This window comes from Neofelis nebulosa, chromosome X, assembly GCF_028018385.1.
Source record: "Neofelis nebulosa isolate mNeoNeb1 chromosome X, mNeoNeb1.pri, whole genome shotgun sequence".
Taxonomy (NCBI): Eukaryota; Metazoa; Chordata; class Mammalia; order Carnivora; family Felidae; genus Neofelis; species Neofelis nebulosa.
In genome coordinates this window covers 11,491,866-11,636,044 of record NC_080800.1, presented here as the reverse complement: position 1 = coordinate 11,636,044, position 144,179 = coordinate 11,491,866, and the positions used below count along the sequence as shown (strand labels likewise).

The following is a 144,179-nucleotide window of genomic DNA, read 5'->3' as shown; positions in this document are numbered from 1 at the left end:
TGGCACTCTTAATTTCAGGCCATGGTACCATGGACTCCTTGAGACACGGAAATGGGACGGATTCTCATCTAATCTTTGATAGTAGATTTATCATCGAAATAGACTTCTATTTTCTGCTTGATGAATTCCTATTCAACCTGTGAGGCCAGATCAATTGCCTCCTCATTTGTCAAGACTTCGCTAATGTAGGGGAGGAAAAAATTTGTTTTTTCCCTTTTAGGTTCTTGGGCTGATCTAACAATTGACCCAAGGCAGATTAACAGGGGAGAAACAAACTTTATGTGTAGGAGAGCCCCATTAAAAATTAGAGCCCCGGGGCACCTGGGTGGCTTGGTCGGTTAAGCGTCCGACTTCGGCTCAGGTCATGATCTCACAGTCCGTGAGTTCGAGCCCCGCGTCGGGCTCTGTGCTGACAGCTCAGAGCCTGGAGCCTGTTTCAGATTCTGTGTCTCCCTCTCTCTCTGCCCCTCCCCTGTTCATGCTCTGTCTCTCTCTGTCTCAAAAATAAATAAATGTTAAAAAAAAATTAAAAAAAAAAATTAGAGCCCCATAGGCAGTTGAGTAATTGAAGCTTCTGTAACCTCCTGAGCTAAAGAAAGGGGTAGGGGACTGGGGATGAAAAGGGGAAGAAGGGCCATTCACAGGAGTAGAGGGGTGATGTTTGGAAAGTAAGCCTGCCCTGTTACGCAGATGTGTTTCTTAGGTAAAAGGTGGTCTCTTAGAATAGCTCCCTTCCTGATACAAATTGAAGCAGTTGAAAGGGAGGTGCAAAGAGCTCTTCCTGAATCTCTTGGGTTTTGATCGCCTTTAGCTCCAAACAATCTTTATGCCAAAGAAACCTATTTTGGGGTGGCAAAATCTGTTCCCTTCACTAATGTCCCAAGGCAGAAAAATGACACCTTTATCGGTCTTCTTGCTTTCTGGCAAAGTTCTGCTAAAGGCATCTATTCAGGATTACGGTCATCCCTGCATAGTGAGTGGGAAAAAAAAGAATGGTTGCAGGCAGGTGACATAGCAGGTAGAAGCTTCAAGTTGAGACAGAGGTAAGCCTGATTAACCCAAGAAGCATGTTTCATGTACACACAGACGTGGACAGACCAAAAGTAGTGAGTGGATGCATGCTGGGTACATTGCCAAGAAGCTCTACAAAAAAATCTTTAAAGATTAATAAAGAGGCTTAATGACCTCGTAAAGGGAACTCCAAAGACCAAAGTAGTTACGAAACACGGTCATCAGTGCTGCTCGTACCCTTAAGTAAACTGGACTCAATGTTGTAAACTCATGTGATCGGTGACTTACAAGATGTATGAATTGACGTTCATGGTGAGTGTCGTTTGGAGTCAAAGATCTGTGAATAAAAAGTTACTGTATTGATGCTGAACTATTCATTTACACAAAACATGACACTACTGTTACTAGATGGAAATTTGACGGTTTTACTTTTCCGCAGTGCACATTGGGGAGAGGTCTAAATTCTCCAAGTGGGTCTGCTTGGCTGAATTGGAGTCTTTGGAAGAACCATATATCAATTCACTTCTACCTGTGATAAAGAACAAGATCCTAAACAAGCCAAATTTTGCCTAAGTACCAGAGACAAATTCAATGTACCTTTAAGAAGAAATATTTAATTCACTGGTTCCCCGATTTTAAGGCACTTAAGAGTTTCAGACACTAATGAGGAGGAGCAAAAAGAAGAGAAAGAGGAGGAGAAAGAAGAAGGGGGGGGGAAGGAGGAGGAAGGGGAGGAGGAAGAGGGGGTGGGGGAGGGGGAGGAAAGGGAGAGGAGGGAGGAAAGGAGGAGGAAGCAGAGGGAAGGGGGATGGGGGAGCCTAAGACTTCCCATCCAGGGCTGAACAGCTAAGCTGCTCCAGATTTTATCTTGAAGTCTACCTTGAACTTCAGTAGTCGTTCTCCCCACTAAGGACAAACAGACAACTAGCAATAATGAGAGAGGCCACAGCACAGGTGTGTGACTGACTCATGGGAGGTCCTCAGGGGCTTCCCAGGGAGAGAATGCACGGATTTGCAGTTACTGGTTTCAGACCAAACTTGGAAATCACAAAGGGGTGAATATGGGGTGAGTGGAAAAGAACAAATATGTGGGTGATCCGCTTCCGCTGTAGGGCAAATCTACAAATACCAGCTGACCACTCACACTGCGAGAGGCCCTTTGGGAGAACCAAGGATAGGGAAGCTGAGGTTCCTGAATATCTGGAGCTTCATGGCCTTAGTTTCCCCGTGGTGCTTCTCGTGAGAACCCTGAGAGGCCACATATGATAGCTTTTGATTTCCTACTCTGCTTGAGTTTCTCATGTACATGACTTTTAATTTGCAAGAGAGGAAGGATGGGTGGGATCACAGCTTCTGGATCCAGTGTGCTTGGGTTTCAATCTTTGCTCTGCTGCTCACTGCTTTTGTAACCTTGACCACGTTCTGTCACCTCTATGTGCCTCTGTTTCCTCACGTGTAAAGAAGCAACAATGACAGTGCCTATTGTGTAGGTTTGTTACTGTGATTAGGTGGTTTATTAATGTATCATTCTTATATTACTAATATAGTCAAAGTGCTTGGAACAGTAGCTGTCCCATAGAAAGCACTCGAAGTATTAGGTCTGTTAGATCATACCAATTAGAACTTTTATCGTGGAATATAAGCTTTATAACCATTTTAGTCAGCCACCAAAATAAAAACAGTCATCGTCTTTATAAAAAGAAGATAATGCCAGGCAGCAGCAGGAGAAGAAAGATTATTTTTAAGAATGGCTTTAGTAAAGATTACAAAGACCTCCTTTACATACAAGAACTTCAGGAAGTATGTTGGGGTCAAGTTAATTGTTCACATACAGATAGGAGCCTGGTTGCCAATGACCATATTTATCTATAAATAGCCAGTTGACCTTGCCAAAGTGAAGAAAACAGATCAAGTCATTGAATGAAGACTGAAATTAAATGATTTCTAGTAGCAAAGCAAATAAGCATAAAAAACAGTACATGCATCACTTAATATATTTCTTCTGCAAAACTTGTGAGAGCCTGTCGGAAAAGTTATTTTCCAAGAAGCTTGAACAGCAACTTCAACTCCAAGAAGAAGAGTTTTACTTTAATTCTATTAGAGATGGTGGCCAGAAGGGTCAGTAGGGGAGTTTTTTGTCATGTGGACATCTCAGCACTGCTTTCAAATTAGTACTAACACGCATTCTGAATGCATGATTGAGACACCAAAGAGCTTTCAGAAAAAACTGATGATAGGGGAAAAGAGGCCTGAGATCCCTTGGGGCAGAATAATCATACTGTGCTTCTCCTTTTGTCCTGACATTAAGGGATCAAGGGTGTCAGGAGGAAGAGGGAAGAACCTTTGACCCCAAGAAGAGCGAAGGTTCTTATCAAATCTAACTAAGTAAGCATGTGAGCATGTGACTTTTCTGTTTGTGGTTCTGATGAGAAGCAGTAACTCAACAGCTGAAAAGAGTCAAAAGAAAAAGGTCTTTGGCCATAAACTGGCTTGAGATGCTGAGTTTAGATCTTGAGATCAGCATTTCTCAACCTCGGCACTATTGCCATTTGGGGCCAGATCATTCTATGTCATGGGGGCTGTCCTCTGCATCGTGGGATGTTAAGTAGCGTCTCTAGTCTTGACCCGCTGAATGTCAGTAGCACCTGCCCCAACTCTCTGCAGTTGTGAGGATCGAAACTGTCTCAGACATTGACAAATGTCCCCTGGGAGGCAAAATCCCTCCCAGTTGAGAACCACTGCTTTAGATGGTCTGACCCAGGTCAAAAGATATAGAGCAGTGCTTCTCAAAATATCTGTAGGACAAAACAGTTTTGAAAGAATTTCTAATCTGTTGTCAATCAATACATTTTAAAGCACAATAACAATGAATTATTTTTATTTTTTTTTAATGTTTATTTTTTGAGAGAGAGCACGAGTGGGGCAGGGGCAGAGAGAGAGGGAGACACAGAACCCGAAGCAGGCCCCGGGCTCCGTGCTGACAGCTCGGAGCCCAGCACCGGGCTAGAACTCGCGAACTATGAGATCATGACCTGAGCAGAAGTCTGACGCTTAACTGACTGAGCCACCCAGGCACCCTAACGATAAATTATTTTTAAAAAGTAAAGTAATAAAAGGGCATAAAATACAAACAACCAGGGGCGCCTGGGTGGCTTAGTCCGTTGGGCAACTGAATTTGGCTCAGGTCATGATCTCTCGGTTCATGAGTTCGAGCCCCGTGTCGGGCTCCGTGCTAACAGCTCAGAGCCTGGAACCTGCTTCAGATTCTGTGTCTCCCTCTCTCTCTGCTCCTCCCCGGCTCGTGTTCTGTTTCTCTCTCAAAAATAAATATTTTTTTTAAAATGCCACCATTTTTATGGGTAGAATCAAATGAAATAAAATTATTCTTGAAAGTTAGCAAAAAAGTCTCCAAATGCTTACTCCCATTTCTGGACTTCCCTCATGCGGACCAGTAAAGAGCAGTAGATGGGCTCAGTCCTCAGTAACATTGATTTGGAGGACATTAGACCAGAGAAAGAGAAAATGCATTAAATCAAGTAATCCTTGCAGCAGAGTAAGAACTAGCCCTTAGGTCTTTATACTTCTTATGTTCAACTCTTGTTAGCTCTAAATTATATGATTTAGGTTAGATTTATGTTAGCTTTCAATGCTATAATTTGGAGACTTCTGTTTAATTTTTAAAAGGAGTCAGTGCCTTTTGGAAAGCATGATAGTTCATAGCTGTTATCCATGGAAAAGCTGGCTTGAGGTGCAGCATTTGGCTTGTAAATAGCGCATCATTTCTTGGATTCCTTCGTTGATTGATTTAACACGTATTTGTTCAACAAACCACAGCGTACCAGACGTTGGACTGGGTCCTGGGGATCCAAAGAGGAGTGAGCGAGAGATTCCACCAAGGAGGGAAGGTAGTGGCTCCCAGAAAATCTTCCTGGAGGAAGTGATACCCAGTGGGACCCAAGGCATGAATGCATGAATAACCATCCCCAGCGTGAAGCAGGGGAGGCTGAGCAGAGGGTAGTCTGTGGGGGACAGTCAGCAGTTAGTCATGACCCTTCCAGGGAACTGAAAGTAAAATCTGGCTGGAGCTGAGTGGAGAAAAAGAGGCCAAGGTGGTGTAAAAACAACACAGGGATCAAATCGTGAAGCCCCGTCCACTCCTGCTAGGCCAGGCATGGTACCGAGGACCCGTAACAATAGCATCACCTTCGAGTTTTCGGAAATGCAGACTCCTGGGCCCTACCCCAGATCTGCCGAATCAGAATCTGCATTTTCACAAGAGCCCCAGGACATCCTTAAGCTCAGTAGAGCCTGAGAAGCACTGCTTTGAGATATATGCGAGCTAATTTTTTTTTTACTGGCACCTTTATCCTGAAAGATATGGCTAACTAGTCTAAGGTTTTTGGGCGCTGAGTGTTGGCTAAACCAATATCCCCTGGCATCCTTGCCTGCCTTTGCTATAGGTAACAGGCAGATGAGCATGTAGCTCAATGTAGTCTTTTGTAGACCCCTTGCAGCTGGAGAAAGGGCAGAGCAGCTTGCTGGCAATCTACTAGGGTGATTTTTGAGAAAGCTACTGCTTTCCTGATTAAAATAACGGGTATGTCCAGCAGACCCTTTTGCCATTTCTTTCTGCCTTTAATGGGAATGTGGTTCCTTGAGCTGTGGCAGACTTCTGTTTATTTTTTTAATTTTTTATTTATTTTTGAGAATGAGCATGCATGGGGGAGAGGCAGACAGAGAGGGGAACAGAGGTTCTGAAGCCAGCTGTGTGCCGACAGCAGTGAGCCCAACATGGGGCTCGAACTCACGAAAGGTGAGATCACGACCTGGGCTGAAGTCAGACTCTCACCTGACAGAGCCACCCGGGTGCCCCCAGCCTTCTTGATCATAGGAGAAAGGCTAGTGCTAGCCCTGACTTGTCGGACAGCAGAACCTAAGCCAGGAGATAGTTCCTCCAGAAACTATCTGTTGGGTTTTTTGTTACTTGCAACCGAACGCAATCCGGGGGCTAGCCCAGAATGACAAATCATTAACATATACGTTAGTATTCTGTTAGTACATATACAAAATTCAAAACAATACTTGCTTACACAAGAGCTACATTTGCTGCCTTCTCCCCTACAGAAAAACTCAGTGATCCGCAACCTAGGCGACAATGGCACTTACCACAAAACACCAGGAACTCTGTTTGCAGTCTGCCTTTCTTACTGTGGGACTTCCATCCTCATGATCGTTGTGAAATTCCACTCAGCACATCTGCCCTCCAGGTCAATAGGCCACTTCCTCATTGGTAAGAAGCCTTCCTTGAAGTCCCACACCACACTTCAACATGCCGTGTTGACCAGACTGCAAAGGAGGCTGTACTGTTGTGTTGTTTTCTGGTTTACCAGTACTAAACTAAAAACCAGAACTCTATGACAAAGTAAGTGGGAGAGAATAGATGCTTGATATCCATATATTTCTTGAAGATTCTTTTCTTAAAAAATATTTTTAACATTTATTTATTTTTGAGAGACAGAGAGAGAATGAGCAGGGGAGAAACAGAGAGGGAGACACGGAATCTGAAGCAGGCTCCAGGCTCTGAGCTGTCAGCACAGAGCCCGACGCGGGGCTCGAACCCACGAACCGTGAGATCATGACCTGAGCTGAACTCAGTTGCTTAACCGACTGAGCCACCCAGGTGCCCCATATGTATCTGGAAGATTCTACCACAAGCAAGTTTGCGTTTCAGGAAGGTCATTCTGATAGTAGTGTGGAGAACAGGTTGTAGGGAAGGAAGACTGGAGGTAGGCCACTGATGAGGCAGTAGAATACTCTAGAGGTAACAAACTACAGACCGTAAGATGGCCAATTCTGGCCCACTGATTATTTTTGTAATTGAAGTTATATGACAACATAGGAAGGCCATAAACTTAGATATTATTTATGTCTGTGTAGAGGAAGAAAATCCCCTTCTCTCTACCCTTCTGAGTTCTTGGCTACAAAACCTATAATCAAGTACAGATCAACAGGAGAAAACAAACAGAAGTTCGATAACATGTATACTTTCTGTATAATGGGAGAGACCCAGGAAAACTGAGTAAAACTCCTTGAAATGGCCGAAGTCACTACTTTAAATACCATCTTCAGCTAAAGATGAAAAAATGATGTTAGAGTTTGGGAAGAAGCCAGTTATGGGAGATTACCAGGAAAAGCACAGCAAACAACAGTTAGATTGGTTAGACAGACTTAAATTGGTGCCTTCTCCATTTATAAAGGAGTTTCTAGAGATTTAGAGTTCCTCATCTTTTCCTAGTACAGAGAGGGAGACCTTACCAATGGCAATTTCCTTTATAAGTGTGAATGTCCTTTAGAAAAAGGTTAACTTCTGTATTTCCAGAGATTCTCCTGTGTCTACTCTTGCTCAAAAATAATCAGCTCAAAATATTCCTTCCACCAAAGAGGCACATTTGGGGGTGACAAATTCTGCTCTCCTTCAGCTGCATTCTATGACAGCAGAGTTGAGCAGTTTTGACAGAGACCGTCTGGAACTTATAAACTCCCAAGTATTTACTTTCTGGGCCTTGACAGCAAAAACATGCAGACTTCTGCTCTAGAGGAGGGATGGAGAAAATGAACACTTCCAGAAGACATCAAGGAGGTAGAAAGGGCAGGTGATTGTTCAGTGTAGGGGACTGGAGGCAGAGTAGAACTCTGTCTTGAGTAGGCAAAAAGTCTTGAAATCCTAAACCAGGCCCAGATCACTGCCTCACAGATACACATTTATTTTCACTGAAGTACAGTTGAACGTACAAAATCCTATCAGTTTCAGTCGTACAACATAGTGAGTCAACATTTATAGACACCACAGTAAGTGTAGTTACCATCTGTCACCATACGACATTATTACACTATTATTGACTATATTCCCTATGCTGACTTCTCTGTGACTATCTCTGTGAGTCTGTCTTCTGTTTGGTTTATTTATGTGTTTTTTTTTTTTTTTTTTGATTCCATGTGAGTCATGGTATTTGTCTTTGAATAATTTCACTTAGCATAATGCTCTCAGGGTCCATCCATGTTGTTGTAAATGGCAAGATTTCACTTTTCATGGCTGAATGACATTCCATTGTGTACGTATACTACGTCGTCTTTATCCATTCATCTGTCAGTGGACATTTAGCTTCTTCCATGTCTTGACTATTGTAAATAATGCTACAATGAACATAGGAATACACGTATCTTTTTGAATTGGTATTTTTGTTTTCTTCAGATAAATACCTAGAGATAGAATTGCTGGATCATGGGGCACCTTGGTGGCTCAGTCAGTTGAGCGTCCAACTCTTGGTTTCCGCTCAGGTCACCATCTCATGGCTTTGTGGGTTTGAGCCCCGTGTCAGGCTCTGTGCTGGCAGCTTGGAGCCTGCTTGGGATTCTCTCCCTGCCCCTCTCCATTCATGTTGTCTCTGCTCTCAAGGTGAACCAATGAACTTAAAAAAATTGCTGTATCACATGGTAGTTGTATTTTTAATTTTTTGAGGAACTTCCTACTGTTTTCCATAGTGGCTGCCCTGGTTGACATTAGCACGAGTAGTGCACAATGGTTCCCTTGTTCCCACGTCCTCACCAACACTTGTTATGTCTTGTCTTTTTGATATTAGCCATTCTGACAAGTGTGAGGTGATACATCCTTCTGGTTTTGATTTGCATTTGGTGATCAATGTTGTTTAGTATCTTTTTATGTGTCTATTGGCCATCCATATGTCTTCTTTGGAAAAATGTGTATTTAGATCTTCTGTCCATTTTTTTTTTGAACTTTTGAATAAGATTATTTATTTTTTTTCAAGCTTCTCTAATTTATCTTTACTTTTTTTAATATATGAAATTTATTGTCAAATTGGTTTCCATACAACACCCAGTGCTCATCCCAAAAGGTGCCCTCCTCAATACCCATCGCCCACCCTCCCCTCCCTCCCACCCCCCATCAACCCTCAGTTCTCAGTTTTTAACAGTCTCTTATGCTTTGGCTCTCTCCCACTCTAACCTCTTTTTTTTTTTTTTCCTTCCCCTCCTCCATGGGTTTCTGTGAAGTTTCTCAGGATCCACATAAGAGTGAAAACATATGGTATCTGTCTTTCTCTGTATGGCTTATTTCACTTAGCATCACACTCTCCAGTTCCATCCACGTTGCTACAAAAGGCCATATTTCATTCTTTCTCATTGCCACGTAGTATTCTATTGTGTATATAAACCACAATTTCTTTATCCATTCATCAGTTGATGGACATTTAGGCTCTTTCCATAATTTGGCTATTGTTGAGAGTGCTGCTGTAAACATTGGGGTACAAGTGCCCCTATGCATCAGTACTCCTGTATCCCTTGGATAAATTCCTAGCAGTGCTATTGCTGGGTCATAGGGTAGGTCTATTTTTAATTTTTTGAGGAACCTCCACACTGCTTTCCAGAGCGGCTGCACCAATTTGCATTCCCACCAACAGTGCAAGAGGGTTCCCGTTTCTCCACATCCTCTCCAGCATCTATAGTCTCCTGATTTGAAAAATATGGAACGCTTCATGAATTTGCATGTCATCCTTGCGCAGGGGCCATGCTAATCTTCTCTGTATCGTTCCAATTTTAGTATATGTGCTGCCGAAGCGAGCACTTCTGTCCATTTTTTTTTTTTTAATTTTTTTTTCAACGTTTTTTATTTATTTTTGGGACAGAGAGAGACAGAGCATGAACGGGGGAGGGGCAGAGAGAGAGGGAGACACAGAATTGGAAACAGGCTCCAGGCTCCGAGCCATCAGCCCAGAGCCTGACGCGGGGCTCGAACTCAGGGACCGCGAGATCGTGACCTGGCTGAAGTCGGACGCTTAACCGACTGCGCCACCCAGGCGCCCCAACTTCTGTCCATTTTTTAATGGGATTCATATTTTTTTGGTGTTGAGTTATATGAGTTCTTTACATATTTTGGATATTAACCCCTTATCCTTAGCAGATATCTTCTCCCATTCAGTAGGTTGCTTTTTTGTTTTGTTGGTGGATGGTTTTCTTCACTATGCACAAGATTTTTAGTTTGATGTAGTCCCAACTGTTTACTTTTAGTAAATGCAAGTTTATATGGGAAGGTTCTCGTGAGACTTATGGTTTATCATTATGTATAGTCCATGAACTAAAGAACCAGAAAGACTAATTTAGGTTTTGAGCTCTTGGCTTTGATGAATAAAGTGAAAGGGGACCAGTGTCCATTTGAAAAGGGAAGAGAATGAACATGGAGATGTGGAGTATCTGCAACATGTCAGACATGGTGCTAGAAGTGTATTTATGCTACTTGTTAATAGCCAGTGACAATTCTTTTTAATTTTGGTTTTTGATGTTTGATGGTTAAACACATTTTTTAGGTATCAAATAAATTATCTAACGTAAGTTATGGTTTGTTCTTGTTTTGTATCTGTATTAAGGTTTGTAATTTAAAAAATTTAGGAACGTCATAAACTCGTTTTTAAAAGTTGGAAAAGAGGGTGGCTTACTCAGTCGAGTGTCCAACTTCGGCTCAGGTCATGATCTCACAGTTTGTGGGTTCCAGCCCCACGTCAGGCTTTGCGCTGACAGCGTGGAGCTTGTTCAGATTCTCTGTCTCCCTTTCCCTCTGCCCCTCCCCTGCTTGCACACTCTCTCTGTCAAAAGTAAATAAACGTTAAGAAAATAATAAAAATAAAAAATAAAAATTGGAAAAGAGAAAACAATGGGAAAAAAGCCATACTTTACCATTAGATACAATTGCTATTAATTCAGTGTCTTCTCTTTTTATCCTCCTCCTTTCCTCCAAAAGATTAAATATTAACTTTTAAATCGTGTTTTTCATACAGTTCCATATACTGCTTTTTCACTCATATCACAATTTTTTTTTGTCATTATCTGCTTTGTATCATTTTGGGTTAAAAAAAAACAAAATTCAACTGACTACATTTTGAAGATCTTACTGGCTGTTTTCAGTGATTCATGAATGCAGCATCCAGTCTAGCAGATAGAAAGAAACTCTTGAAGATCTGTACAAAAAGAAGGACTTTGACCAGTAGGAGGGAGTATAACTGAGCCAGTGTGAGTTCGCTCCTCGGGGAGTCACTGATACGCCAAGTGGAGCTGTGGCCCAAAGTAAACGTTATCTGTAGCAAGTAAAAGGATCATGGGGAGGGGCGCCTGGGTGACTCAGTTGAGCATCTGACTCTTGATTTCAGCTTAGGTCATGATCCCAGGGTTGTGAGATTGAGGCCCACATCGGGCTCTGCAGTGAGAGCGGAGCCTGCTTAAGGTTCTCTCTCTCTCTCCCTCTGCCTTTCTCCCCTGCTTGTGCTCTCTCTCTTAAAAAAAAGAAAAAGTGTGTGTGTGGTGGGGTGATCACGGGGAATAACTTCCAAAGCCATGACTCACTGAACAAGAGTGGATGGGTTCCTTTTACTTAGGGTTAGGATGAATCTTTAAATTTTTTAACATTTATTTATTTTTGAGAGACAGAGACAGAGCATGAGCCGGCCGAGGGGCAGAGAGAGAGGGAGACACAGAATCCGAAGCAGGCTCCGGGCTCCGAGCTGTCAACACCGAGCCCGACGCGGGGCTCGAACTCATGAATCGCAAGATCATGACCTAGACCAAAGTCAGACGCCCCAAGGATGAATATTTAGATAGGGAAGCCATGTCATCAAATGCAGAGGCAGGCATAAGACTGAATGCGAACCTTAAGGAAACCTGCCCATACGCACTCCGTATGTTACGTAAATGAGGCTTGTGCTCCTCCTTGGGTGGAGATTTTAATATTATAACGGGGTAGAGGTAATTGTCAATCATTCTAGAGGTCAGTCCATGGTCCATCTGTTTGATTCTGTGTCAGGGGTTACGCTCAAACTGGTCTGGGTGGTCTGGGCCCGTTGGAGGTCTTGCCAGGGCCGTCACTGTGGCTTGATGGGTGGTTTTGATTTTCATTTGCCCGGGTTAAGGGATAAGCTGTAAAGAGGAACTTAAGGACAAATGCGGGACAAAGGTTGCTGAGTATAAACAGGTGGGCAGTAAAGGTCAGGTCTTGGGGTCTAGCTGGTGACAAATCCGTCCCTCTAGTTTTATTGTGCTCATTCTTTAGGGGCACGGGGTGAAGGTCTACATTCTACAGCTACTTCGTGCTGGACGTGGGCATGGTCAAAGGAATTGATGGAGGTGCAGAGTTTTTCCTCAGCTAGTCTTAGGTATGTCTGTGTCTCGCCAGCCTTAACCCCAAGCTGCTCATATCCTTGTGTTACTGCCATCTGTAGTTTGATAGCCTCCCTGCATTTGGATACATGATACATACAAATCAGACCAGACAGTGAAATATGCAAGGTCCAAACAGCAGTAAGAGCAGTAGGATTATTCGTGGCCCCAGGAAGGGGAGAAATCATACAATTCTGGGTAAGGCTGTTTTAATAGACTGCCGACCTCATCAGGGGATCTTCCTTTTTGGTTGAGAGTATGTAGCCAGGCTGTCTGATCAGATATTTGTTTTTTTAAATGTCGATTTTATTTTTGAGAGAGAGAGCACAAATGAGGGAGGGGCAGAGAGAGAGAGAGAGAGGGAGACAGAGGATCTGAAGTGGGCTCTGCGCCCAATGCAGGGCTCAAACTTACGAACCGTGAGATCATGACCTGAGCCAAAGTCAGAGGCTTAACCGACTGAGTCCCCCAGGCACCCCTGATGGAAGATTTTTTTAATAGCTATTTCCACTTCACTTAAAGTGTTAATCCAGGTACAGCATGGGGTATTCATTACTGCACATACCCCTCCTTCTTCTGCTAATAAGGCATCAAGAGCTAATCGGTTGTCGAGTGCTACATTGGCTAGAGTTTAGGGAAAGTGCTAAGTGTTTGAGCGCACTTCCTGTATTTTTAGCTGGAGCTTCGATGGCATCAGTTAGGTTCCTTAGAGTGACTTCATGATAGATAAAACCTCCCCAAGGGGCAGCTAGTCCAACAGCCAATCCAACACCAGCCAGAATCAGTCCTAGTGCTCTTGTTCCCCAATGGGACGACTGAGTATGATTACGGATGGTAATTCCTCTGGGGCTAATTAGACCCAACGTTCACCGTCCAACAAACTGGATGTTATCAAGGAATACATGAGCTACAGCAAGGAGTGGGAAAATAAAAGTTCTAGCTGGGGAGGCACCCCTTGGGGGTTTATGATGGGGTGATCCATGAATAGACACACCCTGTAGATGCACAGGTGATGAGGGCCTCTTTTGAGTTAAACTAGTGAAACAGTGTAGGACCCCAGCTTGGAGAGCCTTTGCATGCAGGAGACAAGGGTCCAATCGATGTGACTGCACAATTTACTTTATCCTAGGCCATCATTCCAAATGCCTTGAGTGGTAAGTAAAGCAGCTCCCCAGTAACCCCTGGGTTTTTGATCAGGCTTGTTCACGCTCCGCACTGATTTTCTCCACTGTCCCGGAAGTACTGTGCTATTTCTTTTCTGGATACCGATGAGTTTCATTTGGAGAGCAATTGTCATTAACATTAAAAGTAAGAGGAACTATAGGAGTTGGGTCCTGGTTACCATTACCTATCTTAGGAGTGCATGGATAGCACAGCTTTTGCTTTGAGGTGCGCTTTCCGTATCCTGTTCTTTCCTTCTCTGTATCATTAATAACTAGAGTAAGATGGACGCATTTCTCTGTGGGAATAGCTTAGTTGTATAGTTATGGAAGGGGAGCTTTCAATGGACTTAGGGGAGCTCATGATGAAGTTAATGTTATGGTCATTTTGTATCAGATAGAATACAGGCCATCCAGTTCTGATTTGTGGGTGCTGGTGACGTATCCAACAGTTACTCAGTTCGTTTCTCTTGGCTGTGATCCTTCTGACATCTATGAGGGAGTTAGCTCCCAGGGGTGCTTTAGTGTGTTTATAGCTCCTCGTATCGCTATGATAATAGCAACTGGGACTAACATGAATGCGTTCATTTTATTTTTATTATTTTTTTAATGTTTGTTTATTTTTGAGAGAGAGAGATGCAGAGTGCGAGCCGGGGAGGGGCAGAGGGAGAGGGAGACACAGAATCTGAAGCAGGCTCCAGGCTCTGAGCTGTCAGCACCGAGCCCGATGCAGGGCTCGAACTCGTGAACTGCGAGATCACGACCTGAACTGAAGTCAGACACTTAACCGACGGAGCCACCCAGGTGCCCCAGGACAGTGTTCATTTCAAAATCAGACCAAGGTAGGAGAGATTAGAACATAATCTATTCTGCCATGTACTAACAATAAGCTGTGGCATTTATCACCAACCAGTCACAGAGAGAATGATTTAATCTATTCGATGGGCCTGGTAGCAAACAATAAGGCTGAAGAAACCAGAACAGTGGAACTAGTATTATACAGATGGAGATTACTATAGTTGGAATGTGAGAGCCCTTACTGAATGAGGCTCTCCTTACCTTGTAAGTGTCTCTGGAACAGGAGTTTCAGGTCAGTGAGTGGCTCACAGGAGTATCTGTTGTCATCTGCTACTGTTTAGAATTTCTTCCTGGGCCTCTAGTGCAGATGCCTTTTTACTCTCCTCTGGTGGATCCAAGGTATGACTCTCTAATTTTTAAGGAAGAGTGTATGGTTCCTAGTACTAGGCAGGGCCCTGTCCAGATAGGGTATAGTTGATCCTGGGGTGACCCATGTTCCTATGCTTTTATGTACACCCAGTCCCCACGTCCATATGGGTGAAGCTTAATTTCAGGAGGTGAAAACTTTTATATTTGTTGAGTGTATCCACAACCTATTGGAAATTAATTATATGCTTGACAGATCTCTGGAGGTGAGGAGTCAGAGGTTTTTGGAAAGGGCCTCACATAAGTCTTTTCAAATGGGCTGAGCTTTTAGGTTTTGCCCTTCTGGGTAGCTCTCATTCTAGTGAGAGCTGTTGGTAGTAACTTGAACCAATTTTCCTGTGTTTCCTGGCACAACTTTGCCGGGGGCTTTTTTCAGGGTTATGTTAGTGCATTTTGCTTTCCCAGAATATTGAGGCTTCCAGACAGGGTAAAATCTCACCTTGATATTTAAGGCCTTGGCCACCTCAGAAATAATTTTTGATATGAAGGTTGGCCCATTATCATTTTGGATTGATCTTGGCAATCCAAATTGAGGAGCTCCATCCTTTTTGAAGGTCTTTGTTACATTATTAGCTCTTTCCGTCCTACAGGTAAGGCCTCAACCCATCCAGTAAATCTACCTACAAACACTAAAAAGTATCGAAACCCTCCAGGGACCACTGGCATTACAGTAAGTGCTGTTTTCCGATCTTTCCCTGGCATTGTCCCTTGGATTTGAGCTCCTCTAACTAGAGGGGGTAATGGAGGTCTGGTTTGTACAACATTTGTCTGGCAATAGGCACATTGGTTTGTTATTTTCTCAATAGTTTGTTTTATCCCTGGGGTGCTCATGATCATTATTAACCATAGGTATAAAGCTTCTTTGCTACAATGGGTTGAGTCATGTGCACTCTTAGGGAGACCCCCAACATTCTGCTTAGGTACCCAGATTCTCCCATTGTTGTTTTATCATCCTTTCTCTGATTAGCAGAGCCCACAGATAGCCCAATTTTACAACCTCTTCTGTCTCCTCCTGGGAGCAGGATGGAGTAAACTTCTATAGTGGTAGAGAGGGAGTTAGTGGCAGTTGCAAAATCTCCTTAGAGTTGACAGCCCTTTTTTGTGGCTTCATCAGCCAGATTATTTCCCTTTGTTACTTCTGAATTTGCTTTTTAATGGCCTCTACAGTGAACCACTGGCATTTCTTTAGGCTTCTGTATAGCTTCTAGCATATTGAATTTCTCTCTTCTTGCCATATTGAATTTCTCTATTCTTGCTGTAGTCCTCTTTCCCTCCATGTGGCTCCATGGCATGAATTACAGAGAAGGCATATTTAGAATCCATGTAAATGGTTACCACCTTGTCTTTACCCAATTCTAATGCTCTCGTTAGTGTGGTTATTTCTGCCTTTTTGGCTGGGCTGCCTGGGGCCAGTCTTTTAGCTTTACAGAGCATTTAGGGACATTACTGCATATCTTGCCCTTTTTAGTCCATTTTCTTCTTTTGTTTATTTGAGAGAGAGAGAGAGTGAGAGAGAGAGAGAGAGAGAGAGAGAGAGAGAGAGAGAATGAGCAGGGGAGGGGTAGAGAGAGGGAGACACAGAATCCAAAGCAGGCTCCAGGTTCTGAGCTGTCAGCACAGAGCGAGCCTGACATGGGGCTCGAACCCATGAACTGTGAGATCATGACTTGAGCCAAAGTTGGATGTCCAACCGATTGAACACCAAGGTGCCCCCATTTTTAGTCCATTTTCCATAAAACTGCTGCCATCTGTAAACCAGGTATCTTCTGCAATGGACAGAGGTTCACTCCGGAGATCTTTGGAGCAAGAGTAAATCTGATCAAGTACTTCATGATTGCGGAGTAGGGTGGCAGCTATATCTGGGAGTTATCTATCAGCATGGCCTGATGTTGTAACATTTTCTTTTGGGACAGCCACAGATGTGCCTAGGTTTCCAGAAAACTAGAAACCTGGTGTGGGGTCCAAACAATCATAGGTTGACACATAGTTTTTGTCCAGAGGCACATGACTGCTACAGCTCTTAGATAAGGGAGCCAACCCCTGGCCACCATGTCCAAGCCTAATTTGGGATCTAGCCCAGTTATATAGGCAAACAACAAACACTAAAGACCATCAGAACTAGAATCCAGTATCCACAAAGACGTGTTATTGAAACATAATTTTTCTCTAAAATCACTTTCATTTCCATCAGACAGCCAGATCGAGACTAATCGGTTTGTAAAACAATTCCGGTTTTAGCAAACTTGGCCTAATTATTTGCATTCAGCAAGAATAGCGACTGATCATGTAAGTTTTCCGAACCTGCTTTGCTAGAACTTGTATAAGGAATTTCGAATTGAATCTTTAATAGTCTCAAGGCCAGAAGCCAAACCAAATACTCGCCATCAGGTTTGCCTACAATACCTCTAGATTTGGGTGAATTCCTCTTCTCGGGGTCCCCAAAATATCATGAGGTTCCTACACTTGCCACAAAGTGCTATTCTTTACTCACCCAGTAAGGCTGCTGGGAACTCTGTAAGCAAGGTATCAGGCCAACATTTCCAAGGGGCTTTATCGGCTCCATAAAGTCAGTCTTAGTTCCTTAAAGCTGTCTGGTCATATCTGAGTATTTCCATGTCTCTCTCAAATATGATAGTCCATTCAAAGCCTTGGTAATACAATCAATATTTCCGATGGTGTCCTGTTACAAGGAGAGCCAGATTTTCATTGAACTTAAGCTATCAAAGAAAGAATAGTCATTGAGAGTTTCAGAATTCTGGAGGGTTCAGGTAGGGAGAAAAGTTAAATGTTGCCATTTGTTCACAAAGGAATATTGTATCATATTTCTATAAATCATAGATATCTTAAGAAAAAGCCTCCTTAAATCTGGATGAGCAATCATTAGAGAACCAGCAATGTTTCAAACAAGAGTCATCAAAACTATAATCATCCTCCTCAATTCATGCAGTCCCGTGTTGCTAATTCTTGTTCTATTTGAATGCAGCTTTTCCATTAGTTCTGGAAATTCTTACTCGGTTTTATGATCTTAAAAGGTATCAAAAACATGTGTTTGTCACAGAGTTCTTTTCATGAATCTCCTGGAAGACAAGATACATTTGGCAAAAGCATCAGAACAATAATTATAAATGACAAAGAAAAACTCAAAAATGGGCATGGTTAAAAATCTGAAGAGTTTGTTATAATGCAATTGACAAGGAAATCTAGTTATTTCTGTGACACACAATACTTCATTAATTAGAATGTCAAGTGATGACTTTATATCAGAACATATTAAAACTTTAAGGCTTTCATATAATTTCTAGAACAGTTATAGCATTTACCCATGTAATAGAACCTAAGGTGTATCATCATTTGTTTGACCATGTTTCCCATGTAACATAACATACCAAATAAACAAGCCTAATTAGTTAAAGGACTTCATTTATTTTTTTCCATTTTTAATTAACTTAAATTTTTTTTTAATGTTTATTATTTTTGAGAGAGAGAAACAGAGCATGTGCAGGGGAGGGGCAGAGAGGGAGACACAGAATCTGAAGCAGGCTCCAGGCTCTGAGCTGTCATTAAAGAGTCTGATGTGGAGCTTGAACTCATGAGCTGTAAGATCATGACCTGAGCTGATGTTGGACACTCAACCCACAAAGCACCCAGGCACCCCTAATTAACTTTAAATTTTTAATTCCAATTTAGTTAACATACAGTGTTATATTAGTTTCAGGTATACAATATAGTGATTCAACAATTCCATATATCAACCTTTGCTCATCATGACAAGCTCACTCCTTAATCCCCATCACCTGTTTCACCCATTCCCCCCCTCCCCCATCTCCCCTCTGGTAACCATCAGTTCTCTGTAGTTAAGAGTTTATTTCTTGGTTTCTCTCTCTCTCTCTCTCTCTCTTTTCTTTTTTACTTTGCTTGTTTGTTTTGTTTCTTAAATTCCACATAGGAGTGAAATCGTACAGTATTTGTCTTTCTCTGACTTATTTCACTTACCATTATATTCTCTAGCTCCATCCATATTGTTGCAAAGGGCAAGATTTCATTCTATTGGTTGAATAATATTCCATTTTGTATATATAACACATCTTCTTTATTAATTTATTGATGGACACTTGGGCTGCTTCCAAGGTTTGGCAATTGTAAATAATGCTGCTATAAACATAGAGGTGTATGTATCCCTTTGAATGAGTGTTTTTGTATTTTTTGGCAAATACCCATTAGTGCGATTATTGGATTGTAGAGTAGTTCTATCTTTAACCTTTCGAGGAAACTCCATACCATTTTCCACAGTGGCTGCACCAGTTTGCATTCCTACCAACAGTGCACAAGGTTTCCTTTTTCTCCACATTGCCATCAACACTTGCTCTTTCTTGTGTTTTTTATTTTAGCCATTCTAACAGGTGTGAGAGGACATCTCGTTGTAGTTTTTATTGGCATCTCCCTGGTGATGAGTGATGTTGAGCATCTTTTCATGTGTCTGTTGGCCATCTGGATGTCTCTTTGGAGAAATGGCTATTCATTTCTTCTGCCCATTTTTTAATTGGATTATTTGTTTTTGGGGTGTTGAGCTGTATCAGTTCTTTATATATTTTGTACACTAACCCTTTAGCAGGTATGTCATTTGCAGACATCTTCTCCCATTCAGTAGATTGCTTGCCTTTTAGTTTTGTTGATTGTTTCCTTTGCTGCATAGAAACTTTTTGTTTTGGTGTAGTCCCAATAGTTTATCTTGCTTCTATTTCCCTTGCTTCAGGAGACCTATCTAGAAAAATGTTGCTATAGCTGATGTCAAAAAAATCACTGCCTGTGCTCTCTTCCAGGATTTTTATGGTTTCTGGTCTCATATTTAGGTCTTTGATTCATTTTGAGTTTATTTTTGTGTATGGTGTAAGAAAGTGGTCCAGCTTCATACTTTTGCATGCAGTTGTCCAGTTTTCCCGGCACCATTTGTTGAAGAGACTTTTTCCCATTGTATGTTCTATATTCTTTCCTCTTTGTTGGAAATTAATTGACCATATAATTGTTGCTTTATTTCTGGGTTTTCCTTTCTGTTCCGTTGATATGTGTCTATTTTTAAATTAATTTTTTCTAAAGTAATCTCTACACCCAACGTGGGGCTCAAACTCATGACCCCCAAATCAAGAGTCACATGCTCTATTGTATGTGTCTATTTTTGTGCCAGTACCATACTGTTTTGATTGCTACAGCTTTGTAATAGAATTTGAAGTCTGGAATTGTGCTACCTCCAATTTTGTATTTCTTTTTCAAGATTGCTTTAGCTATTCAGGGTCTTTTGTGGTTCCATACAAATTCTAGGAATGCTTGTTCTAGTTGTATAAAAAAAATGTTGTTGGTATTTTGATAGGGATTGCATTAAATCTGTGCATTGCTTTGGGTAGTGTAGACATTTTAACAATATTTGTTCTTCCAATCCATAAGCATGGGATGTCTTTCCATTTCTTTGTGTTGTCTTGAATTTGTTTCATCAATGTTTTATAGTTTTCAGAGTACAGGTATTTCACCTCTTTGGTTAAGTTTATACCTAGATAGTTTACTATTTTGGGTGCAATTGTAAATGGGATTGTTTTCTTAATTTCCCTTTGTGCTGCCTCATTATCCGTGTGTAGGAATGCCACAGATTTGTGTACATTGATTTGGTATCCTGCGACTTGACTTAGTTAATTTATCAGTTCTACTACTTTTTGGGTGGAGTCTCTAGGGATTTCTATATATAGTATCATGTCATCTGCAAATAGTGAAAGCTTTATTTCTTCTTTACCAGTTTGGATCCCTTTTATTTCTTTTTGTTGTTTGATTGCTGTGGCTAGGACTTCAAGTACTATATTGAATAAAAGTGGTGACAGTGGACATCCTTGTCTTGTTCCTGCCCTTAGGGGAAGAGCTCTCAGTTTTTCCCCATTGAGTATGATGTTTTCTGTCAGTTTTTCATACAAGGCCTTTATTCTGTTGAGGTATGTTCCCCCTAGACCTACTTTGTTGAGGGTTTTTTTTTTTTAATCATGAATGAATTTTGTACTTTGTCAAATGCTTTTTCTGCATCTATTCTCATGATCCTATGGTTTTTTACCCTTTCTTTTATTGATGTGATGTGTCATGTTGATTGATTTGCGGATATTGAACTACCCTTGCATCCTAGGAATAAATCCCACTTGATTGTGGTGAATGATTTACTTAATGTATTGATGATTTGGTTTGCTAGTATTTTGTTGAGGACTTTCGCATCTGTGTTCATCAGAGATGGCCTTTAGTTCTCTCTCTTTTTTGTGGTGTTTTATTAAATCTGTTTTGGTATCAGGGTAACTGTCAGAATGAATTTGGCTGTGAAGCCATCTGGTCCTGGAGTTTTGTTTGTTGGAAGTTTTTTTGATTTCCTGTACCAGCAATGTCCTTGTTGGTAATTGGTCTGTTCACATTTTCTATTTATTCCTGTTTTCAGTTTTGGTAGGTAATATGTTTCTAGGAATTTGTCCATTTCTTCTAGGTTGTCCAATTTGTTGGCATATAATTTTTCATAATAGTCTCTTACAATTGTTTGTATTTTTGTGATGTTGGTATTTTTCCTCTTTTATTTGTGGTTTTATTTATGTGGGTTTTTTTCTCTCTCTCTCCCTCTCTCTCTCTCCCCTCTCTCTTGATAAGTCTGGCTAGAGATTTATCAATTTTATTGATCTTTTCAAAGAATCGGCTCCTGGCTTCATTGATATGTTCTGTTGTTTTTTTGTTTGTTTTTGTTTTTGTTTTTAGTTTCTATATCATTTATTTCTGCTCTAATGTTTATTATTTTCTTCCTTCCGCTCTTTGGGGGTTTTGTTTGTTCTTTTTCTAGCTCTTTTAGGTGTAAGGTTAGGTTGTTGATTTGAGATTTTTCTTGCTTTTTGAGGTAGACCTGTATTGCTATAAACTTCCCTCTTAGAACTGTCAAAAGACTTCATTTGGAGTTCAAATCTTGAAAAGTTTGTTAAAAACCTCAGAAGGTTTTAAAGTGCATGCCTAAATAGGATTACAGATTATTATAAACTTGTATTTACCCAAGATGACAATAAGAGATATTACAGAAGGTAAAATAGTTAGCAAAGCTTAACTGCTTTAATATTAAGAAGTTTCAGTGCTCTTACGTAATCAAAGACCTGCTAAAGACAAAACAGAAACTTAGACTTTCTGGGCAGATAAAGAATTGGGGGGGGGGAAACCCTTTCTTTACAATTTCTTATCAAGAGCAGACTAATAATCCAAGAAAACTTTGTCTTTTTAATAGAAAAACAGAATTTCAATCTTACCCCAGTGTACTTTTAAAATCCATTCATTTCAGTCTTAGTCATGACTACACATAAAATTCTTTTCTAAAGCCTTTCATTCACAAACCTTCTACAACTTTCTTTTTACATTTAGATTTTGTCCTAAGCATCCTCTAAGTAATCAATTTCATTTTAGGACAAAGTTACTTTCTTTTTTCTCAACAAAAAAGTATTCCCATTCCTTATATCTTATCAAAAACACATCTTTTTTTTTTTTTTTTTACATACAGAGTCACTTCCCTTATTTCTAGCAGTCTCAATTACAGTGAAAACTAAGTAGTAACCAGTTGTGAAATGCCTATTGCACCAGAATTCTTTAGATTGCCAAAATTATGAATATATTTCACAATTTCTAGAAACATGCTTTTTTCATGGTACAACTTTCAAGAAAGCATAAAATATGTTCACTAACAGACCCAAGTATCCTCAGTTTCTCTGTAATAAGAAGCCAAAAGCAGACAAACCTACATTCAGTAATCTTATTTGGAAAAGATTTAAATATCCAATGAATTCAACCCAATTTGTCATTTAACTTAGCAAACCTTCAATGTTTTAGATTACCAAAGATTCTGAAAGCTATTTAAAAGTTTAACCTATAAATGTTTTTACCTATTTGGCCTCCTTGGTCTTAACAATTATCCATGAAAACTTCATCAGACAAAATCAACCATCCTTATTAGTCATTCTTGCTGACAAATTGCAGTAGATACACTGTGAATGTAACTAATAAATTCAGGTAGAATGAAAGTTTACTATTACACTTGATGTTGATGACTCCCAAAGACATGTCTGTTTTAATTTACCAAAGATTATCCCAGATCCTGTGAACTTGAAAAACATTTGGGTTAGTTTTTATCTTTCTCAGTTTTAGAATACCCAATTTTTTACAACCACTTGTCTTTTAACCAATTACATAGAACTCTTGCCCGTTCCCACTGCATGCTTCCAGTGACCCAAATGACTGCTGCATCCATTGTCCAGGGTTGTGAGGGAAGGAGGAGGTACACAAGGGCCAAGCAGCCAGGGTGGAGATTTAAACAGGGAACAACAATAAATAGACCAAACAACCAGGTGGGACTGAGATTTCCTTCAATCACCTAGACCCTAGACTAATCTCTGTTAGACCACTCCCATTTTGCTAGGTTGGAGCATCCAAGCCTCTGAAGAGCTGGATCCTATGATCTTCTGTCACCTGGGGATGACTGCTTTGTCTCCAATCAATTGTTCAGTCCCCCAGAGTATTCTGACTGTTATTCTGGCTTGCCTAGACTTTATGAGACCACCGTAGTTTTATCTCTAAAAGCCATGTCACAGACCTGGCATGACTTATGCCAACAGAAATCCTTCTTAATGAAAGGAATCAGAGTGGCCACTGGATTTCAGGTGAGGACAGAACACCAGGCTGGCAGTCACAAGCATCAAGAAGGGAGAGTCCCTACAAGGAATCTGCCCCTGCCCCCAGTAGCTTGAACAGGTTAGCCTAGGTGAGTTGTTGCTGCCCACTGCTCTATCCTCTGAAAACCAGGGAACCAGGGAGCAAAACTTCAGAAGGACAGTAGTCCTATCTGGGTCACCAAATTTCTAACTGGACCAACGTGAGCAGGCTCCTTGGTGAGTCACAGATGGACCAGGTAGAGTTGTGGCAAAAAGTCAGCTTTATTTGTAACAAATAAGGAGATCGTGGGGGATAACTTCCAAAGCCATAACTCCCTGAGCAATGATGGCTGGGTTCCTTTTATTTAGGGTTAGGATGAATATTTAAACAGAAGATTCTTTTCATCAGATGTAGAGGGGGGCATGAGGTTGTTATGTAAATGAGGGTTGTACTCCTCCTTGGATGGAGATTTTAATATTATAATGGGGTAGAGGTAATTGTCAGTTACTCTAGAGGTCACTCCATGGTCCATCTGTGTGGTTACGAGTTGGGGGTCATGCTCAAACTGGTCTGGGTTGTCTGGGCCGGCTGGAGATCTTGTCAGGGCAGTCACTATTGGTTTGATGGGTGGTTTTGATTTCCATTTGCCTGAGTTAAGAGATAACCTATGAAGAGAAGCTTAAGGAAAAATGTAGGACAAAGATCGGTGAGTATAAGCAGGTGGGCAGTAAAAGTCAGGTGACAGGAGTAGGAACGAGAAAGTTAGACTAGACAAAAAAGTGAGTTGGTTCTTGCAAGTTTACTTTCCTTCAGGGGATGGGGGATGACAGAGGTGTCTATCAGGAAGATTACCTAACTAGTGCTGATCAGGTGATTCCTGAATGCCTGGTTTAAGATTCCATTTCTGCAAGAGCCAGAATTGTAATTTAGTCTTAGTTTGGTGATGTGGGACTTAGCATAAGCAACTCCATTTTGGTTCTGTTGTCTTCTTTTTAACAGTTCAAAACCATTCTGAGTATTTGTGGGAGGTGCCTGGATTTGCAGCCAAGTGTGAATTTCACAGGTCCCATATTTCCTAAGCTGAAGAGCTGAATCTCTGACATAATATTCTCCACATCCCACTGTCTACTCAAAGGGCTTTTTGAGCCAAAAGCCCTTTCCTGTCCAACCCAGCACTTTTGTCATTTGAGAAGAGGAAATCTAATCTTTGTGTTGGCAGCAAAGACTGAGAGTTGCTGCTTTTGTCCAGTGGCTATTTGTAGAGCCTGTTTGTAGATGTAAACTTGCCCTTCTATTCTCACTGTATGAGTGGCAGGCAAAGTTGTTACACTACACACAACAACTCTACTTTCCCATCTGCTTTCTGATGACATTTCTTTGGGCCTATCATAATCTATAAGCCCTGCCCTTTTTTCCCATGCTGGGAATACTTGCTAGTTAGCCCTAGTTTCAGGAATCCTTTTTTTATTAGAAAATAGAAGAAAACAGGGGCACCTGGGTGGCTCAGTCGGTTAAGCATCCGACTTCAGCTCAGGTCATGATCTTGCAATTCGTGAGTTCGAGCCCCACATCGGGCTCTGTGCTGACAGCTCAGAGCCTGGAGCCTGCTTCAGATTCTGTGTCTCCCTCTCTCTCTCTCTCTCTCTCTCTCTCTGCCCCTCCCTTGCTCACACTCTGTCTCTGTCTCTCTCTCTCAAAAATAAACATAAAAAAAAGAAAATACAAGAAAACCAGTTAGTAGAGTTATGGTTTATTTAAAGGAGATAAACAAGAAACAGAGTGATGTCGCAGATCCAGCAAAGCAAAATCCATTTACTTACCACCTAAATGAAACATACTCGCTTAATAGGAATGATTACCAGGAGAGAGTCTGGGTAGTAGTTTCTGCGTCCAAAGACCATCCTACTGTGGTAGAAAGTTGCAAACGGCACCTGTTGAAGTATCTTTTATATGTGCTCTGGAGAGCCTCAGGATGTTGAATAATTGGTCCCCAGAATAAGCTCTCTTGTGCTAATGGGTTTTGAACATTAAGTGAATCCATTAATTCTCAGTGGAGCATTAAACATCTGAATTAGTTTTGCAAAGCTAAATATCAAAGTGATTTTTGAAATGAGAATAAACATAGAGCCATTTATTACTAGCGATCACACCAGAAGTTCTAACAACTGAACTCTGCCAAATAGAGGTTAGGGCACACCCTGCATTTTTGACTGTGCAAGATGAACCCTCCACAGGGGTATGCTCCCGCCAGTATGGAAGTGGGTTAACCACTACTGTCCTCAAGCCCCATGCAGGGATGTATTATGGTTAGTGCTTGAAGCTGTTTGCCCTGAGGCATATTTGCTTTTTCATTTATGTAACAAATATTTATTGAGTGCCTCCCCTGCTTCAGATGCCACATTTCCAGGATGAGTTTTGTTAGAATAGGGTCAGTTATTTTCCACATAGGCCGTTTAGAAATTTGTCTCCTCTGTCATTTCAACTCTGAGAAGCTCACATGCTAATAGAACACTTCATCAGCCAGCTCCCAGCATGACACGTCTATGCAAGTGGGAAGAAAAGACTCAGCAGCTGATCTGCAATCCAGCTTTGCCCACTCTGGGGACACATGAAGGAGAAATGACCTGAACAAATCTTAGAGATTGGCTAGTTGGAATCCTTGATGGTACTTGCTAATGGGGAGTCCTTACCTGTGGAATGTTTTTGTCAGGATATACCAGTTTCATGTAGGATTACTCATGGTAAATGCACCTGGAGTTTATGGATATCCGGGACACGACCAGCTGGGGAAATGTCCGTGTTATCTTTTTTTTTTTTAATTTTTTTATGTTTTATTTATTTTTGAGAGAGAGAGAGGGAGACACAGAATCCGAAGCAGGCTCCAGGCTCTGAGCTGTCAGCACAGAGCCTGACATGGGGCTCGAACTCACGAATCATGAGATGATGACCTGAACCGAAGTCGGACACTCAACCGACTGAGCCACCCAGGCACCCCCATGTCATCTTTTAAGTTATCAAAGTAGAAGATGAAGTTTCATGACAAAAATATCTCCATTTCTGTAAGTGATGCCTCATATGTTGAATCTGGGCCGGGGCTACCCCACCTGAAAGCTGTGATTCCCTGAGCATCTAGAGAACACTCAATAAATGTTTAGTTCACTTTAAAGGATATCCATACATAACATAAATGCCCACAAAATATTTAGCTAACAAAATAAACAGAGCATATAGCTTCTGGTCACAACTGTTGGAGCCAAGGGGTTGATGAGTAGTCAAACAAAATGGGAGGGCCCTTAGGAAAAAGGACTTCGGAATAAAAGATAGGAGTGCTCTTCAAACTTGAATGTGCATGTGAACCACCTGGAGACCTGGGATCTTGTCCACATGCAACTTCTAATGAGGCAGATCTGGGGTGGGACTTGGGATGGTCTTTTCTAACACTTCTAGAAAGCCTTGTTGGCCAAAGTGTGGTCTGGGCATTGCAGCAGCAGCATGGCCTAGGTTGTTTGAAATGCAGAATCTTTGGCCCTGCCCCAGCCTTTCCTAACCAGATTTTGGCTCCTTTTTCATCAGATTCCTGATTCCTTTGAACATACTCTTTGAACAGGTCCAAGGACTCCTTATTGATTTCTCTCTAAGGTTACCAGGCTCTACTTCAGAAGTGATTTTTTTTTTTTTTGGCGCCTCTGTATCTCCATCATAATCATTTGGCTTTTCTAAGCTTAGTGCTATGGGGCAACAAAGCAGATTTCTGTCCCTCGTACCTTTCTGAAACCATAAAACTTTGAGCTTTCAGTCCATTTGATTCAAGCCATGTTTGTTTAGAGACTGCCTAGCAAATAGTCTAATACTATGATGCATGCTGTTTACTGGAGGGCAGGAAGACACACTGCTGAATAATGAAGCCTGTGGGCAAGAACAGGAATGTGGAAATTTCACCTATAATCGAGTCCAAACATTAGATTCAGTAGGTATAGCAAGATGTGCTGGGGGTAAACAAAATGCATTTATATGGAGGTAGCTCACAGAGTCACCTCTCTCTCTCTCTCCCTTGGGAATCTTTAAAAAAAATATATATTGATTTTAAGCCATGAAATGGAAGGGTTAATAGGTACAAGTAGCCAAAGACCATTACCAGCACCATTGAAATTCAAAGATGTGGGGCGCCTGGGTGGCGCAGTCGGTTAAGCGTCCGACTTCAGCCAGGTCACGATCTCGCGGTCCGTGAGTTCAAGCCCCGCGTCAGGCTCTGGGCTGATGGCTCGGAGCCTGGAGCCTGTTTCTGATTCTGTGTCTCCCTCTCTCTCTGCCCCTCCCCCGTTCATGCTCTGTCTCTCTCTGTCCCAAAAATAAATAAAAAACGTTGAAAAAAAATTTAAAAAAAAAAAATAAATAAAAAAAAAAAAAAAAAAAATAAGAAATTCAAAGATGTAAGTGAAGAAGAAAATACTACTGGCACGAAGTGAGATCCTCAGCGGAATTTCTGTCTTCCAAGAAACATTAAGATGGAAAAGAACACTCAAAAAGGCAATGCCATTAACACAGAGAGAGAAGCAGGCGGAGATGAAAAGGATTATATGCAGTTATGTCCAAGTCTGCCAAGACTTAGGAAATGCCATTAATTTTAAACATACTTACATGCGATGTCTATAATGGAGCCCCCTAAATTAGGATTCTCCTAATGCCCTTGAGATCTTCTTGGATTTACTCTTAGTGAAGGAAAGCCCACAAAGGCCGATGTGTTTCCTGGAGGTGATGACTGCCTATGGGTCATGAGCTAGTCCCAAAGCTGTGTGTGGGTTGGCTAAAATCCAGCTGAACAGAGAGTTGGCAGGCTCTCATGAGCTGCCCTCTGAGTTGCAAACACGTTTCACATATGTAACTGGTCTACAGAAAGATAACAGACAAATATTGGTCCAGACAGGGATAAGAGGGAAGGGAGAGTCTGACCTATGCAATCTGGCCATGAGTAAAATAAAAACTTAGCTGAAAGAACTAAAAAAGAGTGTGGAAATGCAACCCCAAAGAAAGGTCTCTGAGATTGAAGGTAGCTTTTACTTATACACTCTGCCATATTGAATTAAATTAATTTTACAAATGGAAGTTAGAAAGTGAGGGTATGAAGAGCTATACTGAGTTGAATCAGTAAATATCCCCTCCTTTATTTGCAAGTGTCATGGCTTTTTAACTTTTTAAAAATTATTTTGAGAGAGAGACAGAGTGTGTGTGTGTGTGTGTGTGTGTGTGTGTGTGTGTGTGTGAGAGAGCAGGGGAGGGGCAGAGAGAAAGGGAGAGAGAGAAACCCAAGTGGGCTGGATCATGACCCTTGAGATGAAGCCCGCCACAAGGCTCGATCTCATGAACCGTGAGATCATGACCTGGGCTGAAATCAAGAGTCAGACGCTTAACTGACTGAGCTCCCCAGGTGCCCTGACATTTTAACTTTGAAACCTCACCTTTGGTTCCAGCTTAAATTTCTACTGCAGGCTGGGCTTACAGGCATACAGGATCCCTTCAGTGTATGTTCAAACTCTCAACACCGGGTTTCCAAGTGTGTTTTCAGGACACTTAGTCCCAAATTATATCGCTTGAAAAGAGGATTCCATGGTTTTAAACATTTGGGAAAAACATAATATTCTCAGAGATTGGTCATGCGCATTAGTACACTAATGATTCTGAGAGATTCTATGGGGGAACACTTTAATTTTGCTTAACACTGTGTTTCTCAAAATTATATGACAATGGAAACTGTTTGGCCCAGAGTAAATGATGGAATTAGTGTTCTAGGGTATCTCCGTGGGGAAATGCAGGCTTGCAGGCGTAGGAGACAGTACTTTAGAACTGTTGTGGCACAGTATTGATGGAGCTGTGAGGTGAATAGGGTAAGAAAAGCTGAGGCAAGCTCCGTGCTTATTCAACATGGGTGAGCCCAAACACTATCCGGCTCTTCTGTCCATGACTGATGACAGAAGGAATGTCTTTGTGAGGCTTGAAGAGAAAATGGCCTACTGACTTAGAATTTCCGCCAGAGCTGTAGACCAGCTATTCTAGGTTCTTTGAAAACGGTCACTGTCTATTTTACTTCACATTTTCCCTATAGTATCGGGTTATATGCTTTACCCTAAAGCTGTGTTTGGTCAGTGTTAATTCATTGATGTACATGGTGGGGGGCCGGGGGGGGTGGTATCTAGAAACGAGGGAGGGAAAGGCTACCCTAGAACTTCAGAATAGTCTATTTTTTAAATCCCAGGAAGTAATTCATTCCTTCACCAGGTAGGCTGCACCCTTGTGGCAGTTACGTGCTGGAGAATCAATGGTGACTACCATAGCTTCCCTTGTGAAGTTTATAGTGTAATGGGGAGAAATGGATTAATAAGCATCACACGAGTATCTAAATATAAGCTGTAATAAGTGCCATGAAGAAAATGTGGTGGTGTCCTGGGAATTTCTAATGGAACCTGATCACATCCTTGGAATGAGAGATCCCTTTTCCTTCTTATGGAGGTTCAACTGACATAAAACGTTATGTAAGTTTTAGGTGTACAACATAGTGATTTGATATTTGTGTATATAGCAAAACGATCACTACAGTAAGTCTAGTAAATGTTTATTATCACACAGTTACGATTTTTTTCTTATGATAAGAACTTTTAAATTTCCTCTCTTAGCAACTTTCCAATATGCAGTACAGTGTTATTAACTGTAGTCACTATGCTGTATATTATTTCCCTATGACATTTATTTTATAACTGGAAATTTGTACCTTCTAAACCCCTTTATTCATTCTGCCTACCCCCTTACCCTCCAACCCTGGCAACCACCAATTTGTGCTCTGTATCTATGAGATCACTTTTTCTTTTGTTGTTTTTGATTCTTCTGTTTTTAGATTCCACACATAAGTGAGATCACACGGTATTTGTCTTTCTCTGTCTGATTTATTTCGTTTAGCGTAATGGTCTTAAGGTCCCTCCATGTTGTCATAAATGGCAAGATTTCTTTCTTTTTGTTACAGCTGAATAATACTCCATTCTATACACACCATATCTTCTTGATCCATTCATCTGTTGATGGACATTTAGGTTTCCATGTCTTGCCTATTGTAAATAATGCTGCAGTGAACAGAGGGGTGCATGTATCTTCCCAAATTAGTGTTTTGTTTTCTTCAGATAAATACACAGAGGTGGAATTGCTGGACCAGATGGTAATTCTATTTTTAATTTTTTTGAGGGACCTCCATACTGTCTTCCATAGTGACTGCACTAATTTACATTTCTACCAGCAGTGGACAAGGGTTGCCTTATTTCCATGTCCTCACCAACACTTCTTATGTCTTCTTGTCTTTTTGATAATCGCCATTCTGACAGGTGTGAGGTGATATCTCCTTGTGGTTTTGATTTGCATTGACCTGATGATCAGTGCTGTTGAAAATCTTTTTACGTACCTGTTGGATATCTGTATATCTTCTTTGAAAAAATGTCTATGCAGATCTTCTGTCCATTTTTTAATCTCATGGGTTTTTTTTCTTTGCTCTTGAGTTGTATGAGTTCTTCACATATTTCAGATACTAGCCCCTTATCAGATAAGTGATTTGCAAATGTTTCTTCCTTTCTGTAGGTTGCCTTTTCTTTTGTTGATGGGCTCCTTTGCTGTGCAGAAGCTTTTTAGTTTGAGGTAGTCCCATGTGCTTATTTTTACCTTTGGTGTCAAATCCAAAAGAAAAATCATTGCCAAGACCAATGTCAAGGAGCTTACTGCCTATTTTTTCTTGTAGGAGTTTTATGGTTTCAAGTCTTATATTCAAGTCATTAATCCATTTTTAGTTAATTTGTGTATATGGCCTAAGAGAGTTATTTAGTTTCATTCTTCTGCATGTGGCTGTCTAGCATTCCCAGCACCATTAATTGAAGAGACTGTTCTTTCCCATTTTTTAAATCTTGGCTGTTTTGTTGTAAATTAATTGATATATGTGTGTATTTATTTCTGGGCTATCTGTTCCGTTTAATTGATCTATGTGTCTGTTTTTATACCAATACCATACTGACTTGATTAGCTTTGTTAATATAGTTTGAAATCAGGAAGCATGGTGCCTCCAGCTCTGTTCTTCTTTCTCAAGACTGGTTTGGCTATTAGGGGTGTTTTGTTGTTCCATACAAATTTTAGGATTGTTTGTTCTATGAAAAATTCCACTGGAATGTTGATAGGGATCGCACTGATTCTGTAGATTGCTTTGGGTAGTAGCAGCATCTCAGCAAAATTAATTCTTCCAAATGATGAGCACAGCATACTTTCCACTTATTTGTGTCTTCAATTTTTTTCATTAATGTCTTATCAGTGTGCAGATTTTTCTCTTCCTTGGTTATGTTTATTCCTAGGTATTTTTTTGATGCGCTTGTCAATGTAATTGTTCTCATTTCTCTTTCTGATAGTTCACTATTAGTGTATAAAAATGCAACAGATTTTGTATGTTGATTTTGCATCCTGCAACTTTACTGAATTTGTTGATTAGTTCTAACAGTTTTTTGGTGAAGTCTCTCGGGTTTTCTATATATAATATCATGTCATATGATATATAGACATAATGTCATGTCTACAAATAGCAATGGTTGTACTTCTTCATTTCCAATTTGGATACCTTTTACTTTTTTTTTTTTTTTTTTTTTTGCTTTTATTTCTTTCTTCTTCTGGCTAGGACTTCCAATGCTATATTGAATAAAAGTGACAAGACTGGGCAAAGAGATACTTTTTCTCAGCAAACGATGAACTGAGTGAGAGTCACAGTGAGGAGGTAAGCAGGGGAAGGAGGGGGAGGTTGGGATAGAGAATTCCAGGCAGAGATGGGACCCGTTCCACGAAAGGGAGGTATATACCAAACACCTCCAAAGGCTGAAAGAGCCATAACACTGAAGAAAAAGGCTGATAAGTCCAGCTTGACAGAAATGGTTTACTAAGAGGATTTACAGATAGAAGCATGTCTTGGGTGGCAGCAAGACTAGTAGATCCCACAACATCACCTCCCATAAGACCTCCTTTTGTTGCCCTAGAGGCTGGGAAGTAGGTGCTAGGAGACCACACAGGAGGAGAATGTTTGAGAATATGTATGTGTCATAGTCATAGCTCCAAGACAGAGCGAGGACACTATCCCGAGGGTGTACTTAAGGATGTGGTTAAGTAAAGGAAAGAATGTGGAACTGGGGTTGTGCTCTAGAAGGCTTCAGGTCAGGGTGGTCGTCATGGTGGATTTGTCCAAAATGGCATTAGTCTGGATCATACAGGATCAGACCATAAAGAGGGAAAAAGAGTGGGGAAAGTGAGGCTGAGAAGGCAGGCCAAGAGCCAGATCTTCCAGGATTTGGTAAGCCAAGTTAGGAAATGTAATTATGAGCTAAGAGCCATAGAAACCACTTAAGGATTTTCATCTGGAGAGTTGTATGATAGGATGGATGTTGCAGTGGAGAGGGAGAGAAGTGGAGAGTGGATGGCCCCTGTGGGTTCAAGGGTGAAGGTCAGGTTTTTAGCTGGTAAAACTGAATGGAGGGTAGTGCCATTCATTGAGATCCAGACTGAGGAGCAGGTCTTGGGGGAAGATCATGAGTTGTTTTTGACATTTTGTGATGGACATTTGGAACTGCCAAGTTGATGGTAGATACATATCCTGTTCTAGACTTTGAACAGGAGGTCTAGCTAGAATGTCCAAGGGTTAACGGCTTACCAATACTAATTACAGCTCTGGGTATTGAGGAGACCACTTATGGGGAGAAAGAAAAGGGAGCCCAGTTCTTTATTTAAAAAAATTTTATTTCTTGAGAGAGAGAGAGAGAGAGAGAGATCAAGCAGGGGAGGGGCAGAGGGAAAGGGAGAGAGAGAGAATTCCAAGCAGGCTCTGCACTGTCAGTGTAAAGCCCAGTGTGGGGCTCGAACTCACAAACCATGAGCTCATGACCTGAGCCGAAAGCAAGAGTCAGAGGCTTAACCAACTGAGCCACCCAGGTGCCCCAAGGGAGCCCCGTTCTAATATTAACATCTTATAGACTTTGTGGAGGAAGGTAAGTCAGTAAAGGACATTAGAGTGTCAGTGGGAGAAGAAAAACCTGACAGTTGGTGTAGCCAAATGCTGCTGTAAGAATTCACTTCAGAGTCAAACTGAAGCAGGTCCATTGGATGAAGTGACAGGAGGTCATCGTTGGAGTTTGAGCCAAGTACTGTTTTTCTGGAGTGATGGGAATAGACATTAAAATGGAGTGAGATAACAGGAGCGAGATGGAAGCGGAGATGTGGTGAGGACCCTTCCTGAACAGATTTGAGTTTGGATTTTGGCCTCAACTATATGAACCACCTCATGTATATTGCGTCCCCAAGTTTTAGAATCAAGAGGGTCTATTTGACTTAATGTATGTAGAATGGGAGATGAGAATGCTTTTTTTTCTCATTCTTTCTCAATTCTCTTGTGCCTCTTAAGAGAATCTTGTTGATGGTGATTCTAGTTTTGAAGACACAATACATATATTTACTGTCCTAAATACATTATCTGGTATTAAAATGAAGGTCTGGACTCACCAAGGTAGGAGTTACTATGTCCATCTCTATCGTGGCAACTTTCTAATCAATTTTCAGGGGAAATTCTGAGTGTAGTCAATTTTACTCTAAGCACTGACTTTGGATAGAACTCCTCTATAAGATGAACCTCCACCTTTAAATATTTTTGTAATGTTTTTATTTATTTTTGAGACAGAGAGAGAGAAAGTATGGGCAGGGGAGGGGCAAAGAGAGAGGGAGACACAGAATCCGAAACAGGCTCCAGGCTCTGAGCTGTCAGCACAGAGCCCGACGCGGGGCTCGAACTCACAAATTGTGAGATCGTGACCCGAGCTGAAGTCGGATGCTTAACTGACTGAGCCACCCAGGCGCCCCGAACCTCCACTTTTAATGACAAAGATCTTAAGGGGTTCAAGTGATCCCAGAGTAGTGAATTCTGAATTTGAAAGGAAGCTTTGCTTTTTATATCAGTTTCCTTTTACCTTCCCTTTTTAGCAACTTTTTACTTCAGTCACATTAAAAAACAGTTAAATTTTGTTAGGCTATTTTTAATACTATTGTTATTGCTCCTAATAATAACCGCATCCCTCTCCAGTCCCTTAGAAGGAAATAGCTTGAGTCATAGAGTTAGGATATTGGCAAAGTACCCAAAACACATTTTTGACATTTAGTTTATGACAGAGAACAGTGATTTGGTGTTTGGCTCAAAGTTGCTCAAGCACATTTGCCTTATTAGTAGGCAATTCTGGGCAAATTTAATGGCAAATAGTAATTGTACTGAATGAATCTGTAGGCTAGTATTAGAGTGAGGGCTTGGTATAGAAAAGATAGAGGATGTATTAGAGTGGAAACAATAAACGATTCACTTCTTTGATTGTCCCAGATCCAGCAAAAGGGGACAGGTATGCTATTAGGACTTTGGAGGTTTCTTGCAAAGAAGACATATATAGAGTGAATTCAAGTCTGAATTTCTGAGGCAATAGCAAGTCTGTGCAAGACAGTTTTAGATGACTTCCAAAAATTAGATTTTTCTACACACACACACACACTGTAGAATGACCTGAAAATGTGCAGAGGACTTTCTGGAATGATAAAATTCAATGTACTGGAGTTTGATCCAAAGCAAATTGGACAATACAAATGCTGGGAATTGTGATGTAAGTTTCTGTAAGAAAAGGATTTTCCCCCTTTCTTACAGTTTTAACTTTTTTGATGTAGCTACCTTGAGAGAGTATATTTATGTCCAAGAAAGCTTATTTAATTAAACTAACTGAAATGAATGGATTATTCTGAAAGAAAAGAGAAAGTTTAAAAAGTGAATTGTTTTTCACTACAGCTTTGCTTCCAAAAGTACACAATTACTGGACCATTGCCCTTGTGCATTAATGTGTCATAAGAATATATCTTGAGTGTTCCTGGTTGAACAAATGTTGAAGATACTGGTTATATACTTTCCCTTAAGTTGGTTTACAAGCGTTTGAATACACATGTGCACTGAAAAAGAAACCCAACTGGGATAGAGACATACTGTCCCAATGCCTGTCATTCGGTGCCTAACACAATTGTCATTGTGTTTGTCACCTATTTTCTTTCACATGTGGGACATCTGTGAATTCAAACCAGTCAATTAGACTGGGTAAGGTTGGTTTAGCTTCCTGACCCTGTCTTCTGATCTGCAAAATGGGGGGACCAGATTGGATGAGCTTGCAGATTCTACCAAACACATCCTGTGTAACCCTCTCCCCTCAAGAGGGGGCCAGAACTAGTGAATAAGGTGGGATAGCACTCGCATAAATTAGGTTAGTTTATACAGCAGAAGGGATTTTGCAGATGTAATTAATGACAACATTATAAAGATGTGAAAGATCCTATGTGGTATTTTTGTTGAATTATTACAAATTTAAGGGAAACTTATGGGTGTAATACTGCAACATCAATTCTTTGTGTGCATGTGTGTGTGGTGCTTTGAAGGGGTGTGGAAACAACGGTGGAAAGAAGCATCTGACCAAGTCTTCATCAGACTGGAAGGGATATTCCTCCATAGGATTCAAGACAGCCAAACATCACTGGCCTTCTAAAGTATATCCCTTGACCTGGGCACTAGAATTAAGAGTAGGGTACCAAGGAGGCAAGGGTGGGAATTCAAAGCAGGGGAAAGTTCAGAGAACTGATGATTGGCTTCGAATGAGGTGGGATATTCAGTAAGATGGTCCCAAATGTGGAAAGTTCTAGGAAGCTGGGATGGAAGGTGGTGGGGGCAACATCAGCAAAGCCAAGGCCTGACTCTCCAGGGCTGCTGTACCCATATTATTTCCTCCCACCCGTACTCATCCCGTGGCAGAGTACCTGGATGATCAGACTCAGAGATCAGGAAAACAGGCTGAAAGAGGTCAAGTAACATCCCCGAGTAACATCTTCACGTGGCAGAGACGGAAACTGAGCCCAGTCTTACTACAGAGCCCTCACTCCTAACCACCTTTGCCTCAAATGGAATAAATGAGACAATTTGCATGGTCTCCCTGGGGCAGGGGGAGAAGGGGAGCCCTATGCTTCTGGGGGCCGATGTTGTTCTGACATCAGGAAACCTTGAGTGGTTGGTGAAAACTTAAGGGAGGAGGCCGAAGATGGGTGTAAAGTAACCAGTCTTTTCCTAGCTGGAATTTTCCCCACAGGAGCTCTTGTTTCCTAGAGAATTCTATCTTTTAGGTAAGGAGGGCATGGCCTCACAGTCCTCTGGAGACGTGGTGCTTCTTGGTAGGTCACCATTTTGTTTTTGTAGTTCTATTCTGAATTTCTCCTTAGCGTTTTGTATTTCCACTTCTTTTTCGATCTAGAAGATAGATCTGTCCTATTCATTCCATCCTTATGGCGTGGGAGCTGCCATTTGGGAGTTATCATCCAGTGGTGAGGGGACCACACCAACAATCCCAGGGCCCCTCCCCCAGCACACCCTCACTCCGTGGGTGCCTTGTCACAGGGACTGCCTTCCATATATGAATGAGCCAGGTAGGATGGTCTCTCTACAGCCTGCTTCCTGCTGGTTCCTGTCAGGCAGGAAGGTGTACTAGGATTGAGGGGATGTAGGGCAATTCTGACTCATGTGGGGCAGCTCTAGTGAAGGCTCCATGATGGAGCCCCAAGTCATGTCAATGAGTCCAGTGTTGAGTCTGGGGGAAACGGAGAGCTGCACTGAAGAGTAGCCAGGCTCTGGCCTGGGTTGAGGAGAAACAGGACATACGAAGGACAGGTTTACCCGATAACACAATTGTATCTTTGGAAGCTTACAGCACTGTCCTTATAAAAATGCAAAGCAGGTACAAAAGAAATTAATGTCATCTTTAAAAGGTCAGAGCGAGCCTGAACATTGATTTTTAAGATGCTTTATCAATTAGAGACCAGAGGTTTTTCCTGATGATATTTATTTCATAAATGTAATTATTTTTCTAAAACATATTAAAATAGAAAACATGTTCTTTTGATCAATTATACAAAGAAAATACCAATATAGTAATAAAAATACTGAAAATATATGAAAAGCACCAGAATATTAGAGAAATTACACTGGCAACAATTCTAGGAATATATTTTTTTTTGCAATTGTACAATAAAGTGCTATTAAATCCAGTCAAAATTAGTGGAAAGATATAAAAACAGTTATGGTATTATTATGAAATTTGAGGCTAGGTTTAACCGCAGTTGCATTTTTAGGCTACTTTGAGACCAAGCTAATAATATTTTATTAATGTTTTCATGGAAAATCTATTGATTTCCATTCTCAAGCGAAAATCTCGATCTTAATGTTGATCCTTGGTAATTTGGTCATGAATAGGTAATGACAAGATAAAAAATAAAATTATTATCAGAGTACTCAAAGTAATAGTCACACAAAATGTGATAAAATCAAATGAAGACAGAATAAAATCTGATGTAAATAAGTAGTTAAGACAAGAACAGAAGTTTAGATGCCTTTGATCTTATAATTTTCAGTAATCTTGCATAGTCACATTTAGTAGACACACAAACGTTAACAAGATAGGTTATTAAATTCAACTGGCCAGACATCAGGGAAGAACATTGTAGTGAGTCCACGTCATTTTCATAGGAAACATTAAAGGGACACTGTTAGGACAATACACTTCCAATTCTGACCAATGATTTCCTCATTCATTTGCTGAGGAACAAAGAACATACACAAATGCTTTGAGATTAGGTTATATACAGCCGGGGATCTAACATGGAAAGGGAACCGCTGTGCACACACACAGGGAGATACTACGGGGAGTACTTAGGGTGTACTGAAGTCACTTTCACGGCTGGAGTTGGCAAACTGCAACAGAAAAACCCAAATTAAGACCAAGTATCAGACCAGTGTCCTTTTAAGGTTTTATTGCTAGGCCAATTTTGAAGGGACTCTATGAAATCACCACTCTCTACAACTCGACTTTGGAATCCTCAGCTTCTCAAGATGAAAGCCGCCAACCCTACACTTCAGAATAAAAAGTTCTCCAAACGTGGCTCAATCAAAACTCAACATTTATTTAACAGGCAGACTATGTTTTCTTTCAGATAGAGTTACATGTGAACCGACGAGAACTGAAAGTGGCTGTATGAGTGAGAAAACAAACTGATTTCATCCGCCTCTGCCCCTGCAAGCTGTATCATTGTAGGAATTTAGGGACCACCCTCAGGATTACTGTGACGAAGGCAGAGTATCGAGCAAGTGCAACAGCCCTGGTCTGAAGGTTTGTACAAGAGGATCAGGAATTCTAGTTTTCATTCCTAAATGGAGAACCGACACTTGAGTTTTGATTTTTTCCCCCCACGCTTATAGGTACTCCAGTGTTGTGTCAAGTTTCCTTCTTGTGGACGATTTTCACGCGAAACTGAAATGTGAATGAATTCTGCTCTGCATCTCAAAACCAAGGTTTCAGAGAAATTTTAACTCCTGTCATTTAGAAAAAGGAGGATTAGACCCTTACAAGAAATGCAGCATGGGGGTCAGTGTCCCGCCCCAGTGAGCAATGGGAAACTGCATAAAAAAGACTGGAAGAGAGGACCAAGAAAACCCAAGCAAACTTAGTTTCCCAAATTGTCTAAATGTAAGTGTTCATAAAAAAGTCCGAGATTAATAAAAGGCAGACTGTTAAGGAAGACAGATAAGAAACAAAGGCTAAAAGGTGGTTTGGCATTAAATTGTTTCACATACCCAAAGAATATTGACTAGCATCTGGAAGGAATTCTCAAAATTACAAAGTCATGTTCACAGAAATTAATCTGTATTAAGTACGGGTTTTTTTTTTTTCAATATACATGTTCTATATACATAGTATAGAAAAGCTAATAAGTTGGCTCAGCTATAATGATTTTGTCATAAAAAAAAGATTACATTTTTTGGCTGTGACAAAGCTTGTTACTTCTACTTTTCAGTCCAGCTAATGTATACATATAATAAAACAAACTTTAGAAGTATTCAAATCAAAAGGAAAAAATAAATTATATCTAAAGTATTAATTTACACAATGGCTATGCCTTGACTTGATTAACTATAACTATGATCTCTTATACTCAATTTCTCCAGTGTTTCCTCATTCTAACAGAGTTTATTTTCGAGACACATATTTGTTCCCCTCTAAGTGTTGCACGTTTCCTTTCAGGAAGCACAGATGTGCAAAACTTTTAGTAACATGAAGTTCTGGGTCCTTTTCCAACTAATGAGCGAAAGAGCCATGTTTCTCACTGAACTCCATTTCTTTAAGTGTACAACAAATAGAAGAAAGACACGACAAAAGCAAGCAAGAGCACTGTTAAGGAAAGCAGCAGCTGCTGGAACCAGATACACCGCTGAACTTGGTCTTCAAGCTTCCTATTGCTTTCTAGTAAACGATTGAGCTAAAGAGGGAAAAAGAAGGATGAAAGATGCATATCAGTAAAACAGTACATTAACCATGTGAACGACAACTAGGAATATTAGAAATCCAAACATTTACAGGATGGGGTCCGTCTACTCTGAACAGCTGGGAGCAGGAAATGCAATGAGGGATCACATCTGTTTGGTGAACAGACGTGCGCCTGCTCACTCTAGTTTTGGAAAGATCTAATTTTCCAGTTGAAAAGGAGCAAAGCAGTCACTTTCTGCAGGTACCAAAGCCAGCGAGTCAGAAAGAGAGTCCCTCCAATCTTTTTCGAATTTAGATGGTACCTCTTCCATGAGATCAAATTCTTGGATACTCTCCAAAGCGCCACACCTCGTCCAAATTAGAATGGCCAGAGCTTTTAAAAAGTTAACACATCTCCAAAAGTAACTCACCGCTCACCATTTCCGATTTGGCTGCCCTTCACAAAGAAAAGAGCATTTCTGTCGCGTCTATGCCAAAGGTTCTCTCTACCTCAGTGGGGGAAAAAGTGGATTTCTAATGTTGGTTAGCATTTACAACTTTGTTTTAGGGAGAAAGAACACTTACTTGTAGATAAAGATCTTCACTGGTTTTATCTGACATGTTAAAAGCATTGTCTTTTAATGTAAGGGTGGTTGGTTTACTGCTCTCAACAATATGGCATCTTAACCTGTGGAAATGCAAAGGAAACAGGATCGTAAAAGTAAACTATAAAATGAAAAAGAGTTAAACACAGAAATCTACATAACAGACATGAAAGCACTCATTCTTCTCCCAGTTACACGTAAGGTAGCAGCACAGCATGTATTCATCTTGGAAGGGGAGCAGAATTTGCCACCCCAAGATACGCCTCTCTGGCAGAAGGATTATCTTGGGCTCGCTATTTTTTGAGAAACAGCAGACATAAGAAAAGCTTTGAAAATCTTTTGTCAGGGACATTGACATTTTTAAAGGTAATCTACACTTGGAAGGGTGTTTTCCTCTGTGTACCAGAGGGGGTGACAAAATCTCTAGAAGGGACCCATCTAAATCTGCTTAAGGACCTTACCCTCGTTTACTGTGATTTTCCTGACCGTCTTCCCTAACTGACTCGCTAATGCCCCAACATCTTGTCTTGGGCCATCTGGGGGAGTTTTACTGTTTCCCTGGGTATGTCCCGTGTATACAGGAGGTATACGTGTTATTCAACTTCTGTTTTCTCCTATTAATCTGTCTTTTATTCCAGGGGCTGGAGGTCTCAGCCAAGAACCTAGCAAGGTAGAGGGAAAATTACTTTTCCTCTCCTACGTTTTGGCAACCTACGATGGGCCCTGCTGGGACACCGTACTCACTTAGGCACCTACAGATGGGATCCTGGAAAACTGGCAGAAGCCAGTGAAGGGTAAAAATTCTTACCTACCAAAGTCAGCTCTTCTAGATCTCACACTAGTGCCAGGTCGAGAGAGGTAAAAATTTCACCTTGTCCCTACCTTTCCAAATTTAGGTTAGCAGAAGAAAAATCGGTCAAATGGGGTTTTCCTTTCCTCTCGTTCTATGTATTGAGAGCTTGGGTTTGTAACCAGCAAGAATATTCTTTTTGGTCTCTGCCGGCTGGTGGATGCACAACACACAAGGTGACAGGCAGCATTCTCTCTGCCGGCCGTGCCAGCTCGCAGGGCAGTTGTCATTTGGGTCCCCAGTCCGTGAGGGGACTTTGTGCTGTCAAAGTCCAATCCAGGAGCACTTCCCTGGTGTCACAGAGCGCAGGGTCTGTGACTGGAGGCCTCGCACATTGTTGTGGGGAACCGGAGCTGCCATTTTCACGACACCGTTCTCCCCACTTGTGGTGAAGAAAGTCTTTGCTTTCTTACGCTCCCTCTCTGAGGGCTTCAGTGTTGGCACCCTCTTTTGGGAAGCCTCTTGGGTCCATGGTTAAGCCATCAAAAGGCCTGTTGGCTTGAGTCGCTATTGAGATTAATATAAGATCCAACTTGTCAATGCCAGATGGTGGATCTTTTACATTTTTAAAGCTTCTATGCTGAAAATACTGTTAGAGAGCTCTCATCCTAAACAATGGTGGTCTTGGTAGCTCTGGAAAGACCAAACTGAAAGGAGAACATGACCCAGTATGGCAGCAGGCCTGAGGAACTTCCTTAGAAAGAAGAGATTATAAAGTTTTCAATCTCTAGTTTCAGAAGATAACCACCTACCAAATTTAGAGAAGAGGTGAAAAGATCAGTCCCCATTCACAGGGACTGTGACTGGCTGCTAAGGGTTGTTCTTCTTACCCATGATTATACTGTAGTTATCAGATAAGCCACATGGTCTCCTGGGGAAAACTCTCCTCACCAGGAACATGACCAGAATTTCTCCCAGGCCCTCCTACAAACGTTCAGGAAATGGATCAGCTGCAGGCTGATGTCTGGGGGCTGATAGAAGCAATAGAACAGGTTGTTTTTCCCCCTGAATTAAATTGGTTCAAGGATGAAGTAAACACTTAGAAAAAGGACAGCATTCAAAGGCCTTTGTTGAATACTTTCTATAAACTTTTTAAAGGCATGCCGCATTAAACCCTAAAGCTCCAGAACATAGAAATCACTTTCTTTCCATCTTAGTTGGAAATCATCTTCCTGATACAGAGCAGACTGAAGAAAATGTAGCTGGATGGGTGGGTCAGTCCCCTGATCCCATTCAGGCTGCAACACAATTATTTGAGGAATTAAAAGCAACCATCTTTGATTTGCAAATCTTTACAAAACCACTAGTGCAACACTGGAAGCGGTTCAAAGTTTGTCTAAACTTACCCATCCTAAAACCTACCCTGCCCGCACCCTCTCCCCCAACACCCACCCCCCCCCCCCCACCAAGCTCATCTGCAAATACATGTCAGTATTGTGAAAGATCAGGACATTGGAAACAGAAATGTCCTGGGCTCAAGACAAAGAAGGAAAATAGAAACAGTAATTACTGAAGACCTCTGATAATAGGCAAATGTACCCCAAAACGGCTTAAAAAAAGAAATAACAAACCGTGATACTTTGTGCCTTTCAGGTAAAAATTTTCTATCCTCTAGGACCTGATAGCTAGCTCTTCGAAATACAACTTTAGGGTAAACTTATTCCAACTGCCAGAAACGCAATTTGGACCTAAATGTTCTTTTACAAACTAGTGAGTTTTGTGTTATTGTACCTGATTCATGGCTAAAATTCTAGAGCTAGATACCTCAAAAGTCTCTGAGTCTATATGTTTCCGTGTGTCTATATATGTTATGGATGCATAATATTTTTCTACTTCTGGACGGTATTGCCAAAATTAATTTGTAAAAGCTCTATCTGACTGGCTTAAAGAAAAATAAGCACTTATCAAATTAAGTATTCCTAAAACTCTTAGAAATATAGAAACTAACCCAAGTGTCTTTCAAGTTCCTGTGATGTGGAGTAATCTTAGGTAAAATAAAAGCTGGTCAAGTGTGTTGGTTTAATTAAAATAGGCACGTCTTCAAAGTTATCAATATTAGATATAATGCAGATATGCAACTTTTTTCTACTTGAGTTTACTATTCAAATAGGTTCACGTTTTTAGGTAAGTTGGGTAAGAGTTTTTAGGTGAATTTGTCTACTTAAAAACAGCTTTTCAACTCTGTTTGGTAACTTGAGTTTTGCTAAGTAAAATAGGAAATCATTTCCAAATAAGATACAATATTGAAACATTACTGAGCACAGGTTTATCTACTTTTGGCTTATTACAGACGAACTAAAAATATTTAGTCTGTTAGTAAACATATCTCGTGCCACACTGAAAAACTGTACCATGAGGAAGCATATGCTTCTAGAAATTATGTATCCCTGAATTTGCCAATCTACAGAATGCTGGTGTTAAATGACCACAATTACTACTTAATTTTCACTAAAAATTATTGTTTCTAAGAATTCTGATTCATATATGTAATTTACTAGAAATAATGGAAATGACTAACTCCACGTGCAAGGAAAGTAGGATGTGTTTTTAGCTGAGGAAAGGTGTGGACACGTATTTTTCTTAAGGGGAATAAAAGTAATTTTATGCTGAATTAAAGCTGGTTATTTCTGAGTAGGGAAGAAAGCAAAGAAAACTTCTCTTTGTGTAGTCAAGCTGGCCAAGATGGAATTTGTTACGAGGGTTATAAAAATAAGCTTTCATATCAATAGTGTACTTATGTAAAACTAAAAGTTAACATCTGCTAAAGGGACATTTTCTTAGACGGTCAGTCAGCTACTGATAAGAGACGGTGAAAGGTTTTTCTTTAGCTTTTAAGTAATGTGCCTAGAAAGCAAAAATTGTGTGTTTTATCAAAATAATTTCCTGTGCTTCATGTTATCTTTATCATCAGGTATTTGCTTAGGAAAATAGTCTTCTAAAGATCAAAAGAGCTAAGTTTTACTCACAACGATGTAACTTTCTGCATTTGCCTTTGACATTTTATTGTTACTATGGTTAAATGGATAATTAAGTATTATTTCATGATGATCTAGGATTCTATTCAGTCAAGTGTCTAAAACCTTCTGACATTTTTGACAAACTCCAACTCAAATTCTAACTGAAGTCTTTTTGACCTTGAACTATCTCTGGAATTTTTCAGAGGGCCTCTGGAATGTATGGAAAGATTAGTTTTATAGCTCTTTTTATAGGAGAGAACAAATTAGGCTTATTTACTATGTTAAGTTACATGGGAAGCACTGTCAAATAAGTAATCCTAAACCTTCTTTAGGTTGTATTTGTATGGATATGTTATTAACATAAGTGTTCGAGAAATTGTATAAAATTCCTAGAAATCGGCTATGTTCTAGTATAACGTTGGGAGTGAATGAACTGATAATTCTACTGTTTAGGACTTTATTTGAAACACTGCTGGTTCTTTAATGTTTTGTTTTCCGAGGTTTAAGGAAATACTCTACTCTTTTCTCATAAGCTATGATTGACAGAACTATACGTTTGTAAGCAGAATTGAAACAAGTTTGCTCCCTCTGTGGTCCCTCCAGCATTCAGAAACTCAAAGTATTCTTTCATGGAAATACGTTTTTTTTTTTTTGTTTTTTACATCAATTCAGTAAGAATCTCTTCTCCTTGGAAGAGGACACAATTGGAAGCATGGTTATATTACTAAGGCTCTGACTTGAATGTCTTATTTGAAAATGGTATGCATAAAAATCAGGTATGAACAGACAGTTTTAAGGGCCTAAGACTGACTTTAGGGACCCAATAAAGCCCCTTGCAAAAAATGGACCTGTAACCTTGCTTACAGGCTTCTGGATGGCCTTACCAGGTAAGGAAGGTCCCTTACCTTGGCAGGCTCAGGGGCTTCAAGAAGAGAAGAATTCATCTAAATCTGCATAATAACCTTACCCTTGTTTACTGTGCTTTTCCTGATAACCTCTCATTACTGGCTCCTCTGCTCCCACACCCACTCCCCCCCAGTCTTTCTTCTTTCACTGGAGATGGTATTGAAGGTGGGGAGAGGGAAAATTATTTTTCCTTCCCTACCTCTTCCTACTTTATTTTTCCATGTTTATGTTGAGAGAGCATGAGAGCAAATGGGGGAGGGGTAGACAGCGGGAGAGAAAGAGAATCCCCAGCAGGTTCCGCGCAGAGCCCTCGAACCCCGGTGAGATCATGACGGGAGTTGAAATCAAGCGTTGGGCGTTTTACCAACAGAGCCACCCAGGCGCCCCACTTCCTACTTCTTAGTGCATGTGTAATAACACAAGCAATTACAGATACTGCTCAATAACCTACGGGAAGTTTATTTTATAGGGTAATCAGTTCAACCTACCCGATCTTCCTACTTATTTGAAGGAAACCACCCTTTCTAGGTGGGAGTCAGTGCTTTACTCGGGCCTTCAGTACCAAACCACCAAGTCTCCCTCTTTCTGGGAGGTAAGTGATCCTCTCTTGACTTATAGAAAACCAAACTATGAGCAATTAATTAAAAGAAAAAACCCTGCTTTTGAGGGCCTGTTTGCAAAGAACTTCAAATTAATCTCCATCTTTTATAGCAGTGTTACATAGCCTTTCCATTTGTTTTCAGAGCCATGCCTTTGACAAAAATAAACTTGGCTAAAAACACAAAGTGGAGGGTGTCACAACTTGGGAATTTACTCCATCCCAAAACAAGTCAACCCCATCCCGAGCCTTAACCTGTATCTGGGTTCCTTCCTCCTTCCCGAAGAAAGCTGACCCTTACCTTGGATGTAAGTCTTGTCCCTTCAGCCTTGTCAGAAATTTCACTACTGGTGATTTACCCTGTCCAGGTGGCCTCTCTCATTGAAAAACCCATGCCAGACAACTGCTTCATCAACACTACATTATTCCTTCCTCCAGCAAGACTACTCTCTAGAACAGTCGTACTACCTCCATTTCTTTGGCACCTGGCTCCTGCCAACTGAAACTGCCCCCCCCCCCCAACCAGGGTGGGCAGTGATGACTTCACTGCCAACACCTCATCCTTCCTGATTGGCATGGAAACACTTCCTAGCACTGGTCCCTTCCTCTTTCGTCAAATGCCCTTCCTTGGACATTTGATGACACAGCTCACCTACTGCTTTCCCTCCTGAGTCCCTGCTGGATTGTCCTCCTCTGGCCACGAAATAATTCTCTAGGCTGGGTCTTACCCCTCTCTTGCTGGGACAGCTGAAATAAAGCTTGTCTTCGTAGGCCCTCTCCTGTCCTCCTCCCCTCTGACAAGATCACTTTTTGCAGGCTTGTTCACAAAGGTAGATCAGGTCAGGTGGATTGCTCTCCTATCTGCCTCTGTCCAGCCTTCTTCCCACCCTGAGTCCTGTCACTCTTCCCTATGCGGTCCAGCCACATGTGTGTTCTTTCAATTGCTTTTGAACAGTTAACCATGACCGTTACTAGGTTTTCCAGCTTCTCATTTATCAAATGGGATAAAGAACTACTTACCTCCTAGGGTCATTTGAATGACTAAGTGAATAAATAAGAGTAAAGCACTTAAATAAGAGCCCGCTGCCAGCCAGTCCTGTTTTAAGTGTTAACTCAGTATCAGTCTTTCACTTGGGTCTGGTCTACACTGTTTTCCACACAGCCCCCAGAATAATCCTTTAAAAAAAAATAAATTATGTGGATCCTGAGAAACGTAACAGAAACCCATGGGGGAGGGGAAGGGAAAAAAAAAAAAAAAAAAGAGGTTAGAGTGGGAGAGAGCCAAAGCATAAGAGACTGTTAAAAACTGAGAACAAACTGAGGGTTGATGGGGGGTGGGAGGGAGGGCAGGGTGGGTGATGGGTATTGAGGAGGGCACCTTTTGGGATGAGCACTGGGTGTTGTATGGAAACCAATTCGACAGTAAATTTCATATATTAAAAAATAAAAAAAAAATAAAAAAAAATCAGCCTCCAAGTCCAAAGTGGAGGAAATGCAAAAAAAAAAAAAAAAAAATAAGCCAGATCACTTCCTGGATCTGCTGAGCACCAAGGGTAGTTTCTCCTCTTGACATCAGAAGTCCTCGCTATGGCAATCATTTGCATTCCTACTATCTCTCTGACCTCATCTCCCACCAAGCTGCCCTTAACCTCCTTGCTGTTCCTTACACAGGCCCAGCACACTCCTTTTTCACTTGCGGTTCCCTCTTCCTGGAAAGCACTTTTTCTAGTTCTATCTATATGGCCTACACACTCTTTTCCTTCAGGGCCTACAAAAGTGCCATCAGAGTGGCCATTCTTTACCCACCAGTCTTTGTTTTGGGGGGCTGTCCTTTGCATTGTGGGGTGTACCGCAGCATCCCTGGTCTCTACCTGCTAGATGCCACAGTACCCCAATGCCCACTTGTGACAATGAACAATGTTTCCCGACACTGACGAGTGTCCCTGGGAGGCAGAACTGGCACACTCCAAAAGAAAACCACAACACTCCTCTCTTTTCTCCTTTTCTGTGTATCTTTGCATGCACATACATACTTGTATATGCCCATGCAGTCCCAGGTTTTCCCCCTAATACATCATAGGTACCTTTGTGTATCAGAACAAGAGACTTCCCACACTCTTTTGAATAGCTGCAGAGTACTCCTGCATACATTTAAGTGCGTCTGACCGTTGCTTCACTGGTGACCATTTAGGTTTGTTCTTTCCCATTTTTTCCTAGTACAAATAATGTTGCAACACACACATTCTAGGACACAAAGTGAGTGCTCCTATAAAGGGAATGGCCGGGACAGAGAGATCTAGGTTTGTAATTTTGGACACATCCAGATTCTTGCACAGTCCTGTAAGCAAGTCCCTGCTTGCAACCTCCTTGAGAAACTCCAGATCTCATTCCTGGGCACCCCAGAGCCCCACACAGCTCAGGGCCCACACTAGAAGCCTAAGTGTCTGCCAAATGCTAGAAGGAAGAGACACCTGCCTAGTCCATGCAGGCATAGCTCTCTGATTCTTCCCATCACATTTGAGAATCTGTAAGAAGCATACCTATGCTCCATCACTTTGTTTCTGGGAACCTCTTTCCAGAACTGAGTCAATTCTGCTGGACCCGTGCCAGATGACTGTTCCATTTCTGCAGCCATTATCAGAAAACGGTCTTGGGCAGAGACTGTTAAACCTGCATTCCAAAAGAGTAACTTGTTATGTAAACAAGCCTTTACAAAAGGTTGGACATGTTGGTTTAAGGCATTATTCTAGAAAACAATGGAAAAAGGACAATATGGAACCACCCTAAAAAGGAAAATGTTTTTCTAAAAATTCAATTTCAACAGGCGTCAGTTTAAACAATTTTATGCATTAAAAACCATTCTAGTGAGACCCATTTACCCATTTCATTTTGCACACGAGAAAACGGATGCCCAAGAATGCAGCGATGTGACGTGTTGACACTCGGATTTCCGGCTTCTAGTCCAGCTCTACGGACTCACCAACCAGCCCCAGGTACCCCAGCACACCCTCTGAGGCCATCACGTGACAACTCACCCCCGTGGGGAGACACAACTATGTCAACTGAAGCTCCAGGGTCACAACTGCTGTTGCTTGGCTTGACTCTGTATTTTTCTGGAGCAGTTGTTCTCACCTATTTATGAATAGAGTAATCACGTAATCACTAACAACATAATGATAAAACTGATCTTGGGGGGGGGGGGGGTAAACGGCTTGAAAGTGATTTTTAGAAAACTAGCAGTTAATAATAAAGTCTACAAAACACCCACGGTGGTCAGGCATAGAATGTATCTTTCCCCATCAACAGGAAAACAGTATCTTTATTTTTTAAAATCTCTGCTAATCTTGGAAGTCCAACTGTCACTCAGCCTTCCTTTTCAACAAAACAATCTGTGCAGTATCCTATCTGGCAATTGCCTAAATTTAATAACACAAATTCTAAAAAACCGTATTAGGACTTGTCATAATAGCGTTGTCCAATTAAAAACACTAGAAAATCAAAGAAAATATCCTAGTGGTCCAATCTAAATTAAATAGATGATTTAAGGAAATAATTTCTACAATATGGGGCAGTGGCAGACTCGGTCATTAGGTTAGTATCCAGCATAAACTACATTCCAAACTATATCACACTTGGGGGAAAATGCACTCTTGATTTTATAGTTTTATTTTTTTTGCTATTATGAATTATTTATATGATGAAGAGTGATTTTCCTTGAGTTTTTATTTACAACAAACATTAAAGCCTGAGATTAATTTGGACATTAGCCTATTACGGCTCATTAAAGATTGAGATACAGATCCCAGGGAAAATTTTAGATAAGCTATGCCATGTGGTTAAAACTAGAAGGCAGCGTAACATGCCCAAAAATATCATAAATAAAAACACTGCACAAGTTACAAATCCTCAGTCTTTGAATTAAAATGTCTGAAATCACTTCCCATATCCAATTTCCACATATAACCTATTAGATCTTTCAGATACTTACCTTAAACGCCACGATGTTTTTAGTTACATTTGTCAACACTATTAAAGTTTTCTTCTCTCCAGATTCTGTACTTCCAAAATACAGTTCTTCTGCTGGGCTAGGTGGTGACAGAAACATAAGGCATTTGTGTTATTCAGAATAAATGATAATCTAATCATTAGCTGGAAGAAAAGCATTTAATATTATATGCTCATTTGTATAAAGAGATTTCATCAAAAAAACCCTACAAAACAATTACCTAATATAGTTTGTGTTTTCATCTTACTAATTGATTGCATGCTACTTAGAAGTCCTATGGTTGGCTTCCCCAAGATCAAAAGCTAAATAGAAAAGGACAGAAGAAAGAATAGGATGATTCTGGATTAGCCTATAATCAGCACCATCTAAAGGTGCATTTAAACTCTTTGGAAGGTTACACATAATAAAAACAGAGAAGTAGCTGGCACTTCAACTTTAATTACAAACAGAATAGAATGGGGCATAATTTTATACACCAACAGAGAAAAGTCTAACGTAAAATGAATGATCATCAGGGATGTCTTGAAGTAACAGACTAAGGTCTTACTATGTAAAGGCTTTTTCTAAGTAATATGGAATACAAAAAACAAAATTTGGGGTGGGAAATATTTGTCAAACAGTAAAAGCAGTGAGCCTCAAAATACAAATTTTACTATTGTCACTGTAGAGCATGTGAACTAAAAGACTAAAGCAACGTTTTATGTAGTTTTTATTTTTTTAATGTTTATTTTTGAGAGAGACAGAGTGTGAATGGGGGAGGGGCAGAGAGAGAGGGAGACACAGAATTGGAAGCAGGGTCCAGGCTCTGAGCTGTTAGCACAGAGCCCCAAGTGGGGCTCGAATTCACGAGCTGTGAGATCCTGACCTGAGGAGTCGGGACGCTTAACCGACTGAGCCACCCAGGTGCCCCATTGTGTAGTTAAATTTTTTTAATGTTTTATTTTTGAGAGAGGGTGCGAGCGGGGGAGGGGCAGACAGAGAGGGAGTCACAGAATCTGAAGCAGGCTCCAATCTTTCAGCACAGAACCCGATGCAGGGCTCGAACTCACGAACCGTGAGATCATGACCTGAGCCAAAGTCGGACGGTCAACCAATGGAGCCACCCAGCAGCCCCTCCAATTGTGTAGTTTCGTTACATGAGTCAAACTGTATCAGGTGCCTCCAAACACTGGGTAGAGGAGTGTTTTTGTTTTAGATAAAAAGGTGAATTGTTCAGACTGTCCTTGACCATATACGTAAGTAGATTCATTTTATATCAGGAATGTCGGCATATCAGAGATACATTTGGAGAACACATATTTTTAAGGACATGCTCTCCTAGGAGGGCTCTGCTCATCTTTGGACAAGACAGATTAGCACAGCTGCTGGCTTACTTTTAGAGCCCATCTGAAATATAACACAGAAAAGACCAGAAGGTTATGAATCTCAGAAGTAATCTCAATAACCACGAGACTGATGGGAGACAGCCGCTATTGGGGCACCTGTGCCTGGAGGAGAGAGAGGTGCTGTGACTTTCCTGGGGGCAGAGGCAGGGGATGCTGAGCCCAGACCACAGCCTTGGAAGCTGCCCTGCCCTATCCTTCCCTGGCCAGCTCTTGAAGCTGACCCTCGACATTCATGAGCCAAGATCTAGGGTGTCCACAAGCCTCCAGTGAAAAGTGTGAAACTTCTAAACCATTATAGGGAAAGAGGAGAAACAAACTCCACAGGGGGGAAATGGCAAAGAAAACCCATGACCAGCAGAATATACATGTGGGACCCCCCCCCCCAGAAATACACAGATGGTTGAGATAATCCAAATATAATAGTAATCCCAATGTATATAAACAAACCAGCCTTCTCAATTAGAATATCAGTCTTATTTAAAAGTCTGACCATACTGGTCATAAGAGTCATACCTAAAACAGTTACACAGAAAAATTTCAACTATGGGACAGAAAATGATACATCAGGTCATCACCAAAGTTGGCATGGCAGTATTAACATAAGGCCATATAAATTTATCAACTAAAAGCATCATTAGTGAGAAAGAGATCTTTACGTAATGATAATTACAAACAATCCTGAATCTCAGGCTGAGTAACCTAGAAACAAAAATAGAGATGTGCTGAAATCAGGCTTTGGTAAAAGACAAAAACAAAACAACCCCCCCCCCCCTATTTTTCTAGTCCAGCTTTAGCTTTTAGAAGGTCAAACTGATAAGTGCTTAGTTCACTGTCATCTCTGGCATCCTCAAAGTTGTCCAAGTCAAACACTATCAGTAAAATGAGAAAAATATATGTCATTCAGATTAACTGTTAATATATGAATATTCACTTTTATTACCTGATGTGAAATGAGGGCCCTTTAAACACACTTAATGGAATAACAAAAAGGTAGCTAACAATGTCTACTCTGTCTGGAAACCAAGGTGAGTCTTTGGATAACCTTTAATTAGAAAACTTGTGTACTGTTTTTCAAAATGTGGAAATAAATACATTTTCCCTCAAGATGATCAAGACAGATTATTAAAAAAAGCATAGCTAATAAAATCCTCAACTATGATTACCTGATGTGTAGTAAGGGCCCTTTAAACACACTCAATGGTTTTTTGAAAGCTTTCATTTTGGAATCAACCTTTTCATTTTCCTCTGCTTTGGAAGTATGTTCAGTAACGTTAATCTAAAGACCAAAAAAATATGAAGAGAGAAAGATAAAGAAATTTAGTTTCATACTGACAGCTGGGCAGTTCATTAGGTGAAAAAGTAAACACAGTGATTCAATCCAAATTACAATCTTTAACATAAGCTTATTACACCTAAATTACGTATTTGACATATATTAACATGACCATTAACATATACTTGGATGCCTACGACAGGTAAGTCACTACAGAAAATGTAACATGGGCTTTCCCTTAGGGTCTTTAAATCTGTTCTAAATTATAACATTTATCCCTCTATCAAGCCCCTGATGACTCATAAAAAGATAACTAAGTGCTCCTTCCAAAACTGAAATAGAGGAAGTAGATAAAAGGTTTTAAACTGACTACTTTTATCTGATAAAAAATAGTTTTGATGACACAATTCCTAAGTGCATTTTGCCAATTTTTATACCAATGCATGAAATCGGCCTTGTCATACACCATAATGACACTTCTGGTTAGCCAGTGACCTCCTTCCTCTTTCTTTCCACAGACAAAATGTTGAAGGACAGGAAGTTAAATGAATTACCCAAAATCACATAGCTAGCTAGCTGCAGAACGGCGGACAGGCCACAGCTTTTGACTCAAATTCATTCTATTGTTAAGATTACCTTTTTTAGAAGAGCTGTTTGTTCTTCGCTGGAAATTGTTTCCAAGGTTTCTTTGCCATCACTCTCTAGATCTTCTTTACTTGAAGCTTCATCTTCACTGGCAATAGGTCCATTTTCACACAATGGTGTCTGGAAATCATCATCTACTAGCGGTGGGTAGCTATACTTGAAAGGATCCTAAGAGAAAGGAATTGTATAACAGCCTGCTGAGAGGTGGGCAGACAAATAATTCTCTCAAGTTAAAAATCCACTCTCTGGGCCAACAAGCAAACCAACACAAAAAAACAGACTTAATTAGTGAATTTTTTTTTTTTAAAGGAAGCATTTCAAAACACAAGGGGAAAGGGCAATAAGTGGTGTGGGCAACTGATTAGCCATCTGTAAAAAAAACCAAGTTGGATCGTGAGCTCATTCTTTGCACCAAAAAGAATTTCAGAGGAATAAAAACTTGAAAGTATGTATTTTTTTAATGTTTATTATTTTTTTAGTAAGCTCTACACCCAACATGGGGCTCGAAACCATGACGTTGAGGTCAAGAGTCACCTACTCTTCCAATGGAGTCAGCCAGGTGCTATGGAAGTGTAATTTTAAAAAACCATATAAGCTTAAAACAACAACAACAACAACAACAACAACAACAACATAAGCTCTAGAAAAACACAAAGAAGGATTAAAAAAAAAAAAAAAACAAAAAACAGGGGCACCTGGCTCGCTCAGTCAGTAGAGCCTGTAACTCTTGATCTCAGGGTTGTGAGTTCAAGCCCCATATTGGGTATGGAGCCTACTTAAAACAAATACATTAAAAAAAAAAAAACAGGAAACAAAACACAAAACCTAAGTAGTGAAGACCTTCCTAATCATAGCACAAACACAGAACCCAGCAGGCATAAAAATGCTGATAAAAAATGAGCACACTAACATGAAACATTTCTGAATGACAGAAAACAAAACCCAACACTCAACTCCCCCTCCCGAAAAAAAACCCGCAAAGAAGTTTTTTTTAAAGCCACAACGAGAAAAATATGTATCACATGTATCAGAAACAAGACAGCTTTTGTTCATATATACAAATCAAGAAGAGTGATAACAGAATTTTAAAAAAAGGAATGATACAGAATTCATAAAGAACAGACTACCTTTTAAATCATAAAAAAATGCTTGACATCACTTACAATAATAGAAATGCAAATTCAAACCACACTAGAATATTTTTCACCTGAGATTGTCAAAGGTTACAAAAATGAGAGTTTGTGCTACTGGCAAGGGTGTGGTTCAAGCATTGCCACATGTTACTGGGAGATGAGCACAATCTCTTTAGAGGGAAACTGGAGCTCACCTTCTACTTACACTGTTGAATCCATGTACCAAGATATTTACAAGGATATTCACTGTAGCACTCCTAATAATGGCAAGATTAGAAAACAACTAACAGTCCTTCCAAAGAGAACTGATTAACTACATTATGTTAAATCCACACAATGGAATATTCTGCAATGGTTGAAAAAATCAGGTAGACCTCTATGAATCAATATGGCATAAACTAACAAGAGATGAAGTGGGGAAACCAGTGAAACAACATACGGTATGTGACTGTTACGTAAAAAAATAAAATGGACAGAATATTTCCAGGAGAGAAAACGTGGACACAATGGTGGCCTCTGGAGAGTGGCAGTGGGCAGTCACCTGGGGAGGGACACATGCTTGGCACTATACTGTTGTAGTTTTCAATCTTCAGTATTGTTTGCTTTTAAAAAAATCATGTATAAGTATTACTTTTGGGGAAAAATTACGTGAAAGAATATTAGTCCTACTATAATTCTGAGCAGTCCTAAAAAAATATACCATTAACAACAGAGAAGGGAGATAACCTTTTCTACTCCTAAAAGTAAAAATAATTTTTAGGGGGCGCCTGGGTGGCGCAGTCGGTTAAGCGTCCGACTTCAGCCAGGTCACGATCTCGCGGTCCGTGAGTTCGAGCCCCACGTCAGGCTCTGGGCTGATGGCTTGGAGCCTGGAGCCTGTTTCTGATTCTGTGTCTCCCTCTCTCTCTGCCCCTCCCCCGTTCATGCTCTGTCTCTCTCTGTCCCAAAAATAAAAAAAAATAAAAAAAAAAACGTTGAAAAAAAAAAAAGATGACTAAAATCTTTAAAAAAAAAAAAAATAAAAAAAATAATTTTTAGTAGGGGCGCCTGGGTGGCTCAGTCGGTTGAGCATTGGACTTCGGTTCAGGTCATGATCTTGTGGTTTGTGGGTTCGAGCCCCGCGTCGGGCTCTGTGCTGACAGCTCAGAGCCTGGAGCCTGCTTCGGATTCTGTGTCTCCCTCTCTCTCTGTCCCTCGCTCACTTGTGCTTTGTCTCTATCAAAAATAAATAAATGTAAAAAAAAATAATTTTTACCAGAGGCTATAAATTTTAAAGTTTATTTATTTTGAGAGAGAGAGAGAGAGAGAGACAGAGAGACAGAGAGGGAGGGAGGGAGGGAATATGAATCCCAAGCAGGCTCCTCACTGTCAGCCCAGAGCCCAACGCGGGGCTCGAACTCACGAACCCATGAGATCATGACCTGAGCCGAAATCAAGAGTCAGACGCCTAACCGACTAAGCCACCCAGTCGCCCCTAGATGCTATTAATTTTAAGATATAACAATTCTAGGGGCAGATTATTAAAAACAAATCAAATATCTAGTTTAACTAAAGGTAGTACGTGAAATGAACCATACTGTGTTTTTCTAGGTTAAAATGTAAAATATAAAGCTTCAAAATAGGAAAGCAGCAAATTTCAAATTAAAAATACTGGTTCAAGTTTTTCTAACCAAAGAAATCTAAAGGACACAGCAAAACTTTTCATCTTCCCAGTCACTTGATTCTGGTTGAATCCAGTTTGGCCAAGTAGGCAGTATCTGAAGTAGATTGTAAAAATCAAACAAATGAAGTTTTATCAATCAGGTTAACCCAAAGCATACCAAATCCATAGGTTCCATAGTTTATAAATACACAATACACAGTACGTTTCCTTATCGTGTAGTGGCAAAAATTTAACACATACCTAGTTATCCCCGGTCTCTTATTTTTAAGTACTAATACCATTTCAAAGAAAGGTGATAATATATATTATCTTTGAAATTAAAAAGACTGTTAAACAGTAAACAACTGGGAGTGAACTGAGACACATGAAAAAAAAATTCAGTAACTCACGGTTCATCTCTAGACACAGGAATACTATGTAGCCATAAATAAGAGTAAAACAGCTTTTCATATTGATGTGGAATGATCTCTAAGACATGTTGTAAAGAAAAAAGTAGGAGGCATAAGGGCGTAAAAATACACTACTTGTTTAAAAGCGATGAGAGGGAGGAAGAATTACATCTCTATTTGCTTGTGTGTGTTACATATATACTGTATTGCTTATGTAGGCAATACGGGTTCCTGGAAATAAATATAAGAGATGGAACTGGGGAGAAGAGAGTGATTGGGATAGCAGTAGAAAGACTTTTTACTGAATACCTGTGTCTGAATATTCGTATTGAATACTGAATACTTTTCAGTCTAGAACCATGTAAATATATAACCTACTCAAAATTAAAATTTAACAACTCAAAAACTTACATAAACATGTCTATCATGGTGCTATTCTGGAGTATCTATGATCTTTCTTTGCACGTTAAGATACTGCTGCTTCTTGTCCCTTAAGGCAAGAACACGGCTTCATGTGCCCCGATCCAGTCTTATTTTAGAAACATACTTCAAGCACTATACTTACAGTTCCACCCATGTGGGGAGGCAGGTATTCTACACTGACATAGTCTTGGACTTCATTTTTACTTGCAAACTTCAACAAACTCACTGCTTCTGGTCCAAGCCAGGATTTCACAATTTTGAAAGCAGCTGAGGAAAAAACAGTCACTTCATTAAATCTATTGTCTTTCTCAATTAATTTACTGTATGTGCTAATGCAAGTCTTCTGATATCAGTTTGGGCTAAACTCTGTCAACAGGTATCTTTGTGGGTTCCAAATGTTCCAGGAAGAGTCAGGAAGACTGAATCACCTTGATGTGCACCAAGAAACTTAACAGAGTTTTGGCCTCTCTACAAATCTCTCAATGATCCCAACCGCTAAGACTCCCAGACACGGAATCAAATAGTACTGTGATTTGAGGGATAACTATGCAAGAGTATGGGAAGAGTCATTTTTCCTTACACTTCTGATAAACGCCCAACCTGAAAGACCTCCTCAAATGGGAAGTCAAGAAGAGAAAGCAGTGGCTCTCCTTATTTATGGGTTTGAGCTACACTCAGACTTCCATCCCAACCCTAAACATCTCTGCCTTTCTCCCAAGCCCTGCAGCTTATTTAATTGTGACGAACTCATGGAATCTGCAGGAATAAACCGTTATCAAACACAACTGTTTAGTAATTACAATCTTGTTCTTTCATGCCATTCTAATTTAGATTTAGTTTTTTTTTAAACCTTGTTTCCATTCTGACATTCTAAACACATTTTAAACAAATTAAAAGAGGAGTCCTGCATTAAGTTTGCAAAAGCATCAATGAAAAAACATCAGGAAATCAAACAGTATGATAAAAATTAAATCCTGGTTCAGGAAACTGCATTTTTAGTTTGGCTAATTATGCTTAAATTTTATGTAATATTTACATTTTCCTTAATTTCGATTTAAAAAGTCTGTGAGATGACGTGTTTGAAGCTAGGTTACTTGAATTAACTAAAATGCTAAATCTGATTTTTTTATAATAGCTTTATTGAGATAATAATTCGCATACCATAAAATTCACCCCTTTCAAGTATGCACATCGATGTTTTTTGGTGTATTTAGATAGTTTTATAACCATCCACACTACCTAATTTTATTTATTTTAGACAGAGAGAGAGAGAGAGAGCACATGCACATGAATGGGAGAGAGGAACAGAGGGGGAGACAGAGAGAGAGAGTCTTAAGCAGGCTCTGCACTCAGCGCAGAGCCTGCCGTGGGGCTGGATCCCATGATCCTGGGATCATGACCTGACCCGAAAGAGAGTAAGATGCTCAAACGACTGAGCCAGCCAGGCACACACCCCCCACTATCTAATTTTAGAATGTGTTTGTAACACCAAAAAGAAACCCCTATCTATAAACAATCTCTCTTTACCCTCCCTCTCCCATTCCTGGGCAACCACTGATCTAGTTTCTGGATTGGCCTGTTGTGGATATTGCACATAAATGGAATCATACAACACGTGGTTTTTCTAACTGGCTTTGTTCACGCAGCATGTGTTCAAGGTTCCTCTGTGATGTAGCATGTATCAGTATGTAATTCCTTTTTATGGCCGAATAATTTTCCGTTTTATGGATCTACAACATTTGTTTATCCATTCATCAACAGATAAACATTTGAGTACTTTCCACTTGACTATCATGAAGAATAGTGCTATGAAGACCTGTGTGCAAGCTTTTGTGTAGACACGTGCTTTCAATTCTTTTGGGAACGTACCTAGGGATGGAACTGCTGAATTATATGGTACTTCTATGTTTAACTTTTTGAGGAGCCGCCAAACTGCTTTCCAGAGTGGCCCCATCATTTTACATTCTCACCAGTAATGTATGAGGGTTCCAATGTCTCCACATCCTCAACACGTCTTTTCGATCACAGCCATCCGAGCTGGTGTGAATTAGTATCTCATTTGGTTTTGACTTGTAGTTCTCTCATGACTAATGATGTTGAGCATCTTTTTATGTGTTTATTGCCCATTTGCCTATCTTTGGAGAAATGTCTATTTAAATCTTTTGCCCTTTTTAATTGGGCCATTTGTCTTTTTATTGTGGTGTTGTAAAAGCTATTTATATATTCTAGACATAAGTCCCTTATCAGATGCACGATTTGTAAATATTTTCTTCCATTCTGAGAGCTGTCTTTTCACGTTCTGGCTGGTGTCGTTTGAAGCACAAAATTTGAAATTTTAATGAAGTCCAATGTATCTATTCTTTTCTTTTGTTGCTTGTGCTTTTTTTGGTGTCATATCTAAGCAACCACTGCCTAATGCAAGGCCACAAAGATGTATTCCTATGGTTCCAAGGTTTACAGTTCTAATTCTTATATTTAGGTCTCTGATCATCCATTTTGAACTAATTTTTGTATGTGAAGGGAGGTAGAGGTCCAACTTCATTCTTCTGAATGTGGATAGTCAGTTGTCCCAGTATCATTTATTACAAAGACTATTCTTTCTTGAGAGAGATCTTGGGAGACAGTGGCAGACTAGGAGCACCGTAGGCTCGCCTCGTCCCACAGACACAACTAGATAACTACCAAATCATCCTAAATGCCCCATCAATCGATCTGAAGACTGGCAGAACAAACTGCAACTAAAGGTAGAGAAGAAGCCACATCGAAGAAGGTAGAATGTAAGGAGACCTGGCTTGGGAGAGACATGGATCACGGCTGCTTCAGTGGGAAGAGAACCTCAGTCACGGAGAAGGGCAGGTTAGAGAGAGAGAGAGTGCGTGTGCGCGACAGAGAGGCAGACAGACCAGCACACAGGGGAGCACATGGGGAAAACAAACATGTACAGCAAATGGCTTGGAAAGTGAGAGGGCCTGAATTTTGTGAGTTCTCACAACCAGTGGGGCTCAAAGCCTGGAGTTTTAAAGGTCAGCATGCTTGGCTCTGGGAGAGCTCAGAGGACACTGGGGCTCTTCGTGGAGAGAAGGCAGGGCAAACAGGCTGTGGACATACAGCGAGGAAAAAGTGATCTGAAGAGCGCCTGGGGCACAGAGTGCAAAGGTTATTCGCTCATCTCGGAGCAGGTTTCCGAGGGGCAGCATTCATGAAGAGATCCCTTCTGGAACAAAGAAACTGCCAAGTATCATTTCATTGCCCCGCCCCAGCGGAAGCCCAGGGCCACCTGTAGGAAGCAGTGCAGTGCTGACACTTGCTACTTAATTTGCTTACACCAACCTCCTCCACATCGCTGCACTCTAGAAGAACCATCCTTCCCGGTCACGCTTGCCTAAGTCCCGGGTCAGCAGGACCCTTTCCCTAGAGGACCGGCCCAAAGCCCTGCCAACATGGTGTCTCCTGACCCAGGAGTTTTGTGAGGCCTCGGATCTGGTAGTGGCAGCAACAGGTCTCATTTCACAAGCAGACCAGAGCATACCTAGTTTAAATGTGCCACATTCAGGCCAGACACCAAAAACTGCCCACAGCAGGCAAAGAGAGTCTCTGCAAATGACTGGCCCGAGGATAAAGCAGCCAGGACACAACAGCAGAGCACACAGAGCACACACTGGAGACAGTCCCAGGAGCACCGGGCCCGGGACACTTAGACAGCAGGGCACCACGGGGCCTCTTCTTCATAAAGCCATCACCCTCAAGGACAGGAGACAGAGCTGCCTTTCCTAACACACAGAAACAGGCACCGAGACTTGGCCAAAATAAGAAGACAGAGAACAGGACAAGGCCACGGCTATGGCCAGAGATCTAAGTGAAACAGATATAAGTAACGTGCCTGATGGAGAATTTAAAGCACTGATCGCAAGGATACTCACTGGACTTGAGAAAAGAGTGGAAGGCATCAGTGAGACCATTAACACAGAGATAAGGAATAACAAAGCAGAGATAAAGGGCTCAATAAATGAAGTGAGAAACACACTTGATGGAAATGAACAGCAGCAGGCTGGAGGAAGCAGAGGAACCAATTCGTGACCTAGAAGATGGAGTAATGGAAAATAATCAAGAAGAACAAAAGAGAAAAAAAAAAGAACTACACAAAATGAGAATAGACTTAGGGAACTCAGTGACTCCATCAAACATAATAATACTTATATTATAGGAATCCCGGAAGAAAAAAGAGGAAAGGGGGTAGAGAATTTATGTGAAGAAATAATAGCTGAAAACTTCCCTAATCTGGGGAGGGAAACAGATACCCAGATCCAGGTGGCACAGAGAACCCCCCCCAAAAAAAAAATTAACAAAAGCAGACCCACACCAAGACATATTGTAATTAAAATGGCAAAATATGCTGATAAAGAAAGAATATTAAAAGCAGCAAGACAAAAGAATATAGTTACATACAAAGAAAACCCCATAAAGGTATCAGTGGCTTTTTTGGCAGAAACTTTCTAAGCCAGAAACGGGTGATATGATACATTCAAAGTGCTGAATGAGAAAAACCTGCAGCCAAGAATAATCTATCCAGCAAGGTTATCATTCAGAATAGAAGGAGAAATAAAGAGTTTCCCACACAAACAAAATCTAAAGGAGTTCATGACCACTAACCGAGCGAGCCCTGCAAGAAATATTAAGGGGACTCCAAGTGGAAAGGAGAGATCGAAAGTGACAGTATAAAGGTAGGAAACACGAAAGCAGTAAAAATGAGTATTTCTGTAGGAAATCAGTCAATGAGCTCATAAAATAAAAGGATGTAAAATATGGCAACATATACCCAAAAGAGGGGGAGTAGAGGAGGAAAGAATGGGTTCAAACCTAAATGACCATCAACTGAATAAAGGCTACTATATGCAGAAGAGGTTATATATAAACATAATGGGAACTACAAATCAAAAACCACTAATAAATATGGAAACAATAAAGAGAAAGAAATCCATATGTACCACTAAAGAAAACCAGCAAATCATGAAAGAAAGACAAGAAAGGATCAGAGAAAATCTGCAAGAACAACCACGAAACAAGTAATAAAACGGCAATAAATACATGACTATGAATAATTTCATTGAATGTAAATGGACTAAATGCTCCAATCAAAAGACACAGGGTGACAATGAATAAACAAGACCCATCTATACGCTGCCTACAAGAGACTCATTTTAGACCTAAAGACCCCTGCAGATTCAAAGTGAGGGGATGGAGAAACACATTTGTCATGCAAGTGGATGTCAAAAGAAATCTGGAGTAGCAATACTTATATTGGACAAACTAGACTTTAAAACAAAGACTGTAACAAGAGATGAAGAAGGGCATTATACAATCATAAAGAGGATAACCCAAGAAGAAGAAATAACAATTGTAAATATTTATGCACCCAGCATGAAGCTCCCAAGTACATAAAACAGTTAATAAGAAACATAATGGAACTAACATAATAATATAATAGTAGAGGATTTTAACATCCCACTTATATTAATGGGCAAATCATGTAAACAGAAAATGAACACAGAAACAATGGCTTTGAGTAATACACTGGACCAAATGGATTTAACAGACATATTCAGAACATTCCATACTACAACAGCAGAATACACATTCTTTTCGAGTGCATATGTAAAATTCTTCAGAAGAGATCACATATTAGGCCAGAAAACAAGACTCAACAAATTCAAGAAGATTGAAGTCCTATCATGCATCTTTTCTGACCACAGTGCTATGAAATCCTAAGTCAACCATAAGAAAAAAATTTGGAAAGACCACAAATACATTCAGGTTAAATAACATGTTACTCAACAATGAATGGGTCAACCAGAAAATCAAAGAAATACAAAAGTACATGGAAACAAATGAAAATGAAAACACAAGGATTCAAAACCTTTGGGACACAGCAAAAATGGTTCTAAGAGGGAAGTTTATAGCAATACAAGTCTACCTCAAGGCAAGAAAATTTACAAATAAAAAACCTGACCTTACACCTAAAGGAGCTGGAAAAATAACAAAGAGAACCTAAAACCAATAGAAGGAAAGAAAGAACAAAGATCAGAGCAGAAACAAATGATATAGAAATGAAAACGAACCTAAAAAACAAAACCAAAAAAATAATATAACAGATCAATGAAACCAGAAGCTGGTTCTTTGAAGAATCCAGTGAAACTGATAAACCTCTAGCCAGACTTAACAAGAAAAAAAGAGAAAGCATCCAAATACATAAAAATCACAAACAAAAGAGGATAAATAATAAACACCAAAAAAATACAAACAATTATAAGAGAACATTATGAAAAACTATATGCCAGCAAATTGGATGACCTAGAAGAACATTCCTAGAAACATATAACCTACCAAAACTGAAACAGGAATAGAAAATTTGAATAGACAGATTATCACCAAAGAAATTGAATCAGTAATCAAAAACTTCCCAGTAAACAAAAGTTCAGGACCAGATGGCTTCACTGGTGAATTCTACCAAACATTTAAAGAAGAGTTAATAATTATTCTTAAACTACTCCAAAAAAACATAAGAAGGAAAATTTCCAAATTAACCCAATGAGGCCAGTATTACCCTGATACCAAAACCAGATAAAGATACCACTAAAAAAGAGCTACAGGCCAATATCACTGATGAACACAGATGCAAAAATCCTCAATAAAAAACTAGCAAACCAAATTCAACAATACATTTAAAAAAAATCATTCACCACAATCAAGTGGGATTCATTCCTGGGTTGCAAGGATGGCTCTATATTCACAAATCAATCAACATGATACATCATATCAATAAAAGAGCCATATGATCATTTCAAGAGGATAGAAAAAGCATTTGACAAGGTACAACATCCATTCATTGCTAAAAATCCTCAACAAAGTTAGTTTAGAGGGAACGAACATACCTTAACATAACGAAGACCATATATAAAAACCCACAGCTACCATCATACTCAACGGTGAAAAACTCAGAGCCTTTCCCTTAAGGTTAGGAGCAAGATAAGGATGTCCACTCTAGCCACTTTTATTCAACATAGTACTGGAAGTCCTAACCACAGCAATCAGACCACAAAAAGAAATAAAGGGCATCCAAACTGGCAAGGGAGAAGTAAAACCCTCACTATTTGCATATGACATGATACTATATATAGAAAACCTAAAAGACTCCACGAAAAAACTGCTAGAATTGATAAACGAATTCATTAAAGTCACAGGATACAAAACCAATGTAGAGAATTCTGTTGCATTTCTATACACCAATAAAGAAGCAGCAGAAAGAGAAATTAAGAAAACAATCCCATTTACAACTGCATCGAAGATATTAAGATACTTAGGAATAAACTTAACCAAAGAGGTCAAAGACCTGTATTCTGAAAACTATAAAACACTGATTAAAGAAATTAAAGATGACACAAAGAAATGGAAAGAAATTCCATGTTCATGGATTAAAAGAATATTGTTAAAATATCTATACTACCCAAAGCAATCTACACATTTAACCCAATCCCTACCAAAGTACCAACAGCATTTTTCACAGTAGAACAAATAATATTAAATTTGTATGGAACAACAAAAGACCCTGAAAAGCCAAAGCAATCTTGAGAAAGAAAAGCAAAGGTGGAGGCATCACAATTGTGGACTTCAAGTTATATTACAAAGACGTAGTGATCAAAACAGTATGGTACTGGCACAAATACACACACACACGTTGATCAATAGAACAGAACACAAAATCCAGAAACAAACCCACAATTATATCGTCAATTAATCTTCAACAAAGCAGGAAAGAATATCCAATGGGAAAAAGATGGTTTATTGAAGAAATGTTGGGAAAACTGGACAGCTACATGCAGAAGAATGAAACAGGACCACCTTCTTATACCATACACAAAAATAAATTTAAAATGGATTGAAGACCTAAATGTGAGGCCCTGAAACCATAAAAATCCTAGAATAGAATACAGGCAGTAACTTCTGTGACCTCAGCTGTAGCAACTTTTTTCTAGACAGGTCCCCTAAGGCAAGGGAAATAAAAGCAAAACTAAACAATTGGGACCACACCAAAATAAAAAGCTCTGTACAGCAAAGGAAACAATCAACAAAACTAAGAGGCAAATAATCTGCTGAATGGGGAGAAGATATTTGCAAATGACCTATCTAATAACGGGTTCGTATCCAACATATATAAAGAACTTCTAAAACTCAACACCCAAAAAACAAATAATCCAATTAAAAATGGGCAGAAGACATGAATAGCCATTTCTCCAAGGAAGACATCCAGATGGCCAACAGGCACATGAAAAGATGCTCAACATCACTCATCATCAGGGAGATGCAAATCAAAACGATAATGAGATACCACCTTATACCTGTCAGAATGGCTAAAATAAAAAACACAAGAAAGAGCAAGTGTTGGTGAGGATGTGGAGAAAAAGGAACCCTTATGCGATGGTGGGAATGCAAACTGGTGCAGCCACTGTAAAAAAACAGTATGGAGGTTCCTCATAAAGTTATAAATGGAACTACCCCGGGGCGCCTTGGTGGCTCAGTCGGTTAAGCGTGTGACTTCGGCTCAGGTCATGATCTCATGTTTCATGGGCTTGAGCCCTGCGACGGGCTCTGTGCTGACAGCTCAGAGCCTGGAGCTTTCTTTGGATTCTGTGTCTCCCTCTCTCTGCCCCTCCCCTGCTCCTGCTCTCTCTCTCTCTCAAAAATAAATACACATGAAAAAAAAAGAAAAAAATGGAACTACCTATGATCCAGAAATCACACCACTATTTACCCAAAGAATACAAAAACGCTAACTCAAAGGGATATATGCACCCTGATGTTTATAACAGTATTATATAATCACATTAGAGTTGGTAAAGAATGTTTTTCAATGCTTTAACAATTTTTTTTTTTCACCACAAAATGTATCATGACTGTCTTATTAAGTGACTATAGCAATTTGGAGTGCATTTCAGATTCATCCCACCTTCTTCCTCAATGCCCGAAACCCATGAGAAAACCTAGCCAAGGCCTATGTTCGGTGACATACCCCATCCGTGTGTGACAAACTGAGGCTCCTGGCTCTCGTTTCACCTGAATGGTTGAACATCTTGATGCTGTTTTTAGAGAAGACTAATGTATATCCCCAGAGCCTGGGGCAAGAATGTTAACTGAGTTTGCTTAGGAATCGTCTTTGAATGTTCCAGCTCCGGCCTCTTAAAGAGCATACAACAAGCACAACGTAAATTTTTTTTAAACAACCACAGAAATATGGCTACATTGGGAAAAAGGAAATCAGACATTTTGTTTTAGCGAAGTATAAATAATATACTCACCATTCATTATCCAAGGCATATCAAAGATCACCATTTTTGCTTAAAGACAAAAAAAAAAAATTCAATGAATGTGATTTAGTATCACTATAGTATCATCACTTATACCTGGCCTAGAAAAAGCTGGTGATCTAAATGTAACTAAACACTGAGCTGGTTGACTCAGTTCTGATTCGGTGACGTGTGAGTGGTGCTCAAACCAAATTAACTTCTCACTGATGAGGGGCCCGCTCAGGGTGGCTTTTGGGAAATCAACAATGTGCTATCATTGTCCTTTGGCAAACAGTCTGTTCTTTTGTTCATTTGTGGCTTTTGCTGTTTGCAGAAAGGTACAAAATAAATAAGTGGGTAAGCGGAGTCTTTGGATGTGGTATGTCATATTACTGCTGATGTACAGTGAACTTTAGGAATGACCTCAATGTAATTTATTGGTTCTGATAATTTTTTTTTTTAATGTTTATTTATTTTTGAGACAGAGAGAGACAGAGCATGAACGGGGGAGGGGCAAAGAGAGAGGGAGACACAGAATCGGAAGCAGGCTCCAGGCTCCGAGCCATCAGCCCAGAGCCCGACGCGGGGCTCGAACCCATGGACCGCGAGATCGTGACCTGAGCTGAAGTCAGACGCTTAACCGACTGAGCCACCCAGGCGCCCCAAGTTCTGATAATTTTCTAGGGATTACATTGTAAAACCACTTACACGTTTTCCCCTCACCCCAATTTTAATGCATCATTATGTTTTAAGAAAGGCAAATTACTTATACTTTTCTTCATATTATGAACCCCAGGAAGCCAATAATTCCCAAAGTATACAGAAGTATTATTTGCATATTTAGGAGACCTAAACAGCCCTATTAACAATTACAAGAACCAGAAATCACAAAGGGAATTCTTGATACCTAATTCATTCTATTCCAAATGAATCAAAATGTAATTTCATTCTTCTCTGAGCAGAGAAGCTCCTAGAATGGTTATATTAATGTAGGACAAGTAAAGTACATGTAAGAAACAAGGTATCTTCAAAGAGGTACCCTGGAGCTTAATAACCTCAGTCTTCATCTGTGATATGCCTAAAAAGATCTGGACTTAAGATTTTAAGAAATAATGGTTGTATTTCATGACAGATTTTGAAGCATAACCAATTTAAGATTCTATAAAATTTAATGTCTGCAAAATTACATTATGTAGGTAAAATATATGCATTACCTCTAGTTAATTGGAATGAAGTGTTTCAATTCATCTTTATATAGGCCCATGAATTCATTAATAGTTTTCTCAAAAGAATCTTAGATGTGTTTTGTAAGGTAATAATGGTATTTATACTATTGATAAATGGCTCTTCACAAACTTAGATATTTCAATAAACAAGTGGATATTTTATTTTCATGTTTTACATAAGAGGAACAAACTAACCACATGGGGTAGTGACGCCCTATTGACCACTGATTGGCACTGCTCAGTAAAATGAATCGGGGTACGTGGTGGATCCAGGAAGAATTCAGAAGGAATAGCAGATCCTCCAGGTTTCCCAGACCAAATAGTCTCTTTACCTAAAAAGGTTCATGAGGACCCTCTCTGAAGACATGAGAGCATAGGGGTAGGAGTGGCAGTGATCCTCGAAATCCATCATGCTTTTTGTCTGCTCCTTACTTCACATTAATAATATGAAGGCACATCAAAGTAAGATGATTTAGGGGTTTTATGCTTTTGTATCACCTAAGTCATGAGTTCCCAAAGGCCCTAATTATGGTATCTTCCAGGGGTGTGCCCAGGCAGACCTGTGAGTTTCCATTTTCTGATATCCTTGTTGTCTCTCTCCTGCGTTTTTTACTTTGAGCCCACTGGAATTCAAATATATGACTGTTGGGGCGCCTGGGTGGCTCAGTCAGAAGCATCAGACTCTTGGTTTCGGCTCAGGTCATGACCTCATGGTTGGTGAGTTTCAGCCCTACGTCTGGCTCTGTGCTGACAGCGAGGAGCCTGCTTGGGATTCTCACTCTCCTTCTCTATCTCTCCCCCTTCCCTGCTCTCACACGCACACGTGCCCTCTCTCTCAAAATAAATAAGTAAACATTTAAAAAATACATAGATATGACTATTTATGTGGGATAGTGTCTTCATTTCTCCAGAGGCAAACCACCATATAAATCCAAGAAATCAATGAATCAAAATGGGTACCTAAGATTTACGTGTTCTTCATTCAGGTAATTAATGCAAGAATCACAAAAACAAATTCTAAATTCAAATGTAGTCTACTGTTTTCTTAATGATAGTTTTTAAACAGCAATTAGTAATACAGTGTACTTTATGCATGAGTACTGCTTATCACACATATACTTTATCAGTATTGTTTATCTGTTTCTTGCATGTAAGAAGTTCCATATAATAAATATCATTTTAAATGAGTTTTTCACTGAAAGATGAATAAAAATGGGAAATCTTGGAAATAAAGGTATGTTTTATGTCCCCATGTATGTGTGTGTTACAGGATGCCGTATATACAGTTTCGAATTTAAATTCTTAAAACTGTAAAGGACAATGATTATGAAAAATTTCCTTTATGTCTACTAGGATACGCACTTAAACTTCTATGCACACATTTAAGTTCTTCGTCAGAATATAAAACTTCAGGTATTAAAGTCTATAGTAACATAAAGCTATCTCAGTCACTGCCTATAGTTTCTATACATTATATTTTTATAAAGGAGTAAGTTACTTACAGAGGTATTTAGGGTAATAAACCTTAAAGCAGTTGATGATAAAGCGCACAAAGTCCATGTCCTAAAACACAGATTATACATTTAAAGCTTTAAGACTATCCACATTAGGGAGCTTTAAATTGCACACTTCCAAAGGTGATAAACTATTAAATACAAATGAGACAATTATTAAATTGTGTAAAAAATAAGCTCATATATAAATATATTCTCAGAGGTTAAGGTTTTAAGTCATTAAGCTACTTATAATAATCAGTCCTAATATCGAGTGAAAGAATTCAGACACTTAAACATCATTCATGTTATTTCCAACTAGTGAGATAGGCAGGCTAAGGTAACATGGCATTATAAAGCAGATCGAAAGCAATCCCTACAGAGAAATTCTAAAAATCCGTTGAACAGTTAAAGAATTACTGAAACGAGCATACCGTTTACAACTTTACTACTTGCAATGATGATACATATAACCTATCGATTCTGGTATATTCGCTTTTTACCCCTAATTTCTACACCTTGTAATAGCTTTAGTAAAATACGTTTTATCAATCTCTTACACAACAGCTAATCTGATCATACTGGTGTGCTGTATGTACTTCGCTGCTAACTTCTTTCCTCTTATTTAGAGACCCAGAGGCAGAATTTTTTAGTTTACATTCGAGTGTTGTTCATGGACTCCAATCCCTGGAAAACTTTATGAACATAACTGTCTGTTGCTTCTCCTGCACCGAACACAGCCAACATGAAATTTGGTTATGAGGGTTACTATTCACATGGATCGTTTCATTCCGTGTCATTCCCTGGCCGCAAGCTGATTTACTAATCCTGACTGGCCATTTTAGAAGGGCTGTAGAATGAAAGATAACTGTGCAAATTTAAATCCATCAGTTACTGAAAGGTGAGCTGTCCCATAGATGAGTCTATAAAGTCATTCCTAGCATGTGAGTTAGAGTATCTTTAACTTCAGCAAACTGAAAAGTAAGCACCTTTAACTATCTTCAGTATTCATTATGGAATAAACCCTAGTATATAATGGTAACTTTATAACTAATCGTTATATCCATTGTGCACCGAGGTAAATAATTTGTATTTAAGAGTCAAATATCTTGAAATAACTAGTTATATAAAAATTTGGTTACCTGTATATGATCTGTGGCCCCCAGAGACTCTGCCAAAAGTCTTTATCTAAGATTCTTGCTTTCATCTTTTAAATGGATAGCCTTGTGTATAAAATCCCAAGTTACTGCTAATTCAAGTGGATTTGATGGGATGCCACTGGTGAAGTATATTAGTGGGTGCTACATTAAAAAGCTCCATGAAACCTGGTGCTCTGCATTCTGTGAGGATGTCTTCAAGGACTGTTTATTATCTTGTAAAATGTCCTCCCTTTGGGGATCCAAGAAATACTTTTCTTTCTAGTTCAAGTATCAGGAATGAATACACTTCTCCTAAGACACTGGTTTTAAAGTGTGGCCACTGAATAATTTTAAATGATTCCATTTCTTTCAGGCAGGCCACTGAAAGACTGAAGCCCGATTAGTGGCCCAACTCTAACAAATAACTTTTAGCTTTTTTTGCCTTGTAATTCTGCATACATGTTTATAAGCCAACTTAAATCCTTTGTGAATCATGAGGGAGTCATATATAAAAATATCTAAATTAAGGGACACCTGTGTGCCTCAGTTGGTTAAGCGTCTGTCTCTTGACTTCAGCTCAGGTCATAATCTCACGATTTGTGAGACTGGGCCCTGTGTTGGGCTCTGTGCTGACAGCTCAGATCATGATCTCATGGTTCATGAGTTCAAGCCTTGCATCAGGCTCTTCGCTGACAGCACGGAGCCTGCTTTGGATTCTGTCTTCCTCTCTCTCTGCCCCTCCCCAGCTCACACTCTGTCTCTCTCTCTCTCTCAAAAATAAACTTTGAAAAAAAATTAAAAAAAAATAGATTTCCAGAAGTTAACCACCAGGCAATGAGTACAAATATGTATACTTTAAGGTTTTTAACATACTTTGCCAAGTGGATTTTCGAAAAGGTTTCAATGTCGCCCCAGGGAGGTGTGTGGATGCTCCTTCACCGCTACCAGAAGGAGCTAAGGTTTGAACGTTAAGAGACAACAGCAGCTATGATAAATGTGCCAAAGTTGCCCCATCACCGCTGAAGGGTTTGTAGTTACCGCTGAGGTCATGCAAGGACCCCAATTAAAGACTGGTGGGTTTTACTTATTTCTTAAGCTTGGCAAAATCCCCTGAAGAAAACGGGTCTCCAAAGCTAACCAAATCAAACAGAAACCCCAACGAGGTGACCAATTGCTGTATGTGCAAAAGTCAGGTGAGCACCTCACAACTGCCAAGCATCGTATGAATCTGATGGTATTAAAGAGAGTGTACCTTACTTCACTCCCTATTTGAGTGTATTACTCTGTGCCAGGCACAGGGTTACGTGCTGCAGGATATTAATTCTGACAGAAGAGTTCACTGTTACCACTTCTGCTCATGACCCTGCCAGCCTCGACGTCCTACCTTGACATTGTGTGTATCAGACGAGGAGCATTCCTAGGAAGTACACAGTTTCAGTGCCAAACACCGAAGCAAATTTATTTCTCCACAAATCCTATTTCATGTCTGACTTCACTCACGATACGGAAGGCAAAAAATAAATCCCAAACATAACTTGGTTAGCTCAAACTTGCAGTGATGTCTGGTTGGGAGGAGTGGCAGGGAGAATATAATGATAAATAAGGCTTTGGAATTAAAGAAATGCTTACTATGCTATTTATTCCAGTTTCTGACAGGTCAAACATCACTGTTACAGGTTTCCCATTTTCTCTTTTAGCATAACGTTCCAACCAGAATGCGATAAGCTTCTTTTTGTCCAGTGTGGTTTTATGGTCTTTTATGTGATACTTCACCCTGATCCAGACTTTTAACAGAACACGGGATAAAAATAAGAAAAATATTTGTCATTATATTATTTTATGCATATATCATTCCTATCCCTTGACATTTTTCTTCATTTACAATAAATTTTCTTTCTCACGTTAAAAACATCGCTTCCTTCTTTTCAACGGGAAATAGCGTGCACTTGGGAACCTTAGGGAGGAGCAGAGATGTAAACTATTCTCCCCTCGTAGGAAATAAACAAACTTCCCTAGTAAGTAAAGGGGAAGAGAAAATACAACAAACAATATTTGGTAATAACCTAAAAGTACTCTTCACCTTGCTTAACCAAAAAGCAAGCCAGTGGTTCTCTGGAGCATTAGAAAAGACCTTCCATGCGGAGGAGCAGCTTAGACAGAGGCCGGAGTCCAGTCAGGGCTGGGAGCCGCAAACCACTCAGAGCACTGTGGCTGGGACAGGCTGTGGCGAGTGCTGGGAAGAGGCGCTAAGGAGACAAGGGCTGGGCTGAAAGGGCTCCCAACGAAATGCTAAGGTAGCTGGGGCCCGGGGATGGTGTGGGGTCACCACTCCTCGTGGAGAGGCAAGGTACTTGAGATCACCCAAGGGGACTGTGTTGCTGTAAAGTAAAAGACGCCAAGCAAGGAATGAAGTACGGGACGCATGTGGAAAGGACAGCGGAATGACAGGAATGAGGAATGAAGACAGGGAAGGAAGGACTGCCAGCGAAAGGAGGGAAATGCTAGAATACTGTTAAAACTGGACCAGACCGCATGCCGCATAGAGGGCAAGCAAGCCAAGCGCTCAGGGTGGGGCTCTGATGTTCTTGCCAAGTCCCAGCCTTGGCACCAACCAAGCTGGATTTAGGGTCGGGGCGAAGGGGGGAGGGAGAGGGGTAACAAGGGGGTCACCGGGACAGCAGGGGTGGTCCTTACTGCTCGCTCCTCCTGCTATAGCAGATTTCACAAGAAGCTAAGGGGAGAAGGTGGGGGCAGGGCCTTGAAAAGTCCATTCAGCAACCCTTAGCGACTTGAAATTTGCCTTTACCGCTTTATCATAATGCCAACAGACCACACAATGAAGTGTCTGATGCTGTGTCAACACGGCCCTAACGATCCCCAATTGTAAGGAGCTTGATGTGTGGTACATACGGAGAAGGTTCTGCCTATTATTAACTCAGCTGACATAAATGCATCTCAAAATCTTGACAAGCCAGTATGTCAATTCAATATACTTACACAACTTGTTGCCTTCTTTGTCATAACCGTGCAGATAAATACCACCTATTTCCAATAACCATCTGGGAATGGAAGATTCAGTGAGGTCTAAAAAAGGATAAACCTGATGAGTAACTTTAACTTAGGAGCGTTTTAAAAAGAAAACTTACAATGTAGGGGCGCCTGGGTGGCTCAGTCGGCTAAGCGTCTGACTTCAGCTCAGGTCATGATCTCACGGTTCGTGGGTTGGAGCTCCACATGGGGCTCTGTGCTGTCAGCTCAGAGCCCACTTCAGATCCTCTGTCCCTCTCTCTCTGACCCTCCCCTGCTCATTCTCTCTCAAAATAAATAAACTTAAAAAAAACTTATAACGTAAAGGTTAATGTTATATAGTAGGTCTGATACAAAAAAAAAAGACAAGCTTATTCAGACATCTGGAAAGAATCTCTGGCAATAAAAAATTTTGTTCCTCACTAATAAAACAAACCAACTAAAGGCATGGATGAGAGAAATGGGGAAAAATCCATTTCCCTTGACACATCAGCCATTATTATATGGACACATTTCCATGTTTTGGTTGTTTCATATAATAACTGTCAACAAATACTATCACTATTGAGACAATTTCAAGATAACATGCTAGTAAATATCCACATTATAGTCTCAGAATTGATTTAAAAAATCACTATGGCTTCTCTAGTAAATTATTTTTCTGTAAAGTTTGATATCAAGTAGAGTCTAACACATTTTATAATCCTAGGGTGAGTGGAAAATACTTCAAAAAAAAAAAAAAAGCTAGATCCTTTAGCAGGACAAACAAAACAAGGTCTGCCCAGTCTGTAGTGAGGGTAAGAACCGACACAGCAAGGCAGCAAATGCCAAGGCTTTTGTTTTATTCACCCTGAGAACTTTCCAAGATTCGTTACCTTTTTCCTGTACCATTTACCGTATCTCTGCTATTTGCCACTAGAAACTAGCAGTTCTATATAAGAAAAAACTAATGTTGAGTTTAAAAGTTTATTCTGTACTTAAATAATTTCTATTTCTTTGCCTGAATTTTAAATGCATCACTGTTCATTGAAATGACCTACAGTTTTTACATTTCCAATCAAACTATCTCTTAAATACCACCCTCTGCCTCCTGGATTCTTTCTACAAGTATGAAGACTGGGGAGAGTATCTGCTCTGGATTTATTTGTTGACTTTTTTTGTCTTAACTTTCCAGACTCACTCACTCCAGAGTCTGTTACTCTCAAGGTCAGGAAATCCTTCTCAGTACCTCATCAAAACCAGTAGTTATGGGGGCACCTGGGAGGCTCAGTCGGTTAAGCGTCCGACTTCAGCTCAGGTCATGATCTCACGGTCCGTGAGTTCGAGCCCCACGCCGGCCTCTGTGCTGACAGCTCAGAGCCTGAAGCCTGCTTCGGATTCTGTGTCTCCCTCTCTCTCTGACCCTGCCCCGTTCATGCTGTCTCTGTCTCAAAAATAACCAAACATTAAAAAATTTTTTTAAAAAACCGCAGTGGTTATGCCATATTCTTTGTGTTAAATTTTTAGGACAGAAATCATGGGTAATCTTCCTGCGAAGGGTGCTTCATCTACTTGGAAGACTATTTAAAAACCCCTTCCAGGACTTAAAACCCATTTTGGGGGGAAAAATGTCCATCTAGAATTGGGTCTTGAAATCAAGAAGTTAAGCAAAGGCTGCTATAGGCATCCTTGGGGATAAGCCTGTTTTAGGGATCCCCCCAATCATTTAGTAATGCAACAGGGAGCACCTATTAGCACAAGGAACTCAGGGACAGAGAAAGACAATAAGGCAATAATGAAAAACAAAAAACAAAAAGACCCAAACTAGGAAAACAGTATCTCCTTACCTCTAGGCCTAGTAGTGAAGATGCTGTCTTGCTATTGTTCAATGGTACCCAACTAAATAAGTGCAGATTAACTCTGTTCGGGGTCAAAGGATCTGAATGTAATTTTGCTCTCCAGTGATCTCATTCCCCTATGAATGATACTGCTTTTAAGACATTCATAAGATGCTCCCCATCAAAGTGTTAGTGGGTTGTCATAAAACACTCTATTTTGGTGTTTTTGATGATTGCCAAAAATATCTGCAAATACACTATTTGATCAATGTAAAACTAACACTTATGCAGGGCACAGTATATTGTCGAGGTTAAATTGAACGGCTTACCGTTGACAGACATTTCTTTCCTCCACTGAAAACTCTCATCAAGCATCTTCAGTGTTTCATCGACATTATGATGCCTCCAAAATAAGTAACTTTCAACCCAGTTATCATCTTGTTGTAGCCTTTCAACATCACGTGGATCATATTTATCTGACTTATCTAAGGAAAAACAATAATAAATGGCCAAGTCAGATAAATTCTGCACTGAGGAATACCAAACGCTAATGCCAAAGGAGAAGAAAGATGTACAAGACAAGGCTAAGCTCCAGAAGATAGCTACTTGAAGGGTGCAGTTCAGATGAAAATGCAGTTTAAAGGATTGATGGCATTTGTAATTGAGAGGAGAATAAAGTTATCCAAGGATGGCAAGTTTACTTTAAATGTGCCACAGTAGAATTAAAAAATAAGACCACAGTCAAATATTTTGCTGTTTAATTATGTTACCTGAACTTGAAATCCTTACCCTAGTCAATGAAAAGATGAAGTTTTTTATGTAAAGAAAAAAATTGTGCTCAAGAAGACATTTGTTTGGCAATGCTTGTTGAAAAAATGAAATACAAAATGGAAAACCGACCACGTGTGCAGCAGTCAACGTTTCCCATAATTGACTGGAGTAACTGTTTCCAATAATTTCCCATCATCCACCTGCACATGTGCTATGGTACCTTCCACATTTTGGTCCATTTTTCTGTAACTGACCCGCGTCTCCTCACAACCAGCTATGCACATCCAGGTTCTGCCATTCTGCAAGACTTCTTTCAAATGCTTCCTCTTCCACAAAAATTTCCCTGAGCCCAGAAGTAATTCCTTCCCTCCTGGGAACAGCTACAGGACTTAAACTGGGCTTTTTTTTTAAAGGCACTTAGCATGTTTTCGTTCCGATCAGAGTTACTGGCATACATGCTGTATCTTCCCACACAGGGACTGTGTGTAGCAGCACCATCTATCCATTTTAGGAGTCCTCCAAAGCAGACTACACTGGTGCCAATGAAAAGGCCTCCAGGAAACATTTGTTGAGCGAATCTGTTCCTTCTCTATTTTTATTATCTCAGCTAATGGTACCCTCCCAGGGGCCCAAGTGAGAACTTCAGAAAATTCCCTGGCTCCTTCATCTCCTTTTTTTTTTTTTTTTTGCATCTGGTTAGACTCTAAGTTTTATAGATTCTCTCTCCTCGCTATTTGCTCTGCCTTATTTCAAGTCATCAGAGATAACAGCCGAAAGGGCAGGAAAATACAAAGTGCATTCAAAGACTCTTCCTTGAGTCTCAATTTCCTTATCTTTAAACTGCTTTAGACGATCACAAGGTTGTGTGAAGATTAGATGAAAATGTATACAAGAAAGTACTTGGGAGCTTAAAGCACTATAAAATGTAAGATTAGACCATAAGCCATGCACTTGTACAGTGTCACCTTGGAGGTGGTTTTCAATATCTGGACTCTATTTTTCTAATCTATACAATGACCGGTTCTGTAGTAGGTAAACTTTGGAAAATGCTTTTTAGCTCTGCTACTCAAAGATTTGTCAGTATTCAAAGTACAAATTTTCTTTAGTTCTGATTTATAAACATGAGCCGGATATGAGAGTTTACATGGTTTAGCCTCAAGAGGCCCCTGCGAGCAGGTGTCCCCTGAAGAAGCACCATCCAGTCCGGCCACTGGACAGCCCTCTCCACTCAACCAATACAATGTTTTCCCTGAAATGACAGGCTGACTTCTTCATTTCCAAGAACACTTCTGCCAAATACCCAAGTCTGAATAACTACAGTTTACTCGCCATGAAAAATGTGACTAATTCAGGTGGCAACTCGAACGCGCAGGAGTGGTTAGTGTGTGCGGCCCAATTTTGTCACACAGAACGTTAAAAGGACATGTACTGAGGGGCCAAGGCTTAATAAAGTTGACCTCTTCATCAGGGACTTTCTAAAACAAAATTGGCTTCTGCTTTTTTTTTAAATTGCGAGCACCCACAATGAAGACTCCAATGACCCCTCGTCTTGATGGGCACTGAGGAGCCAGCACTTTTGCCCATCACTGCTTCTGTGTAATCAGCTCAAATGTCAACATAGTGATAAAGACACACGGCTTCTCAGTATTGTTATGAAAACAGTTGTGACCTCACAGGTTCCTGCAGAGTCGTGGGCATCCCCAAGGGTCCAAAGACTAAACTTAGAACCACTTACCTAGAACAATGTGGCAAGCGGTAAAAACTCAATAAATATTAGCCGCGGGGCGCCTGTGTGGCTCAGTCTGTTAAGCGTCTGACTTCGGCTCAGGTCATGATCTCGCGGTTCACGAGTTCGAGCCCCGTGTCGAGCTGTGTGCTGACAGCTCAGAGCCTGGAGCCTGCTTCGGATTCTGTCTCTCCCTCTTTCTCTGCCCCTCCCTTGCTCATACTCTGCCTCTCTCTCTGTCTCTCTCTCAAAAATAGATAAAACATCAAAAAAAATAAAAAAACAAAAAAAATATTAGCCATAATAAGAAGTATAAAACATTATTGTTATTATCATTATTACTACCACTGCTGCTATTACCACTAGGGATACCATAAAAGAGACAGTGCCTGTTACTAAGAAATTTAAAACGGACTGCTTTTGGATAGCTTTTAGGGATGCAGGTCTCTGAAGTTAGAAATCTCTATGTTAAAATGACTATTATTATCAGAACATGTATTTGCTTGTGAAATGCTTGTTCAGTATTTACCCCTAGACAGACGCAGAAAAGAGAGAGCAAGGAAAAGATGGAGAAGGAAAAGATTGGGGAGGGGGTCCCGTGGTGGTGGTGGGAGGGAGAGACGTGGAAAAAAAGTCCAGCCAGAAGAGGACAGAGAGGAGGACTGAGGCAAGGAGGGAGGAGAGAGAGAGTGAGAGAGAAAAAGAGAGTAACCTGGGCATTCAAGGGAAGGAAAACCTGGCCTGGGACTGCAAGGCCATGTGTAATAAGTGTGTTGATGACAACATAATTTGCTGCTTTCAAATACTGCACTCGGGCAACTGAACCTGCAAGTGTGAGGTAGTTTTCAGAAAACTAGTTCTGTGGCAAAAAGAGATGTTACAGGAATAAACTAAAGATGTACACTCAAAAGGAAACTACAGCTCCCAAAACACATATTTGTGTACGCACATGTCTGCCCCCCACCTACTCAGGACACTGTTTTGAGAGACTTTTACCTCTTGATAATTAAAGCATAAAGAGGAAGAAGAGATTAGTTTTATACACATACAGGTACGTATACGTATATATTCCCATAATACCTTTCATCTTTCTGTGAACCACTGAAAACTTTCATCGCAAACCAACATTAATCTTGGGCGGTGGGTTTTATTTATTTATTTATTTATTTATTTGAGAGAGAGAGAGAGAGAGAGAGAGAAAGCACATATACTTGAGCAAGGGAGAAGCAGAGAGAGAGAGGGAGAGAGAGAATCCCAAGCAGTCACCGCGCTATCAGGGCAGAGCCCGACACAGGGGCTCAATCTCATGAACCACGAGATCATGACCTGAACCGAAATCAAAGAGTCAGGCGCTTAACTGACGGAGCCACCCAGGCACCTCTAGAACTGTGTTTTAAAAGTTAAAAAAACACGAAAAAACGTCTCGCCAGATTCAGTATACAGGGCAGAGTGATGGAGTCTGAAGACCCATGCTATTAACTACGTAGAGGGACCGAGCCAGCCGCTCTAGGCCTGATTTTCTTCTTGGTGAAATAGAGATGAGGTCTGTCTACCCGTCGTCCTATGAAGATCAAGAACATCCCCCAAAGTTTAAATAATATATAAATGAATTGTGATTAATGTAAGGTAGAATTATACCCATGAATAGAAGACTAAATTCTCACTGACCTATTAGTTGAGAAAATCTTAGGAGTATACTGTAGTGATTATAAATGTGCCTGCAGTTTAGATAAAGGTTGGAAAAAATACAAAAGTATTCTGATAATGAAAACTAGAGGACAGTTATGAACTGGACAGCATAATGATGTTCGAAAGCAGCAAATACATAGCTGTGAAACATTATAGTAATTTAGAACCTCTTATTTCTCCAGGACTTGGAGCACTGACCAACTTGAAAGTCCTGGTAGGGCCCTGGAATGGCATCTGTATTAGCTGGACCATTTCTACTGGCTGGACTGCGTTTATGTCAACAATGGGAGCCATCAAGCTGAAATAACAAAATATTCCCTTAAGGCCATCCTCTGTTAGTAGGCCGCAACCTACCCTAAATCTCTGCTTTCCTATGAAGCTATCTGGTGAGAGACTGAGAAGCAGGTGATCTCTTAAAAAATGGATTAAGCCACTGGCCTATACCAGTAATTCTCAAACTTCAGCACCAGTCAGGATCATCAGGGGGGCTTGTTTAAAAAGGAATTATTGGACCCCACTCCCAGAGTGCCTAATTCATGGGTGGGAACCAAGACTCCATATTTGTACCAAGTTCATACAGGATGCGGACACTGCTGGTCCAGAGACCAACATTTCGAGAACCACCAGTCTATTACAGGTGCGGGCAAGCTTTTGGTAAAGGGCTAGATGGTAAATATCCAAATACCTTAGACTTTCAAGGCCACAGATGGCTGCTGTTGCTGCCTTTTTTTTTTTTCCAGCAACCCTTTAAAAATACAAAAACCATCCTCAGCTGGAAGCCTATAGAAAAAACTTTGGTCTGTTGTAGAGAGGGGAGGAGCTTTCTATCTTAGATGAGATATACCTTCATTTATTTATTCAGGTCTTCTTTTGATGTTTAGTAATATTTTATAGTTTTCTCAAAAAAAGAAAAAATGTTGCAAATGTCTTCTATTAGATTTAGAGGTTTCTGTGTTGCTATCTTGAGCCAATAATAACAAGAAAGGCAAACTTCATCCCTCTTATTTTCCTTGCCATACTGATAACTAGGTTATTTTATATACTCTAGAATTTTAGAAATAATAGTGAAGATCACTGTCTTGCCCTTGACTTTACGGTAAGTATTTTCAAGTTTCACAATTAAACATAACATTTGCTGTAGGTTTTTAGAAGATACACTTACAGAAAGTTTTCCTTTGCTAAAAGGTTTGCCTGCTTTATATAAAGTTGAATTATAGCCAGTGTGGTTTCTATCTTTATTGAAATAAACATTTTCCCTCATTTTGTTAATGCATACATATTTGTATTTGCTCAAATAAGTATGGAAAAAAGAGAAAACAAATTCAGTTAGATCAAGGGAAAAGGGAAGGGACTGATGAGGCACATGAGGTGAAAAATGTCTGATGTTTACCTTTTTTTTTATTTTGAGAGAGAGCACATGGGAGGGTCAGAGAGACAGAGACAGAGACAGAGAGAGAGAGAGAGAGAGAGAGAGAGAGAATCCCAAACAGGCTCCTCACTGTCAGCATGGAGCCCAAAGCAGGGCTCAAACTCACAAAACTTGAGATCATGACCTAAGCCAAAATCAAGACTCAGATGCTTAACCGACTGAGCCACCCAGGTGCCCCACAATGTTTACCTTTTTATGTGATTTTTATTGGTGAACTGTACCTAGTCAAAAATTTTATTGGAAAGCATTTTTTTAATGTGGTAAATTCCTCTGCTGCATTTTCTGATCGTGAATCATCTTTGCATTCATTCCTGGGACCAGCAAAACTGCTTGGGCCTCATGTGTACGTGTGTATCTCTGTGATGGGGACAGTGGTAGAAATCTATGGCTCCCAACTCAACTTCTTGAATACTCACTGATCTATTTATGTTTTTTACTTCTAATTGAGACAATTTGAGGTCATTTTTCTCTTCTCCAGAAAGCTTTGCACTTACTCTAAGTTTTATAACTTACTATGATAAGGCTGGTGATTGTATTCTCTCAGGATTTTTAAAAAACTCTCCACCACATCTATAATTCTGTCTGCTGTTCGCTCCCAGTGTAAGTCTTTGCATTCATCCCTTTCTATTAATCAGTCATCCTAGGTTTGTCTGTTTCACCAGTCCTTTCAAAAAAACAGCTTAGGGCACCTAGGTGGCTCAGTGAGTCTGACTCTTGGTTTTGGCTCAGGTCATGATCTCCAGGTTCGTGGGTTTCAGCTGCACATGGGGCTCTGCACTGTCAGCATGGGGCCTGCTTGGGATTTTCTCTCTCTCCCTCTCTCTCTCAAAATAAACAAACAGACATTAAAAAAACCCAGCTGAAGTTTATTCTACTATCTTCTTTCCTATACCATGAGTATCTGCTCCTATTGCTTTCCTTCTACTTTCTCTGTAAATTCATGTTCATTTTGTAGCTCCTTGAATTGAATCTATTGCTGATTTTTATGGGGGCCTTGTTTTCTAATGAATGAATGTAAGACCACAGATACTCTGCTCAGCTTTAACTATTTAATAACTTCCATTGTGATATCTTCTTTAACCAATGGTTATTTAGCAGAGGTAAGAATTACACACATTACTGGGAAGTTGTTAACCCGTGGGTTATTTAAAGGTATGTTATTTTCGTTTCCTAACATTTGATTTTTGAGTACCTGTTTGACTTTTTTTCTTTTTCTCTTGTGTTTTTTTGGGGGCTGAAACCCGGGATTTGTGACTTCTAACATAGTTGCTTAATGGCATAAAAACACGGTGCATGTGATCTAGCTGCTTTGGAATTTCTGAGACTTCCTTTATGACCTAATATGTGGTGAATGTTTGCAAAAGCTGCAAGAGAACAAATATATTTTCTTTTTTTTTAAGTTTATGTATTTATTTTTGAGAAAGAGAGCACAAGGGAGGAAGGGACAGAGAGAGGGGGACACAGAATCTGAAGCAGGCTCTAGACTCTGAGCTGTCAGCACAGAGCCTGACGTGGAGCTCAAACCCCCAAATTGCGAGATCATGACCTGAGCCGAAGTTGGGTGCTTCCCGACTGAGCCACCCAGGTGCCCCTATATTTTCTAAAGTATATATATTCTCTATTGGGCAGGAGAGACTATACATTTATACACACACATATACATATATGTATCTATGATCAACTTTGCTCGTTGTGTTAAATGAAAGTCTAAAGTCTTGGGGAGCCCAGCTGGCTCAGTCAGTAGAGCATGTGACTCTGGATCTCAGGGTCATGAGTTTCAGCCCCACGTTGGGGGCAGAGTTTGCTTAACACAACAAAAAAAACATTTTTCATAAAATCTAACATCTTAAGGCTTTCTTGCCTGCTTGTTCTGTGTATTTGTGAAAGGTTTGTTAAAACCATTCAACATGTTTGTGGATTTCTTGAATTTCTCTCATAATTCTGGGAGCGTTCGCTTTATGTATTTGAAGGCTATATGGTGAGACACTATTTTATGTTGTTAATTCCTAAATGCAATACCTTTTCAGGGTTCCATTTATCAACAGTAGAATCCCTTTTGAAATGTACTGATGTTTTTCATTCTAAATATTTCATCTAACAAAAGTGCAGCCAACACAGTATCACTTTTGGTTAGTATTTGTTTTGGACACTTTTTTCCATCTCCTTATTTTCAAGTTTTCTGCATTAATTTTAATAAATTTAATAAATTAATATAGTGTTTTGTAAGTAGAATGCAATTGAGATTGTAAAAATCTGCTCTGTTAATAAGTATAAATTGGTTTACATTTATGGTAAGGTGATAAAGTTGGGGTTATTTTGCTGTCTTACTCTCTTTTCTAGTTCCTATGCTGTTTTTCTCCTTTCATGCTTCCCACTGGAGAGATTCACCTTTTCATCCCTCCATAGCTTGGAAATTAAATATTTATTTCTGGAGCTCAGTGGTTACCGTTATTTGAAATATTCACATTTTATTGACAAAATCTACAGTTAATTATCTCTACCTTCCTTCTAAATAATTCAAGTCCTTCCAACCTCCCTACACCTGCTAATACTGTTAAAATTTTTTTTACTACTAACATTTAGATTTTTTTTTCTTTACTGATTTATTTACCCATTTCTTTGCTTTTCATTGTTTCTGGATCTTTCTGCCTCTTTCTGGGTTCTATATTCTTATTCATGAAGTAGTCTAGTAATTTTTTATTAGAGATGGACTGTCATTCTTTGCATATCCTAAAAGAATTTACCCTCACCTTTGACTAAATATTCTAAATGGGCAGTTACCTCCCTTAGCATTTTCAGGAAATTATTTCACTGTTACCTGGCATTAACTGCTGCTGAGGAGAAATCAAATAGCAGTCTGATTTCTGTTCCTTTGCAGACAATCTGTCACTTCTTTCTGGTTGTCTGATTTTTTTTCTTTGTGGTGTTTTGACAGTTTCACTATGATATGCCTAGGGAATAATTTCTTTTTCCTTCATGATGCTCAGATCTTATTATGCTTTTTTAACCTAAGGATTTATTGTTGTTTTAAGTTTTTTGAGAGAGACAGAGAGAGAGAGAGAGATGGAGAGAAAGAGAGAGAGTCCCAAGCAGGCTCCACACCGTCAGCGTGGAGCCCAATGTGGGGCTTGAACCCACAAACCGTGAGATCATGACCTGAGCTGAAATCAAGAGTCGGATGCTTAACCGACTAAGCCACCCAGGTGCCCCACACCGGAGGATTTAATGTCTTTTTTAAACTCTGGCAAACTGTCAACTATTTTACCTTCCAACAGCACGGTCTCTTTTTCCTTCTGGAAGTCCTATTAAATGTATATGGGGTTTCTCATGTCTTTTATTTTCTCTTACACAGTTCTGATTTTTTTTCCTCCAATGATCTGGGTATAGAGTAATTGCCTGTACAATAACTTAAAAACTGTCTATGAATGTCCTATGTCAGTGAATATATAGCAGTATAATGGGAAAAGAAAATCTTCTGCAAGTCATGGCCCTACTACTATATATAAAGTAACTAATATCAAACACGTTCTATACATACATGCCAAATCTCTAAGGTCAACACAAATTCTGCTGAAAACAGTTTGGATTGAAATGTAGCAAATTTTTGTCCTCCCTTTCCTGGATGAACAACTGTAAGGGGGAAAAAATTATAATTTCTGTGAGCTGTACTCCATCTCCTTGAGATCTAATCAAACCAAACTCGAACGAGAGATTAAAATTTTCAGTGATGAAAAATCATGCATGCACTCCACCACCCAGAGGACACAGATTTGGTAAACAGACCCCTCTTTGCATGCAAGCTTTTCAAAGAGTTGACTAAATACAAGTGACATGTTAGGAATGACAGTGTATGAGTCATAGTCTCTAAAGGTGCATAATCTCACTATACATTTGGGATGAACATATATGAAGAAGAGAAGGTATCAACAACTTAAAGAGATGAGTTAAAAAAAAAATATTTGCCAAGCACTGATCAAAGTCATTACTGAGAATAAAGATTCACAAATCAGCAGGTCTATCAACTCCCTACCCCGTCACCCATTTACCGCTCAAGTCTCCCTGCAAAGTTACAACCTTATATTCTCCACGACAGGGGCTTGGTATTTTTAGATATGGAAAACAAGGACAAAAATTGACAAACTCTTAAAATCTTTTCCTCTTATTCTGATCATGACAACGTTAAAATGTTAACCTTGAGAATGTTATAAACATGGAACAAAATTTAAGAAACTTCAAGTGTCTATCTGCCTACCTTTTAAAGGCCTCCACTCTTGGAGGTTAATACATAACTCATTAGTTATGAGGACTAATTAATCTGTGATCTCCCACCATATGCTAGCTCGAAATGGAGCTGGGGTATTGCAGATACAAAGATTCTCTCTCCCTCTCTTTCTCACCCGCCTACCCCAAGAAATTCCAAACTAATCTAGAGATAACTTATTGAAATTAGTGAGAGCTGGTAAGGTTTTTGAATTCAATATCAATGTAAAAAAGTCAAATGTACTTTCTGCTAACCAGAAACAATCATTTAGAAAATTCTTAAGAAATACCATTTAAACAACCACACACACATAACATGTAAAGTATCTGGGAATAAATTTAACAAAAGTGACTTAACTTCTATGGAGAAAATTATAAATCTTTCAACAAGGAAGTGTTTAGCAGAGATATACCAGGTTCTTAGATAGGAAGACCCAATCATGATGAGGTCAAGTCTCCCAGAACTGGTCTTCTGATTTAACACAATTTCATTCAAAATCCCAATGTCAGTTGTGGGTTTGTTTGTGTTTTTTTGCATAAACATGATAGGCTGATTCTATAATTTACATGGAGGAACAAAGGGCCAAGAAGAGCCTGAAGAAGTGATTTTCACAGAAGCAGAAGCCAAATGGCCCATAAAGATAGGAAGAAATGCTCAATCTCACTGGTACTCAAAGCAAGGCAATTAAAACCACAATGAGCTATCCCTACACCCTAATCAGATGGGCAGCAATTAACAACAAACACACACCAAATTTTAGAGTGGGGAAAAACAAGGGCATTCACAAACTGCTGGTTTAAATGAAAACCGGCGCACTTTGGGAAACTGTTCAGCATTACCGAATAAAGTTGAACAGGTGCCTCATCTATGACCCACACATTTTGCTGTTGGGCGCAAACCCTAGAGCAGAAAGTTCTCAAACTTCACAGTCTCAGGACCCCTTTAATACTCTTAAAAATAACTGAGGGCTCTAAAGAGCTTTTTAGTTTATGTGGATTATACGCGTAATTACTCCATTAAGTATTAGAACTGAAAGTTTTACACATGACAACACAAAAGCACATGTTCTATCAGCTGTCAGAGCAATGACATCATCACATGCCATGTGACCTCTGGAAAATGCCACTGTATGCTTGTGAGAGAAGGACAGTGAGAAAGAAAAATGATGTTTTGGTGTTATTATAAAAGTAGTTTTGAATTCTCAAGCTCCTTGAAATGGTCTCCAGGAACTACAGTTCCTGGGCCAACTCTGAGAACTGATGCCCTAGAGAAAGTCTAGGCATCAGAGATCTTTAAGACTCTTTGGGTTGCCTGTGTGGCTCAGTCGGTTAAGCATCCAACTTCAGGCCATGATCTCGAGGTTCGTGAGTTGGAGCCCCGTGTCGGGCTCTGTGCTGACAGCTTGGAGCCTGGGGCCTGCTTCGGATTCTGTGTCTCCCTCTCTCTCTCTCTGCCCCTCCCCTGCTTGCACTCTGTGTGTGTGTGTGTCTCTCTCTCTCTCAAAAATAAACATTAAAAAAATTTTTTTAAAAAAGAATGTTTGGAGCAGCACTGCACATAGTAGCAAAACTTAGACACAACCCCAAATCCATCAACTGGTATTTTCATTCCATGCCCTATTACACGGGTATAAAAAGGACTCAAGCACATTTACGTTTGATAATACGGATGACTCGTGAGTTAGAGAAGCGAGTCATGGAGAAATACATTCATCTTCTAGAGTTTAAAAACAGGTAAACTTAATAAAGGACTGATGTGGAATACGTCACAGGTGGTAAAGCTAATGAAAAGCAAGAGAATGAATAACAGCAAATGCAGGACAAGCAGCCGCCCCTGAGTGGCAGGGCTGGGGGTACACAGGAAGTTCTGTTTCTTTGGCTGAGTGGAAGTGTATAGGTGTTTACTCTATTCATGATTTATACAATTTATACTTAAAAGAGATTTCAAATTATAAAAAATAATAAGCCAAGACAGGGGCGCTTGGGTGTCTCAGTTGCCTAAGCATCCAAGTCTGGATTTTGGCTCAAGTCATGATCTCATGGTTTGTGAGTTAGAGCCCCGCGTCAGACTCTGGGCTGACAGTGCACAGCCTGCTTGGGATTCTCCCTCCCTCCCTCGCGTTCTACCTCTCCCCAACTTGTGTGCATGCATGCGCTCTGTCTCTCAAAATAAACTTAAAACAATAATAAGCTAAACAAAACAAAAATTAAAGGACTAGAAAATTATCGGAAAGAAAATTATTTAACAGCAATGAAAGAAACCACAAAGGAATGGATAATTTTGAATACATTCAAAAAATGAAAAAAGTGAAAGTGAAACAAACAAGTCCAAACCAATTTTAAAAGCCATAGTGATGAAAAAAAAAATTGAAACTACAAATCGATGTAAATATATGAAAAGTAGGTTACTCTCACTAGTAACCAGATGCAAACTAAAATAACCATCAGTTAAGAAATGATGACACTACACATGGGGAAGGCTGTGGGAAGACTAACACTTTCACACGTGGTGGTGGGAATAAATCTTGGTGTGACTTCTGGGGAGGAAAAGTTAGCACGCAGATGAAGTGTCTTAAAAACAGTCATACTCTTGAAACCAGTAATTCTACTTCTAGACATGAATCTTAAGGAAGCAACCTGAACTACCGTACAAAAAGCTGTATTAACAACTGGAAAGAATCTACATATCCAAATAGGGAGTATTGAAGATAAAAGAAAATTATCTTTTACTTAGGGGACTAAGTATTAAATGCTTACTTCATCCATACGGGGAAATAAATTTGATCGTGTCAATAAAACAATGCAAAGTACACACACAATAGCCGTTTAACTACTTTCTTAATGCATGGAAAAAAAAGACCAGAAAAAAACTGCATCTACTGTTAGCAGAGCCATCTCTGGATGGTAAGCTTATGGAATGACTTTTTGGTATGATCCAAATTCATTTAAATAAATTCACACATTTGGGAAGTCAAGAAACAAAGCTAAAATAAGAAAACCCACCAACCTTTCAAATGTTCTCCAAACTCACTTGGGTACACACACTTTGCTTTTGTTCAAGGCTCTCCAGGGTACATTCCCACTGTTTTTAGCGGATGTGCTCACCCCCCCACCAAAGCTCATCAAAGCGGACTTCCCATGGCTTCCCCAACATGCCCTGCGCCTTCTCACTACAGCTCAGACTATTTGATCCATCTGGATCACTTTCTCCACCGGGCCAAGTTCTACTATCTTCCAAAGTGCATGAGAAACACCACGTTTTCTTTTTTTTTTCAACGTTTTTTTTTTTTTTTTTTTATTTATTTTTGGGACAGAGAGAGACAGAGCATGAACGGGGAAGGGGCAGAGAGAGAGGGAGACACACAGAATTGGAAACAGGCTCCAGGCTCCGAGCCATCAGCCCAGAGCCTGACGCGGGGCTCGAACTCACAGACCGCGAGATCGTGACCTGGCTGAAGTCGGACGCTTAACCGACTGCGCCACCCAGGCGCCCCGAAACACCACGTTTTCTATGAAGTTTTTTCTCACTCTGTCCTAACCCAATCACCCCGACCAGATGTGATCTTTTCCTTGTCTTTGACTTCTACAGAAATTTTAGCACCCTTATTCCTCTTGACACAATTTGCCTGAACTCTAATAGTTAGCCTGTTTTAACGCCTCTACTGGATTGTAAGTTCAGGAAGGGGCTCTATCTGTCTTCAGTTCTTTTTCTAATATTGACACACTGCTTCCCAGAAATAAGCACATAATGAGTATTTGAGGAACCAAATAAATGACTGTCACAAGGGAGTAGTCTCTTGCCTTGGCCACAAGAAGGAGGAAGACAGAACGGGAAACGTTTCTTATTTGAGACTTAGTGTGGAATTTCTCACAGAAACAATGACCAAAAAAAAGGACCATTTGTAATGCATGAAACAATTATGGACTTTTATTCTTTTTGCCAGCCACAAATCTATCCATAATTGGTAACTTAATTTCCATGGAAACAAAAATGTGCTTGGAATTCCCAAGAACCTACCTCCAAAAGAGTTTCTGGAGTACAGCCAGTGCTTAAAGTGACATATTTGCAGATAATATTTTCCTTTAGGAAAAATATCACATTTGTTTGCTTAAGTCAGCCTTAAGTCTCTTCTGAAAACATTGCTAATGATAATAGGGTGAAATGAAAGACAGAGATAGAAGAAAAGTGCCTGTTCTCTGAGCACTTAATTTCTAAAAAGTAAACCTGAAAGGGCAAACACAAGCAGATCAAAAACCCCTTTTTACCACTTTCCTACTTTTCCTTTACCTGATGCAGTATCTCAGGAAACTCAAACTTTAGAAAATCTTTAAAGATTTTTATTTTTCCTTTCCCATGCAAGTCTTTAAATTAATTGACTTAGTATTTACAACAGCTGTGCAAGATGCCCCACTCACACGTCACATGTATTCACACATACCCAAGTGTGTATATTTAAGGACAAAACCCTGCCTATAAAGTGCTTTACTTTGAAATAATGCTTGTCTTTATGAAATGTATTGTGAGGGCTGTTCTTTGTCAGATTTTGGCGGGGGTGGGGAGCCAGTTTGGACTACTCATAATGCAGACTTGGATTAATCTCCCCATGTATACATTTAAGCATTGCTATATTGAGTATATCTTGAAAACTGTGTTAGGTATACTGAGGTGAGTCAGACCCTGCCCTCCACGTCCACAGGTTGCCCTAGACCCAAACACATTCCATCGGACGAAATGAACAGTAAGCGAGTAAACAAACGAACATGATAATTACAGGTTATGGTAAGAGCTGTGAAGGAGACAAACAAGACAGGGAGGCTATTTAATAATCAGGAAAGGTCTCTCAGAGATATTTAAACCAAGATGGGAAAGAAAAAAAAAATGGTCCCAGCCATACACACTATCTGGGCAAGAGCCTTCCAAACAAAGAGAAGTGGAGAGCTCCCGAGATAAACACAGATTCAGTCTGTTTGAAGAACATAAGAGATGCAGTGTGGCTGGTCGTGTTTTTCAAACTGTGGGTCGCGTAGGCTGTGATGTCAATTTTGTGGGTTACTGCACCAGGGAGTCGTAGGTTTTCAGAATAAGTATTCTTGAATGAACTTTTGCTTCGGTTATGTGTTCATGCATAGTAGACTGCAAGATGTAATGTTTCTGACTGTGGGCAGTGGTGAAATCTGTACTAAGCGAAGACAGTAGTTACGGATTAGGATGCGGGGGGGCAGCAGCTACAGCATGCAGGGCCTTGCTGTGTAGGCCACCATAAAGAACCGAGATTTTCATTCTAGACACAGTGGGAAGGTACTGAAGGGTTTCAAGTTGGGGAGTGACACGATCCAATTTGACATGTTGGTGTTGCCAAAGATTTTCACTGTAGTGAAACTGAGAAAACTTGAGCACAAGCCCAGGCCTAGCCACTAACACCAAGGATTTGGAGCAAATCACTTAATCCCTCTAGCTCTTTCTTCATTTTAAAAATGAGAAGGCTGGACCAAGAGGACTTTTGAGATCTTGTCTATTGCTACATTTCTCTGACTACACACACACACACACACACACACACACACACACACATCCTGCTTCCTCCTTTGGGTGAGTACGTGGCTATTGGGGAGCCACGAGCACATTAGGTCAAGTTCTGGATTACTTCTTAAAATACTATAAACCATGTGACTGTAAGAATTACATCTCTACAGAAAGCAATTTTAGAATTATCTCTTTACTGGAACCATCTATATTATTAGACATGAGATCTCCGGGCTAAAAGTGAATCGAGTGCTTTTGCAACTCTCTAGTGCAAAGTTTGGGATGTGAAGAAAATTGACAGGGAGGATGAAAAAAGATTTACTGACCAGGTTATTTGGAACACATTTCCTTATTTATTCTAGGTCATCAACTGACATTTAATCTAGGGCAGTCTAAAGTTGCAGAGAACCTCTGCTGAGCCCTCAAGATGCAGAAGCTTAACCCCTTCCACAGCAGTCAAAGTGATTATGCAGACAAAACAGTTGTTGAGAGCTTGCAATAGGTTAACCCCATGGTAGACAGTTTGATATATGCTTTTTCAGTTAATCCTCCTAACATAATTATTCACGTTTCACAGATATGGAAACCGGGGCTTAGAAAAGACAGCTAAGCTATTAAGTGGCAGAGTCAGGATTCAAATATTTATTCCACGTTTATAACACATTATCCTGTAAGTTTTTAAAAATCACTGTACAAGGATTAAGCCATCAGTTTCAAGTATCTGGGACATCTGTTCAACCACATGAACACATAATATTCAACCAATGAATCAATTCTGGACTCACAGGTACTTTGCTAGGTACAGTGCGGGATGACAGAGAACTTGTTCCAGCACTGGAGGGTCTGCTCCGTGGGTAGCATACTGGGTAGTATGAAGTGGAATTAGGCCAAGTATCCAAGGAATTTGTATCCCCAATTAAGTACACGTGAATAGCATTACGGCAGTTTCCACGTTTTTTTCTCTATTGTTGCTGGTGAAAGGTCAGCACAGAAACTGTGCACTGTACGGTGTCACCCGTGCCGTGGGCCTTGCAAGTGTCCTCCAAGTTCCATAAACTTGAGATGCTAGAAACTCACCAATTTCCAACTTACATCAACCCTTCAGGAAGCAATGGGCATATCACCTGCCCCATTGGAGCCACCGTGCATGGGATGTTAGGAGAAGAAAACCTTGGAAACGTGCAGGGCCTCATCCCTGTGAGGGTCGAAAGGGTCCCTAAAGCCTCCCACAGAGACGCCCGCAACACCTTCGGAAAGTTGGGGACGCTCATTGCCTACCTGCCTCAACACCGAGAACGCGGTACCCACCTGTCACATAATCAGCTTCGAATCTCCGTCGGGTCTCAGAGACGAGCTTGGCTTTATTCTGGGTGTGACACTGAAAGGGAGACACGAAGGGACGCTTAGACACCACGCACACCATCCCGCTTCCCTTCAGCCCAGCCCACCTGCACTTGGGGGCACGGCCCCCGGACTTCAGAGGAAGCTTCCGGATCTAGGCCGGGGATGGGGGGGGAACGGCAGCAGTGCGGTCGGCTCCTCACCTCGGCCATGGTCGCGCTCGTGGACGTGACTTCGATTGCCGTGGCCACTTCCCCACCTGTCCGAATATCTCATCACTGGCCGGGAGGGCCGGGAGGTACAGAGGGAAGGGCGGGAGGTGGAGACCGTCGCGTGACACCGGGAGGCGGGCGGAAGCGTCGCCGCGCTGCCCAATCTGATGCGGCCGCTTGGGTCTGGAGGCGGGACCAGGCGCTTAGCTTGGCTTTCCATTAGCTTCTGGTGCGGGCTCCGCTCCCTCAGACAGCCCCTGCACTGCGGACCCGCCTCCGCCTACCGCCGGATCACGGGAGCTTAGAGCGCAGAGCTCCGCCCGAGCAAGCTCCGCCTGCCCCTCTCTTTCACAACCTTCCCTGGAGGCCCCGCCCCCTCAGCCTCCCTTGGCAACCGTCTCCGGGAAGGCTCCGCAGGCTCCGCGCGCCCCGCCTCCTCTGCTCTCAACGCAGCCTCCGGCCCCGACCTCCCAGGATGCAGCGCGCGGGCGGGAGGTTTGGAGCCGAGGGACGCTGCGCCCGCCTGGGGCGTCGGGAACGTGGCGCCTGTCGGACTCAGGACGCGCGGGCTCAGGTATGGCAGGCGCGTCGTCCCACACCTTCCCCTGGCCTTCGCGGGGCCGGGCAGCAGAGCTGGGTTGGCCCCCCCCTTGTGCCCTCTTTGCGGAATAAGGGGATGGAAACGAGCTTGCCGGGGCCTATGGCCGTCATTCTGTGGAATGATGACTAGATTGTAAGTGCTTGCCGTATTGGATTATTTCGCTTGAAACTTTCTTTACCCCGCCGCATCTTTCCCACTTGGAGTGTGAGAAATTTATCACGGATTATGTTTTTGAAACCTTTAAACTAGAGCAGTTATAGAAAGTTAAAAGATGTAAAGCACCTTACAGTTTATTAAGCTAGTTCTCAACCGGGGGCAGTTTTATCTCCTAGGAGACATTTGGCAGTGTCTGGAGACAGTTTTGGTTGTCATAATGGGGCAGGGACCAGCTACTGGCCATCTAGTGGGTATTGCTAAATAGCCTGCAATGCATAGGGCAGCCCTTACGACAGTTACCCAGGGCAAAATGACCGTAAGGGCCAAACTTGAGAAAGATTTAGGTTTATAGGGCCCTGGAACAATTTTATGATTGTCGGCCAAAAAAATGGAAAAGAAATCGTTTTGTGTTCGATAACGCTGCCTTTTTTAAAAAACTGAAAGATCCTGAAAACTACAAAGAAATGCCCCCATATTTCTACCATCTATAGTCAACCACGATATCCAGCCTTTTTTTTTTTTAGTGTGTTAAAAATGTCTTTGGGGAAAAATGGACACCTTGTTTAAAAAATAGTTGAGTACATTGTTTAAAAATAACATTTCAGCTCTAGCTACAGCCCCCCTCTGGCTCCACTCCCCTACCCTGATACCTATCTCCTCCAGAATAAACAGTCGTTGGAATTTGGCATGAATCTTTACAGAATCTTTGCTTTTTACATTTTGGACCAGGCTGCCTGGGTTTGAATCCTGGCTCTGTTACTTCCTATTTGGAGGTCTTTGAGAAGGTCCTTAAATTCCATGCCTCTGCTTCCCCATCTGTAGAAGGGGATTATATTGCCTGTAGTATAAGGATGTAGCGAGGAGTAAGTCCAAACTGCTTAGAGTAGCACCTGGCACAGAGAAGCACTCCAGGAATGTAGCAATTGTAAGTAAACAACAACAAAAAACCCAATAATGTTTTATGTGTTTTGATTTAGATAAATAATGTACTCAAGTATATATACATTTTTCTGTAGCTTAATTTTTTTCATTTCGTTTTTGAAATCTAGCCAGGGCGGTATATGTAGATCTGATTCATTCCTGTTAACTATAGTATGATATTCCATCTGTATGTATTCATTACCCTATTGATGGTCATGGAAGTTTTTACTTTTTTTCTTAATATTACAAATAACAGTACAGTGAACATTCTAGAGCAATGTCTTTGTGCATTATTACGTAGGATTATTTCTCTGGGTTCATGTCTACAAATGAAATTGATGGATGTATGTATTTCAGGTGACTGACAAATTGCCTTCCAAAGTCATCTCTCCCTTTAATTAAGAACTCATAATTATCTCCTAACTAAACTGATGGCTTTGCCTCCATTCTTACCTTCCACCATCGTCAGCACTGTCACCAAGATCTTTATAATTCAGAAGTGTAGTTCCGTGATTTCTGTTTTTGAAACCTTTCAGTGGATTATCATTGCTTAGAGAAAGTTAGAAGTAATGACACAGAAAACCTTTAACTTAGTCTTTCCTAATCCTCTTAGTGGATCACCATTCCCCCACTTTCACCTACATTTCAGATGCAGTAACGTGTTTTGGAAAAGGGAAAATGGAGCTTGGTTCTGGGTAGGCTCCAACAAATGATTTCTAGTTAGAGAGGTAGGAAAACGTATTAACAGCAGACCTATTCTGTAGCCAAGTTGATTTACTTGGGTAAATGTTCTATACGTTGGGAAAAGTACATCTATCGGTATTATGCTTATAAAATTATGGTTAATATTAGGTGAAATTTTTAGTGGGGTGTCTTAATTCTACCTTTTTTTTTTCAAAGATACTTTCTGTTGGTCATACTTGATACAGTTTCTCAGAGACATTTTTAGATTTTATCTGCAGATAATATGCTCTTTTAGGATCTTCCTCAACCAGACAGGTAGTTTATTTAAAGAGTTCTGAAATTTATGACACCCAGAGGAATTTATTAGCATTTAAAAATAACATTGTTTATTTGATAGGAGGCTGGGAGGGAAGAGTGGATGAGGGTGATAATTTATTGCCAATCTACTATATTTCTGTTAGTGTGTATTATTTCCCTAGTATACTTATGTACAAAATATACATAGTCAACTTTGATATATGGTAATACAGAACAGGAAACGCTCAAATTAATTGTGTAGTATTTTATAAATAATCTGCCCCCCCCCCCACTGCTCCCATTAGCTACAGTGGGAGATAAAACTCAACTGGTTTTAGTTAACCTGTTTTTTTTTCTCTTGTAAGGGTGTAAGGCACCACAGTGTAAGCCATTATTGTAAGGGTAAGTAAGTAAAAATTCAGATGACCTAGAGACTGGAATAGTAAGCCTGGTGCCCTGATAATCAGGGTTTGATTAATCAGAGCTTGTTTATATTGGTTTTAGAACTTCTAAGTTGAATCTTATTTTCAGTTGTTTCCAGATTATTTCTTTAAAAATTTTTTTTTAAAGTTTATTTATTTTGAGAGAGAGAGAACATAAGTCAGGTAGGGGCAGAGAGGAGAGACAGAATCCCAGGCAGGACCCACACTGTCAGCACAGAGCCTGATGCAGGGCTCAAACTCACAAACTGAGATCATGACCTGAGCCGAGATTAAGTTGGACACTTAACCAACTGAGCCACCCAGGCGCCCCTGTTTCCAGATTATTTCTTTGTAAAAAAAAAAAAAAAAAGAAAATTACCATTTATTCCATAGACTTAAAGGTTTGTTTTATGAACATATGCTAAGAACTTTTAAACAGATGTTGCATTGGTATAAATTAAAATAGATGTACATAGGTATGTGAATTCAATAAGTCTTGAAGATGATAGAAAGTTTGAGAAAAAAATTTATCTTCATAAGTAAATATATTAATAACTTCTAATTTTTAACTCTTAAGGTGATCCATTTTAAATAACTTATTTAAAGTGTGCGTGCTTTTGCAGTAGTATTTAAAAATAGAGACATTTCATGTTATAGTCATTTAAATCTATTTGAATCCGAATCCATGAGAATAAGTTTTCTTTTTGCCAAGAGCTCATGCTAAAAGCCTGTTGGATTAGGATTATAACTGGGCTTTGAATGCCATAATAAACTTTATAGCAATGGTTTGCAACCTTTATCTCAACATCATTCATATGTTCAATACACAATGTTTAGCCTCTATCTTTCCAGGTAGTAACTTAAGGATCATAGATCTATTGAGAAAGGGGGAGAAGGTACATGCAAGGTTTTTGAGTTAGGGGACAGTTACCAGATCAAGTTTGTGTTTTTGGACAATAACTGAAGTAGCATAAATAAATTAATACATTGGAGGGGAAGAGAGACTAGAGTAAGGAAGACCAATTTAAGAAGATTTTACCTCAGCCTCAGTGAGAGATGAAAGCCTGAACTACCATAGTGGCAATTGGAACAGAGTTGGAAGATAGTGGTTTCTAGGTAAAGGAACTTGGTGATAACATTAAAAGAACAGAATGTAAGGGGTCTGATTTTCTTAAGTCATAACTTTATTAAGGTGCAACAATACATACTCTAAAGTTAGGAAAGGGGGAGAGTCTGCTCACCATTTAGTAGTCAGATTCTCCTTCTGTCACACTTGGATATTGGTGAACCAGAGCACTGTGTTGATTAAACATTAGTTGTGATACTTAATACTAAAATAACAAATGTTAGTATGTTTGATGGAGTCACTGAGTTCCTGAAGTCTCTATTCTCATTTGGCATAATTCTTTTTTCTTTCTTTTGTTCAGCTTGATTGCTTCCCATTACTTTCTTCTAGATTACTAATTCGTTCCTCTGCTGCTTCCAGCCTACTGTTCATTCTATCAAGCATGTTTCTAATTTCCTTTATTGAGCCCTTGTTCTCTGTTATGTTATTACTTATCTCTGTGTTAAGGGTCTCACTCATGTCTTCCAAATTCCTTTTCTGTGTAGAAGTTACTTTTGGTTATTTTTAGTACGATTAAGAAAAGTGAAAAACCTTTCATGTAAGTAGGTAGTAAAAGACAAGTTCTTAGATCTTTATCTCAGATTATGTCATATTAATGCTAATATATATATATATATATCATTTAATGCTTGAAAAAAGGAAACTTTTTTAGAAATCTAAAAGACCTGACATGTCTGTGGGAAATTTTAAATCAATTATTACTCATATATTTTGTTGTAATACAATATTTATTTCTTTAAACTAAAAGATAGTTTCATAAGTAAAAGCCACACCTTTGATTTACCTACTTAGCTTCTTTACTGAGACAGCTGAAACTACTTTGTAATATTACTGTCCCAGATCTTTGCATTAGTTGCCTAACAACAAACCAGTAAGATAGTGACTTCTGCTAGTTTGTATTATCATACAGTATCTCCAGTTACTTCAAGTAATAGGTTTCATGAAATTCTCAAAAACAGTATCATCAACTTAAACAATTACCATGGAGCTATGTATTTATCTGTTACTATATGACAAATTATTCCCAAACTTAGCTTAAAACAGCAAACATTATCTCAAAGTTCCTGAGGATCAAGAATTTGGGAACAGCGTAGTTTGGTTGATCCTTCTGGCTCAGAATCTCTCCAAGGGTCTGAATCATCTCAAGGAGCTGCAAGATCTGATCCCAAGAAGGCTCACTCACATGGCCATTGGCAAAAGTCTGAGGCCTTGCTAACTGTTGGCAGGAAGCATAGTCCCTTGCTGTATGCACCTCTCCACGAGGATGCCTGAGTGTCTTAATATGGCAGGTGGCTTTCCTCATTGCAGGTGATCCAAGGGGCAGGTCAACGAGGAAGCCACAGTGCTCTCTGACCCAGTCTTGGAAGTCTCAAATTGTCCCTTCTGCCATATTCTCATGGCTAAGAGTGAGTCATAATGACCAGCCCTCACTGAGGGAGAGGAGAATTAAGTGCCACTTCTTAATGGAAGGGATTTCAAAGAATTTATGAACATTGTTTAAAACTACATCCAATGATGTATTTGGAAATTCGACAATAAGCTATGGCATCTCCAATTTGAAAGTAGTTGCTGACTAATTTAGTCTGTTTTAATAGAATTGCCTCTAAATTAAAGTCATTTCTATAAAATGCTGCCTTAAGTTAAATTTTTAGATGGTTCAGTGATACTTTTTTTCTATTTGAACTCTTGGTAGATTTTTATAATAAAAGAACAAGACCTAAGCCTTTGGAGTTTCTCATTCAACAGAGGAGAACATTATTGCTTAATTGCATATGACCTAGTTTTATATCTGAAATGGTTGAATTTCCTGGTGTAAATGATCTGCAAGTAGAAAAGAAAGAGTATGAGTTAGAGTTATTTATAGCGGAGAGGGACCTTTCAGCGTTCCAAAACTGTTAGTATGCGACTGTTCTGATGTTTCCAAGGTTAGGTACTATAGAAACCAGAGCTGGCCATGATGGTGATGATAATGATAATGGTAGCAGCTAACCTTTATTGAGCACTTTCCATGTGCCAGGCTCTATTTTAAGTGGGTTATATTAGTTAATTTAATACCTTGTGAGGTAGTACTGTTACTACACCCTATCTATCATCTGTGGATACCAGGCACAAGGGATTACGTAACTTGCCCAAAGTCATGCATCTAGTAAAAGGCTGGCCAGGCCCACCATTCACATGGTTGTCTAGGCTCTGCAGCGATGTACAATTCATAGCATATGCTGAGCATTTGGTAGCTATTAAAGAAGTGAGTCTGCATATATAGCCACTGAGTAAAGATCAACATCTTTCTCTTACATGTTGTGTTCTGTGTAGGGGGTGTTCCTTTGTTGTTGTAATTTTTTCTGCAGTTAGATTTGGCATGTTTTCTTTTTCTAACTTTGTTTTTATTATTTTATTATTATTGACATGTTATATGTTTTAGGTGTACAGAGTACTGATTCAACAATTCTATACATTATTCAGTGCTCACCATTATAAGTGTAGTCATCATACAATGTTATTTCAGTATTATTGACTATATTCCCTAGACTGTACTTTTCATTTCCGTGACTTATTTATAAGTTAGTACCTCTCATTCCCCTTCCTCTATTTTGCCCTTTTCCCAATGACCTCCCCTCTGGCAACCACCAGTTCTCTGTATTTAAAGAGTCATGTTTTTGTTTGTTCATTTTATTTTTTAGATTCCATGTATAAGTTGAATCCTATAACATTTATCTTTCTCTGTCTGACTTATTCTACTTCATATAATATCCTCTAGGTCCCAGGTACCCATCGATAAATGAATGCATAAAGAGGATATGGGATGTGTGTGTGTGTGTGTGTGTGTGTATAAAACATATATATAGATATATATAGATATATATATAGATACATATAAATGGAATATTACTCAGCCATAAAAAAGAATGAGATCTTGCCATTTGTGACACCATGTGTGTTCCTTTGTTCTTAATCTACTTTGCTAATTCTCTCAGGTTGCCTTACTTATAACCAGTGTTCAGAGTACGGGGGATGCATGCCAGGACAGTGTGGTAGTTAAAAGTGTAGGCTCAGCAGTCAGAAGCCCCTCTTCTGAATCTAGTGTCATTGCCAATTAATTTTGTAACCTTGGAAAGTTTTCTGACCTTTGTTTCTCAGTTGAAAGATGTGATGATAAGAATACTTTAAGAGAATAGTTGTAGGCATTAAATGAAGTTAGTATTGTATCTGGCATATAAACCTGAATAACTGATAGCTATTATTTAATTCTTATGTTTATTATAATGTTACTAATCCTCTAGTTTTTTCTACTTGGAATAGGAATAGTGACTCCCTTAAGGTCAAAGCTGCACTGTTTTTGCAAAGTAAGATTTAAAATTGATTTCTATTACTCTTATGGTGAATTTTTTAAAACCGTGGTATGGTGTCTCCTCTTTTTCTTTCTGGGCTTTTCATTTTTACTCTAGAGTCTGTATGAGCTCCTGTTTCAGGGAAGCAGGACTCCAAGTGCCTGGGCTGTGGTACCAGTCTAATTTGAATCATTGACTCATTGAATTGTCATTGTAGAGAGGCTAAGGCTGAGAGGAAAAAACCAGGTTTGAGTCCACAGGGTAGAAAATGGGGGAAAAAAGAAAATGGGGAAACCAGATTAGGTTGGTAAGTTTGAAAGAGAGACAAAAGTGGAACCCTTAAGAAATTCCCTGAGCCAGAAAGAATGTCTTCAGGCACTTTCAATAGACCACCTACAGATTCTAATAGATGCTGTTAACACGTTCAGTTATCTTTTGTGATGTGGTTATTTGCATCGTTTGCAAACTGTGTTTTTTTTTAACGTACAGAGATAATATTTGGGATGGGGCTTTTTGATAAGCATAATGTTGTTAAGATAGCATAAAGAGCTTAAAAATATTCATAAAATTTGTAGCTATCTATGTGATATTTCTCTAACAAACGTTTTCTTTTCAACTGTCTACTTGATGGTAGTTTTCCTCATTACATTTTTAGGCTTAAAAGCATCAATTGGAATCAATTTGCATTCGAAAATTGGACCAACACGAAGACTTGATATTGTGGAATGACTAGAAAACAATGTCATCTAACGAACAAGAAAGGCTCTTGTGTTATAATGGGGAAGTCCTTATTTTTCGATTGTCTAAAAGAGATGTTGCAGGTAAAGGGCCTGCAGAAATACCCATGTTACAAGTCAGGAGAATGGTATTTGACAGAGGAACAAGAGCTTTTATTCAGAAGTCCACTGGATTCTTTATGCTAAAGGAAGAAAACTCTCATTTAAAAATTGTGTGTTGCAACTGTGTGTCAGATTTCAGAATTGGAATTAATCTTCCTTATGTTATGATACAGTGCAATAAAAAGAACACTTTCAGATATGTTCTTCTGTTTCTTCACAGTACCAATAAATTTGAAAAACGTTTGAGTTTTAGACTAAGCCATGAGTTGAAGGATGGTGTAAGGGTCCTTAATGGCCCTTTAGTTTTATGGAAACGTGCAGAAAAATTCTACTGTATCTCTTCTCTAAATGGCAAAGTTATGACTGTGTCTGTTAATTTTTCCTCTGTTCAGTGGGCAGGGGAGATTGAAAATCTAGGTATGGTGTTATTAGGACCAAAGGCATGTTTTTTATCTGAGGAAGGATGCACCCAAAAGCTTTCAAAATCGGATTATGCAATTTGGAAGACCACATTTTGTGTATACTCCCTTGAAAATGAAGAAGTCATAAGTGATGCATACATTATCCCTCCTGCTTATAGCAGTGTGGTAACTTGTGTGCATGTCTGTGCAACTGAGAATGTCAACAACCAGTTAAGAATGTCTCTGATTGCCCTTACTCGAAAGAATCAACTGATTTCATTTCAAAATGGGACGCCAAAAAGCGTGTGCCAGCTTCCCTTTGGAGATCCTTGTGCAGTTCAGCTTATGGACTCAGGTGGAGGAGAGCTTTTCATCGTATCCTTTAAGTCCAATGACATTTGTGCTGTTTGGAAAAAGAACTTTCAGGTATAGTACTTAATTTCATAATCGTTCAATTGGCGTAGTCTTGGACCTATTAAGTATTTATATGTTTCACAGAGCTTATCCTGAAGTCTTATTATCCAAATCAATTATTAGTACTGCACTTAAAATCAGGTATGGTGCATCATTCTTATTTCTTAAAGTTTTCCAAATGCTACTTGATGAAGGTTTTGCCTTGCTGTTTTGAGTCATAGAACCTTTGAGTTGTTTGGAAGGATATAGATATATAGCTACAGTTATTGCGTATTTGTCTTTTAATATAACTATTTCTAGTTTTTATTAATGTGACAATTAGATGGGCATTTTTCTAAGTTTAGGTATTTGAGAGAGTGAGTGGGGGAGGGGCAGAGAAAGAGAATCCCAAGCAGGCTCCCATGCTATCAGCACAGAGCCTGATGTGGGGCTCAAGCTCACGGACCATGAGATCATGGCCTGAGCAGAAATCAAGAGTCAGATGCTTAACCGACTGAGCCACCCAAGGCACTCTGAGAGAATTTTCTTTTATCGGCTACTGGAAAACTTAAAAGTGTATATATGCCTTGCATTGCCACTCCTATATTTCTTTGGGCAACACTCTTCTAGAGCTGTAGGTTGTAAATGTGTGTGTGCAAGCATGAGTATATAGCTCTATGGTATTTGCATGTTGAGCACATTCTTATTACTGTCTTCATATAGTTAAGTGCACTCTGTGATACTCGTGGTGAGGGTGGGAGGAAGGGAGGATATGGGTATACAAATAAGCTTCCTCCCTGCATAAGTGAAAAATCACAGCTTTGGAAATTAGACTTATGTGGGGCAGACTGATATATGGTTATATAGATTGAAGTCTTATAGTCTTACTCTAATACATGCCACCCTCTGTCATCTAGATGATGTGTCTGCACTGATGCCAGGATTCTGAGTGGGAGTTTTAGCTTTTCTGCCTGAGGAATAAGGGGTATCTGATCCCTATGCTATTAGTTTCTGGGGGGCCGCTCTGGAAGCTTTAAGCTTTAGGGACCTTTATGGAGTTGTCTTGTGTTTTAAACTTTGGGTCTCATGATTTGGTGTAGACTGATCACAACTTTCCAGTGGGCTGGGATGGTTCTAGGTGCCCCACTATTAGGATCCATCCCCTTTTGTGTCCCTAATAGTGGCTATGTTCTCCACCAAGGTTTAGGGTATTAAGTTCATCTTGACTCTTAAAAGTTAGTCTGCTTTGAGAGCTTTTGAGTGTTTACCACTACCTTCTAGTTACCTAATGCAATTGAATTCCTTGTGTAATTGGTCAGATCACAAATACATACCTGCTAAGGCTTATGAGAATGAGGGTCATCGTTGAACGTGTTGGAGAAAGAATCTTCACTAGAGTTATTCATGAGAAATGTTACAATTTCCAAAATTGTCATGAGAGGTGTTCAAATTTATAAATTATAATAAAATTTTAATGTAGAAATCAGGAACATGACAGACCCTGGACAAACATTGATAAAATATTAAATTTACGTATCTTGGTATTTATAAAATTGTTGTTTAACTTCCTATGTTTTCTGATCTCCCAATATCTTTAGTTTTTAGTGTTGACACTACCATTTTCATTACTTGTTTATAAGATTGAAGATGACACATTACATCTACATGCAACAAAAGGATTTAGTTTATTTCACATCTGATTTTTTTTTTTTCTTTCTCTATTCCTTCTTTTCCACTCTCTTTCAGGTTGCTGCTAAGTGGGAAAAAATTAGCTCAGTACTGATAGATGACTTCATAGGAGCTGGAACTGAACAAGTACTGTTACTTTTTCAGGACTCCTTGAATTCAGATTGCCTGAGTTCATTTACAGTAACAGATCTTGGCAACATAAACTATTCAGTAAGTTATGTGTACTTTTTATATATTACTTTAAGAACCATTTTTGAACATTGGAGCACTTTAAAGCTTTGACCTAGCATTTAAATATTTGTAATTTCATACAGTAAACTCTTTGAACTTTAAAAATAGGTTGACTTGGGGCGCCTGGGTGGCGCAGTCGGTTAAGCGTCCGACTTCAGCCAGGTCACGATCTCGCGGTCTGTGAGTTCGAGCCCCGCATCAGGCTCTGGGCTGATGGCTCGGAGCCTGGAGCCTGTTTCCGATTCTGTGTCTCCCTCTCTCTCTGCCCCTCCCCCGTTCATGCTCTGTCTCTCTCTGTCCCAAAAATAAATTAAAAAACGTTGAAAAAAAAAAAAAATTAAAAAAAAAAAATAGGTTGACTTTTTAAAATTATACATTGAATCTCCTTTCAATAAATGTTACACGAATTGACTATACTTTTTAAAAATATTTATTTATTTTGAGAGGGAGAGAGAGCGTGCATGCACATGAGCAAGTGGGGAAGGGGCAGAGAGAGGGAGAGAAAGAATCCCAAGCAGGCTCCACACTGTCAGGTAGCACCAGATGCAGGGCTCGATGCCACAACCATGACATCATGACCTGAGCCAAAATCAAGAGTCAGACCCTTGGGTCACCTGGGTGGCTCAGTTGGTTGAGTGTCAGGTCATGATCTTGCAGTTTGTGGGTTCAAGCCCCACATCAGGCTCTGTGCTGACAGCTTGGAGTCTGGAACCTGCTTAGGATTCTGTCTCCCTCTCTCTCTGCCCCTCCTGCACTTGCTCTCTTGCTCGCTCTCTCTCTCTCTCTCTCTCTCTCTCTCTCAAAAATAAACATTAAAAAAAAAAAGCAGTTGAACCCTTAACCGACTAAGCCACTCAGGTGCCCCCAAATTGACTATACTTTTGATATAAATTTGAAATATAGTATATTTGGTGTTCACTCACGTGATAGTAATACTGTAAGTTGCCTTTATTGTTGCTTCTGAAAATTCACATTTTATACCGATAAACATGATAACATTGGATTAATTAAGGAATAAAAATGAAACTGCTCTATTAAAAGAAGTAACACTTCATAATATCTTAAGATCTTGGGCAAAAGGGAAATAATACCCCTGAAGTTTCAGACCTATATGAAATATCTGGAAAAAAAAATCTGAGTCTTGGTTTTTTTTCTTAATAAAATGAGGACAATTCCTATTTTCTCTAGTTGTGGGATTTTATAAAAAATCTAGTAAGCTGATACTTTTTGAAGCAGTATACAAGTGTTAGGTCAGTGGTGGTAGTAATAATAGTCATTTTTTTCTAGTTACAAGAAATGATGGGAAATACATATTTTTTTGTCTCATGTACGAGTGTGTAACATGGAAAACTGCCCTTTGGATAAACTTTGTGTTCTGTTAATCCTATGAATTTTCAATTTATTTCAAAATTTCAGTTTTAGTGTATTTTTTTTTGTTTCTTAGAGTGAAACATTGGATTGCAATGAAGATGACTTATTTGAAGACAAAGAAGGGAATCATTATTTGATGATTCCACCTCTGGAAAGAAGATTGAAAGTTGGTGTCTGCTTTTTGTTTTTACTTTTTTGGGTTAGTGATATTCTAAATGAAGGAAAGAACATTGAGAGAAAGGATATCAATGTATAAGCAACGCAGTGATTGGGAAAAAATGGTATTTCAAAGGATCTTTACCTTTTTAGTACCTGTGTAAAAACTATTATGGCATTACTTATAAATGTATTATCTAAAAATGATACCTTTTTGTAGTAAGACTAAATTTAATAAGACTTATAAAACATACGAAGCTCACTTTTGAAAACACATTCTTTCTGGTCTTAAGGATCAGCATGCCATAGTATCTCTTTTAAAAGAGAAGCAAATATGATGAATCATAACATGTACCAAACATGAACAGTTTACCCTCAAATTTTCCCTACAAAGCTCTCTAAGGAGTTTTTGTTTTTTCCAAATATATGAAGGTAATGCGTATTCCTTATAAAATACTCAGACCGTTCAAAGAAATATTAAAAAGAAACTAATAATCACCTATGATTCAGCTACTGAGATATAACCAATTTTAACACTTTGCCATGTATATTCTTGTAGATTTTTTAAGTGAATATTTGTAAATTTAAATAGAAATTTGATATGATGCATGTTCTTTTGTAACCTGCCTTTTTTCATTCATAAAAATTTTTAAATACTCAGAAAAGTTCAAAGAATAGTATTGTAGTTATCTCTAGTCCTCACGTGGATGTTAACTATTGGTACTTTAAAAAAAATTCTGTTTGCCTCATCTATGCTTTTGTGTACATATGCACGTATGTATCTACAGTTTTGCATAACCATTTAAAGCTTGCAAATATTGTAATACTTCACTCTTATGTATTTTAGCAGGAATTGCCTAAAAAATAAGGACATACTTGTATGTAGCCATACCATACTATTGTTACAGTTGGAAAATTAGTAATAATCTTTTAATCTTATTTACTATTCTCTCTGTATTCAGATGTCTCTAAGTGCCTCAAAAATGTTTTTTATATATGCTTATCTCAGGGTCTGGTCAAAGTTTACACTTGCAGTTGATCATTGTATGTCTTTGTCTTTTTATCTAGAATAATGCCCCTCCCCACTTTTTTACAATGAGACTAATGAGGAGGCGAGGCCAGTTGTCCGTCTTTTTGGATTTATCTGTTTCCTTGTGTTGTCATTTTACTTTTTTCTCTGTCCCTGGCAAACTTCTTTCGTAAAGGGCCATATAGTAAATATTTGTACTTTGCAGGTTCTTCAAAACATTTTTGTAACTATTTTAATTATTGTGAATTTACTAAATGCTTATTGAACACATATTAGATATGCATGTTGGCAATAGACAATAAAATATCATAGTGGACATGGAACCAAAAAGGAAAAGATTGATTACATTAAACCTTTTGGGCCCTGGGAGTGCCTGGGTGGCTCAGTAGGTTAAGCAGCTGACTTCTCAGGTCATAATCTCGCAGTTCATGAGTTCAGGCCCCACATCTGGCTCTGTGCTGACAGTTCAGAGCCTGGAGCCTACTTCAGATTCTGTCTCCCTCTCTCTCTGCCCCTCCCCCATTCATGCTCTGTGTCTGTCTCTCTCAAAAAAATAAACATTTAAAAAGTTAGAAAAAACCTTTTGTGCTCTGAATATATAAAAAGACAAATTATGTAAATAGTTATTGTAACAAGCGATGAAGGATTAATTTCCTTGGGACGTTTGGGTGGCTCAGTCAGTTGAGCGTCTGACTCTTGATTTTGGCTCAGGTCATGATCCTAGCTAGAGTCATGGGCTTGAGCCCTGTGTCTGGCTCTGCACTAAGTGTGGAGCCTGCTTAAGATTCCCTCTCTCTCCTTCTGCCCCCTCCCCCTCCCTCTCTCTGTCTCTTAAAAAAAATGATTAATTTCCTTAATATGAATATGCATTCAGAAACAGTATTGCTGAGAATGTAAAGTGGCTCAACCTCCTCAGAAGGAAAGTTGTTACAGCTATTAAAATGTGGACAGGACTTTTCTTCTTACTCTCGCCATTTTACTTCTAGAAATCTGTCCTAAGGATGTACTTGTACAGTAAACAAAGATGATTTTATAGGAATGTTTATATAGTATTTATAGACAACAAAATTCAGTCTAAATATCCATCATTAGGAGTTTGGCAAATCAGTTATCATATACCTGAACTATGGAATACCATGAAGCTATCAAGAAGAATAAGGTAGATCTTTATACAGAGTTAGAAATGATGCCAAAATAATTTAATTTATGAAAGCATGACTTTTAGAAATTCCACCTGTGGTAATGTGTCACCTACTTTATTTGGACCAACTCTTCTGATAAAACCAAGTTAAAATCATAGTTGAAATATGTCTTTAAAATCTCCCTAAAAGCTTCAGAGAGGTGAAAATATAAATTATCAGGCCAAGCTCTAAAGGCTGGAACCCAGAGAGAACCCAGAGAACACTGATACTGCTTTTGCCCTGGGAGCATTTGTGTTTAACCTAAAGCAGTAGTACCCTAGGCAACTGGCAGAAACAAACACAAAGTCCTCTCTCAAAACACACATTTATCCATGGCCTCTTATAAATCTCACAAGTAATTTTTCAAAGAAAATGAGCCACCCACAGAATAACTAAGCACATAAACAAGGCATCATGAGCAACTATTCACTGAAAATGACCAAATAGCATTTCTATGAACTAAAAAATACATTGAAATAAAAATGTCTCATCAGATGAGTTTAACAGCTGACTCAAAGAGATACAGAGCAAAGAAGCAAACCAAACTGTTACAAAAATTATTCAGAAGGTAGCACAGAGTCGTTGGAGGAAAATATTAAAAAAACACACAGGGGAGGCAGGAACATATGAAAGTGAATAAGACATAGTTGCATGTCCATTTTATTTCAAGTATCCACACGTTATTACTAGCTCTCAATTTGGATAAAAACATTTCCAAGTGTTGGAAGGCCTTTTAGAGATTAACAAGTCTTCCTTCCCCCTCCCCCATTTTATATATGAGGAAGCAAATAGCCAGAAAGGTTAAGTGACAGGCAGAACTTGAACCAGTGTCCGTTTCACCGTTCTTTCCCTTATAAAATTTGTTTTCCAACCGAACGGTTGGAAGGAAACAAGTTGGAGGGGAAACAAGGAGACCAGGACCTTGGAGAAACTTGTGCATGTGTACAGGAATGTTCACAGCATCACTGTTTGTAATAGCCTATGCCTGGATATAATCCAGATGTCCATCAGCAGAAGGATGGAGAAGTGAGCTGGTGTGGTCACATGATGGAATACTACAGAGCAATGAAAGTCTACAACTACTAGTGACAAATGGGATGACTCTAAAACCTGGTACATACAGAATGATTCCATTCATAAAAGGTTTCAAAGCAAAACACACAAAAAACTAAAAATACTCTTTAGGAGTTACAGTGATGGTAAAATTATGTAGACAAACAAGGAAGTTACCTTAAGAGGCCAGGGTAGTGTTGCCTCCGTTGGAAAAAGAGGAGTTGGTGACTAGGGAGGGTCCACGGGCAGCCAACTGCATATGGTTATTTGGGTGTTGACTTCCTGATTAGTTTGTAAAGTGTTTTCTGTATTCACTCTTCTCCATGTATAAGAGAAATCGCAATAAAAACAAAAAAGCAAGGTCTGGTGTCTTGTAGTGCCCTATGCGCCTGTATTTGGTTTGGGGTGGATTTTACTTCCTTAGAGTGAGGAGAAAGAGAGCATTCCTTAACATAAGCATGGAAAGGTTCTAGAAAGATAAACAATATGTTGGCTGTACAAATGGGATTGAGGGTCTAGAAAGGGAAGTTGAAATGTATTTTTATGCTGTTTAAATGTGCTACCATGTGGTTATTTTTATAGTTTTATAATAGTACTTCACAACATAGAATATTTGAATAATCTAATGATTCACTATTTAGTCCTGGAGTTGGGGGCGGTGCATATTGAAAGTAGGGAAGAGAGAACACAGGTAACTTTTGAGGATACCTTCATTGTCAGTCTGCCTACATATTCCTCTCTTCTACTCCCTACCCCTCCAGCATTCTCCAGTTAGACTCTCCCCCTCTGACGTGTCCAGCTCCCTTTCCGTAAGTCACAAATTACTCAGGGAGTGAGTGATACAGTGTGAATAATGTGGAGCCCGCAGAACTAGGTCAACAGATGGTTTTTAAATAATAGCTAGACACTTTACCTACTTTGTGCAGTGAGGTAAGATATAATTCAGTCTTTACTTTCTAACTTCTGTTCACCAATAAAAAGTTAGGGAATTTACCTGACTTTAACTGTAATTTGAAAGAAAGGAATTTAAAAACAGGATGTGTTTTGTTTTCCAGTATAGAAAAACATGTTACGTTAAAAGCTGGATTAATACTTCAATAGTCTCAGGTATCCATCTGAAATGAAATAGCTTCTGTAAGTTCAAAGACATGACTTTAAATTTTCAGTAGCAAAATATATTTCATAAATGTTCCATCTTTAGTAGTGAAATCTATTTATCTGGTATAATAAAAGGAATGGATTGCTCTTTGCCCAGTCTTTGTTTTCTGTAGTTAAGAGTTGACCCCAGCACTGAGTTGATTAGCACAAAATTAAACTTGTAACAGTTTGGGGGCTATGTGTTATCTTTAAAATTTGCTATAGGGGCACCTGGGTGGCTCAGTCAGTTGAGCGTCTGATTCTTGATCTTGGCTCAGTTAATGATCCCAGCGTCATGGGATCAAGCCCTGCATTGGGCTCTGTGCTGAGCGTGGAGCCTGCTTAGGGTTCTCTCTCCATCTGCCCCTCTTCCCAGCTTGTATGCCTGTGCTGTCTCTCTCTCTCTCGCTCTCTCTCTCTCTCAAATAATAAATAAATTTGCTATAGATGTTATATTAAACAGGATTTCAAATAGTATCAAATTAAAAGTGGCCATTTCTACTCATAATGATGTCTTTGCTTTTTGAAGCCGAAATTATTTCAGCAACGAGAAAAATAGTTTTCTTGTGGGGGATAGGAGTGTTGGTAGGCCTTAATTTTTATTCATATGGATTACACATTCATGTTCGTATTGATTGATTACTTAATTCAGTGGTGAAATGCATGCTAATACATTGGCATTCTCTCACTTTGATATATAAACTCTGTTGCAGTTACTTGCTCTGTTTTTTCCTTTATAATTACTTAACATTTACAAAGAAAATAGTTTTGCTCTGAGAAGTATTCTCTGCTTTTCTACGGAAAGATGAATTAATAAACGAATTTGGAGAAAGTACTTTCTGAATTAATGGTATTGTCAGACTTCATTTGAAATGATGTCTCTGGCAATGATTTTTTTTTTTTTTTGCTACTTTACAGGTTGGATTGGCTTCTATTCAGGAATTAAAGCAGCATCTCTTGCTTAAGGAAAAAATTATTTCAAAATATTGGAAAATTTTAATAAACCTGATTCAAGGGAAAGATGAAAGTACATCAGCTGCAGAGAAGGTAAAATTCATCATGTGACCATTGTATCATTTTATGAATTGAAAATCTACAAGCTATTGGAAGTCATTTTTTTTTTTTACTTTTTAATTTTTTCCTTTTTTAAAAAATTTAAATTTTAGGTAACATAAAATGTAATATTAGTTTCAGTAGTGGAATTTGGTGATTCATCACTTACATATGACACCCAAGTGTTACAAGTGCCCTCCTTAGTACCCATCACCCATCTAGCCCATCTCCCACCTACCTTCCTCTGTCAATTCATAGTTTGTCCTCTGTCATTAAGAGTCTCCTGTGGTTTATTTCAGTCTCTTCTCTTTCATTCCCCTGCTTCACCTATGTTTATCTGTTTTGGTTCTTAAATTCCACATAGGAGTGAAATCATATGGTATTTGTCTTTCTCTGATTGATGTATTTCGCTTAGCATAATACATTCTAGTTCCACCTACTTCATTGTAAATGGCAAGATTTCATTCTTTTTGATGGCTGAGTAATATTCCATTGTATGTATATGTATGTACGTGTGTATATATATATACGTACATACCTACATACCACATCTTTATCCATTCATCAGTCGATGGACATTTGGGCCCTTTCCATAGTTTGGCTATTGTTGCTAATGCTTCTATAAACATTGGGGTGCGTGTACCCCTTTTGAATCTGTATTTTTGTATCCTTTGGGTAAATACCTAATAGTGCAATTGCTGGGGTGTTGGGTAGTTCTGTTTTTAGTTTCTTGAGACAAACGTCCATACTCTTCTCCAGAGTAGCTGCACCGGTTTGCACCAGTTGCACCACCAACAGTGCAGGAGGGTTCCCCTTTCTCTGAATCGTTGCCAACACCTGTTGTTTCTTGTGTTGTTCATGTTAGCCATTCTGACAGATGTGAGGTGGTATCTCACCATGGTTTTGATTTATATTTTCCTTATGATGAGTGATGTGGAGCATCTTTTCATGTGTCTGTTACCCATCTGGATGTCTTCTTTGGAAAAGTGTTTATTCATGTCTTCTGCCCGTTTCTTCACTGGATTATTTGTTTTTTGGGTGTTGAGTTTGATAAGTTCTTTATGGATTTTGGATACTAACACTTTATCAGATATGTTGTTGGCAAATATCTTCTCCCATTCTGTAGGCTGCCTTTTATATTTGTTGATTGTTTCCTCTTCTGTGCAGAAGCTTTTTATCTTGATGAGGTCCCAATAGTTAATGTTTGCTTTTGTTTCCCTTGTCTCTGGCACCATGTCTAGTAAGTTGTTCTGGCCGAGGTCAAAGAGGTTTGTTTATCCTCTTTGTGTTATCCTCTGGGATTTTGATGGTTTCCTGTCTCACATTTAGGTTTTTCATCCATTTTGAATTCATTTTTGTGTATGGCGTAAGACAGTGGTGCAGTTCCATTCTTCTGCATATTGCCATCCAGTTTTCCTAGCACCATTTGTTGGAGAGACTGTCTTTTTTCCGTTAGATATTCTTTCCTGCTTTGTCAAAGATGAGTTGATCATATAGTTGTGGGTCTTGAAGAGTTATTTACATTGGAATATTTGGATATATTGGAAAATTCCACTCAATGGAGGCAAGGAGCAAAGTGGCAGGGATTATAATGCTGGACTTTTGTGACTTAAAAATATTTGATTAAGGAGTCAGTATTTTACCAATTTGCAAATTATTCTTAATCTATAGGATACTAAAATCCCAGTTGTCAGGAGCCTTGGGGAACAAGTCCTTTTGTTTAAAAGATTTAACTATTAAACATTTTTATTTGTGTAGTTTCAATAGAAATCACCCCTAAGTGAATTATATATTTTCTGACTTCTTAAACAGAATATACTGAGCATTATGTAACCTTTTATTAATGAATACATAATTTCATCATTATTATAATAATCGTTCTTTTCATCTATTGCAGTGTTCATTTCTAAGGCTATTTATTCTTGTAGTTAATGCCCCCAAATTGCTGTGCTTTTTTAGTGTTTATATCTGCTTTTTATAATTTTACTCTCATGTTCTTTATGGTTGACCAGCATAAGAACCTCTTTAGGTTCTTGCAGTTACTTATGTCAATACAGTAGTGTAGAAGGTTACCAAAAACTCCTTCAACTTCATAAAAAATAGTATTTATGAACATTAGTTCCATACAGAGAAAGACAGTGTAGTAAAATTACAAATAAATTAAGAAAAGCTGGACATGGAGAAACTTGATACTACATTTTACTCCCTCAAGTCACCTTAGTGCCTAGCTCGGAATTCCTTCTAGATTGACCAGTCTTGCAACAGTCTATGCCTTGTGTCTGTATTTCAGTCTTAGCAACATGAGGGCTTGGGTCCAAAATATGATTCCATTAATGTAAGAATCATAACAAAAGCACCGCATGTTGCTTTTCTGTATTACTGTTCTAATCTCTTGGGAAAGCTCATGAAAGTCATTGTTAAAAGTCTCCCCCATGTCCCTTTCCCACCTCATACCAGTGATTTTGCTAGTATTAGAAAAGGGGAAGAAATGTTTCGAAATTAATGCACTGAAATAATTATGTGCAAGGCACCATTTTGGGCTGTTTACATGATTAATTTTAAAAGCAATTCTGGCAGGCAGTAAAAATTACCCCAGGTTTCAGATGTCTCAAATCTCACAGCTCCTGGCAAAGGTATCAGATTCCTAGAAACTTGTTCAGCCTACTATAATGTAAGTGTATCTTATTACATATTACATACATTTTTTCAGTAATTACCACATAGAGGGGCAGTATAGAGTAATGGTTAAAATAGGACATGGGCTCTGGAACCAGTCTACTTTGGTTCAAATCCCAGCTCTGCCACTTGCTAGCTGTGTGACCTTAGCCTCCTATCTTCCTTACCTGGAAAACGTACATAATAATACTACCTAACTAAGGTACTGGGGGTTTTGTGAAGGTTAACCAGATTGAATCCTGAGTAACACTGAGAACAGTGCTGGACACGGAGTAAGCATTCAGTAAGTGTTCTGAATCATTATGATTATTATTTCTCCTCCTCCCACCATTTATATTGTTGTTATAAATCGATATATGTGTGGAAGTGAGTGAATATGGCCTGGACTTTAAGAGTACAATTTTAGCCACGATTGATCAGCAGTCTAAAGATTTTTAATCAGTTTTATTTGTACAAAATTTTACAGTTATCATTTTAGTCTAAGTCACTTTAATAATCTTTGGATTGTTCTCAGCCCACCCAGGACATATATTATCAGGTTATTTTGGACTTCAAGTTTATATCTTTGCTGGCTCTGTGTTGGATACCCCATCTTGTTTCCAGTCAGGCCATGCTTCTTGGTCTCAGTAGATAGTTTATTATATATAGGTTCTATAAATTTTGTTTTAGTGATTTATATATAGCCTATAGTATAAAATGGTATGGTGCAGATGACAGTGTATTTTAAAATATGTAAGCTTTAAGGCCCGACTGAAAGCTGATTTACATTATTTTTTTAGTTTTGCCACATTGGTAGTATTTTTGGTAGTAAGTTATTAAACATGTTTTTCTTTAAGGCACATCTTGTTACTCTTTGTGGTAAAGAAGAAAACCCTGTCTGCACCTTTGAGGAAAAGATACCAGATGATTTTCAAGATTCAGAACGGCTAATAGAGAAGATATGGTACCGTGTAATAGATGATAGCTTGGTTGTTGGAGTGAAAACGACATCTTCTTTGAAGCTGTAAGTATCATGATAACATTATCTTGATGGTCTAGAATAGCAGTGTCCAACAGAAATATGTTAGCCACATAAGGAATTTTAAATGTTCTAATCAGCCATGTTAAAAATGTAAATGGAAACAGGTGAAATTAATTTTCACAATATTGTATCCAAAACATTATCATTGCTGAGGGGTAAACAATGTTCAATATTAAAAAGTAGAGTTTATTCAAGTTATTTAGGGGAGTATAGAATACAATTTTTACTTTAAACGGGGGGGTGGGGGGTGGGGAAAGAAAGCTACCTCAAAAATAAAATCCAGCATTATTTTACTGTTCCTTTCCCCTAAGGAAATTATTTTCCTGAAGTTCAACGTATTTACAGTGTTGTTGGCTTTCCTATTTCAAGAAATGTGCTATTACAGGATCTTTAAAAATGTGTTTGGTTTTTGCACTTAATTTTTTGATAATTTGCAATGATACTTTCTAGGAAAAGAGAGGATATAGTTTTGTTATTGTTTGTGTAGCATTTAGTCATCTCTTTGATTCTAAAGAATGAGCTTTTGGACTCAACTCTGGATTTTTTACAGGTCCCTGAATCATGTGACTTTATCACTGGTAATGGATCAAGCTCATAGCTCCAGCTGTCGGCTTATTAAGTGTCACAATAGGGTGATCAAGTTGAGTAGGGATTTTCCCCCAGCATCACGCTCAGTGCCATGTGAAATAGGATCAGAGGCAAAAAGGATCAAGTTGACTATTGATAGTGAGGAAGAGGGAGAGGAAGAGGAAGAAGAAGAGGAGAAGGATGAGGAAAGCTCTGCTGGAGAACAAGCATCTGAGAAAGAGTGTGTGCAAGTCATTACTGCTGTAACACCTTTTTCACCACTTTTAGCATTCATTGATTTCTGTTGCATTGTGCTGCTACAAATTAGGGAGAGGGAAAATGGTAACTCTTCTGAAGATCATTATATTTGGTGTGGCAGACTTTTCATAAGTCTAGAAGATCTTTCAAGTAGGAAATACCTGCTGACATTTCCAAAGAAGAAACCTATAGGTAATTTTTGTTGGTACTTTTTAATCATATACCTAATTGAATTAGAAAATTTTAAGAACTCTTTCGATTTGATAATGGACAGTTTAATGACAGAGCTTGTGACATGTTTTTCTCATAGAACACGTGGAAGATCTCTTTGCACTTCTCACAGCATTTAACAGAGCTTGTTTTCAAATCACATCGCCCACCTATTCTCTGACTTCAATGAAGACGTGGCTACTAGAACACATGAAATGTGAAGTAATCCAAGAATTTCCAGAAATTTGCTTTTGCAAAAGGCCAGGAAGTTTCTATGGCACACTCTTTAACTGGAAACAAAGAACACCATTTGAAGGGATTTTGATAGTCTGTTCCAGGTAATGCCCATCAAATTGGAATATGTCCAGAGAAGTTAGTGCATATGTGTGTGGTCCAAGAGTCATCTCCAGAGTAGATATCTGTGTCACTGTGGGACACGTTCAGGTCATTGCCTGGGATAGCATGAATGGACACAGGTGGCCTCATTTAGAAACTGAAGCTTTTAACTTCATGTTTGTTTTTGGCTTTTTTTTTTTTTTTAGTCGGTTAGGACCTAATAGTTATTTTAAGATTTCTACTTATCTTTCCCCGACAATGAAATTTTAAAAATAGGATACTGATGTTATTACTCAGAGAAAAAAATGTCATCAGGAAGCAACTGATTAACATTAACGGATTGGTATAGGATATGTATATTTGATTGCTACAATCTGAATTATATCAAAAGATCACATGCAGGCAGTATTGGTTCTATTCATCAGTAGATGAATATTAAGTGATTACTACAGTAAGTTGTACACGACTGCTTTGTGCTGTCCCGAGTTTTGTAATATTGTGTTTGTTTTTTTATTTCAGGAATCAAACAGTTTTGTTCCAGTGCCTTCATAATCTCATTGGAGCTCTCCCTATAAATTGTTTCTTGAGAAAACTAAAATCAGGAAGTGAGGATTTCCTAATTGATCATTTGGCATCATCTTTGGAGAAGGAATTGGTTATCCTTGGTTCTCTTTCTTCTGCCTTAGTTGAGGTTGAAAACAACTTGGTGCAGAGTTGCGAAGCAAGCAAAGAAAAGAGTAGTGGTGTTGTGGCTGCTTTATCAGACAGAAAGGAAAACATCCATCCCTACAGAAAGGAATTTCAGAGAGAAAAGACGCAAACGTTGGGGACGAACCTAAAAGTGAGTGGTGCTCTTTATAGAGAAATGACTTTGAAATTAGCTGAGGTTCAGCTGAGATCAGACCTTGCTGCACAGAAACTGGCTGGTTTATAATTACCATCTCAATTTGATTATATTTTGAAATATGGTTTCTCTGCCAGGACGTTTTGGTTCCACATTTGTTTTAATTTTACATTCTGTGCCTCCTTTGCAAAAATAAAGATCGAGGCTTTACCGGCGGTGCACAGAACAGCACGCCTTAGAACAGCAATTGTCAGCTGGGGTCATTTTGCTTCTCTCCACCCGCATCCCCCACCTAGGGATTTGGCTGTGTCTGGAGACGTGGTGTTTTTTGTGTTTTTTTTTTTTTTTTTTTTGGCTGTGAGAAGTAATTGGGGGTGGGGAGGGTGTGGCAGGGCTGCTATTCGCATCTTGTGGGTGGAGACCAGGGGTGCTGCTAAACATCTTACTCTGCACAGGACAGCTCCCACGACAAACAGTGACGCTGTCCCAAATGTCAGTAATGCCAAGGACGAGAAATCCTACTTAAAGTTACCACTTAAGTGAAGACTGAAGTGATCTAACAGTATTTTGGTCCAAACCTTTAAAAAAGTAAATGGTCCTTTTATTGTATCCTGTTTAGTAGAACCTAGCGTATAAAAATCCGCTTCAAACAGATAAACAAGGTTGTTAGGATTCACAAGTTTCTGTGGAAACTGAAATGGCAGTGTCTAGGTGAGACCATTAAAATGAAAATCTTTGAACCCCTTGTTAATTTAAATTTTATTAGAAAGCTCCTCGGAAATTGTGTAAGTCTATAGAAATATGAAAATTTTAGGGCATTTCTCTGAAAAGCATATTTCTTTCAAAAGGCTAAACATACTTCATACACCACTCTTTAAAAAAACTGAAAATGGCTTTAAGCTGTTTGTAATTCCAACTCCAGGCCAAGGTAAGATACAGAATTGTAACTAAAGTAACTTAAAGAATATGATGCTCCCTTAGGGACTGAGAAATTTCAAAATAAGTGAAAATTCACTTAACAGTTAAAAAGTGATTTTTAAGAGGTCCAGTGAGACATTTCAAAGGGGTAAAGATTCAGCCTATTCTTTTTTGGGAAAAATAAGAATTCTGGAGTAATGAGAGAATGTCAGGAGAGGGGAAGACACAAAAGGGCATGGGCCAAAGAGAGTGTTTTGGATTCTTTTCTCTCTAAAATGTTAAGTGAGATGGAAGTTTTGATCTCAGTTGAAAGAAACAGATGATGATAGAAAGTGGCATTTCATGCTTGCAGTTCTGAAGTGCTAATTTCCACCATGCCTTCAAAATGCTTGTACCTCATGATCTGGTGACACAAATGGGTTTAGAAAATACAGGTTATAACTTTCTTGTCTTGGTTTTTATGATTGTCCATATAACATGCTACCTCTTGTTTTAGTAATCCATTACGAGTGGAGATAGAACCCTTCAGCTCTCTTTCAGGATTAATTATGGAAGTCTGGAAGCATTATGTGTCAGAAGATACATTCAAACTGCCTGTGACATGTTCTGAAAGAACAGCCATGTATAAAATATAGGAACTAAATTGTAAAATGGAGGCTGTCAGAAAGTAAACAATTTAATTATAATAGTTTATTGCTAGGAAAGTTAGGATAATTGAAGAAAAGCATGTTGCTTATTTTTTTATCTATAAAAGGAACCAAAAAGCATTACTCTATATACACCAAAAAACCTCTTTGCAAGTGAGTTTTGTACTCCAGTATATTTTTTCTACTCACTACATACAAGAAGAGGCAAAGTTGCAGCGGATGATGCCCTTGCCACTCTCTTATGAGTCACTAGTGTTTGTACCTGTAAGCACATTCTTCTGACCACTGCCCTCTTGAATCTGAGGGTACCCTCAAAAACGCTTCTCCCAAATCCACACTGAAGTGAAAATGAGTTTTGTTTTGGAATGGAGCATGCCACAGTTTTCAGACACCAGACTTTCTGTTGTCCTCCTGATCCCTTACCTAAGGAACATGTGCAAGCCAGCTTATGTAGGACCTTTTTCTGTTCGGTGACTAGGTTGAGGGAGGGGGAAGAAAGGTAACATTAATTAACTGCCAACTATATGCCAAACAGTAAGCTAGAAACACACATACATACAAATATCCATATCCATACATATGTATGCTTAAATCCTTCACAGCAACCCATAAAGTATAACTATTAGAATTGTCCCCAGTATGAAAAAAATGTTAGGCCAAATTAAGGGTATGCATGCAAACAACTTGATACTATATATCCTTGTTACAAATATCTTCAAAATGAGCAGCTCCTTTTAGAATTCTAATAATATATAAATGAATCTTTTATTGTTCTGATAACATCTCTTTATACCATATAAAATTGACTACTCAGTTTTTCTCAGTCTTTTTTTTTTATTGTCAAGTTAGCTAACATACAGTGTGCTCTTGGCTTCAGGAGTAGATTCCCATGATTCATCACTTACATACAACACCCAGTGCTCATCCCAACAAGTGCCCTCTTCAATGGCCATCACCCATTTTTCTCCACCCCCCTTACCCCTGTCAACCTCAGTTTATTCTCTGTATTTAAGAGTCTCTTATGGTTTGCCTCCCTCTCTATTTGTATCTTATTTTTCCTTCCCTTCCCCTGTGGTCATCTAAGTTTCTCAAATTCCACATATGAGTGAAATCATATATTTGTCTTTCTCTGACTGACTTGTTTTGCTTAGCATAATACCCTCCAGTTTCATACACGCTGTTACAAATGGCAAGGTTTCATTCTTTATCATTGCCGAGTAGTATTCCATTGTGTATATATACCACATCTTTATCCATTCATCAGTTGATGGACATTTAGGCTCTTTCCATAATTTGGCTATTGTTGATAGCGCTGCTGTAAACATTGGGGTGCATGTGCTCCTTCGAATCAGCACTCCTGTATCCTTTGGATAAGTTCCTCACAGTGCAATTGCTGGGTTGTACGGTAATACTATTTTTAATTTTTTGAGGAACCTCCATCCTGTTTTCCAGAGTGGCTGCACCAGTTTGCATTCTCACCTACAGTGCAAGAAGGTTCCCGTTTCTCCACATCCTCGCCAACATCTGTTGTTTCCTAAGTTGTTAAATTAGACCACTCTGACAGGTGTAAGGTGGTATCTCAATGTGGTTTTGACTTGTATTTCCCTGATGATGAGTGATGTTGAGCATCTTTTCATGTGTCTGTTTGCCATCTGATGTCTTCTTTGGAAAAGTGTCTATTCATGTCTTCATTTGATTAATCCATTTCTTCACTGGATTATTTGTTTTTCAGGTGTTGAGTTTGGTAAGTTCTTTATAGATTTTGGATACTAACCCTTTATCTGATATGTCGTTTGCAAATATCTTCTCTCATTCCATCAGTTGACTTTTATATTTGTTGATTGTTTCCTTTGCAGTGCAGAAGTTTTTTTATCTTGATGAAATCTCAATAGTTCCTTTTTGCTTTTATTTCCCTTGCCTTTGGAGACATGTCAAGTAATAAGTTGCTGAGGCTGAGGTCAAAGAGGCTGCTGCCTGTTTTCTCCTCTAGGATTTTGATGGTTTCCTGTCTCACATTTAGGTTTTTCATCCATTTTGAGTTTATTTTTATGTATGGTGTAAGAAAGTGGTCCGGTTTCATTCTTGTGCATGTTGCTGTCCAGTTCTCCCAGCACTGTTTGCTAAAGAGACTGTCTTTTTTCCATTGGATACTCTTTCTTGCTTTGTCAAAGATTGGTTGATCATATATTTGTGGGTCTATTTCTGAGTTCTCTATTCTCTTTGTGTGGTTTTTTAAACTTTTTTAAATATATTTTTGAGAGAGAGAGAGATACAGAACGTGAGTGGGGGGGAACGGGCAGAGAGAGAGGGAGACACAGGATATGAAGCAGACTCCAGGCTCTGCGCTGTCAGCACAGAGCCTGACGCGGGGCTTGAACTCATGAATGCAAGATCATGACCTGAGCTGAAGTTGGACGCTTAACCGACAGCCACCCAGGTGCCCCTGTGTGTCTGTTTTTGTGCCAATACCATACTGTCTTGATGATTACAGCTTTGTAATACAGACTAAAGTCAGGAGTTGTGATGCCTCTAGCTTTGGTTTTCTTTTTCAACATTACTTTGGCTATTTGGGGTCTTTTGTGGGTCGCTACAAATTTTAGGATTATTGATTCTAGCTCTGTGAAGAATGCTGGTGCTATTTTGATTAGGATTGCATTGAATGTGCAGATTGCTTTGGGTAGTATTGACATTTTAACAATATTTGTTCTTTCAATCCATGAGCATGGAATGTTTTTCCATTTCTTTGTGTCTTTCTCAATTTCCTTCATAAGCTTTCTAAGGTCATCGGCATACAAATCTTTTACCTCTTTGGGTAGGTTTATTCTTAGGTAGTTTATGGTTCTTGGTGCAGTTGTAAATGGGATTGATTCCTTGATATCTCTTTCTGCTGTTTCATTGTTAGTATATAGAAATGCAGTTGGTTTCTGTACATTGAGTTTATATCCTGCGGCTTTGCTGAATTCAAGTATCAGCTCTAGCAGTTTTTTGGTGGAGTCTTTTGGGTTTTCCATGTAGAGTATCATGTCATCGGTGAAGAGTGAAAGTTTGACTTCTTTGCCAATTTGAATACCTTTTATTTCATTTTGTTGTCTGATTGCTGAGGCTAGGACTTCCAACACTATGTTAAACAATAGTGGTGAGAGTGGACATCCCTGTTGTATTCCTGATCCCAGGGGGAAAGCTTTTTTCCCCATTGAGGATGATGTTAGCTGTGGGCCTTTCTTATATGGCTTTTATGATGTTAAAGTATGCTCCTTCTATCCCAAGTTTCTTGAGGTTTTTTATTAAGAAAGGGTACTGTATTTTGTCAAATGCTTTTTCTGCATCTATTGACAGGATCATTTGGTTATCCTTTCTTCTGTTGATGTGATGTGTCACATTGATTGATTTGCAAATATTGAACCAGTCCTGCAGCCCAGGAATGAATCCCACTTGATCATGGTGAATAATTCTTTTAATATGCTGTTGAATTCGATTTGCTAGTATCTTGTTGAGACTTTTTGCATCCATGTTCATCAAGGATATTGGCCTGTACTTCTCCTTTTTAGTGGGGTCTTTATCTGGTTTGGGAAATCAAGGTAATTCTGGCTTCATAGAATGAGTCTGCAAGTTTTCCTTCTGTTCTATTTTTGGAACAACTGGAGAAGAATACGTATTAACTTTTATTTAAATGGTAGAATTCCCCTGGGAAGCCATTTGGCCCAAGACTCTTTTTGTTGGGAGATTTTCGATAACCGGTTCAATTTCTTCACTGGCAATGGGTCTGTTCAAATTTTCTATTTCTTCCCATTTGAGTTTTGGTAATGTGTGAGTGTTTAGGAATTTGTCCATTTCTTCCCGATTGTCCCATTTGTTGGCATATAATTTTTCATAGTATTCTCTAATAATTGTATTTCTATGGTGTTGGTTGTGATCTCTCCTCTTTCATTCGTGATTTTATCTCTTTGGGTCCTCTCTCTTTTCTTTTTGGGAAGTCTGGCTAGGGGTTATCAATTTTGTTTATTCTTTCAAATAAACAGCTCTTAAATTCATTGATCTGGTTTTTTTGGGGAGGGGGGATTCTACATTGTTTATTACTGCTTTAATCTTTATTATTTCTCTTCTGGCTTTGGGATTTCTTTGCTGCTGCCTTTCTAGTTCCTTTAGGTGTGAGGTTTGGTTCTGTATTTGGGACCTTTCTTGCTTCTTGAGATAGACCTGGACTGCAATGTAGTTTCCTCTTAGGACTGCCTTTGCTGCATCCCAAACGGTTTAGACTGTCATGTTTTCATTTTCATTTGCTTCCGTATATTTTTTAATTTCTTCTTCAATTTCCTGGTTGACCCATTCATTCTTTAGTAGGATGTTCTTTAACCTCCATATATTTGGGGGCTTTCCAAATTTTTTCTTGTGCGTGATTTCAAGTTTCATAGTGTTGTGATCTGAAAATATGCACGGTATGATCTCAATCCCTTTATATTTGTTGAGGGCTGTTTTGTGACCCAGTATGTGATCTATTTTGGAGAATGTTCCATGTGCATTCAAGAAGAATGTGTATTCTGCTTTTGGATGAAAAGTTCTGAATATGTCCGTTAAGTCCATCCAATGTGTCATTCAGAGCCATTTTTTCCTTATTGATTTTCTGCCTAGATGATCTGTCCATTACTGTAAGTGGAGTATTAAAGTCCCCTACAATCATGGTATTACTATCTATACATTCATTTATGTTTGTGACTAATTGATTTATATATTTGGGTGCTGCTACATTGGGGGCATAAACATTTATAACTGTTAGCTCTTCTTGATGGATAAGCCCCTTCATTATGCTACAGTGCCCTTCATCTCTTGTTACAGTGTTTGTTTTAAAATCTAGTTTGTCTGATACAAGTATGGCTATTCCAGCTTTCTTTTGACTTCCAGTAGCATGATAGTTCTCCATCCCTTCACTTTCAGTCTGCAGGTGTCCTTAGGTCTACAATGATTCTCTTATAGGCAGCATATAGATGGATCTTGTTTTTTTATCCATTCTGATACCCTGTGTCTTTTGGGCATTTAGTCCATTTACTTTCAGAGCGATTATTGAAAGATATGGATTTAGTGTCATTGTGTTATCTGTAGGTTTTGTGCTTGTGGTTGTGTCTCTGGTCCTTTGTAGTCTTTGCTGCTTTCCACTCACAGAGTCCCCCTTAGGATCTCCTGCAGGGCTGGTTTAGTGGTCATGAACTCCTTTAGTTTTTGTCTGGGAAAGCCTTTATCTCTCCTTCCATTCTCAATGAGAGCCTTGCTGGATAAAGGATTCTTGGCCGCATACTTTTCCTATTCATCACATTGAATATTTCCTGCCACTCCCTTCTGGCCTGCCAAGTTTCGGTGGACAGGTCTGCTACTACCCTTATGTGTCTTCCCTTGTAGGTTAAGGCCTGTTTGTCCCTAGCTGCTTTCAGAATTCTCTTATCTTTGTATTTGGCCAGTTTCACTACGATATGTTGTGGTGTTGACCTGTTTTATTGATTTTGAAGGGAATTCTCTGTGCCTCTTGGACTTGGATGCCTGTTTCCTTCCCCAGATTAGAGAAGTTCTCAGCTCTAATTTGTCCAAATAAACCTTCTGCCCCTTTCTCTCTCTCTTCTTCTTCTGGAACTCCTATGATACGGATATTGTTTCATTTCATGGAATCACTTAGCTCTCTAATTCTCCTCTGGTGTTCTGGTAATTTCCTTTCCCTGCTTTTTTCAGCTTCATTATTTTCCATATTTTTTTCTTCTGTTTCACCTATTCTCTCCTCTGTTCCTTCCGTCCTCCTTGTCATTGCATGTAGTTTATTTTGCATCTAGTTTATAGCATTTCTTAATTTATCAGGACTATTTCTTAGGTCTTTCATCTCTGAAGCAATAGATTCTCTGCAGTCTTCTATGCTTTTTTCAATTTTGGCTATTTAGTCTCATGACAGTGATTATAACTTCTTGTTCAGATATATTGTTTATATCTGTTTTGAACAATTCTCTGGCTGTTATTTCTTCTTGGAATGTCTTTTGAGGAGAATTCTTCCGTTTCATCATTTTGCCTAGGTTTCTGTCTTTTATGTCTTTTAATAGCTTGTTATGCGTCCTGTACCTGCAAGAACTACTGTATTGCAAAGGGGTCATACCCTGTCCAGGGCCTGGCACTCCAAGAAGTGTTTCTGGTGTATGTTGCGTGCACTCCGTTGTTGTGTATTTGGCTGCTCTACCCCACTGGTCAGTCCTCTGCAGAGCTCCTCCTTGTTTGTAGTGGTGGAGTGTTTGGACCTTCCACCAGGTGTGATTTGATTTGTTTGTTGAAGTAACCCTGGAAAAAAGAAAAGGGGAGGGGACATATTAAACCGCAGGACAGTTGTCTGTTCGCACCTGGGACCTGTGGCTGTGCTGGACTGGAGGAGGGCCCATCTGGTTCTGTCAGTGTCAATCTCACTCCGGTAAATAAGTGGGTGCCAGGCTCGGAGGGGCAGAGTTTGGTATAGACGGGTCCAGCCTCCACTGGGGGCCCTGTCCTGCTCTCTGAAGTCCCACGTTGTTGGTGATGGGGAAAAAAACGGTAACACACCAATCTCTCCTCCCCAGAGTGGGTGTCTCAAACCATACTGTTCAGGCAGCCCTCACAAAGTAGCACGGACGGCTGGCTTGTCCTGCTCTAGTCTTCCGGGCCCCCTAGACACTCAGCTAGGATTCAAACCCTGATGTCTTAAAGGATCCTGCCCCACGCGGACCCAGTTCTGGGGCAGGGCCCCTCCACCCTGCCGATATGGCTGGCGCCTGCAGGGTCTTTTATCCTTGGGTGGGCAATACGCCCTCTTCCCACAGTACTCGAGGGAGGGACTGTGCTCTCCCAGTGCGCCCCTGAGATCACTACTGTGCTCCGGGCCGGCTCCCCTCCCCGCAGGCACACACTCAGAGTGACTCTGGTCTGGAGAAAGTGGCACACTTTTGAAAACTCTGATCTTCAGCTCCTAAGGCTGTTTGCAAAGTTGAGACTGGTACTCTCCGTATTTTTTGCTTCCCAGTCCAAGGTCTGGAGAGGTTTTTCTCTTGTCCTAGCACAACACTGCAATCCACACCTTCTCTTTCTCTCCCTTTTGTCATTCCACAGAAGGGGATCCCTCCCCTCCGTGCCCATGCAGTTTTATGTCCCCCAATTTGCATACACACACCTCTGTCCCACCACGCCATCTCCCTCCACTTGTGGAGATTTTTCTGTCACTCTGCAGTTTGATTTCCTTGGTGTTCCAAGTGTTTTGACTTCAATACAGCTGTATTTGAAGGATGAGGGAAATCCCAGTCCCCCTACTTCTCCACCATCTTAATTCCTCCAGTTCTTCCCAGTCTTGGAAAGGGAAAGATCTAATTAACTTACTTCTTTGCTGGCTCTTCCCATTAAAAGCAAAAAAGTCAACTGTCCAGGCTCGAAACCTATGTAAAGCTTGCTCTCTCTCTCTTCCTCTCTCTCTCTCTCTCTCTCTCTCTTTTTGCCTAAAACCTGGACAATACCAGATACTGAGAGATATCCTTTCCCTTCCTTGTACAGAAAGTTGTGGCAACATTACTTTCCATTCTAAGAATTTGACAGTGAAAACGATTTCTTGGGTAACTCCATCTGGAGAAAGTTAAGCGTTTCCTACTAAAGCCCGTTTGGTGCAATGGAAAGAATGCTGATCCGTAAACTGTGTACTTAATTGAATCCTTTGTTCTCTTTTCCCTTTTTGAGTTTCCTGGATCTGTTACTTGAATTGCTTTCTGCCTCAACAAAATAGCCCTCTCTTATCAAATCCTACTGTGTTGAGTATCTTTCCCTGTGCTAATGGTCTGGCTGCTTTCTGGGATCTTCTTTCAAAAATCTTGTCTTGCCTTTTAATTCAGTAGGGTAGCAGGTGCTGTCAGATAGTGGTCGTAAGGGCAGAAAGTCAGAAACCTGTGCCCTCGCCGTTCACATTTTCCTGTGCTACACTTGGGAACAGCTGCAGTGGACAGAAATGCTTCTGTCCGTGACTGAAGTCGACATAATGGTCCTGAGTTCAGCTAGGAGGATTCTTTAGCATCTTAAACTTTATCTTTATCCATTTCGTCTCAGGAGCAGTCACTTGCCCCAGAAGTACAAGCAGTGTTATGGGCCAGTACAGCATGCCGTTAGTAATCAGCTAAACACTTAGCACTGGATACCAAGTCAGTCAGAAGTGAGAGAGAAGTGTAGTGCGCTCTGCTGATGGCCTTTTCCTCATTGATTTCGTCCTTTCCTTGTAGCAGAACTCTCACTTTGTTCAAGAAACTTCTTTCCACTGTTCATGTGATTGGAAGGGTGGACCCCACCCCCAGTTCCAGAGGTTCCTCCTGACTAGAGGAAGCCATTTAATGTAAGACATTTGCTTGGCAGCTGTTACTGCTCTGGGGTGGGCACAGGACCCCAATCGGGGAAAAAAAAGTTCCTTTTGACAGAAATCAAGGTTTTGATTAATTGCACCTGTGAAGATTCCTCACTGTTAGACATGGGAAAAAGAATTCCAGAGGACAGAACTCACTGTGGCCTGTGTAGACTCCCAGGACAGGAACAGTTTCCCGTGGAAGCAGGACACTTGTAACTGCTACAAGAACACTGGGGCCCCACACACACCTTTCCTTTCTGAGCAGTGGCCCTCTGCCTTCTTTCCTGGTTTTTGGTTTTGATTTTTTTTTTTTTTTTGGTTTAAACTCAATTTCGTTTGTACCTGATAGTAGTTTATATCTGAGATAACTTGCTTTAATTTTCAAAAAAAATTCTTTGTATTTTCTCTGTTCCTTAGCTGAGCTTCTGTCTGGCTTGACCCCAGGCCACTGGTTTAATTAGGCTTTCCTCAGTGGGTTAGAGGTATATGTCTGATTATTTAACCTCTTTCTCCAGATTTCCTGTCTTATTTTTTAATCAGATTTTGCTTTTTTAATTTAAAAAAAAATTTTAAGTATAGTTGCCATGAATGTAAAATTATACATGTAAGTGCATATTTCTTATGTTTCTCAGGTATCAGGAGAATTAAGACTTGCAATTCTCTGCAGTTGTTTTTATATCCTCAGCTATATCCTTTCCAGTAGGAAGGAGAGAAATCTTGGTCAATTCTGACTTTCTAAGAGTCTTTGTGCTAGGAAAAACAGGTTGGATATTCTGGGACTGTTTTGGAAATACAGCAGTACTGCTGTGTCAGAAGAGATGCACACCATTATTACTTTTGAGCTCGTAGCTTTTTCGAAGGTAACAAAGGTACTAGAACATGAACAGTTGCCTTTTAATACATACTAGGGAACAAAATATAAGCCTTTCTAACTTCATTCTAACCTCATTTAAAAAACAAGATGATGGGAATTTTTAGTGTAGTTTTTGTAAACCTGATGAGGTGTTTTAAGGTTTAGAATGACCCAGTAATTCAGTTATGTTAAGTTCAATAATATAATCTTCTTATAAGTTATCCAAACAGGAAACGAATAGGCTGTGACACTCGAAAGATTCTGGTAAGTGTAGTAAAAACATGGGGAGTGGGGGCCAGCAGTAGCATCTGAAGGGAGCCAAGACCAAATGTGCTCTTGATCATCTGCAAAATCTTCAGAGAAAATGAACATGTAGTACATGTGTTGACCCAAAGAAGGGGACGTGGGGTTTGGTGTGCAGGCTGGTCTGGTGTTTCCTGGAGCTGGTGCCGCCTGGAACTGGAAAGAGTTAGCCTGCAACTACAAATAGTAGGAGCAATAATAATAAACTATTTGGCTTCTAAAGTTGGTTTGTAATAACACAGTGCCATGTCATCTGACAGTTTTATGTTAACCAGATGCACCTATTGTTAGAAAAAGATTACAAGAAATGTACAGTTCAATAAAATTATAAATTTGTTCATATAATTGAATTATCAGGGGAAATGTGGTCCATGCTATCCTCAGTCCTGTAATGGACAAGTTCTTAGAGTTGATTGGTGGCCCCGCCTGAGTTTTATCTTTTGACTGCTGCCCTCCAACTCTATTTAAATCCCTGAGTCTCTCTTCCCTATTTTCTTTCAGCTGTCTTTGTTAGAACTATCACTCTCCAGACATATTGCCATTTACCATTGCTCACCCATGGTCGGAAGTCTCTTAAATGAGTCAGTTCCTTAAATGACCCTTAAGTAACTTCTCTTTGAGCCGTCTCTAGGAGGTTTTAAGGTTCTCTGAAGTGTTTGTTGTTGGTAGGGAATCACTGTGGTAGAGGGTGGAATCCCACAAAAAGTTGAGATCTGTCTAGCCTAGAAGACATGGTTTTATTCCATAGGAGTACTACATCACTTGAGAAGAAAAGGGGTAGAATTCTGTTTTCTCTTTTAACTGTTTCCATGCTCTAATCCTTCCAAATAACATGCCAATAGAAAACATTTCGTCTCTTTCAAAATGTCAGTGCTGTATGAAGTGGAAGGGGATATGGAGATCTTTCATTCAATCATGTGTTTATTGACATTTTACTGAATACCAGGTCATGCCCAGGTTTATCAGCACGTGCTGGGGATATAAAGATGAATTCAAAACCTTCTGGGCACTGTGCTCATTAGGGGCACCCTCTGGGAGCAAGAGTTCTTAATTTGGGGGAACAAGACTTTTTGGGAATCTGATAAAAGCTAAGAAGAGTATTCATGTCGGAGGTAGCTGTGGATTACAGTGCTATTGGAATTTTGCCTGATTCAGGGATCATCTGCCAGACCTGTTCATGCCCCATAAAGAAAGGTGCACAGAGAAATTTATACATGAAGTAGTTCAAACCAGAGCACTTGGTCCAGTAAAAAGTGTCTAAAATACTTAAATCATGCAATTTTGAAAACCTTATTGACGGAAAACTTGGTTTTATTATATTGGTGAACCCATAAAATAATTATATTCAAAACCCTTTTTTTTAAGTTTATATTTTGAGAGAGACAGAGATAGCATGAGTGGGGGAGGGGCAGAGAGAAAGGAAGAGAGAGAATCCCAAGCAGGCTCCACACTGCCAGTGCGGAGCCAGATGCAGGGCTCGAACTCAGGAAACGGTGAGATCATGACCTGAACCGAAACCAAGAGGCAGAGGTTCAACCAACTGAGCTACCCAGGCACTGCTCAAAACCCTTTTAGAATCAAAAAGAAGAAAACAAATTTGTTGTGAAAATTAAAGTAACACATCTATGTATGTTAAAGCAATTTCCTTAAACTGATTATCTGAATTATTTTGCCTATTGCAGCAAACACATAACATTAAATTTACCATCTTAATCATTTAAATTGTATAGTTCAGTAGGGTTTAGTATGTTCGCATTGTTGTGAAACAGATCTCTAGAACTTTTTAATATTGCAAAACTGAAACTCTGTACCCAGTAAACATTAATTCTAGCTCCTCCTCTCCCCAGCCCTTTGTCTATACTTATTAATAATTCTCAGCAATGGTTGTACATAAGAGCCACCTGAGGACTTCTTAGAGTGATTGGCTGATCCTGAGCCCCACCCCAAAGATACTGATCCAGTTGTTCTAGGTTCTGCCTTGGGCCTTGGCATCAGTGTAAAAGCTCCCCAGGTGGTTCTGACATACATCCAGGGTTGAGAGCTACCACTTTACTAGAAGCAGCAAATTAGCTTGACCCTTTCAGAGGGCACAGTTTCACAGATTTTTCTTTGTCACTGGAATATTTCTCTTAACAATGTAATATCACCTTGTTTCTCAAGCTTTAATGTACATATAAATCACCTGGGGATCTTGTTCAACTCTACTTTCTGATTCAGCAGGTCTAGGGTGGGGCACGAGACTGCAGGTCTAATAATCTCACAGATGAGGTTGATGCTTCTGGTTCATAGACTCCATTCAGATTCAAGGGTGATAAGCCACCCTATGGTATTGTCAAAGTCAAGGCTTTTGTGTTGGGAAATATTGAAGTTTTTAAATATAGTTTCGTTGTCATGCCATATATTCTCACAGTCTGATATATTTTTTGAATGGATAAGTACAAAGTAATCCATCTCTGCTGGCATTGTGCTCCCACTGATACAAATTCTGCACAGAAGTATTGCCTTGTATGATCTCTGTTCCAAAATCTTTGGTGATGAAAGGAAAACCAAAGGATACCTTAGACTCTTACTTGCTTCTTTGACATTTTCTAATTTAGGTTATCTTCCATGCTTTCTCTCCACAATCATTGTGAAAGGATATCTTTTCTTTAATTCCTAATGATGAAAAATTACTTTGAATACTGAAACAATGGAAAGATGATTGTACAATGCCTAATGACACCCTTCATCCATTAGGACTTATATTGAAAGGATACCCAACTCAAAACAAATTGATCAGTGAGGGAGATGTCCTGGTTATTATAACTGGTGGGTGCTGTGCAAGCTTGAGTCTGTTTGATTCAGCAGCTCAGCTGGGTATCAAGGATGTTCTCATCTTCATTCTAAGGTTGGCTCCCCACACAGTACAGAAAGGCTGCAACACTGCCAGAATACACATCTGTACATCACTGCATCCAGAAAGAGAAAGCTTACAGAAGAGCGAGGAGCCTTCTTTTCCAAAGGAAAATCTTGCCTCATGTCTTACTGCCCACATTTAGTCACACATTCAGTCCTGAAATGGTCGATGGCCATGTGAATACCCTGTATGAGTTGGCTTTGGCCTGGGTTATAAGAGAGAGACTTTTCACTGTTTGCTACTACTTAAATGGTTTTATGTAAGCATTTGTTACAGGTTGAATCATGTGCCGCCCAAAAGATATATTGATGTCCTAATCCATGGTACCTCAGATTGTGACTTTGTTTGGAAATAGAGTCATTGTAGAGGTGATTGGTTGAGATGAGATCATACTGGAGTAGGGTAGGCCCCTAATCCAATATGACTGGCATCTGTAGCTTACAAGATGTGAAGACCTAGGAAGAACTCAGTGGTACAATGTGGGCAGAGATTGGAGTTACGTAGTTGCAAGCCAAGGAATGACGAAGATTGCCAGCAAACTACCAGAATCTAGGAAGGACTCTTCTACGGATTTCAGAGGGAGCCTGACCCTACCTACTTCTTGATTTCAGACTTCTGAAATTTCAGACTTTGATTTCAGACTTTGAAACCATACTTTTCTGTTGTTTTAATCCACTCAGTTTGTGGCATCTTGTTTTGGCAGCCTTAGGAAACTAATGCAAGACTTATCTATTACATTAGTTTTAAATTAAAAAAAAAAAAAAAGGGTGGGGCGCCTGGGTGGCTCAGTCACTTAAACATCTGACTCTTGGCTTCAGCTCAGGTCATGATCTCAGGGTTTGTGAGATCAAGCCCTGTGTCGGGCTCTGGGCTGACAGTGTGGAGCCTACTTGGGATTCTCTCTCCTTCTCTCTGCTCCTTCCCTGCTTGCTCTCTTTCTCTCTCTGTCTTTCTCTCTCAAAATAAATGAACATTAAAAAAATGAAGGGTATTTTGGAGGAAGCAAGGTAGGCTATTGTGAAAGCCATGAAAAAACAGCAAGATGTTTGCATAGACTAAAGGCAGATGGTTGTCAGTGTTAAATATTCTGTCCTAAATATCTTAATTTTATCAAGTTTTTTTTTTCCATTTTCATTGCTACCTCCCTATTCCATGCTGCCATTCTTTCTCACCTGGACTTATTTCAGCAGCTTTCTAACTTGCCTCCACGTTTTTACTCTTGCTTCCTTCCAGTGCTGTTCTCCAGACAGCAGCCACAGTTGTCAAAGCACAAATCTGATCGCAAAAGCCACTCATCATCTTTCCATTCTTTCGGTGTTCATTCAGTAGCTTCCCATTACTTGTAGAATAAAGATCAGAATCTATATGTGGCATGTATGGTACACTGGTGTCATCTAGCCTACCTCATGACTTTAGTTAGGATTCTCTTCTGTCCCTGTTGACAGTAGTCATTGACATCCCATCGTTTCTTCAGGCACAGCATTGTGCTTTCTGCGTCAACCTCTGCACATGCTGTTCCCATTACCTGTGCTGCTCTCTTTCCAGTCCTACTTTCATTCACCTCATTTCATGCTCAATCACCCTTCAGATCTCATTTGAGATTAATTTACTTGCTCATAGAAACCTCTGACCCTCCAAGACCAGGTTAAGTCCCCCTGGTATATACACTTTTGTAGTACACTATGCTTCTTTCCACTGACTATAATTTAATCACTAACTAATTATAGGCAGGTACTGTGGTTAACTCCAATTTGAAATCAGGACTGTTAACTCCAAAATGTAAAACCTTGTACTCTTAGCTTCCTCATGGACAAAGTCCATTTTCTGTCTCAATCAACTTGATGTCCCATCTAGCATAGTACTTTCACATAATTGGTACTTAAGTAATATTAGCGTGTTTTTTTTAGAAAAAAGAAAACATGAATGAATGAAATGTAGTTTTAAGAAATTTAGTAAAGAGCAAACCTTGGTGTGTTTGTATGTGTGTGGTAAAGGGGAGGATTTCCATATTACATGTCACATTGAGAAGCTTGTACTTAATTCTTTAATCAGTGGTTTTTAGACTTTGAAATGCAGTGTCTCAAAATTTAAGAAGTATGAGCTTAACAACAGAGGGGACATAGCAGAATGTAGAATTAGTGAGCTGGGATATGGGTCAATGGAAAATAACTCAGACTGAAGCAGAGAAAAAAAGAGTAGAGTATAACAGACATATGAGACATACTCAAATAGTTTAATATTCATATAATTGAATTCCAAGAAGAAAAGAGATTGAGACAAAAACATGATTTGAAAAGTTGAGAATTTAGGGGCGCCTGGGTGGCGCAGTCGGTTAAGCGTCCAACTTCAGCCAGGTCACGATCTCGCGGTCCGTGAGTTCGAGCCCCGCGTCAGGCTCTGGGCTGATGGCTCGGAGCCTGGAGCCTGCTTCCGATTCTGTGTCTCCCTCTCTCTCTGCCCCTCCCCCGTTCATGCTCTGTCTCTCTCTGTCCCAAAAATAAATAAAAAAAATTAAAAAAAAAGTTGAAAAGTTGAGAATTTGGTTCAAACTGTTGAAAGATCAACCAAGAGATTCAAGAAACTCAAAACTCCAAGTAGGAAAAAAAAAGTAGGAAACCACATGCGAATGTGGAAAAACAGCTGATAAACAAGGACAAAGTCAATTAGAAAACGTTAAAAGTAGTTAGAGAAGAAAGGTACATTTCCTTGAAAAGAGCAACAGTATAACTGACAGCCACCGAAATGACTGAAATCAGAAAGCAATGGCATTTCATTTTTAAACTGCTTATAAAAATGAGCATAGAATTCTATATGTAGCAAAAATGTACTTCAAAAATGAAAATAAAGACATAGAATTTATTGCTAGCAGGCCTACTCTAAAAGAAATATTAAAAGGATTTCTTCAGGCAGGACCAAAATGAAACTGTATGGAAACAAAGATGCAGAGGGAATTGAAGGACCTATGAAAAGATACATAATGGGTAAATTCTACATGAATAAATATTGTATAAAACAATAATTGTCATGTCTTGAGTTGAAATCATTTGTACAACTTAAATGCGTGACAACAGGGGAGTGACATCACCAAGATGGTGGAGCAGGAGACCCAAGTCTCCATACCCCCACAAAGAACAATAACCAGACAGCTATCCACAAGTGAAAATAGCTCTGGAAGAGCTCAGGAGTCCACTTAAGAAGCCTCAGCAACACAGGTGCCCTGCTCCTGCACGCTGCCAGCCTGACTTCTGTCACTACTGTTCATGTGCCTGCAGCTAACCCCCGTAGCCATATGAGTGCACAGTGACAGCTGCCTGTGTACCAGGAGATGGTCCTGACCCCTGTCATAGGTTCTACACTGTCTCCTGCACTAGTGGTGAGCCTCTGCAGCTGTGCACCTATATGCTGCTTGCTTCAACTCTCATCATTGATCCCCACTGCTGTCTGTCTGTCAGCCCCTATAGGAGCAAGAGTGCACATCAAAAGCCTCACAGCTGCTAGGGCACCAGGAGCCGGCCCTGACCCAGTCACAGGCCTGTATCAACACGTATGCCTGCGGCTAGACCCTGCAGATGTATACCTGCACGCCAATGGCCCTGATTCCTTTCATTGAACCCTGCCGTCATGTGTGTACCTTTGGCTAGCCTCCGCAGTTATGCAAGGGCACACTAAACACCCTGGGACCCTCCAGATACTTATGTGTTCACAGTTGGTCCTGGCCTCTGAAATTGGCCTTGGCCCTTGCCACTGCTTGTATGCCTGCACCCGGCCCCTGCCACCACACAGGCACCTATAGCCAGTTCCCACAACTGATCATGTGCACGCCACCAGTTCTGCTCCCTTGCCTCTGGACTTGCAGGTTCCACTAAGGAACTCAACACCCATTGTAGCCACCACAGACACCTTGCACCTCTCACTGCAAAAGATCATACAGTTGTCAATGTGGAAAACAGCTGCCTGAGCTGATGAGACATCACCCCGCTGCCCAGCCCCAGAGGTACCACATGCCTCCACGCTTGGAGTCCCACACACTAGACCAAAGGCCACAGCATGCTCCAGCATGTCTTGACCTACAGATGAAGGTTTTTTCTTAGCTAAAGTCAGTCCATAAAGTCTGGAAGAAGTGATTGCTTCAAACGTATAGACACATACCACAAGGCTACATGGATTGCTGTGAGTCAGGGAAACATGACAACACCAAACTTCACAATAAACTTTCCATAACTGACCTCACAGAAATGGAGATCCACAAGTGTCCTAACAAAGAATTCAAAGTAATTGTTCTGAAGAAGCTCAGAGAAGCTCACAGAACTACAAAAGAACACAGATAGAAATTCTAACAATCAGGAAAACAAAAGAACAAAAGGAGAAGTTCAACAAAGAGAAAACATTAAAAAGACTAAACATTTTGGAGCTGAGGAATAAAATGAAAATTTTAAAATGCAAAAGAGAGCTTCAATAGCATACTCAGTCAAGCAGAAGGAAAAAAAAAATCAGCAAATTAGAAGATAGGCCATTTGAAATTACCCAGTCAGAGGACAAAAAAAGAATGAAGAAAGCCTACGGGACTATCAAACAACATTAAGTGAAACTATATTCACATTATAGGAATCCTAGAAAAAGAATAAAGAAAGGGGCAGAATGCTTGTTTAAAGAAATAATGGCTGAAAACTTCCCAGATCTGGGGAAAGATATGGGCATACAACTCTATGAAGCTCAAGGGTCCCCCAAGCAGTTTCAGCCCAATGGAGACTTCACTGAGATACATTATAATGAAGCTGACAAAAGAAAGGAAGCTTGTCACATACAAACCCTGCCCCCAGGTTCGAGGGAACCTCCCTATAAGGTATCAGCAGATTTCTCAGCAGCAACTCTGCAGATCAGGAAAGAGTGGGATGATATATTCAAAATGTTGAAAGAAAAAAACTGCCAACCAAAAATACTTTATCCAGCAGTTTTCCTTCAAAAATAAAGGCTAGATTGTTACATTCCTAGACAGACAAAAATGAAGGGTATTCACCACTACTAGACCTACCTTACAAGAAATACTGAATACCTCAAGTTGAAAGGAAAAGATAACTAGTGACATGAAGTCATATGAAAATATAAAACGTACTGGTAAAGGTAAATGTATAGTCAAATTCAGAATGCACTACTATTGTAATAGTGGTGTATGAATCACTTATAATTTTAGTGTAAAAGTTAAGGGACAAAAGTATTAGAAATAACTAGCTACAATAATTTGTTAATGGATACAAAATATAAAAAGATGCAAATTGTGACACCAAAAATATAAATTGAGAATAGACTGTTAAAAATATAAAATGTTTTATGTAAGCCTCATGGAAACCCAAAAGCAAAAACTTATAGTAGAAACATAAAAAGATGCAGAGAAGGGAGTCAAAGCTTATCACAATAGAAAATCATCAAATCACAAAGGGAAAAAGCAAGAGAGGAAGGAACAAAGGATCTATAAAACTTCCAGAAAATGGTGGTCAAAATGACAATAGTTGAGTCCTTACCTACCAATAATTACTTTAAACAAAAATGGACTCAATTGTCAAATCAAAAGATGTAGAGTGGCTGAATGCATAAAAAACAAGACCCGACTGTATGGTGCCTACAGGAGACTCACTTCAACTAAGGACACGTTTAGGCTGAAAATAAAGGGATGGGAAGAAAGGTACTCTGTGTAAATGGAAACCAAAAAGGAATAGTGAGAACCACACTATGTCAGACCAAATATAATTTAAGTCCAAAATGTAGTAAGAGACCAAGAAAGTCTCTTCTGACGACCTCTTCCGAAGGTCACTCCTGAACTACCAATAGGTCAAAGGTCATTATATAATGATAAAGGGGTTATCAGAGCAACTACATATATAATTATTAGCAGATCTAAAGGGAGAGAAAGAGAATACACTAATAGTAGAGGACTTCCATACCCCACTTTCAACAATGGATATATCATCCAGTCATTAAGCAAACTTTGAGCCTGAACTACTCATTAGACCAAATGGACCTAACAAACATGTGGAAAATTCCATGCAACAGGAACAGAATAAAATTCTTCTCAAGGGCTCATGGAGCATTCTTTAGGATAGATCATATGTTAGGCCACAAGTCTTAACAAATTTAAGAAGAATGAAATCATATCAGTGTCTTTTGACCACAATGGTATGACTAGAAATAAATAACAAGAGAAAATCTGGAAAATTCACAGATAGTGGAGATTTAACAACACATTCCTGAACTACCAATAGGTCAAAGGAGAAATCAAAAGTAAAATTAAAAAATATTTTGAGACATACAAAAATGGAAACATAAGATTCCAAAACTTGCAGGATGCATGAAAAGTAGTGCTAAGAAGAAAGTTTATAGCAATGAGTGCTGACATTAAGAAAAAATAAGGATCTCAAATAAACAACTTTATACCTCAAGGAACTAGAAAAAATGAGAACAACTATGCCCAAAGTTAGTAGAGAGGAAGAAATAACAAAGATCAGAGAATGAATAAATGAAATAAAGACTAGAAACACAGTAGAAACGATCAATAAAACTAAGAGTTGGTTTTTTGAAAAGATAAAATTGGCAAACTTTTAGCTAGACTAAGGATAAAAAAGAGGAGACTCAAATAAAATGACAAATGAAAAAGGAGACCTTACAACTGATGCCACAGAAATAAAACGGATTATAAGAATCTACTCTGAACAATTACATGCCAACAAACTGGATAGTGTAGAAGAAATGAATAAGTTCCTAGAAATCTACACTCTAACAAAACTGAATCATGAAGGAATAGAAAGTTCAAACAGACCAATAGCCACGGTGAGGATTGAGTAAGTAATCAAAAAACCTCCCAACAAAGAAAAGTCCAGGACCAGATGACCTCACCAGATGACCTTTAGTACCTTAAATACTAAATATTTAAAGAAGAATTAACACCAAACTTTCTCAAACTCTAACAAAATATTGAAGAGAAGGGAACACTTCCAAACTATATGAAACCAATACTATTCTGATAAAGCCACACAAAGACACCACAAGAAAACTACAGGCCATTGTCCCTAATGAATATAAATTAAAAAACCCTCAAGAAGATACTAGCAAACTGAATTCAGCAGCACATTAAAGGATCAAACACCATGACCATGGGATTTATTCCTGGGAAGCAAGGATGTTTCAACATCTGAAAATCAATTAATATAATATACTCATTAACAGAATGATGGATAAGTATCACACGATCATCTCAGTGGACACTGAAAAAGGATTTGACAAAATTCAACATCATTTCATGATAAAAACTCTCACCGAAGTAAGAATAGAAATAAATGACTTCAACATAACAAAGGTGATATATGACAAAGCCACAGCTAACATCATCCTCAACAATGAAAGGCTGAAAGCTTTTTCTCTAAGATCTGGAACAATACAAGAGTTCCTACTGTCACCGCTCCTATTCAAGGTAGCACTGGAAGTCCTAGCCAGAGCAATTAGGCAAGAAAAAGAAATAACATTCAAATTGAAAAGGAAAAAGTCAGAGTATCTCTGTTTGCAGTAACGTGATCTTATATATATAAAAATACAAAAGACTCTACTTAAAAAAACCGTTAAAACCAACAAATGAATGCAGTAAAGTTGCAGGATACAAAATCAACATAAAAAATTAGTTGCTTTTCTATATACTAACAACGAACTATCAGAAAAAAGATATTAAGAAAACAATCCAATTTTTAATAGCAACAAAAAGAATAAAATACTTCGGAATGAATTTAACCAAGGAAGTGAAAGATCCATATACTGAAAACTGTAAAACATTGATGAACAAAATGAAAGAACTCATAAATGGAAAGATATTCTGTGTTACAGATTGAAAGAATTAATAATGTTAAAATGTCTGTTCTACCCAAAGCAATCTACAGAATCAGTGCAATCCCTATGAAAATTCCAATGGCATTTTTCACAGAAATAGAAAAAAAATTCCTATAATTTGTATTGAGCCACAAAACACCCCCAAATGCCAAAACAATCTTGAGAAGCAACAAAGCTGGAGGCATCACCCTTCCTGACTTCAAACTATATTACAAAGTATAGCAATCAAAGCTGTATGATACTAGCATAAAAACAGACATTTTGAACAAAGATGCCAAGAAATACACAGTGGGGAAAGGAAGGATAGTTTCTTCAATGAATGGTGCTGGGAAAACTTGATAACCACATTCAAGAGAATGAGATTGGTCACTTATTTTGAACTATACACAAACATCAACTCAAAGTTAAAGACTTAAATGTAAGACCTGAAACTGTAAATCTCCCAGAAGAAAACATAGGGAAGACGTTCTTTGACATTGGTCTTAGCAGTCGTTTTTTTGGAATTGATACCAAAAGCACAGACAACAAAAGCAAAAATAAACAAGTGGGACTCCATCAAACTAAAAAGGGAAGCTAAGGAACCATTAACAAAATGAAAAGATAACATACAGAATGGGAGAAAATATTTGCAAACCATAGATCTGATAAGGTGTCAATATCCAAAATTAGAAGGAACTCCTACCACTTAATTGGAAAAAATCTGATTAAAAATAAACAAAGGATCTGAATGGACATTTTTCCAAATAAGGCATACAAATGGCTAACAGGTGCATGAAAAGGTATTCAACTTTTTCAATCATCAGGGAAATTCAAATCAAAACCACAAGGAAATAGCATCTCATACCTGCTAAGATGACTGTTATGAAAAAGACAAGAGATAACAAGCATTGGTGAGGATGTGGAGAAATGGGAATCCTTGTTCACTGTTGGTGGGAGCATAAATTGGTACATCCACTATGGAAGATAGTATGGAGGATCAACAAAACATTAAAAACAGAAATTAATTAAAAATTTAAAAATCATATGATCCAGCAATCCCCACCTCCGGGAATTTATATCCAAATGATATAAAATCACTCTCTCAAAGAGACATCTGCAGTCCCATTTTCACTGCATCATTATTCACAGCAGGCGAGATACAGAAACCATGTAGGTGAGTTCTGGGCTGCAAGTCCCTTCAGAGAGTTGCAGTGGATTGGTTGTGCACTGTCTGGTGTGAAGATAGCTTTCCTTTTCCCTTTGGGGACTGCGAGGTAAGGCCTTTGTAATTCTCTGGTTGGGCCTGAAAAATCACACAGGTTTTTTGCCACAAGTTGGATTCCTTAGTTTCCATTGTAAAATGGGGACTATAAATGACAGTATACATATAAAATGTTTAGGAAACACCTGACATGTAGTAAACTCTCAATAAGTGTCGGTATTGTTATTTTAATGTTACCATTATTATTATCTTTGACTTAAAACTCCTTGTTGTGATCTTGCATTCTGTAGTAAGAAATATATATATATTTGGTCTTTGTCCCCATTTCTGGCACAGAGCTTCTGTGCTTCCAATTCCAAACCCTTGGAATTTCCTGTGATGAGAATGATGAAGGGTTTTTTTGTTGTGTTAATGAGGTGACTTTTGGACTTAAGGATGTCAGTGGAGCCAACTAGGTGATTAGAGGGTTGGAATTTTCAGTCCCCCCTACTGATTTCCAGGGAGGGAGAGACGGGCTGTAGATTTTGTTCAATTACCAAGGACCAGTGCTTTAATTAATCATGCCTATGTCACAGAGCCTCCATAAAAACCCAAAAGGAATGAGTTCAGAGAGCTTTGGGGTTGTTGAACACATGGGGATTTGTGGAGATGACATGGTCAACACTACAGATGACATGACACTATATACAGAAAATGCTTAAAGAGCACCAAAAATCTAATAGAACTGATAAATGAATTCAGCAAAGTTGCAGGATATAAAATCAATATATAGAAAATCTGTTGCATTTTGAGATACATTGATAATTGATACATTGATAATGAAGTAGCAGGAAGAGAAATTAAGAAAACAGTCCCATTTACAATTGCACCAGAAAGAATAAAATACCTAGGAATAATCTTAACCAAGGAGTTTGAAAGACCTTTATGCCAAAAACTATAGAAACATCGATGAAAGCAATTAAAGATGACACAAACAAATGGAAAGACATGCCATGCTCAGATTGGGAGAACCAATATTGTTAAAAGGTCCATACTATCCAAAGCAATCTACAAATTTAATTCAATTCCTATCAAAATACCAACAACATTTTTCACAGAACTAGAACAAATAGTCCTAACATTTTTATGGAACCACAGACGCTAAATAGCCAAAGCAATCTTGAATAAGAAGAACAACACTGGAGATGTCACAATCCTAGATTTCAAGATATACTACAAAGCTATGATAATGCAAACACTATGGTACTGGCACAAAAAGAGACACACAGATGAATGGAACAGAATAGAGTCCAGAAATAAGCCCACATTTTTATGGTCAACTAATCTATGACAAAGGCAAAAATAAACAATGGGAAAAAAAACAGTCTCTTCAAATGGTATTGGGAAAACTGGACAGCTACATGCAAAAGAATGATACTTGACCATTTTCTTACACCATACACAAAAATAAACTCAAAATGGGCTAAAGACTTAAATGTGAGCTCTGAAGCCATAAAATTCTAGAAGAAAACACTGGCAGTGACTCTTGACATCAGCCGTGGAAACATTTTTCTAGATATGTCTTCTTTGGCAAGGGAAACAAAAGCAAAATTAAACTATTGAGACTATTCCAAAATAAAAATTTTTGTACAGTGAAGGAAACCATCAAAAAATGAAAAGATGACCTACTGAATGGGAGAAGATATTTGCAAATGATATATCCAATAAAGGGTTAATACCCAAAGTATATGAAGAACTTAACCAAAACATACAAATAATCCAATTAAGTATGGGCAGAGGAATGAACAGACATTTTTTCCAAAGAAGACATACAGATGGCCAACAGACACATGAAAAGGTGTTCAACATCACTAATCATCAGGAAAACGAAAGTCACAACAACAGTGAGATATTACTTCACACCTGTCAGAATAGCTCAAATCAAAAATACAAGAAATAACAAGTGTTGATCAGGATATGGAGGAAAAGGAAACCTTGTGCACTCTTGGTGGGAATGCGAGCTGATGCAGCCACTGTGGAAATAGTATGGAGGGTCCTCAAAAATTTAAAAATACAATTACCATACAGTCTAGTAATTCCACTACTGGGTATTTACCCAAAGAAAACAGAAACACTGTTTCAAAAAGATACGTGCATCCTTATGTTTATTGCAGCATTATTTACAATAGCCAAAGTATGGAAATAACCCAAGTGTCCATTGGTAGGTGAATAAAGAAGATGTGGTGCGTATATACAATGGAATATTACTTGGCCATAAGAAAGGATGAAATCTTGCCATTTGCAACAACATGGATGGATCTAGAGGGTACTATGCTAAGTGAAATAAGTCAGCGAAAGACAAATACCATATGATTTCTCTCGTGTGGAATTTTAAAAGCAAAAATGAACAAAGATAAAAGAGACCAAACATCAGACTCTTAACTATAGAGAACAAACTGGTGGTTGCCACTTGAGAGGTGGGTGAGGGGATGGATGAAACAGGTGAAGGGGATTAAGAATACACTTATTTTAATGAGCACTGAGTAATGTATAGAATTGTGGAATTATTGTATGCATGAAACTAATATAACAGGATGTTAATTATACTTGAAAAAGAAAAAACCCAAACGCACATGCCCTTTGACAAAGAAATTCTACTTCTAGGAATTTTTAAAATTCCTGAGATATATTTGCAAACTTGTATGTATGTGTATGCATGTGTGTGCACATGTACACAGTTGTTTACTTTGCCATTTTAGTAATGTCAAAAAAATGAGAACTGAATGGAATTGGTTAAATAAATTGCATGCTTCCATTCAGTGGTGTTCTACGTACCTGTACAAATGGAGGTTGCTCTCTATGCAGTGACATGGAAAGATATCAACATTTTTGTTCAGTCAGGAAAGCAAGATACAGGATATGTATGGTAAATTACCTTTTGTGGTAGAGACTGAAAAAATGTGAGTATGTTTTCCAGCGTGCTTACATTTGCATATATCTGGACAGCTGCATAGGAAACTTTGGGAGGCTAAGTAATGGCCACTATGGAATCTGGAATCTACGATGGCATTTCTATGGCAAAAGATGTGATTAAGTTAAGGAGATCATCTGGATTATGCAGGTGGGCTCTAAATGCCCTCACAAGCACATTTATAAGACAGAAGCAGAGAGTGATTATACACAGAAGAGGAGAAGGCTCTGTGGCCAGGGAGGCAGACATTGTAGTGAGGCAGCCACAAGTCAAGGGATGCCAGAAGCTGGAAGATGCAAGGAGCAGTTTCCTTTAGAGCCCTCTGGAGTGAGCGTGGCTCAGGCGACATCTTGATTTCCTCTCAGTGATACTGAGTTCAGACTTCTGGCCACCAGAACTTTGAGAAAATGAATTTCTGTTGTTTTAAGATCCTGAGTTTGTGGTACTGTGTTGCAGTAGCCATAAGAAAGTAGTTCAGAAACTAACAAAAGTAATTACTTCTTTGGAGAATTAGGTGATTGAAACACAGTGGTGGTAGCCAGATTTTTCATCAGTGATCTTTTTATAGTGTTTTGTTTTTTACAAGATGAATGCATTTATGTTTTCAAAATGTAAACTGTTAAAACATTAATCTCTCATTCAATTCAAAACTTTCCCCCTCTTCCCAGCTCTGGCCTGGCCCCCAGTTCTGCAGAGCAGCAGCAAGGAAGAGGAATAGGCTGCATTCTGGACCTTCCTGTGCTCTGCTGTCCTGGCCGGCGCCTGACACGGAGACTAGCGGGATAGAGCAGTCCCTCTGCATTGGTAGCTGTTGGTACCTCTGTCACAGAAGCACATCCTAAATGGAGGTTCGCTATTTCACAGCTTGTGTGTATGAGCTTTTTGGAGATCTTTCTGGAGGCCTCAGCAGTGCCACATTTCACGATCAAGGTGAGAAATGACTTCTTCTGACTTCTTTAACTCCTGGCTTTTGAATCTTGGGAAGCAGTATCTAGTATCTTTTCCCATACTGAACAGTGGATGCCTTCTCCTCTTAATATTTACACAAACAAAGGAATTCAGTAGATTTTGCAGAACAATGAAGATCAGTTGCAAGGTCACCACACACCACAGGCACTCCATTCAATGTCTGCCTTAACAGGCAATCTGTTACACAAGCAGTCACAAAGTTCTGCCATTTTGATTTCAAAGTATTTCTCAATTCCATTAATTTTCTTGGCCACTACCTTGTTCAGGCCACATCTTTCACTTGGATTATTCTGGCAGCTTCCTAACGCCACCCGCCTTTGTTACTGCACTCCAATCCACTCTCCAGATGGTAGCCAGAGTGCTCTTTCCAAACACAAATCAGATCACGTCACCTCTTTGTTTAAAACAAGTCCAGTGCTTCTCATTGCCCTCCTAGTGAACCCTTGACGTAATTTTACAAGACCTTCGTCATCTGGCCTCTACTTACTTCTCCAGCCTTATGTGATCTTCCCTTGCCTTCCCTGCCACCTACCTGTCCCTTTCCTTCACTCCTAGTCCTGTCCTCGTGTCTTCCCAAAACAGTTTCTTGCTACCCCCTTGACCTAGTTTGAAGGAGGAGAGAATGTCCCCATGACAAAGAAAAGAAAAATGCCAGGATGCCCTCATTTCTTCTCACTTTGAAAAATTGCATCTCTTCTTATTTTTCTAGTATTCTCCTAAATAAGCTGGAGGTAGCTGGTGGTCACTGAACCAGTCACTTAGATGACTAAGTCATCACCTGTCTTTATGATGACGAGGCACTAGACACCCGTGGACCTCAGCTCTTGGAGTTTCATGGGCCCCGAGCTGATTAAGAAAAGCCCCATTTAATATCACTTTAACTTAGTTTAACGTGGCCTGGTTATGTGACTATATAAATTTGTAGCAGACTAAAAGAGAACTGGAATAAACACCTTTTAAAATAACTAGGCTAAATAGATAATAAATTATATTAAATATTCTTATTCCCTGTTATGTTCATGTCATAGGTTATAACTATATGTCAGCTGTATAAGAGAGGGTTAATTTGTTAGCAGCATTTTCTGAACAAGTGTTTTAAAACATAATGAAAACAAGAAATTAGACACTTTTATTCCTGCTTTACTGGCCTTTATCAAGCTAATACCCTCACCATGGAACTTCACTTTCCATAAGATTTTTTTTTCTCTCTCTTTTAAGGATTTTCTGTAATTGAGACACATAACTTATTACTGAACTGTGGTATGATTGTAGTGTATTTCAACTACATTTATGTAGTAGTTTCTTACCTAAAAATAATATTTCAGTCATTGTAGACATGATGAAGTTTTGAGAATCAAAGCTGCTTATGGTAAAATATCCTAATTTTCTATATCTCCTTTATTCTTTGTAGTAAGAAGAGAAAGTTATAGTAGACCAAACTTACTATGACACCTTTAGTAATGCAATGAATAGAATATTTTAGACACTCTGAATATATATCTAAAATCCATGATTGGGACGCCTGGGTGGCTCAGTCGGGTAGGCATCCAACTTTGGCTCAGGTCATGATCTCACAGCTCTTGAGTTTGAGCCCCGCGTCGGGCTCTGTGCTGACAGCTCAGTGCCTGGAGCCTGCTTCGGATTCTGTGTCTCCCTCTCTCTCTGCCCCTTCCCTGCTCA

At 39.5% G+C, this 144,179-nt stretch overlaps 2 protein-coding genes and 1 non-coding gene across 4 annotated transcripts; 1 reads left to right on the top strand and 2 right to left on the bottom strand.

The window, feature by feature from the left end:
- Positions 1 to 9,545: 9,545 nt before the first annotated feature.
- Positions 9,546 to 9,652, bottom strand: LOC131503382 (U6 spliceosomal RNA). Its single transcript, XR_009257447.1, has one exon. It is a non-coding gene; the product is annotated as a U6 spliceosomal RNA (small nuclear RNA).
- Positions 9,653 to 37,241: 27,589 nt separating this feature from the next.
- Positions 37,242 to 91,664, bottom strand: MOSPD2 (motile sperm domain containing 2). Of its 2 annotated transcripts, none has more exons than XM_058714183.1 (15): positions 91,532 to 91,664; positions 91,296 to 91,365; positions 74,918 to 75,073; positions 72,742 to 72,828; positions 71,374 to 71,528; positions 68,615 to 68,675; positions 65,899 to 65,937; positions 56,691 to 56,815; positions 52,932 to 53,108; positions 52,186 to 52,298; positions 49,620 to 49,716; positions 48,667 to 48,763; positions 48,172 to 48,301; positions 40,301 to 40,403; positions 37,242 to 38,166 (listed from the first exon to the last, which is right to left on the bottom strand). In XM_058714183.1, exons 1-15 carry the CDS (start codon positions 91,538 to 91,540, stop codon positions 38,125 to 38,127), a joined length of 1,461 nt encoding a protein of 486 aa, XP_058570166.1. In that variant the 5' UTR covers positions 91,541 to 91,664; the 3' UTR covers positions 37,242 to 38,124. The 2 variants fall into 2 exon arrangements, with proteins under 2 accessions (XP_058570166.1, XP_058570165.1); XM_058714182.1 differs by lacking the exon at positions 37,242 to 38,166 and adding an exon at positions 39,094 to 39,728.
- A 28-nt stretch (positions 91,665 to 91,692) lies between these two features.
- On the top strand, positions 91,693 to 142,552 carry FANCB (FA complementation group B). The gene is made up of 10 exons (XM_058714181.1): positions 91,693 to 92,114; positions 99,732 to 100,742; positions 102,456 to 102,608; positions 104,074 to 104,166; positions 109,476 to 109,604; positions 113,123 to 113,289; positions 113,858 to 114,324; positions 114,443 to 114,680; positions 115,198 to 115,519; positions 142,199 to 142,552. Exons 2-10 carry the CDS (start codon positions 99,816 to 99,818, stop codon positions 142,370 to 142,372), a joined length of 2,670 nt encoding a protein of 889 aa, XP_058570164.1. The 5' UTR covers positions 91,693 to 92,114; positions 99,732 to 99,815; the 3' UTR covers positions 142,373 to 142,552.
- The last annotated feature ends 1,627 nt before the right edge of the window (positions 142,553 to 144,179 follow it).

Coding starts and splice junctions, on each gene's coding strand:
- MOSPD2 (XM_058714182.1), bottom strand. Junction 68,676..71,373: donor AAACTGGAATAAATAGCATA/GTAAGCATTTCT, acceptor TCTGTGTTTTAG/GACATGGACTTTGTGCGCTT. Junction 48,302..48,666: donor AGTTGTGTCTCCCCACGGGG/GTGAGTTGTCAC, acceptor TTTGGAATGCAG/GTTTAACAGTCTCTGCCCAA.
- FANCB (XM_058714181.1), top strand. CDS start 99,816: ATGTCATCTAACGAACAAGAAAGGCTCTTGTGTTATAATGGGGAAGTC. Junction 102,609..104,073: donor TTGGCAACATAAACTATTCA/GTAAGTTATGTG, acceptor TTTGTTTCTTAG/AGTGAAACATTGGATTGCAA. Junction 114,681..115,197: donor ATTTTGATAGTCTGTTCCAG/GTAATGCCCATC, acceptor TTTTTATTTCAG/GAATCAAACAGTTTTGTTCC.